This window comes from Filicampus tigris, chromosome 3 (genome assembly GCF_054856515.1).
Source record: "Filicampus tigris isolate MCC_2025a chromosome 3, RoL_Ftig_1.0, whole genome shotgun sequence".
NCBI lineage: Eukaryota > Metazoa > Chordata > Actinopteri > Syngnathiformes > Syngnathidae > Filicampus > Filicampus tigris.
In genome coordinates this window covers 25146732-25261224 of record NC_141219.1, presented here as the reverse complement: position 1 = coordinate 25261224, position 114493 = coordinate 25146732, and the positions used below count along the sequence as shown (strand labels likewise).

Genomic DNA, 114493 nt, shown 5'->3' with positions numbered 1-114493 from the left:
AAGTGACTACCGGTACGTGTGCATCCCATGTTTCGAGCAGTCTGTTGATTGAATCAATAGAAATCAAGTGCGCACAAAGATGAACAACATCAACACAGAGTCAACGTAAAAGGTCAGAGATAATGACAGTCAGTGACACTTCTGTATTATCTCTTTGTTATCTCTGTTTTTCTTGCTCTCTGTTTACTTCTTCAGCATCCACTGATTGTCATTTGTAACTTAATACATAATCCTTTTCAAAGAGTGATAATTTAAAGTGATTGACTGGTGACTGGTGACCAGGGTGTAGTGTTATGACTGGTTGTTACGTGATGTATCAGTTGCTATGCAGTTGCTATGGTCCTTTTATACTTTGTCTTTTATGTCATAATGGCCTAATATGTCTTAACAGTTTATAAGCTTGAGTTACTCAGTGACAAGTTGTCAGTACGTCTAACCTTCTTCGAGTGAGGATGCAAACTCTCCTCCAATCCAGCTCTCTGTTGTTACTTTGTATTTCCGTGGATAAAGACTTTTTACTCTACAACTTCCGTGTCATGTCTGCGTAGGGGTCCAAATCCCGATCCTCGGGTGACAGAACGTACTGAGCAGTTGTGTACCCGGCCGACCGTCGCAAGCTCTGTGGCTTCCCTCAGATTCTGCTACGGTGGCGCAAGGCCTGAGGCTGCCCTCACCCCCTGTGTGGCCCTCTGGACGGCTACTGGTTTGGCCCCGTCAAGAACCTGTCATCTGGCCTCCTGGATTCGGCAAGAACCTCTTGTTTGGCCTTCTCCGAGCTGTTGTCGATTTTGTTTTTAAATTTTATTTTGGAATTTATTTTCATGTTTTGCTCATGATTCTTTTATATGTGACTGTCTCGTCGGGTGATTGTGTCCACCTGTGCTCGTTTACCAGATCCCTTGAGTTACTCAAATCAAAGTTATTGTGTCCACCTGTGCTCGGTCACCGGATCCCTTGAGTTGCTCAATCAGCTCCCTCGAATCTAACACTCTGTGTCTTGTCCAGGTGTTCCTCATCTCGTCAGTTTGTACTTAGCTCCTTGCTTTCCCTCAGTCTTTGTTGGTTCATTGTTTTTGTCGCGTTTGTTTGCTGTCTTAGTCCAAGTCAAGTGGGTTTTGTCCACCTGTGCTCGTTTGCCTGATCCCTTGTGTTACTCAGTCAGCTCCCTCTATACGCTTTGTGTCTTGTCCAGTGTTGCTCGTTGTCTCGTGTGTTTGTATTTGGTTTATTGATTTCTTTCTGTCCTTGTAGGTTCAGCGTTTGTGTCGCGTCTAACTGCTGTCTTAATTCAAGTCAAGCTGGCTTCCTGGTGTTGGTTTAATTACTTTGTTCTTGTTGATCTCTACTTAGGTTTATTCATTGTTATTTAGTTTGAGTTATTTTATGTTTTCGATTTTTGCTCTTGTTTGTCTTTTGTTATTTTAGATTCTGGGCACTAGGTGGTGCCCCCTGAGGCGGTGGGGGGTACTGTTATGACTGGTTGTTACGTGATGTATCAGTTACTACGGTCCTTTTATGCTTTGTCCTTTATTATGTCATATAGGCCTAATGTCTTAACAGTTTATAAGCTTGAGTTACTCAGTGACACATTGTCAGTACGTCAAACCTTCTTCGAGTGAGGATGCAAACTCTCGTCCAGTTTCAGCTCACTCTAGTTACTTTGTATTTTCATTGATAAAGACTTTTTACTCTATAAGTTATGTGTCAGGTCTGCGTATGGGTCCAACCCCAGATCCTCACGTGACAGATGTAGTATGCCTTTATGTCCAAGTCAGTGGGATAGGCTCCAGTTTCTTGCCAGCCTGAACAGGATAAGCAGCATCGAAAAAAAGATGGGTGGTGTGAAGATGGTGTTTTCTGAGAGTCAAATAGAGCAGCCAACCTGAGTCTTTATTGCTGCAACGTAGCAGTGCCGACTGCTTTTCCTCTGCAGTTTACATTATATAGTTGCAGTCTTTATTTGTAGTTTTTCTGATTGACTAGTAATAATGTAGTTCTAATCGCACATGGTGAGATAAGTACCCAGTCCATCCAAGTCTTTTCCACAGCACTTGTCCTCATTATGCGGATGAGCTGGAGCCTATCCCAACTGACTTGCAATAATGCAGATCCGAGCAAGAAATCAGCATTGAATTGTGATGAGAGGCACACGTGGAATGTGCAATCATGAGAGCAATTTCAATGAAGGCAAAAAGAGAGAAAAGAATGCGGTAGCGAAGGAAACATATACTTACTGACATCCATGGGCTGTCAGCACTCTGATTAATGGTGGTTGGAATCCGCGCTTGGTGGAAAGGTGTTGTTGAGGTGTAGAGAGAGCCTGCACGTACTGAACCAGAACTAATAGCATTCAACTTGAACAAGCTGTCTCGCCGGCTGCCAGCGCAACACCAGGTTGGAAGAAAAGAGAAAATAAGAAAAGTTCAAAATGTAAAAAAAAAACACAGAGAGACAAGATTTCAACTTGGAAATCATTGGCCAGGATTCGCAAGTGTGTGACTACTTTGCTTCTTTTATCCCAAAGTTAGCATTGCCAGTCTTCTACCCGAGCGCCATCAACATGCTGAACCCTCACACATGACTGCCTCTACCGCCAACAACTGTGAACTCACTATGAGCACCTTACCTATATTATCTTTTACATACGTAGCTCATTCTCATTCTATCTACTGCACATTTGCTCAGTGTTATTTTAGTCTATTTTATTGTTGTTTATCTCGTGCACTGAATTGAAGCAACACAATCTCGTTGTACTCTGAACACAATGACAATAAAGGTATCCGTATTCGTAAATAACTATTTGGTCTGCCCGGACAAAAAAGGCGTCAAGACGGATGGCGGAAGGATTCCCAGGCCGCAGACGGACGTGATAAACGGACTGGGAAATTTATGTAAAATGCCCAGCCCTGCCAAAAGACCAAAATAGTCAGTCGAAAATGTAATCAACTTTTTGTCACCAAATTGCAAGATGCGCCGGGGGCAGAGGTAGAAATGCCCAGTGAGGCAAAAGGCATCTTCACAAACACGCTGAGCTAGACCATTGGCCTTCACCAAAATGATGATTGTGCCCCTTTTTACGCAGAGCGCATTTGTCACCAAATTAGAAGGTGTGTCGGGGGCGAGGCTGCTTAAATTTGTCCGCCGCCGGAACACCTAGACAGGTGCAACACACTAGACTAGACTTGTGCTGGTACGAAACTGAAGTTAGGCCCATTTTACGCCGAGCGCACGGGGGGCAGTCTTCCAAAATAGGTCCCCGAGCATCAAATATTTTCATATAGGCGCTAGCAGTACATTAAGTGCAACAAATATGACGTCTGACAATTTTCCACTCTTTTTTTATTTCTATTTTCTATCGGTAGTATTGATACAGTTCTTATATCGGGTGTGCCTTGACCATGAAATCGTAAAGTAAATGCATAATCACACAAATGTGGGAATTCATATACCAGTTTCTCACGCTGACATCTCAGAGTGGCCGTCAACTGAGCACACAACACGTTTAATAACCTGCTAAACTTTGCTAAACAGAAACAAAAATGTCTGTTTTCAAGGAGTCTACGTCGTATTAGCCAATAACATCACTCTGTCATCTGTTTTTGCTAAGGGCGACAGCGAGTCCAACAGCTGGGACATAATGAAGCTTTCAGGCACTTGTTCTCTCCTCGCGTCGTGCCAGCCTCTGCCGGCTTCTGCCACATGTTCCATCATTTCACACCAAAGTCCCTGCTGCCAAAAAAAAAAAAAAAAGAGGTTGCATGCCAGCAAACTGGGTACCTGCGAGTTCCACACTGGATTAATGCCTCCGGGGGGATAGTTGGGTTAATTGCTTGTTTCCTGTTTATTGGCAGGGTTCTGTTATCTCATGTTTGGTGGGGAAAATCAGGTTTGCTCAAACATTTGAATTGATTTGGAAGTTAAGAATATGCTTGAAAGAAAATATAAAACAGTTAAATATTCCTGGACCCCAAAGGGCTGGATAACTCATCTGTTTTGATCGAGGGAAAGTTACCAGAGTGAATAAAACAATTAGACTGGGAAAGGTGAGCAAATGATTCCCAGGGAATGAGTTGGAAGAACTCAAAGGTTTCAGGAAAATGAAGATTCCCGTGAGAGACCTGCACTCCAAAAGCTTCTTTTAACACAGATACCCTGCAATCCTACTGCAAAGTATTTCGAGTACCACCTATAAAGTATTCATGGGTGAACTTCCCAAAATTCCATCCAGATCATAAGAATCCAGAATACTGTACATTGTTGTAACTCTGTGTGGGCCGCTTTAAAATTTAAAAAAGTGGTTGTCTCTGAGGCCAAAGAATTTTTCGATCGGTGGAAATGGGATTGGAACGTGGGAAGAGCGTGTTAACTGCCAATCAGCCAGGAAGGCGATGATCTGGCTGAGGCAAGAGCTCAGTGTGATTGGCTTGACTTCACAAAAAGGGTCAAATTGCCAGAGAGAGAATCAACATTCCAAAGGACACGAAGACAGTCAAACACAGAGGATCCATGGAAAAAAGCTTTATCGACTCTTGCCTTTGTGTCGTGTAGGTTTCTGTTCTGCAATTGCCTTGGTGAAGTTGGGAAGGGCGGCACCGGAACCACCTCGGAGGAGTTCAAAAAGTTCAATTGTAACTGCACGGCCCCGGTAAAGTCTAATGGAAAAGTGACCAAGCAAGGCCGAATGGAGAAGCGGCTTTGGAGACGGCCTTACACCCCCCGATTGTGCATCTCCCTCCTAGTCACCAGTCGCGCCACAGTCAGGGGAATGCTTTACAAACTATATTAAAGATGACAATGCATTCACTAAATTGATTTCTACAATGATGTTTGATGGCAATCTGTTGTTATATTTAAGAATGAAATATGATGGCATCCAGCACAGATATTAGCAAAGCGCAGAATTTGTTTGCCTGTGCTTCAATCAAATTCACCCAAATCGCATTTTCACCCAAAAAAAAAAAAAATCGCAAAATTACACCACCTACTCCAGAACTTAGCCCTGCTTTTAGCTGTCTACTAAGTGGTCTACTTTCTGTCACCGAATTGTCATGTGCGCAAAAGAAATTGCTCTAGGTCCGCCCAGTGGCTTACTGTGATCTGCCAAATTCCCAAACACAGTAAACTAGACTTGAATGAAAATGTGCCCGTTTTTACGCCGCGCGCAGTGCACCTGTCGGCAAAAACAGCGCCCGATGTCTGCATGAAGATTCCTTCTAACTAGGCCATACTGCAAGTTAAACACCTTCCTTTAATTCTTAAAAAAGAAAAAGAAATTTAATTGTGTTTTGGAGGAATAGTTGATCATTTATTTAGGATTCACTGTTTGTTTCTGCCTGTTAATTAAATGCTTTCATTTATGCTTCACTCAGACCCCATTTCCTGGAACATTGTCAAAAAGTGCTTTATTTTGAAGTAAATGAGGACCTCTCTCAAGCCTACCTCCTCACTGAGCCGTGCGCATTTGGACATTAAACATCTGGAAATTGGCTTCTCTGGCAACATGGCTTTGCCATCCTCCTCCCATCATTAGATTTCTCTACTGCCCCGGGGTTCATAATGTCGTTATCTTTCGTAGAAGCGCACTATAGTCACGTTATGTGATGGCTCTCGACTACTTTATTGAAGCGGCCTGCCATGCGGCATGCTTGTCCTATTCCATGGACACCACAGGGAAAAAAAAGGCCTGATGAGAGCACAGGCTTGATGACAGGCGGTTTAACATTTCTTGCGTCAAACATCATTGAATTTGGGGATTAGGCAAATAAAAAGCATCACCGCAGAGGAGAAGCTCTGTAGCAGTGCTACGCGTTTGGAATGGGCTGTTTGGGAGCTAGTATTATGCCAGTTTGCCTGCATGAGCTTTAGTACTTGTTCGCGCTCTCGTTTAGATACAGACTCGGTTCATTGTATTTCCTGCTCACATTTCTCTGTACGGAATTTTTAAAATGCGCCATAACAGCACTAGTTTTAATCGAATGTGCAGTCAAAATGATTAGCCACCATGTCTTAAATAATGTAGTTGTAATTACAAACAGATGGGAGGCTTTATTTGCACTTAAGGCGGCTATGTGCATGGGAAATGCAGTGTGAAGAAGAATAATTAAGAAGTTACAGTCTTGTTTTTTTCCAAGTTGCCGTTAAATAATTAACACAGTGATGTAAATTTGTTTTAAATTAACTATACGGTTATATTAATACTTTGCTTGCAGCCTTTAGGCCTTCGGGGTGGCAAGAAATAGTTCATTATTGAGAGTTCAGTCGGAAGCTTTCTGGAGGGAAACGACTACGGCGCGATCGCATCACGCCTCGGTGCTTTGCTACCGAAGGGCTCTTTGGGGAGATGGTAAGTCGAGGAACAGCCGTTACAACCTGCACCCCCAACTGGAGTGTTTGGGGGAGATTACAAGCTCCTACTTTAAATGAATGAGGGTCCAAGTGGTGCTTTTACACTGCCTTGGAGCTCAGCACTCCAGACGTTTTTCCATTTAATGTATGCCGTGATATTCCTTAAAGAGGAGTTTGCTACACATGTTTGTCCCCAGAATATGTGGTGCCACGTGCACTATTTTTTATACACGCAAAAAATGAGTTTGTTCATTATCCTAGTCTTCAAATATGCGATGTAAGTTCTTTGTTGCAGCGCTCTTACTGTACAGCAGAGGTCGCTAGAGGCTACACTTGCAGGGTTCGATCTCATTCTGAGGCCCAAAACCAAACTCGGCTAACATCTTAATCGTTGAGTGACCTATAACAAAAAAAAAAAAAAAGAGAGAGGGTGGGGGGGGGGGGGCAAGTACAAATGAATAACTTAGACAATAAGTGGTTTGGGTAATGGATGGCTGGATGGATGTTTAAGTTTGGGCGTTACTTGGTATGTGGCTGTTTTCATAATTACCTAATCCCGTTCAAACTCATGTTAAATGGAAGTCAGCACACCCCTGCCACCATTTCAAGTGCCTCTAAATAAAGCCAAATAATTTCCAGCCATTCTAGTGGGCTTGACAGCACGAAGCCATGACTCCCAAAGAGCTTCCACAGCATCACAGCGATGTCATTACTCATTGTCATACAGGAGACGAGGACAAAATAATTTCCAAAGCGATAAATATACTATCGAACACAGTGAAACAAGTCAAATATGGCACAGCGGCGACATGACCGAGAATAGGATGTCGCTCCAAAATGGATGAAAAGACGAAAACTCTGAAGCTGACAGCAACGCTGAAGGAGCTGCAGGAATTTCTGGCAAGTAGCCTACCGTCTCATGTAAGCAATAATCTCCCATTTTTATCGCGCGGGCTTAATTTACAAAGAAAAGAAAAACAGACTTGAAATTTCCGAGTGGCATTTGGGAAAACGTGTTATGGTCCGATCAATGAAACAGAGGGTATACTTTTGAATTGCAAAGTAACATAAGATGGGTTGGAGCAACACAGTGCGCGGCATCCCTATATTGTGATGAGAATAGCACAGTAAAGCAAGCAGATGGTTTGTAATGCGCCGTAAAATAAGTGGATTTAGCTACAACAATACACACGGTTGCTTGTGAGTTACTCATTAGTTGAAGGATGCTCCACCAATCCAAGCTAAGCATGCTTTGATCATCATTCCATCTGAAACCGCACTTAGCTGATAACAATAGGAGTGTGCATTTACTACCTAATAGTGTCATTACAATAAATTACTATAAAAGCCATATCCTTGTGAAATTGGAACCCGATATTTCCGCTTCTCGCAATTATAGCCTCCTTCAGGAGGGGACGTATTTATGCACAGCAGTTAGCGATGCATTGATTTAATATGTTTCTAATCAGGACATACAGCTAGAGGGCCCAAAATGTTAATTTTACATGCTGCTTACAAAGTAGCCTTTGATTTTCTGTCAGCGCAGTAATTACAGTGTTTTACCACTAGATAGAGAGAGCGCTTTGTCTCCTCTAATTATGAGATAATCATTGCTGCACCGCCAACATGCCGTCCTCGCCTTTATTCTTAATAATGTTTGCATTTTCATTTTTGCTCTGCTATCGCTATTATCGTTGCTTTCCCTTCACAGTCTGACACAGCCTTGTGAGTGTGTTTCTTCGTGTTTGTTTGGAGCGCGGGAGCCGCGGTGGCTGCAATTGTTGGGGTATGGGTGTTGTTAATTACTGGAGTAAATGGTTGAATTGCAGCCAGGCCCCACTGTGATTGCGGAGCGGTGTGTAGAGGCAGGAAGAGGCAGAGGGCTGCAGAATTGTTTTTACCATCTGGGGATGGAGGGATGGAGAAGGGGAAGCAAAAAGGGAAAAGGGGGGACAGTGGCATACACAGGGGCTCAATAGGTGGCCACGGCCTTGGGGTGCGTGGGCCCATATGGAAGGCAACACTTTGCCACGCGCTTTATTGCACACCTTGCTGTTTTAATCATTGGCAAGCCTGTTCACAGAGCCTGGAGCAGCGGTGGCGCTTGTTTGTCTGACTTCCACTTTCCCTGCTCCATCACACTTCTTATCAAAGCACTGCGAGCCACGCTACTTTCGCAGCTCTCGGGAACAAGCGCTCGTGCCTTGGCAACATTTGCATACGTGTGAGTTAAATGGTCTTGGACGTGATATCATTCGGGCCTCTAATTGCCTCTCTCTAACTACGCTGCAAAGCAGAGAGAGCTTTTTCATTCACAGTTTTGAGCGTTCAAGGAAATGGAAGGAATTGAATTGGGTTTATCAACAAATGACGCGATGGGAACCAATTAATGTTACCTCTCAGATGCTCTTTATACGCACAAAGGCCGAGACATTTGCAATGAGATCCAATAGAAGAGCTGTATAAAAAAAAATCTGCTTGAATAAGATGTTTATTATTGTGGTTGCAGTTCTCAGTGGTGCATAATCACACTCATTACAGCATTTAGAAACATAATCTATTTTGTTTACACAATTTAACTACTGTACATAAAAGGGGCAAAATGTTATAAATAGCTCTTGTACCTCTGTAAACTTATTATTATTGAAGGCTGCATTTTTGCTATATTCGGAGGTCGCCAGTGGGTGCATAATATCTTTTCAATTGATAGTCGACACCTCACTGCAAGATAAGATTTAATTCATGTTATGACTATAAGTCAGTTCCCTCTAACATCCATTCATCATTTTTTTCAATGGATTGAATATGCTGGTTGGAGTCTGTCCCAGCTGTCAGAGGGTGGAAGGCGGACTACGCACTGGTCCACAATCAACAGCCTTGATCCATAAATCCTATACGGACACAACCAATCATATAAAAGACACACGCAGAATTTTCAGAGCAATAAGGCAAAGGACAAAGTCTCTCCTCCGCACTGACGGCAAGGCGTGTGCACATTTTGGCCTTTGCCATCATCGCGATGGCTAACTGTGATCACTTTCTCCGTGATTAAATTTAGCAGAGTGCTGCTGATGGCCAAATTGTTCAGCCACTCCCCATTACTGTCTTGGGAGGGTACCTCAGAATGCTTAACACAGCAATTAACAACTTCATTAAGTGCCACAGCCATTGTGGCACTTCTGGAGCCATGCAACAAGGACCATATTGATGGCAGGGAATTGCCAGTTGGCCCTCAATTGATTGCTCAATTGATTGGCTCGGATAGGCGTTCGTCAATGACCCAGGGAAAGACGCGAATGTTGTGTTTCTTGTCTCAGAGGAAGAAGTCGTCATGCAGCTGCTGTGTGACACAGTGATAATGACCTGCCAAACTGGTTGTGCGGCCTCTTCGAATCCCCCTGGGTATGACACACACGGATGCGCCTGGTATCAATCATTCAGTCTCACGTTGTTCCACATGTGCTGACACACACACGCACGCACGCGATGCTTGGTATCTTGATTATGTCGTTTATTTATTTAATCGGTTTATATAAACAGTTGGGTTAAAAAGAACACAATTTTTCTGGTAAAAAATGGACTGATCAACAAATTGGGTCAATTTGACCCACCTTCTTGCATTGTTTTGTACAAAACAGCCCAAATTATGGGGTTGTTTTGTACAAAACAGCCCATTTTTGGGGTTGTTTTGCAAAAAAACAACCCAGAATGTCGGGTCAAATTGACCCAAGTAGTGGATCGGTCCTTTTTTAACCCCAAATTGTGTTATTTTCAACCCACACTCTTAAAATTGCTGGGTGAAATAACTAACTCAGCGCTGGGTCCAAAAGGGATAAAAACCAATGCTAGGTTATTTTTTACCAAGCACGTTGGGTCAAGATTTTGATTCGATAAGGGGTAAAAACTCTCCAAACTGATGAGCTAAAGCCACCAAGAAATGTATTACCAGGTTATCAGTATAGCTGTAGTTAAAAAATGTTCTAATTTTATGACCAATATTTTCCAAGAAGAGGCCGCAACTTTCCCCAGTCAGGAGCCACCACAGCACTCGCGTGATGCGTTTGCCCCAATTTTAATCCAGGTTTGGGAACAAGTCACCCCTCTGGATGTTATCGTTAGCACTAATTGGGATTTAAAACCTGAACCCCATGTCCAAGTCAATAGTGCTCCCCACTGATACATTCAGCCACCACCAATGTTGTTTCAGAATGTGACATTATATTTACTTCAACTTCAGTGCACACCAAAAAGGTGACCAGCTTCAACTCCTTAGATCTGCTGGGTCAAAATAATTATCCCAACCTTGGGCAAATATAACTCAACCTGCTCAAAAATCCATTGCTACTGTACCCAGCAAGTGGGTTAGGAAAACAACCCCACGTTTTTGGTGTGTATGAGAAAGACAGGAACGCTAAAAGAGATAAAACAATAGAGTACACTCACTCACACTCACGCACACACGCGCACACAAACACTCATAGAGTGCTCCCAGGAGAGCAGTTAAGGATGCAGTGCCGGCCGGGATATACGAAGAGAGTGAAGTGGTGGTAGGACGTCAAATAAACTGTCATGTCTTATTGTGTCAGTGAAGTAATTCCCTTTTAAAGGCTTGACCCTCGACCCCTGAGGATCTGACACAATTGCACGGTGCATCAGGAAAGACAAGAGGCAATAACAAATGACTCAACCGAAGGGGGCCAGCTGCCACGCCACAATCATTTGGAACCAATTACACCACTTCACCAGGTAGAGGTTACCTCCTCTAAATAATACATCAAACTTGAAAAATATTGCTCATAGAACCCGAAATTAATTGACACTTGATTTGCATATCTAAAACTAACCATCTATCTGAATGTAGCTTTAAGATGAGCTCTCATAATATACATTGTATATATGATTTTTTTTTCCTTTTGTAGTTCTATATTCCACCACTAAGAGGTGGTGTCAGATGGACTTAAATGAAGTACTCTTCTGTAGTCAAGACCACCCGGTCAAATTTCAAATGTTGCAGACCAACATCAACCAAAGGTAAGCGTGTGTGTATGTGCGTCACCGTGTTTGACAGTTACTATTTTGTGTGTGACTTATGACCTGTAATTACATTGAAGCAACTTTACTCTCATGTCTCAGCAGAGCAGGCTGCTCTCATGCATTTCAATGACCTCACCTCAGTACCTCTGCGGCCCTTCTGAACAACATAATTATGACAGTCCGGGGAATGTACTAATTCTGATTTTACCCCCTGAGCGCTGCCCCATGAAACGCTGAACAATTAAAGTGTTTTCTTTGGGGATTTTACAATTGGGCAGATTTGACACTTTTCTGCTCACACTTCAAGGGTATCTTAAGAAAACAACGCAGCAAGGTCAACAATAATGTCTCTTTCAAAACGGTCTGCGTCCATTTGCATTCAAACATGAGATGGAGAAGACCAATAGATCTGTTCTAGCAAATGTGAAGGTTGGGTCCAGGTCGAAACGCTTGCCCTTGTCTGGTTCTGTCTCACATTGTGTAATGGAGACACAGCTGCACGATTGCAGATTTTAATGAAAAAGCAGGGGCTGCCACGTCCAGGTAGCCCCCTGGAGGTTGTCTTTGCCCTGCTTTGTTATATCCTACAATGAGCCAGACGCACACACACGCACGCGCGCGCTTTATCAGACGAATATTTCAATTATTATTTATCACACACTGTATAGCCCCATCATGAATGTAAGATGTGTATGTCACATCTACTCTCTAGTTCGGCATACCCTTTTGTTGCAAATGATTATAGTGGTAAAAGATCTGAAAACTTCCCTTGTGTAAAAGTAAAAGCGACATTTAAGTTAAATCACCCCTCTAAAAAAATGTAGGATTTTGGGGTGAAAATAATTTTAAAATGTATATTAAAAATATTTAAAAATAAAATGAAATAAGATGTGATTGTGCTAATAGGTGCACAATTGGCATTTTGTGCAAACAGCAACCATTCATTCATATTTAATACATTGTATCACCTGAAACTATTACAGATAACTAGAGACAGCAATTGTAATCCAGGCATAATACCGTAATACTCATGACAAATAAAAGTGTTATTATTATTATTATTATTATTATTATTATTATTATTATTATTATTATTATTATTATTATTATCATCATTATTATTATTGATACAACCCTCATGTTGATCGTGTTTGATTGTGCATGTTCAACATGTTTGTGGCCGTGGGAGTGTATTCTTTCGGATAAAATTTGAAGTAATAATAATTCAAGTTAAACGATGCCCACAGTTGCTGCCTGACGACATGTCGTCGGGATCCAAGCTTTAGAAGGTGAAATAACTTCATCTGACAGGCAAGACCAGCATTACGAGACAGAAAGAAAGAAAGGAAGAAAGAAAGAAAGAAAGAAAGAAAGAAAGAGAGAAAGAAAGAAAGAAAGAAAGAAAGAAAGAAAGAAAGAAAGAAAGAAAGAAAGAAAGAAAGAAAGAAAGAAAGAAACTGCATTTTCCCCTTGCATATTTATTTAAAAAGCATTAAATGCATTATTGATTCTGATCAGACAGCACTTCCAAACCACAGAGGTCAGCATAGCAATTTCAATAAATTTCCAAATACTGTATAGGACAATTAATACCTAAAAAATGTTTTTAAAGCTTTTTATTACTTTTATGTTCAGGCTAGTTAAGACCAACCCTTAAAAAATAGTCAAGTTAAATACTGGTATTTTATTACTCTTATGTTGACAAGCATTTCAGCATGCTAATAGAAAAGTGATCAATGAAGGGTCATGACCATGAAGTGTCACATTTCCTAAAAATTATATTTTAAAAGAGAGCTAATTTTAACAATGACTCGACTAAGAAGTTACTGAGAATGCACCACTCTTTCAGCTACTACTCCTTATCGAACTTCCACTTTATTCACAGGCAAAATTGGAAAAGGTACTGAGCAAAGGTCAAAAACATCACTTACTGCAGAAGCAGCAGCACCAGCAAACCACCTCCGCAGTATGACCCGTTCCTTATTCCCTATCAATTATTGACATGTAGTTGTCTGCTGTAAAGGCAGCCCGACTTTCCGTTGATGTGTTCAATGAATATTTCAGCTAACAAACAGGCCACCTGACACCGTGCACTCAAATAGAAGCTGCACCCATGATGTGCATTTACTGCACATTCACTGTAAACTCACACCACTGCAGCTCACTTAGCCGTATACGCAAGTAACTATTTGTTTTGTCATGTCTTTAACATTTCAATGCTTGTTTTCCATTTATACAGTTAGCAGCGGGAGAAGGTCTTTGTTATTAAGCGTTATTCATTTGTAACATTTTTTTGGGTAATTGAATTAGCTACTTATAGATGATCAAAAAAATCAAATCCACATGGTTTTAAAGCGGAAGTCAACCCAAACATAAATTTTTTAAGAATATGTTCTATGCACGCCCACTAGTTGAAACACGGCATTCTGATTAATTTTGCGTTAGTGGAATATGAGTTAAGGAGCAAAATCCACCCCTTTTTAAGCCACCTCAGGGGGCGGCCATTTTGTCTTCTGTCGACTGAAAATGACATCACAACTGCTCACAACGACCAATCACGGCTGACCTGTTTTCTGAATCAGAGCCGTGATTGGTCGTTGTGAGCAGTTGTGATGTCATTTTCAGTCGACAGAAGACAAAATGGCCGCCCCCAGAGATGGCTAAAAACGAGTAGATTAACACTTATTTCACAAACTCAATATTTATCAGCATGCCCTGTTTCAACTAGTGGGCTTGCATAGAACATATTCTTGAAAAAAAAATTTTTTTGCGTTGACTTCCTCTTCAAATGCAAAGAAATGAGGATAAAGATATCATTTGGGGGTTCTTTTAGGTGCTCTGTATATTTACAACTGCATAGCACTACACTAAATGTCATCATGTCGTGATTTTTTTTTTTTTCCGCACAACATAATTTGAAGAAAAATATGAATCAAGACTCTCTGTACAATCTGATACTTTTCATAGCTTCAACCAATTTTTTCCAGTCATCGTATCATGTGGACAAAACAACACATTCAGCATTCACTAAAGTCACTTTAGTGGGGAAAAAATAGAGCCAGTGGAGCTGTGGTGTTGTTATTTATGTTAGACACAGTTCGAAAGCAGCCTCTGTGGAGAGGACACAGCCCATAAATCTTGCTATGGCCCCTATGAGCAGGTCAGGAAGGCACCAATATTTCCTCTTTATTAGAAACAACAGAGAGAACACGCTGCCATAAAGGGGGCCTGAGAGGTGAATCTCAAACACGAGTAAGAGCAGCTAAAGCATACTTCTCCCAGCTGAGAGCTACTCACACAAACATCGTGTACATTTATTGGGGCTTTTCCCACACTCACACTGATACACGCTCTCGCCTACGCTGTTTCGGACCTGGGAAAGTTTGCGAGAATACGCTGTTATTCTGTTCCCTTTATTATCCTTCAATTGTTCTTCATTTAGACTTCTTATTTGGGTGAAGCTGCCTCAGAATGTATTCTGTGACTTTGATTACATGAAGTGAAAAGGAGAAGGACGTGAAAACCGCATCGCCTTCAAATCATTCAAAGCATTCATGTTCATCACATGTCAACTTTGAGGTGAACTTTACAGGAAGGTGTGACAAACGACGGCAGGCGATTCATGGCTGACGGCGTGCCATAACCCTCTCCGTACCCTGACCTCAATTTGGAGCGTTCGTGTTGAAGGCCCATCTGAGTGAGATGGTATCGATCTGACTTGCTGCTCAAACAACGTCAATAAACAACAGGCTTCAGGCTTCAAGGCTGAGGAGACACATCTCCATTTTAGGAGGCTTCACATCTGGACGGCAGAGTTTGGACATGAGAGGTAGTTTTGTTGAATTTGCGGCAGCTCATTTAAGACGGTGACAACTTCCTCGCCGTTGCTGCCATTGAGGTAAGTAACCGCAAGCGCGCATGTGCATGTCGACTTTGAATAATTCATATTTATGTTGAGGGACACAGCCGATTGATGTAGCTGTCAATAAATGGAAGAGCAATCAGTGCTTAAAAGCAGAAGATGAATAGTGTTTCAAGATCTCCTAGATCAGCATTACAGTGAAAGAAGACAGAAGACAGCGCTCACTTTGGCTCTCCAATCGATGAAGAAAACAATCCAACAAATGCACGGCGAATGAAATAATTATCACATCAACAACAACAACAAAAAAGGAAGCGCATGCAATTAAAAACACGCATTGCGCACAATATTTTCAATGTTTCCCTCTTGTCTTGTTTCCTCCACTGAATCCTAGTTAAGTAAAGTGTGCCTCATATATTTAGAGTCAAACCGGACTCCGTTTGTGCTAAGCAGCTTGTCAATAGGAAGAAAAGAGGTAACAGCCAAGAAAGGAGGTCTGATAAAATGACTTTTAATTACCAGACAGTGAATGCCGGCCTTCCTCCTCCACTTTCTCGTCCAAGCAAAGTCAGGAGTTTGATTTCTGATAACGTAGATTGCTGACTGAGCTTCATCCCGCTTGCCATTAAAAGCAGAAGGACCTAACGTCAAGCCCCGGGAGAACATGTTTGACAAATGGGCCAAATAGATCCTCTGCTGTTCATCAGAGGCCACTGCTTGTGGAGGCACTAATCAGCGCACTTGATAGCCTACCTTGTCTTACGCATGCCGCAATTAGACATGCACTAATGTTGGCATTAGATGGAGATCAATGGACATTTACCCTGAAAGTTGGCACAGGCGAGTGACAGTAACAACATTAATTCAGAGTGGGTCATTGCAATATTATGGCTCTCATTTAATTAACCATAGCAAAAAGTTCAAGTATGAAATATGTTCAATTTAGGAGTACACGAAACAACATAAGTCGCTCATCTATTCTTTTTCTATAACCACTTATTCTATTTAGGGTCGCTCGGAGTTGGACCCCATCCCAGCTGACTTGTGGCGGAAGGCAGTCAGACATTGTCCGCATAGACGACACGTGCACAACACTAATGCATTAATGGAGAACTGCAAACTACAAACAGTGATGCTCCCTGAGCAGGGTTACAGGCCTTGCTCAAGGGCACCTTGGCAGTGCTCGGGAAGCAAACTGACGCCTTCAGGGTGGCCACCCATATAACTATATACATATATATACAAATATTTGCATCTTGGAAGTACATAGCTCCGGTCAAAGTTTCCAACGTGGATAAAAACTTGCTTCTTGGCTTGGCATATGGAAAGCAGTGGGAAAATGATTTATGTTGTCTTTTTCTTAGCAGGAATTAAATTGCTCGTCATACATTCAGGGTTCCTACGGCTTAAGGCGAGTTACATTCAAGACTTTTAAATTCAGTTTTCCAGTGTTCCATGTTGTCTTAAGTTGCTCGAGTCCATAAATGACATGGATCTGCTCTTAAGAGTCCCACCTAGAACCACATCACTGTTTTGTTGGTTCCGCTATCGTGATTGCGTTATGTTACCAGTTATCACTGGAGTCTCTGGGTAAATTACTATTATTACTTTTTTCATAATGTTAATTTATTTTAAGATTTGAGAGTATTTACAAACATAAACTATTTATTATAATCTGCTAATGTTTTTTAATGCCAATAAAGGCCTTTGTTTTTAGATTCATGGTTTATATGCCTTTTAAGACCTTTTAAATACCCACAGAAACCCTTAGATTAAAAAGACACTTGGGTGAGTTTAACATTGGCACTTATATAATAGGTTTGCATGTAAAAATGACATCAATACTAAAGTGGTCCGCCCAAAAGACTCTGTTGTGATTTAAGGTCTTTTTTTGTGAATAGATTTACGACAAATTGACCTGCCCCCTTTTGGGGCGTGGCTTATGTTATGTTTTTGGTCCCAGCGATCTACGTCACGGGAGGGAGCCAAGCGTGGTAATATTGCTCGCGTTGTCAGTTCTGTTGTCTAAAACAGTGACCGATCGCCACCAAAATGCAAATGCACATTACTACTCTTGTCCACTTCAACCTGAGAAAGTATAAAAGTGTTCTGCACAATAGTTTGGATTTATTGACATAAAACGTGATCTCGTCATGATCACCTCCACAAAATCAAAAATACTGTGGCGATTGCTCCTCCACTTTCACAAGCTGAAGCGGACAAGAGCATGAATGCACACACGAACCCCTGGTTATATTTCGGACATTTAGCGACGCTAAACTCGTGTCGACTCTCGGGAGGCAGCGGGCGACTGGCAGTGGGTAAGCAATCAGGCAAGCATGGGTCTTTATTTCCCCACCCCCCCTTCTCTCCCCGGCTAACAGTAGAATAACGGTACAGCTAATAGCAACAACTAGCTTCAGGCCGTTAAAACAAAAGGCGTTAGCACAACAACATTAGCTCCTTAATGTCCGTGCAGCGTGTGGAGGTGATCATGAGCCTGCGTCTTCATGTCGCGGGGTTGCCACCCAAGCAGTCGCGTGCATTGTCCGACACCGCTTGCAGCCGGGAGAGTGAAGCGGCGTCAGAGTGAGGTAAGACCTCATCGAACACCAGGAGTGTCTTGAACGTGCGCATCCGACTCCACAACCGAGTGTGGCCACATTGGAACGCACCATTTCGGCTATTACGTGCCATATGGACGGCGTGTTGCCGGTCGAAAAACTGGGGGAATTCCTCATCCAAATAAATGTCCACGTCTACTCATTCCCGCTTCAGTCTCTGTAAATATCCTCACTGGAGTTAAATGCCTCGCCCGTCCTAACTGTGATCAGCAAAGAAGCAGTGTTTTTTTTGGGGGGGGGGGTTAGCAAAGAAGCAGTGTGCGCTCATCCCAGCATAAATCTATGTAGCTCTGCTCACTTTCACATATCCTCATTCTCATATAAAACGGCCACGGAAAGATTAATCCTTTAGATATGCTGAAGTGGTCATTAGTAAGGATGTCCACATAAATTTTGGTGCCAATTGATCATTGTTTTTGGACGTTATAAGCAATGAAAGTACAATGATTTCCAATGGAGAGTTTGTAATTGTTCGGCCAGTGACTCCGACCGAACAAGAATAGAACGGTAGGGGGCGCGGCCATTCTCCTTATTAACAAGAGGCATTATTCATGGAGTCACTTATATCCCAATTTCTCCGAAATGTATTGATAAAATAGAAAATGACAACTCTTCTCATTTTCCTGATCAAAAAATATATTTAAATGAACTTGTTAGTGAAAACATGGCCATGCCGGCCCCACCGTCCCTTTACGTTGTAAGTAATGTTTTTCAAGTCCACACAGGAATGCAGAAGCTGAGACCTGAACACAGAACCTGTGTGAAGTGTGAGACAGACATGTTATAACCACTTTTTCCCCACTGTGCTGCCTATCCTAATATTATCACAGCAAGTAGAATTAATTATTGTGTTTACTTGTTCTTACGAAAAGTGCATTGATTTCACCCTCCTCTCCTGCCACAACAATATTTTAAAATGTGATAAGGACCACAATGAGTCAGCTGATTGAGAATGAAGTACATTGATTTATTTGTCTGATCCAACGCAGAGAAATTGTTTCACATGACGAACCTGCTCCAGATTCAGACGAGAAGCACGTTTGATTCGGGTCTATGTATTTTAATTTGAAACGAACTGAACGGATATAGACTGTGTGCTACCACTGGGACACTTGTGATTTCCTTTCACACACATTCATCGCCAAACATCCACAATATAACACGCTAAAACTTTACCAGTACATGTTTGGGCGTTTGCTTGGCTTGTAATACAATTATGACGTGATTCCGACTGTCGCGAGGTTATTGTTATCTTCCTTTACGCGTGCGCATGACTTAATACAAGTATATGGACTGAACAGGATGCTAGCATGTGTTAGCATACCGCTACAGGAAATTAGCTCGTTAGCTTGGACAGGTGTTGTTATGAAGCTTCTCTTCTCGTCTTCCTATTAAGGATCTACTTCAGTAGCATCTTCATAATGGACGCCGAGGCAATTGTAATCCGAATAAAAACTCCTTTAGGGGACATGGATTCTTCTGTCGACTGTCCATCACTGCTGAACTTCAGTGACTTGCTGGTAAGTAATGCTACTGTTGCTCAAACTAGATCTCAATGCTACTGTTGCTCAAACTAGATCTCTCTCTCTCTCTCCCTCGCTCTCTCGCTCTCTCGCTCTCTCGCTCTCTCTCTCTCTCTCTCTCTCTCTCTCTCTCTCTCTCTCTCATCAATCAGTTATTGGATTTATTTCATTGACGGTTGTTTGTATCTTGTGTTATAGGGCGCAATCAGAGATGTTATGCCTGAAGCCACAGTCACTGCCTTTGAATGTAAGTATATTGAAACTTTACCATTGTTTGCAGAGTAAGTAATTTTAACATTCAGAGCACAGCTAGAGCTTTCTCTCATGTTTTGCACATGCCGATTTTGTTATACTGATATCACTTTGTGTTGAATTGGGTGCTTTATGTGGTTGTATGTCATGTCTACAACTGGTTGCATCGGTTTTTAATTTTTTTTCAAAATTTGAAACTACCTGCATATCTCATTTAGATGAAGATGAGGTTGGTGACAGAATCACTGTGAGAAGCGATGAAGAGCTCAAAGCCATGTTGTCATATGTAAGTACAGGAATGAATGCATTTCCATTTGTTTTTCATTGTGGCACAAAATAATGATGTATCAGCCATATCTTCAGATTTTTATTAAATTATGCAAAAACATAAGGACACCTACTACAGTGTAATGCGGATCCTTATAACTGGATATTAAAAATAGAAATCCATTCTCACAGATTGTTCACACAGATAACGAGATGTACAAGAATAATATAACAAGAAGTAAAAACACACGGTGGTGTCACATAATTATGTTACACTGTACTACAATGTACTAATGTCCCATGTCAAATGGAATCAAATTGTGCATTGTTGCCATCTAGAAAGCCACACTAAAGATGATTTATAGTAGTTCAGCAGAATCACCAGCATGTGAAAGTGACACGATGGTGTGACACTGGGAATTGTGTTGCAACTTGCTAGAAAAACATTGGAAAGTTTCTTACCTGGTTGTTAGATGCCTTTTGACATTGTACACTCTTTACTGCATGATGTCATTTGTTGACACACGCGATTGTGAGTGTGTGAGCAATTTGGGCGTTAATACTTGCTTCATTGTGTGAGTTTATCTGATTGATACACGTTTCTTGCTTGGGCCGATTTGTCTTTTTTTTGGGGAGTGGGGATTATTTCATGAAGCGGCTCCTGTAGTTCAAAGTGTGTCCTAGCTACGTGCAAATAGAGAGAAGATAATTGCACAACCAGTGATGCCAAGTTAGCAACTTTTACGACTTCTCTTAGGACTATGTTTCAAAACTGCGTCAAGCGAGTTTAATTCCTGCAATAAAACATACAACCTGAGCAAAATCATTTTCACATTGTTCTCTGTATGAAAGCAACACAACAGCAAGGCAATCACGGAGTCAGACGTGCAGAACATTTCCAAAGACATAGGCTATTTACATATCCAGTGCAAGTCTGGTCTAAGTCTTCGCATGGGCGGGCTGGACTAAGTTTTGACATTTTCACAGTCTCGTGCAAGCCGGTGCGGCGTGGCGAATTATAATTAAAAAAAGAGCAGCATTTTGCACCATTGTGGGCGTGAACACACCCGGTTTGATTCGCAGCAAATCGAAGCACCTCTTATCGTTCCTTTTGCCGCGTGCAAAAGGACTGCCGATAGTCTTGACATGGCGGAAGAAGACACCGATTTGCTTGAATACTTGCGAAAGGCCATGTTGGCCATAGGGAGACCTCAGATGTGTGAAGTGGGCTCTTAGACTCCATTTTTTTGTGTTTACTTGAATGTCAGTGTCCAACAATTCTTTGGTAATATACACGTGCCAGTATCTTAGCAAGTTCTGTATGCTCTGCTCCAACGACACAGGCACACACACGCACACACTATTTTGTGTTCATGACACGGACAGTAAGTGTAATGATGTGTGATGAGTCTCTCTGCGAGGAGGACATACTGACAGATAAATGGCTGTCGATTTTTGATTATTTATTATTCAGTACTTAAAGATTTGCCTCATTAAGAAGCAGGCCCCCCCGGGCTGCTCCAAATCTGCGTTCATCTGTAGATGTCTTTTACCCCCCATCAGCTTCGAATTCTGCGGGACCCACAGGCCAAATTTCTGGTTTTCTGGTCCATGTCTATCCGACAATGTCTTCAGGTCGCTTTTGTACCATACTCTGGTGTAGTTGCAGACTGATTATGTAAAATAAGTCAAATATATTACATATTTTGCATGCTAAAATCGTATTCCAATGTGCATCTAACAATGGTCATGTGTCATTGCTACGATTGATGATAATGAACCTGTCATAGTACATTTTCAAAACTTAAACCCCATTTTTGTTCCTTGGCTTTTCAACTAAGGATGAGACTCTGCCCTTGCTTTAGTGTTTTATTTATTTTTCTTGATTGACTTTGGGTGTTATCCTTTTGATAATTTTAATTGCTTTATGTTGTTTTATCAGTGAGGGTAAGCAGTACAGAAAATCGATGTATGCACTGTATGTTTATGTTCAACTTTTTAATTTATGTTCAGCACTTTGTTTCAGCTTTGGTTCTTTTTCAGATTCTTTGGACAGGAGGGACCAAGTTAACATTTTGATGATACGCATATTGAACAACTCAAAGAGTGTATTCATCAAATTCTCTGACATTTTTATTTTTGGTCATTGTTTTTTGTAGTGAAACTCTTCATGGGTTTTTCCACATAAATTCAGCAAATACAGGAACTAGCCATACTAACAGAATGTTGACATCAAGCACAGTGCATACCAATGTGCAGGACGCTTTACAAAAATGTATTTTCATGTAATTGTATAGTGCATTTTATACATTTTATTTCCTGGGGATGCAAATGTTACCAATTTATGGAATGGCCTATACGTATAGGCATTAACATAGAACGAGGCAATGATGTGCCATCAGGGCCTTCAAAACCTTCTCTGTAGGCCCACAACACAAGCAGAAGCACAGACCTCCCAGGGTTCGACTCTGCGACCAGTATGCCAGCAAATGTGGCTATCTTGACAGTATGTGCTGGAAAAAAATTCCGATGCTCCAGTTACCAGTGCTACCAATGCAAAAGTTAGTGTAGAGCACCAACTACATTACTTTCAACTTACCTGAAATGGTAACATTTTATTTCCAACAGTCTTTTGCCTTCATTTCATATCGTGTTTCTTGAGCACGCGTCTTCAGTTGTCTATGTTGTTTTTTTTGCCCAATCAGATTTCAGCTTTAGTGTGTTGCCATGCAAATATCATTTCGTCCAACACCTTCACAATCTCGAGTGCAGGCGTCGACCACACACATACTGATGAAATCGAGAGTTCTTTTTCTTTTTTAGCCCAGGGGTCTTCAATCCTGTTCCTCGTTAAATCCTAACCAGTGGGGAACAAGCTTGCTTGTCAACAAATAATTTACACTTGTTAAACTTCTGTTTGAAGATACGTCGTTTGGTCGTGTCACAATTGCTTACCTGCCTGTCTCTTTCTCGCCTCTGATGCCGTTCAGTGAGGCAGCTTTTTAGCAGGTAAGGCAGATTTAGGCTATTTTAGAAGTACCGTTTGGCTTAGCCTGTGTGTTTTCACATAGTTTGTGTTCCCTGTTGCTCCAAACACTGTTTTGCTGCAGCGCAAAGGGAGACCACTGAACATACAGACTGCTAACCCCCCAAATAAACAAAATGGAACATTGTGTAAAAATAAATTAAGATATTACCGGTACTGCTCCATTTGACAAGATATGTATAGTTTGGGATTATTTGATTACTTTGTGACCTATAAAATTTCAGGAAATGAAGAAAACTGAGCTTCCCCATCCCATTATCTGAAAACCTCCTGATCGGGCCTGCATTCTGATCACATGATCTGATTGGGCCATCCCTAGTTTTTATGCCCAGACCGCAAGTTCTATAATTCATCCGATTGTTTGTATGCGTAATGAAAATCTTTGATCTTGGCACTATTCATTTTTTTGCTTTACTTTTGCTCCCCCCCCCCCAAAAAAAAATCCATTCCCCTTCATTGCTGAAAATGAATGCTCAAATTCAGTGGTTAATTAACATCAGTCTGCAGAGGACATTTATTATGAAAGGTATCGCCATCAGTGAAAACACTGATTGCTACATGCTCCTGTGAGACCCACTAGTCTTGCAGGCATCCCTAATCATTATTGGACACCTTGAAAGACAGATGCCCCTGTTCAAAGTTAAAGACTGGCCTCTGTCAGGTGCTAAAAAACCATGTGACCTCATCTGTTCCTCAATCAGCTCCCCCTGGAGGTAATGGCTCTAATTCCACCATTCTTGCTCCCATCGCCCCTCAGCCCTGCTAATGATGATGAGACCCTCTCCCCGCTCTTGTCCCTTTAGGCTGAGCGATTGTATTTGGGATTGGACACAGTTTAGTTATTGGCCAACAATGGAGAATGTCTTTTAATAACACACCTTCCACAGATTTGGCGGTAATTGCCGCCTTAATCAATAAGCTAGCTGAGCGGAAAATTAAAGGTACGCGAAGACCGCCCTCCCAACACGCACAACATGTTTTTGGTATTAGGGCCATTGTTCAGAAGTGGACGAGTGAGAATGCTGGAGGGCAACAGCGGAGAGCTGGAAGCGAGGAGGGATGTGACAGTGATAAATAGGCCTTTTAATAACAGCTGTGCCACTTGGGTAGCCATTCTGATCCATTTCTATCCAAGCTGGGCCCATCGTCCTCCATCGCTCTGTCCCTCCCCCGCGATGAGCGAGAAAGCATTTACATATCTGTGTAACGACTTGAGGGTTCATGCCGGAGTGTAAATGAAAAGATACAATTAACACATGTACATAAAACCTACGCCAATTTGTACATGTTTGCAACTGTAACTGCAGCGAGGTCACAGTGTTAATTGTTGTTGATTTGAAGGCTCCTCCAGAAAGGAGACGCGCAGACTCACAAAAACATACACCCTCACTTTAACAGATGGTTTGGTTAACTGAAACATCAATTATTGCATTGGCTTGGCAAGTGTCTGAGAGGCTCCCGAGTGTGTCTACACGTGTTAGTCCTGTAGGATATGAGTGTTTGGTGAGCTGTTGACCTGGAGGAGAAAAGGCTAATACCACACTCCTTCACAACAAGCCCACGGGGCTTTAGTGCTCATCGGCAACAGATTTCGACGCAGCATGCGCACGTTTCGGAAGCTCATTGGATGGCGATTGAGCATTTTTGCATAGTTTGAATCCACTAAAGTGAAGATTAGCCATTTGATGTTGTTGTAATGGGGTTTTATGCCATTCTAGCACACTTCTTGAAAGTATTTGTGAAAGATAAAGCTTGTAACAGTGACTTTATTTTCAACTTTAGTACTGCAGTACAATGAATGAGCAACGCATGAATGGACAGCTTCCAGAACCTCTTCAGATATTTCCACGAGGTATGGAATGATTGTAATTAATCATGAATGCAAATTTGCAAAAGATTTGTGATTAATATGTTAGCTCAAGGACACCTTCTAAAACGGTACTTGCCTATTGGACTGTACTTAAAATGAGGTGAATCTCTTGAACAGTGATCAAAACTAAGGAAATGGTGGAAGTAGCTGTAAGTATCAATGCAACTTCTGGACAATAATGAAATTCAGGTGCCAATTTTATAAAAACCCAATCACAGCGATTCCTTTTCATCCCGGGAGTTACGTTTCATACTCACACAAAAGAGGTGAAAATCCGCAGTAGACAGAGACCATGTTAGGGATTTATTTTTCATCATTTAAGCCTTCTAATGCCCTTCCCACATGCTTTAAACACATTTAAAGTTATTAAAGCTCCCTTTTTAAACACATTGTAAATGTATTTGAAACACGCTGCTATGCACTATGCTATATATGTGAGCCTCTCTGGCCATGACATGCATTGTTGAGCACACGTTGCATGCAGGTAAAAGCGCAGGCTTGAGTCCTCCATCGAGCTGGGGAGCGTGTCATTCTCACGAAAAAAATGGTTGCTATAAATTGCAGATTTTCATCTCATAAGTATTTCTCTGATGTATAAAACGAGATACATTGAACAGATCATTCTGCAATATAGCGATTGGTGAACAGCGTTGTGGCGATTACTGTACAACACTTCAAGGTAAATTGAACTTAATACTTATGTTCAGAGTTCAGACAAAGCCTCCCCATATTTTATGTCATGTTTTCAGTATGAATGCCTTTCCAAATGATCCACATGTCATTTTCTCACATATCTAAGCAAGCCCCAAGGGCTTAGTGACAAAGAATTGTATTCTGTCTCTCAGCGCTCTGGTATACATATTTTTCTCACTCCTATCTTGTTCATTTCAATGCCTGAAACTGTTTTCCTTCCTACAAGCCACCAGCAGTCTCAAGAGGCCAGCAGCTCTATCACTTTCTTTTCTTTAGCTAATTTCAAAGTAACCCTCATTTCATTTCAGTTTTTTTTTTTCTCTTTATAAAACTGAACTGATGCATTTGTAAATGGCCCAGTGATGTGTTCTTCAATCTAGTCAATTACTGTTTCAGCCGGCAAGACTCCGGGGATCCGGAACATACATGGCCTGAAGGTACCTATCTCAATAATTGTTTCAGCTGCCTTACACAGAATGAGGAGGAGGTCTTGAAGTGAATGGATTGGTAACATTGTGTTCCACTTATTGAAATGTCAATTGCAGTCAAGGCTCTCCTTCATGTCTATTTTTTTTTTTTTTTGTTTTTGTTTGGAGGAGGCTTGATATGACTGTAGTATTTATGCAGAAGACATTCACTGCTTCATCAAAAATGTCACATGTTGCTATTGAATATTAACGCAACTAGTTGGTTGAAGGCATGTCCTCAATCAAAATTTTCGATATTATAGACTTTTTCATTTGAATATGACCCCCCCTCCCCCAATCTTCCAATGCATGAGCAACTACATACAGGCTTTATTTATTGAATTCTCTGTGGCGCTTTGACTCCCAACAACTGGACAACGAATGTCAAGGGTCTGTTATGACAAGATGATGTTTTCCCCAAAACCTTTGGTCAACTCTCACTTCTTTTCTCTCATGTTAATATAAAAGTAATTGACTGAGTAGAGTCGTGTGTGCTGTTTAAATTAGGTCTTCCTGGGCACTAATTAAAGAGAAAATTCCTTCTCTTTAGTGGACCCAACACACCTGCCTTTTGACCTCAATTAAAAGAGTCATTTTCAGTATTCCCCTAGTAGTCTCTTGTCTATTCTTTCCTGTCTTTGGAGTAAACATGGCTACGCCTGAAAAGATGTGAGGAACAATGTCCCTAGTGAAGCATGACATTTTTAATGTCCCAACTTTTGTCTTAGTTATTGATATCTTAAGAAGATTTTTACTATATGTACTTGAATGCAGAATTATTCAAATGCTGACTGAGCTATGGATGAAAACAAGTTCTCGAGTAATTCGGGTACCTCGAAATAAAGGGTCAATAAATAATAATAATAATAATAATGATAATAATAGTGCTTCAGGCATTTTTTTCCCTCGTCCTGAGTACCTGCTTATTTACGTGTACACTGAAGTAGTGGTCAAGCTAACCACAGCAACAATTGTTTATGCTATGCATGATAGTAACGCGGCTAATGCAGAAAGAAGGCCAACTCCAAAACAAACCTTACCTTACCAAATAATAAATGGACGTCAATGCCTTGGTACATTTATATTTTGAAGTTCTGCGTTGTTCTTGTGCCGCAGCCTAAAAACTGACTTGATTCTGTTTAAGGCCGTTTGCCATCACAAACTGTTGCCACCGACTTCAATAACACCCTGAAATAATGTTCAATTGACAATTAATGGTGAGGGGATATCAAAAATGTGGGACCTTTTGTCAAAATGCAAATAATAACAAAAGTAATGTTTAAATATAATGCCACTGCTGTTAACTGTTTTGCCATTGAATTGCAATCATTTCCAGCTAAAATATACCCATTCATCAAATATAAATTCCCTTTAAACTTTCAGTACTCGTGTTTTGAAGAAGTTTTATCTTGAGTGTATGTCGCTCCAATTCCTTCTGTTGCTTTGTAAATTGTTAGGTTAATACAAGACCTAACCCAGCCAATGACTGTCCACATGGTGTCACAGACGCTATGGCCAACAACAGGTAAGCTCAGGGAAAAAGGTTCAGCTGAAAGATGCAATACTTATTTCAATACAACTGTGTTTTATGTGATTCAGCTTAAAGAAATCATCTGCTGAGCTAAAGAGGATCTTGACAACTGGACAGGTAAGTGTGTTTTGATTTAAGTGAATTAATTCTCTTTCCCTTTTTGTGTCACATGCAGAGAGACCCAATTAGTTGCCTGTACGGCTCCTTATTCTGTACAGTTGAACCTCGGTTCACAAACGACCCAGTTCACCCAAAAATTGCTTCGCAAACAACATTTTCAAACTAATATTGCCTTAGTCGCAGGATCAACGCGGAAAGCTCAGCCATGCTTTCTCTCACACAACAGTGGGATAGTGGCTTAAAGGCAGGACAATGTCCATTTCCGGATGCGAGCGAAACAGTTGCGTGCCGCCAAGCCATAGTATCATCAGTACATACACATTGTGCTTTGCAACAATACATAACCATATTTAAAATGTCATATGTATCTGCGGATGAAATAGTGAAGCTTGTGGTAAAAATGTATGTGGGTGGTGCGCACCTTGCCAGTCCATTCTAGTGAATGGGAGCGAGCTTTCAATATATCCATACTTTGCTCTTAATTCTCACCCATGTCGTCTTCTGTGTGTTCCTTGACTGACACTCTACCTTTTTGTGCATCAAAAAAAAAAAAAAAAAAAAAAAAAGGTGATACACAGTGATACATCATGTTGTATGGGGAGCCTCAAAACACAATACAGGCTCGCATAATTGACATCGTAGCGAGTCCATATAATCGGCAAGTGTGCGGGGGTGGGTGTTTATTTTTTGCGATGGTCCGTTCCAAGTCGGGTTTGCCTCGTACAGTGTGCAGCGGTCCTTAGCGTTAAAGTTACATAATATGTCAGGCCATACAAGCATAGAAGAATTGGTACAGAACAACAGTTGCAGTTTACACACACGCACACGCCGGGCAGGAAGCACCCGCTCTGCGTCTCGACACAAGAAGCCCCTGTGCCGAAGAAAACAAAGTTGCAATAATGGGCTCATTTATTTTTTCATTTCTTTTAAACTAAACCCATAAAAACAAGGTCAACATAACTTGGCTCTGGGCCAGGAACAGATTATGTTTGTGAACCGTGATTCCAATGTGAAATAATGATGAAACGTTTAGAAGTAAACTGGTAAGACCATTGTCTCCATTTTGTTGACAATCATCTACGTTTAAAGTGTAATGTCAACATTTTATTAACAATAATGTAACAGCAAACAACACAGTTATTCATTCTGTTAAAAGCCTTTTGCCTTTTGCTTTGCACACTGGTATCTGTGCCTACAGCATTACCGTATATGTTGTTCTTTTTATTTTTCAGATAAATGCCCAAGATATCCAATACCAAGAGCAGCTCGGACAAGGAAATGGAGGCACAGTCTACAAGTAAGTGTTTCCTGGCTAACACAATAAGATACCGATACTATAAAGGCCAAAGCGCAATGTTGAGTATAGATGCTGAAAAGATACATGCTGATCCTCCGAGCTGTTGGGATTGGCGTTGGCAGGAGGTGCTTTCCACATCCTGTCTAGTTCTGGCTGTCCACACTGAAATGGCTGACTTCTTTGCCCATGTTTGCCCCCCAAGGCCCCATCCCCACTTTTTTTTATTTTTTTTTAGCTTCTATCATGCAAGGCCATGTTGTCTGTATTTATTCTGTTGTAGAGTTAACAAATATGCGATGTGGTCGACAGCGATTGACTTAATCGGCCCATATTTACCAAGCATTATCTGTCATGATACAGTAGAGCAGCTCTGTCCTCACTGTTTAGACGGATGCATTTTTTTAGCAGCTAAAGTTATGACAGGAATGTTGCTCCTGTCCTTCTTACCCCCTCCTTCCCTATTTTCCTCTTTCCATCAATCCACCTACATTGAGCTGTTTTATTGAGATTGAAGTATTGATTACTGCTCCAACTAACCTTGACTCAGCCAAGTGTTCTCTCACATCCACAGCAAACCCAGTAAATTTCCAATCGAGCAAGGCCACAATGCTGTCTATTTATTTTCTCTTGTCTCAGTCCAAACAAATTTGACTTTTATCGCTTTGAGATTGTTTCATTAAAGTCCAATCTCTCATAGTTGTCGGACAAACAGAATGTTGATGCTCAGTGGTACAAATGGTTACAGTACACTTGCGAAGGCCAATATTGCAAATCCAACAACTTCTCAGTCAATTTAGCTCAGCAGAAAATCCATATGATTTGGTGCTGAAAATTTTATGGTTGGGAGGAGAACTTGTTTTGCTGTTGCGCGTTGTTTTGTTAAAAAGTACTTAATAGTAGAAGCAAAGCTTTTTTTGTACTGTAAAAGCACATTTTATACATAAAAAAACACAAAGTAAGTCAAGATTTAAGTAATACAACCTGAAAATGGATAAATGATACAATGTGAATAATTAAAAAAAGGTTGAAATATTGTCACGATATATTTCATTTGAAACGCTTGACAAGTTAGACTTCTAATTAAATCTAGACTTTGAAAGACTATACCCTATGGCCTTCAGCCTTAATGCTCAGGTCCAGTTTTTGTTGTGCTTATCAAGTGTAAAGACATCACTAAAGGCTCCCCACCTTTTAACCCTTTAACCCATTTATGACCCAGAGCCATTTAGACTCAATTGGATGTTACCAACACCTCAACTCTCTAAAGCCACAAGACCTGACCTGGCCATCCATCAGTGTCTGGCTTTTTATTTATTTATTTATTTATTTTATTAGGCACTCTCTCAGGGTTCCATCCCATCCACCAATTTAACTGACTCTATGTCTTATAAATACAATTACAAGGACACACAGACGGTCTATTCAACTCTTGAATACAGAAGTGCAATTAAAAGCAGCACATTAGCGCGGCTGTGACAGTGGCAGTGACACTAAGACACTTTTCTTTAAGTCTCTACGTATTCTCTCGCGAATTAGTTTTGTCACCACATTGATTAGATTTTAATTTGAAGACTCCAACCTGTTTGGTTAATTTCTCCTCTACCTTGTATCTCATTGATTTGGTTTGCTTCTTACGTAATACTTTTGTTGATGCTGTACCTCAAAGGGCATCATTTTAAAATCCGCCTCCCTTTGTGTGTATGCGCAGATGAGCACACAATCAAGAGAGACAAGCAACTTCTAAAATGTCATCTGATCGCATTTTAAATAATGAATATATAGTCTCAAATAGCTATACAATAATTTTCCTAACTTGTTGTGTATTGTCAGGGCTATTCTTCGCAAAGTCTTCTGAAGGAACTTCAAAGTATCTCTCAATGCATATTGTACTCGCATCCATGTTTGTGTTTAGCATTTGGCCTCTCTTTGTCATAAGTGAAGCCATAATAGCTGTCAGGTGAAGAAAATGGAGGCCCGTCAAGCACGTGGCAGTGTAAAAGTAGTGCATTAGCCCTGATCCAGAAGGCCAGTCTTTCTAACATATAGCTCCAACTTGAGACACATTGCGAGAGGGCCTATGAATACTGCATGATGGAGCTTTTATTACGGAGGAGCTTGAGTGTAAATAAGATCCAGGCAATGAGGCACATTTACTAGGGTCAGATCAGGGGGAAGTGATGGGGGTTGCTATGTAACCTTGTCCCCATCTCTCCCGCTGTCACTGGCCTGTCACTGTAATTCATACAGGAATGTTAAGCCCTGAGGTGGTCAAGGACAGTTTTCTTTAACCAAGCTGTACTATATATTTGTCTTTATAACATCCCCTTATAACACTTAAAAAAAAAAATGCAATGCGTCTCCTCTGCCATTCTTAAGGTTATGGTTCTGTCTTTCAGAGTTCGTATACTCGTATTACTGTATCAGTTTTCACAGTCAGATTGTTACACACTAAGCAGTGTGTTTAATTTACTGTCAACTCAAATGTATATCGATATAAAGGACAGAGTATTAGAAATCTCTCCTCATAATATGATGCATTTCATTTTAACAGCCTTTAAAACGTACATCTAAATGAATAAAGAGATGACTTTGAGTCTTTATTCATTTCGATGTAAATTCTGACTTTCTGCCCAAGTGAGAAGTAAGTGCTCCCAGTTTACAAGTATAACCGCTCGGACATTTCAGTATAACAACCTTAAACAATGTACCTAAAAAAAAAAATTAAGACTCAGATCTGTATTCCATGGCTGTCAATTTGAAATCTATCTGGGCTTCATAAAATGCCACTGACCACCAGTGAAGGTTCTGACCACTTGCACATTATAATCAGCTGTCTCAATTATTCTGCCTTTAGGGTTAAGTTAATAAAGCTCAGGTTTGATAGACACTGTCAAAGAAATATTAATTAATCAATACCGACTGTTTAATATAACGCTGCTCAATAAATGTTTTCTATTTTTTTTATTTTTTTTAACCAGAGATGCAAGTAAACTTTTCTAGATGAATCTGTTTTTGCGGTGTGAATCTGCCCTTGTTCATGTCTCTAGCACACCATGATAACATAATAATAATAATTATTATTAATTAATTAATATGTACTATAGTACCGGTAATATATTTATTAATTAAGGTTTACGTTCAGCAAGTGTGTATTTTTTTTTTCTGAAATGTCCTATCTATAAATTACAATGCATTGTAAAATACGTATTGCAAAATACTTCAAAAACGCGATGTGCTAAGAATAGAGTTTCTGTTATCTGATTATATGTTCAATAAATAAATAAACAAAACATAAAGTAAAGACATGTTTTAAATCAGCATCAAAAATGTTTTTAGGCACACATAATAACACAACCTATCATCTTCTGTTAAAATTTGCTGTTGACCAGTACGAGAGCTGATGTGTTATATAATATTTCGGTTGCTTCAGTTAGTTACTTTTGTCATACATCAGATCTCGGTATGATGCATTGTAGTTTCGCAGTACCGCAATCTACAACCTCAGTAATAACCATTGTTAATTGTAAACCCTTCTGATGGAGTCAACTGTAAATCAAAACTTAACATTATCGTTGTAAATGCTGAATATTTCGCATAGCTCTTAGCATGAAGTTATTGCAGTACATCTCGCAAGTGGTCTAATGTGTTTGCTCTGTTCAGAGACCAATCAATAGTCCAAAGAATGACATTCAAGCAAAATTGTAATAAAATTAGAACACGGAGGTTCAGCCACAACCTTGGTAACTCAGGCTAGGATAATGGGAAGACTCCAGGTAGTTTGTTTGATAGCTTTTTAGGCTTGCGCAACCTGCTCATTCAGCATTAACTTTTCTACCCCTGCGATGTAGCCTCAATTAACATCCTCGTTTTAATTACGAGGCAGCAGTCATGCTTAGCTGATATTGATTGTTGTTTAGAACAACACTGAGACATCAACAGGAAAACAAGGACATCAGCCTTTTGTGAAAATTGCTCTTTCATGGAGAACGTGACACTACCGGTCAAAAACACTCTCGGGGCTAAAATAAACATCGCTGTGTATTCATGAAGTCAGTTTTGTGTCCATATATTTGGCTATTCCACTTTGATTTATGTGTATATGAGTCAAATTAGTATTATTATAAAGTATTTATGTCGCACAAGGCAACTTAATGTGCTCAATGCGTGAAAGGACATCCATGCAATATTTGAAGATGAGTCTGAAAGAAGAGCACAAAGCATAATGTGACATGCAGTTTTTCTGTGGTATTTTTTTGTCCTTCTAGAGCATATCATCTACTCGGCAAGCGTGTCTTAGCTGTTAAGGTAAGACTGACTCATTCATACCACCAACACTATTTCAAATGTTTTTTCGGGGCTGAAACTATTTTCCGTATTGATTAAAACTGAAGGAGTTGGCTTAGTTAATGAAAATGCAAAATAAACTTTATGTTTATTTCAATGATGACTACAGATAAGAGAAAAATCAGGGGTGAACATAACAGTTTTGGTATGGTTCTCAAAGGAGCACCAGAGTTTGTTGCTTGATGCTCATTTTCTTCCCGACCCACCGACTTCAGGGGCGGCCACGATTCAAAGATTTATTACTCTTACTGTGAATTAGCCGTGAGCAATATCGCCAAGTGTTCTTTAGATGTATTCACATTGCATGGATTAATGGGGTGCGCCTGTGCGCCACACGGTCCTGATTGAAGCGAGCTGCTGATTGGTTGAGAACAGGGGTGGGCAACTCCGTTCCTCGATATCCTGCATGCTTTTGATGGTTCCCTCCTCCAACACACCTGATTCCAATGATCCGCTCATCAGCAAGCTCTGCGGAAGCCTCATAACGATCCTGATCATTTGAATCAGTGTGTCGGAGGCGGAAAACATAAAACATGCAGGATAGGGGCCCCCGAGGACCGGAGTTGTCCACCTTGTTTAGAACATAAGATGCCTTTGGAAATTAACAGGAGGGAAGTGCGCTCTGCCTCTCCGAACACACACACACACACACGCCCTCAGAGTAGTGCACGGGCATCAGAGTGAATTTCCGAAAGCGCCCCTATTGTTCATATCCATGGTGCCAGCCCACCTCGGAGAAAGAATGTCTTACTATCGGGTAATATTTTCTCCCTCATGCACCCTTGGCTATATTTGATCCGTGCGGAACTTTGACAAAAACCTATAGGATACCAAGGAACTCTTTTAAAGTGTTAAAAAAAAAAGTATAAATTGTCTCCTGTATTTTGCATTGTTCTAACAGGTAATTCCTCTTGACATCACTGTGGAGCTACAGAAGCAGATAATGTCAGAGTTAGAAATTCTCTACAAGGTCAGTTTCATTTCATTGAACTACTTGATGGCAAAGCCAGATTAACGGTGTATCCAGGAAGTTTTATTTGTATATTTTATGCAAAAAAAAAAAAAAATTGTCTAGAAAAACTGAAAAACAAATGATTTAATTTGGTTTTATGTCAGTAATTCGGTGTACTGTTTATTTATTCTGCAATTATTCATTCTTTCATCCTTGTTGCAGTGTGACTCACCCTACATCATCACTTTCTTCAGTGCTTTTTTTGTGGAGAACAGGATATCCATATGTACAGAATTCATGGATGGTGAGTTTTTCTGCGACATCAGCGGCTGTTGTTCCTCTCACCTGTCCTCCGTGTCTCTCCCATGTATCCATTTACACATCTGCCGATCAAAAGAATGTCATGGTGTTGTGAGCTGCTTAGCATGCCAGTGTGCTAAAAGCTACAAGGGTGTAATAAATCCAGACTTGAGTGGAATTTGAGGGCCCTGTGTGCGTGCGTGCGCGCCCGTCTGTGTGTGTGTTTATGCGTGCGCATGTCAATCAGTGTGAGATGTCCGTGTTAATAGGTGTGTGTCTGCGCGTGTTAACTGTTAATGCATTGAATCCCCTGTTTCACACTTTTGCCAAACTGTCAACAAAGTATGTCTAACAGCTTCGCACTTGTTTTAAACCTTGACAGTTTTTATATTTTTCACTTTTCAAAAAGCACATATTTTTTTGTTTTTGGTTTCTATTTAAAAATAGACCTCGTAATTTTTCAGATCAAAAAAAAAAAAATACAGAATTTTTGAACAAATAGGTATTTGTATATTTGGAATACAAAATTGTGAGTACATATTTGTTTTTTATTCAAAATATTTTGGGGGGAATTTGTGACCCATACAGACATTTAATGATTTCCCACGGTTAACTGTTTTTGGGTTTTTTTTCTTATGTTTCTAGGCAGCATTTTTGTTGCATTGTCTATCATGCCACATTAGTTAAGCGAGGTGTTCATTTGTTGCCAACTCAAGGTGATCAAAAGCCAATTTATTTATACAATTGTTGAAAAATCTGCAAATATCATGTTTGCATGCAAGTGATTCTGTTGAAAGGGCATCTTGCATTTGTCGTTGTAAAAAGCTTAGCCTTAAAGGCGACAATGTATGCTTTTTTTTCCCCCAAAAAATTGTAGTTCTCATGTATGTTAACGTGACTGTGGCATTCTTTTGTCAAAATAGCCCAAGGATAAAAAACAAAATATATATTTATTTATCAGATTTTTGGCCACTGTGAAATCGGATGCCTTTAGGGGCTGATCAGTCTCCCATCTCACTCCACATTCTGTCGGGGCCAATGGTGAGCACGATTTTTGTTAGAAGGACAACCAGTAACCTGGAACTATCAGGTGCTTTTAGACCAGGGGTCACCAAGTCCGGTCCTCACAGGCACCTATCCTGCATGTTTTCCATCTCTCCCAGCTGCAACACACCTGATTGAAATAATCAGCTCATCACTAAGCTTTTCAGAAGCCTGATAACGATACAGATCGTTTGAAACAGGTGTGTTGCAGCAGGGAGAGATGGAAAACATGCAAGATAGGTGCCCTTGAGGACCGGACTTGGTGACCGCTGTTTTAGACTGTCATGGTCTGTCTTTGTTTTTGACTTTAGTTTAATGTTTTTCCTTGTGTTCCTTTGTCTGTCTCTCGTTAGGTTATTGAGTCCACCTGTGCTTGTTAGCCAATCAGCTCGCTCCTAACCTTTGTGTCGTGTCCAGGTGTTCCTTGTTGTCTCGTCAACTTGTCTGTATTCAGTTCCTTGTCGGTTCGTTGTGATTTGTCAATTGTCTGTTGTCAGGTCATTGTCAAGTCCGAGTCCTTTTTCCAAGCGCTTGTTTAGTTTCTTCGATCCTTGTTGTTTTTGGACTGTAGCATTTTTGTTATCCAAGTGCCTCGTTTGCCTTTTTGTTTTCCTTTAATTAAATACTTAATATCGCACTTCATCTTTCCTCCTGCCACCCTGCGTTTGGGTCTTCTTTCACGATAAATATGACACACACCTTAGCGATGTCATTTGTGAAGGCACCTTGTGATCACCAAGGCACTGAAACACACTTGTCAATTAAAGCGGCTGTGCAGCTGTAAAGAAACCAACAAAAAAAAAAAAAACGCAGCCGGACATAATTATAAAACATTATCAGAAGCTCATGCTGGTAGCACTGTTAACGTAACTGCAGCTCGGCCACCACGTCAGACTGGTTCTCTGCCGAGTTTTGGAAGAGATACAGTACTTAGTGTGGTGGTGGTTATTATGTTAATTAGCCCCACTGTTGTGCGTGGCGGAGGTGCAGAAGGGCTCCCGCACAGACACAATTGTCGCAAACTGGCAGATAACAGAATATGTCCTTGGTTGTTTAATTTCACACTTGATGGCTGGGCACTCTGAGTCCAGAGACCCAACTATTTGCATACAAACATTCAACAGTTCATTTTCCGTAATATGTCCCTTTTAAGATATCTGTTAAATGTTATGAACTGATTGTTTTTGGATAAATGAAAGAACTCTTTTTCCAATACAGGTGGTTCACTTGACGTGTATAAAAGGATTCCAGAGCATGTCCTTGGAAGGATTGCTGTGGCAGTAAGTTTGAATCTAAAATGCAAAATATTAAATGTATACAGCTGTAGTCGGAAGTTTACATAAACTCGTCATGGGCATGAGTGTCATTTTATTTTTGGGCATCTCATGATATATTTGAACCATTATTTTTCTGGGAAGGAATGATCATGCAACAATTGTTCAAAGATTTGTGAACACCCAGACCATTTCATGTTTTCCATTGAAATAGTACAGTGGGTAGGGAAAGTATTCAGACCACTTGAAATGTGTCACTTTCTGTGTCATTGCAGCCATTTGCAAAAATCAAAATGATTCATTTTATTTTCTCATTAATGTATATTCAGCACCCCATCCTGACAGAAAAAAAACAGAAATGTCGACATTTTTGCATCTTTATTAAAAAAGAAAACCTCCTGTGATTTTTGGCAAACTATGTGGGCTTTCATGTGTCTTGCACTGAGGAGAGGCTTCCGTCGGTCGAGCCACTCTGCCATAAAGCCTCAACTGGTGGAGGGCTGCAGTGATAGTTGACTTTGTGGAAATTTCTCCCATCTCCCTACTGCATCTCTGGAGTTCAGCCACAGTGATCTTTGGGTTCTTTTTTTACCTCTCTCAACCAAGGCTCTTCTCCCACGTTTGCTCAGATAGGCTGGAAGGCCAGGTCTAGGGAGAGTTGTGGTCGTCCCAAACCTCTTCCATCTGAGGATTATGGAGGCCACTGTGCTCTTAGGAGGCTTGAGTGCTGCAGAAATTCCTTTGTAACCTTGGACAGATCTGTGCCTTGCCACAATTCCGTCTCTGATTTCCTTGGGCAGTTCCTTCAACCTCATGATTCTCATTTGATCTGACATGCACTGTGACCTGTAAGGTCTTATACAGACAGGTGTGTGCCTTTCCTAATCAAGTCCAATCAGTTTAATTGAACAGAGCTGGACTCCAATAAAGGAGCAGAACCATCTCAAGGAGGATCAGAAGAAATGGACAGCATGTGAGGTAAATATGAAGGTCGCTGCAAAGGGTCTTGATACTTGACCATATGATATTTCAGTTTTTCTTTTCATACATTTGCAAACATTTCTACATTTCTGTTTTTGTATTTATCAAGATGGGGTGTTGAGTGTACATTAATGAGAAATAAAATGATTGAAAATGAAAATTGATTTTGGTGAATGGTTCCATTGACACAGAAAGTGAAAAATTTCAAGGGGTCTGAATACTTTCCATACCCACTGTCTATACTGCCGTTTAAAAAGTTTTCGGCTTGTCCTGTTAGGAATCACTACAACATGTCATCCTTTTCTAACGAAGCCTATCTTCTGTGCACACCAACTGCCCTCCTGTCTTTCCCTCACTATGTCTATCAACCTTCTCTTCCTCGATATTTCTTGCCTTGGCAGCCCCATCCTCATCATCCTTATGCCAATGTACTCAATATCTCTGGAAGTGCTCAAACCATCTGCAAGTCTGCTCTCTGTAACTTTGTCCCCAAAACATCTAACTGTGGCTGGCACTCCGATGAGCTCATTTCTAATCCTATCCAACCTGATCACTGCTAAAGAGAACTATAGCATCTTTATTTCCATCACCTCCAGCTATGGTCGGCCTCACCCATTGTCTTATGAATGTTCCCCGTCATCCTTGCAGAAACTCCTCCATCACATACACACATGGACAAAATTGTTTGTACCTGTCTGTTAATGAAAGGAAACCCCACTCTTTTCATGTTCACAGAAATAACTTGAATCTGGCTAGAGTAATAATACATAAAAATGAAAATCAGACATTGCTTCTAAATTGTGGTTTTAACAGAAATATTAAACAACAACAAAACCTATGAAACGAACCTGGACAAAAATGATGGCACCCCTAGAAAGGATTGAAAATAACTTGAACATAGGGACATCTTCAACCAAGGTGTGACCTTCAGTTAGCATCACAGTAGTCTTCAAACTTGTAATCAGTCAGTTGGCCTCTTTTAACCAATTAAGGACTAAAGTGCCTGTTTTCAACAGCTCCCCAAAACCTAAGGTCGCCTTTGGAATTGCCCTTGAAAACCTGAAGTTCTCACAGAAATTCAACACTTACAAAATGATTCATATCTCAGCCCCTTTAGCAGACAGAAACATAATTCCAAAAGAATTAAAGAGTTTAGAAATGTGGCTTTCACACAGGCAGAATTTGTTATCATTTACTGTTTCAATAAAAATATAAAAATCGAGCGGTAATTACATCCTCTATTCTGTTACAAAGACGTCAATATCGTCTTTGTCTACAAACCATATCTTATCACGTTCGACTGGTTCCACTGGTCGTGCGCGTCGTCTATATAGCACTGCCGTTACTTATCAGAGCTCCCGGCGATCGACGGCGTCCGCCATTAGCCTACCTATGGCTCTAAAAAATTCCACGACATCCTTCGCGGTCCCGCGACACCGTCACGTGTATATTCTGATGCATTAAATTGGCTAAGAGACAGAAAATTGGATTTAAAAAAGACTGACGTACCCGCTCTCCTGGCTTTAAAAGGTAGAATGACGCAACAGCGTTATTGTGGTAGAAACGCGGTTATGCGCTCCCAGCCTTAATGGGTTAAAGGGTGGCAAGTAGTCACTGTGCTGTTTGTTGACATGGTGTGTACTGTGTTCCAAACTAAAAATGGACCAGAGGAAGTGAAAGAGAGCATGGTCTCAGGAGATTAGAAAGAAAAATAATGACAAGCACACACAAAGAGGAAGCCAACCCAAACAATTTTTTTTCAAGAATATGTTCCCAGTAGGCCCATTTGTTGAAACATGGCATTTTGATTAATATTGCGTTTGTGGAATATGAGTTAAGCAGCAAAATCCACCTCCTTTTTAGCCTCAGGTTCAGAAAACAGGTCAGCCGTGATTGGTTGTTACCTGAGCCCTGAGCAGTTGTGATGTCATTTTCAGTTGACAGAAGTGACAAAATGGCCGCCACCCTGAGATGGCTAAAAAGGGGTGGATTTTGCTGCTTAACTCGTATTCCACAAACGCAATATTATTCAGAATGCCTTGTTACAACTAGTGGTCTTGCATAGAACATATACTTGAAAAAAAATACATTTGGGTTGACCTCCTCATTGAAGCTAAAGGCTATACGACCATCTCCAAGCAACTTGATGTTCCTGTTTCTTCAGAGGTGTAAGATCCATGGGACTGTAGCCAACCTCCATGGACAGATCATGACACTCAACCAGCATGCTTGATTGTAGGCATGGCACACTTATCTTTGTACTCCTCACCTGGTTGACACCATTTGAACCCAAACATTTTACTGTTCTCATCAGACCACAGGACATGGTAACAGTAATCCGTGTCCGTAGTCTGCTTGTCTTCATTGGACTGCTTACATCCTTTCTTGAGCATCATTTTTCGAAGAGGCTTCCTTCAGCAACGACAGCAACACAAACCAATTTGATGACGGTGACCCTAGTGTTCTAGTAGTTTCCAATCCGTGGCAGATTTGAGCACTTGCATTTCCTGGGTTGTTCTTGAACATCCCAACACATTTCTTATCTTCCCGTATGGGATTTCTTCCAGACCTCTGCAAAGTTGTGACACATCAGAATGACTTTCATACTTTTAAGTACAATTGTTTGAAAGGGTGATCTTTGAATCTGCAACTGTTTAGATATGGTTTTAAAAACGACTTTCCCGACTTGTGTAAATGAAAATGCTCCTTCACAGATTAGGTGGACCCTCCCATTGTTTTACCGCTACAAGTCATTTTCATGCAGGCAACGGGCAAAAAGCTGCAGTCAATAATTGATTGATTGTTTGATTGAACATATAAACACAAAGACATAAAACAAAAATCAAAAGTTATAAAAACTCAATACATAGCTTAGTTCAGCACCGTTTACATGTTCAAAGGGAGTAGAAAAAAATGTACACTTGTAGACCCATTATTCAATATATCATAATCACGAATGATCACTAATGAAGACTTGGCCTTGTCAAGTCCAAATTCTCTCTAGAACCGGGGTGTCGAACCCCCGTCCTCGAGGGCCGCTGTCCTGCCTGTTTTCCACCTCTCCCTGCTGCAACACACCTGTTTCAAATGACCAGCTCATCAGCAAGTTCTTCAGCAGCCTGATCCTGATCCCGATCGTTTGAATCAGGTGTGTTGGACGAAGAAACCTCTAAGACATGCAGGAGGGCGGCCCCCGAATACTGGAGTTTGACACCCCTGCGAACCTTCAGCACTAAAATAGTTAGGTGAACGTAATGTCTGTAGTTGAGTTTGAATGTATGATTTTGACTCTAGGTGGGAATCCATCCTCTTTTCAAACAATATACAGTGTGCTTTATTCTCCTTCCACACTGGAAGAAAAATGGTTCAAATAAATTATTTGATTTGATGACTCAGCTCACCTTTATTTTTATAGTGCTTTCACAAGAGCTGCAGCTGTAACAAAGCACTTTACAGAACACATGACAGTTGAGTGGGTAACTTTTGACCACAGCTATAGCCGATATATAATTCATTGATATTAAGAGTTACTGGAGAGAAAGGGGCTGATTGAGTCACAATTTTTAACCAACCACACAAGATGAATGGTAATATAATAAATAAAATGGGTTTAACAAAAGCTGTATTTTCTGATTAAAGTAGAAGAAAGGAAACACAAGTGTCAAAAGATTAATTAGCGTCTATTTAGTGCAGTCCTGACAACTATTTGCCTCAATGACCCCCTCCTTTCCTTTTTTTTTAATCCTCTGTTGTACAGTACCCAGTTCTTTTATAGTAATGGCCTTGATGTTATGTGAATGTCCCCTTTGAACAATCATTACCATTCTCCTGTCTCTATTCCTCCATTCGATCTCCCCTTTCAAACTTTGTCTGTAATCAATGACAGCTGTTGTTTGGGTGTTAATTCAGTAATTTACAACTTTGCCATCTTTTCACCATCACAACTTTTAATTATCACGCGAGAGGCACCCAAGAGGATCCGAGTAAAGATCTGCACATCATTCTCGCCACTTTATGCTGCTTGAGCTCAGACAATTTCCTTTGATTTTCGGAATGGTCAAACAGCTTCAGAAAAAGCTGGTTGTTGTATTACTTTTTTACAAGTGTTGTACTTTTGTACTTTTCCCACTCCGTGCTGGTGAAATGTTGTACTAACTGCACTTTTTAATGCCATTCAGGAAATACTCTCTTCAGCTCAATTAACTCTCAGTATCTGCACTTATTGACTAATTCAAGGTTTACAGAGCCAAAAGTTTGACTAATGAAAGAATGGTAATCGTTAGGTCTACACACAAATGGAAACTTTATTTTTTATGACACTTTGTCTTGAACCAACAACCGTTCCTAGTTCTTGTCGAGTGTAGTAACCAGTCCTCTCGTCATCATGGCCAGTTAACTCATGCACTGCCGTTGACGTATTTATTTGTCTTTTCACAGTCCGGCCATTCAATCCCAGGATCTTATTTATATTTTTTTCAATTTTTTTCAAACGTTAGGGTTAGTTAATGAGACACTGACCATCAATAAAAGGGACTCACTTTAGTTGAGGGTTAGGATCAAGACAGTTATGTATCTGTACTCTAAATAATTTCAATAGGCAAAAATTGAAATACATCACCATCACAATTTGTTATTCTATTGTTTGAAAGGGAGTGTAGTCGAATTTGAATGACATTAACTATAGATATTTTTGTTGATGTTTTGGCAGGTTGTGAAAGGCCTAACATACCTGTGGAGCTTAAAGATACTTCACAGAGGTGAGTAAACTTGGGTTGGGGCTTTGTGTTGCTAAAAGGAGCCGAGCTGATGAAGATCAGTGTCAGATTGCTGATGTTGCAGTTGTATCACGCAGTTTGTCTCTGCAGATGTCAAGCCCTCCAATATGCTGGTGAACACCCGAGGACAAGTCAAGCTATGCGACTTTGGTGTCAGCACTCAGGTACACTCATTCGTTTGTTGAAAGTTAGAGAGGTTGGTGGTTGGGAGAGAGGGAAGAGTCACTTTTCTACTATGTGCAGTCCTTTGTGCCTTTGGTCAAGCTGTCAATCACTGCATTCATTTTAGTCCCAGTGCTTTCCCAAGGGTCTAGCTCGTCCATTCACATTCCCCCCGTCCCATTGTTCTACACCCTTCAAAAAAATCTCGTTATAATTATGACCACATCCACAACTGCGAAGCCTCATTGATATGCATTCAAAAGAGGTGGAGAAAAGCGGGGGTGACAGACAATAACCTTGTCGTCATTGTTTGTGTCAGTGTGTTTTTTCTCAGTATGTCTGTCTGTGTGCCTATGGAGAATGTTGCCATTTGTGTGTTTGTAATGTCAGCATTTGGGACATTTTTATAAACAGCAAACCTGAATATCTGTCTACCTCTTTTGTAGAGCTGCAAAACTGTTGACACTGTTAATTCATTTTCAACCACACCTTTCTTGTAGGTACCAAGACGATATACTGTTGTAATTGACTAACAATATAACGCACTTTACTCCTCTGTGTTTAAAATGATAACAGCCGTAAGGGATTTCATTCATTATTGCTGTCCATATTTACAGTTGGTGAATTCAATTGCCAAAACATATGTGGGAACAAATGCATACATGGCGGTAAGTGAACTTTAACCATCCTGCCTTTTCTCTGACTGAGAGCTTATAACCATGACCATTTTTTTTTTTTTTGCATATTGTTTTTCCACAGCCAGAACGGATATCAGGGGAACAGTATGGTATCCATGCAGATGTCTGGAGTGTTGGAATCTCTTTCATGGAGGTATGATGATAAATTGTCTGATTGTATGAGGATCTTAAGTGTCTGCCTGTGTGTGTGCGCGTGCGCGTGCATGTGTGTGTTGAGGCTAGTGAGAGCTGTTGATGATGCAGTGATGCAGTGTTCATTGCTCCCCAGGGTCTTGCTCAAGTGCCTGATTGACAATGTGTTTTGGAATATGATTTAAATTTCAGTATCCCACTCTCTTGTCACTTGTCTGCCCACACCGACTATTGATTCTCAATCTGTTTCTGGCCACAGTAGAATACGTGATTTGCACTTCTGCCTCAGCTTTGTGTGTCAATAATGTTGAAGATTATTAAAAGTGTAACAATAAAGACGAGTTCACAGAAATAAGCCAAGTCAAAATTATTGACGATGAACTCCGTTTTACTTGTCCTCTCTTATTTATCTTGGCTGTGCCTTGATCTACATGAAATGAATTTAGATTGAGCTTTACCATCATCGTGTCTCAATCACTAGAAGCTCCACTGAACAAGTGACGAGGCTTTTCACAACACACAGGCACACACACAAGAAGCATACATCCTCACATTAGGGGCATATCCATCCATCTCCTCCCATTTGTTCTGTTCAGGGTCACGGGGGAGTAGAACTCTGAATTTGAGTGAGAGTCTAGCCACACCCATTTAACAGCGTTCACAGCGTATGACTTAGGCTCTGTGACAAACTTTTTTTTTAAAATGTGTTTTCTCAAGAATACTAAATAATATCGCCTTGAATTTTTGTGCTGCTTTTCATACAGCTGGCCCTCGGAATGTTTCCCTATCCACAGGTGAGTTCTTCAGTCCATTTGTATTTATTAGTCAAAGAGGTGAAAAAAAAAACATGTGAAAAGCCATTTGTATTTGTATTTCTGTAATTTCAGGCGCTTGTAATAACGTTTGCATTTTTAGTTTTGAGTGATTATTCAATATTTATGCCACATGGAGACAGTCATTATTACTTCAAAGCTTAACACACACACACCCACACACACACATACACACACACGCGTCGAATCCATGCAAATACTGTACATTCAGTTAATTGAAATCCTTCAATCGGGAAAAACTAAATCAAGAATCTTAAAATGATGTACTTGCTTGACTGTGCATACTGTGGTCTTGTCCTGTATATATGTTCTGAATTTAATAAACACAAAAACTATTAAATCTAATTAGAACTATTATTAACCCCAAAATGTTCAGTACAATAACATGTTCTATGCGGCCCCACTAGTCTAAACTTGATATTCTGATTAATATTGTGTTTGTGGAATATAAATTAAGCAGCAAAATCAATCTGTTTTCATCCATCAATGACATCACAGTTGCTCAGGGCTCAGGTAACAACCAATCATGGCTCAGCTTCAGAAAACAGGTTAGCCGTGATTGGTTGTGATTTCATTTTCAGTCGACAGCAAGTCACACAAAATTGCCACCCCCTGAGATGGATAAAAACAGGTGAATTTTGCTTCTTAACTCATATTCCACAAACGCAATATTAATCAGAATGCCGTGTTTAGACTAGTAGAGGCACATGGAACATATTCTTGTAAAGAAAATTGTTGGTTTTACTTCCCCTTAAAATAGAATTTAGTATACACAGCAGAAAACTGACTTTGTTAGTCACCGTTTAAGTGAATAATGAAGGATTCCAAAGTTTCATTAGATGTCCTCTCGAAAGCCAAGGATGAAGAGGTTTGTGTCAACTAGATTGTTCCTTTTTTTTTCTTTTTTCTTTTCTTTTTTTGAGTGGACGGTGGTAGGGTGATACACGCCATATTTGATTTGAGTGCAGCATTTTCTCTCATTACATTACCTTAAGTCCTGCTCAGATGTAATTGCCGACCACAGAAGTGACTTCCAAATCTCATCAAGTCTTAATTAGCCCTTCAAATGGGTTTATCTCACTAATCTCTAGTTGAGCAATCTGATTCTGGTTACCTCAGCTTCCATCTTGGGCCGCTCTCTGCACGAAATGAGAGCCTGTGGTTTCTACCTAAAGAGTTTGGTGTTTCAGCTATGCTTTGTATTTTTTTAACAATAATTTCAGGGCCTTTCAAGGGGTGGAAGGTCACTTAACAGTATTTGTAGGACCAGTTTTTGTATTGAGTGTTTCTGCTTTGCTTATTATTTGCTGCTGATCTCAAAAACAAATAATCCAGGTGCTCAATTTCTCCCAGTTGTAACTCATTTGTGTACCAATGTGTACCAAAAATCACTCATTTGTCTCCATCTGGTTCATAATGCAGCGGCTAAGCTTCTCACTGAGTCAAGCGGACCAAAATACATCGCCACAATTCTAGTGCAATTGTTAAATTGGCTTCCAGCCAGTTATAGAATTGATTATAAAGCGTAGTAATTACTTTAAAAGTAGGTATGGCTCTTGCTCCGAGCTACTTAACCAAACATTTTGCCACTTATGAGCCAGCCCTAGGTCCTCGGATGAGGAAAATCTGTGTTTTTTTTTTGTAGAAGTCGAGGCTTAAAACTGAAGGTGATAGAGCATTCTCAATCAGGCCGCCTCAACTTTGGAACAACCTGCTCGATGAGATGAAACATGCAAAATCGGTGACATCCTGTGACTAAAATCTTAAAACTCACTTTTACAGACTTTTACAAACCCTCTCCACTCTTTAAAAAAAAAAAAAAAAAAAAGACAACAGCCCTCTTGGTCTCAGTCCGTGTTGTTGGGTTCTCTTCAATCCTGTCCTCTGGGTCCGCTGTCGTTCCTGTTTTCCATCACTCCCTGCTGTAACACACCTGATTCAAATGATCAGGATCATTATCCAGCTTCAGAAGACTGCTGATTATCTGATCATGTGAATCAGGTGTGTTGCAGCAGGGTCAGATGGAAAACAGATAGGACAGCGGCCATCAAGGAACAGGATTGAATACCCCTGTGATAGATGGCATGACAGCTGGTGTCTGTTTGTTTGTCCATTTATACTACAAGTGCACACTTTTCTTCATCTTTCTAAACATGTTTAGAAGGTGCCATATCATGAATGGATATTTGTATTTGTACATTATACGTTATCATTATTATTAGCTATAAAGCCATGGTGCTATCCTTGTAATTTACACTTCATGTTTTTGAAGTGAAGCAATACGCACAAGCCCAAAAAGTCTTAGTGTCTTAGTGTCATGCCGCTTTGTAATCTCTTAATTTTTCTCAGCCTCCATATGGCACTGCTGACCGATCACCTGCAGGTTGTTGCCGAGTTGTCTGGCAAGAAGGCTTGGATCTAGCAAGTAAGGCGCAGCTAGCCAAAGTCCTCAGGCCTGCGCTGTCCTACGTACAGGCGTTGGCACAGCTGTCCGTACAAACCCCCCACTATACTTTCCCAGAGAGCATTTGAATACAGACTGTACTGTAGTCTACAGTAGTGAAAGATACAGTAGATGATGAGATGTGTGTGCGTGCTCACAAGTTCATACTTGTATGTGTCATGAGCAAAGATCCTTGTCAGGAGTTAATTGAGGTCTTGTGCTACCGGCCTCAAAGTATTTGAAGATGCTAGATCTGATGTGTGTACAGCCAGCAGCACATTTGGTCCTAACTGACTTGTCGTCTTTGTTTGCAAAATGATGTTTTTGCTTCTCAGGTTGTTATTTTTCTGGGGTACGTAGTGTTAGTGGATGTTTGTTTTGACTTGCTATAGCTATCCCGAGCAAGTTGTTAATTCTTCATAGTACAGTATAATGCTTTCGTATGAATGAATGGTCATCCAAATGAGAAGAGAAAGTAGTGTACAAACGGTCATTTGGGGACATGAGGAAATGTTGTCCGAAACATTTAAGCAGAAATGTGAAATGCCTTGCAGAGTCCTCTTTGGTCTAGATCAGAGGTCGCCAACCTTTCTCGAGCAGTAATGGCGGACGCCGTCGATTGCGGGAGCTCTGAAATGAATAACGGCAGTGATGTAGACGACGCGTTTGTGGACTTTGAACCAGTAGAACTAGTCGAACGTGATATATGGCTAAGATATATGTTTGTAAATAATGACAATATCAACGTATTTGTAACAGAAAAGAGGATGGTAATTACCACTCGATTTTTTTATTTTAAATTAAAACCAACAATTAACCAATCACAGCTCACTTGTTTTTGAAGCTGAGCCGTGATTGGTGAGTTATCTGAGCCCTGAGCATCTGTGATGTCATTTTCAGTTGACTGAAGTAACAAAATGGCCACCCCATGGGATGGCTAAAAACGGGTGTATTTTGCTGTTTAACTCATATTCCACAAACGTAATATTAATCGAAATGCCGTGTGTCAACTAGTGGGCCTGCATAGAACATATTCTTGAAAAAAATATGTTTGGATAGACCTGCGCTTTAAAAAGAAAAATATGCTGGCGATCACTTTTGATACGTGGTTAAGTTTCCTCATACAAAAATAAGTGTTTGGTTATGCTTGAATTGGTTTGTGTTCCACAATACAATTTCAACCTCTGAAGCAGTATGCAATTTGGTCCAAGTAATTATTTCAGGGCAAATTACTTTTACATTGTTGCCTTTAATGTGTCTGAATCAGGCAAAAGTGGATATGGAGGCAGTTTAAGAGTCTCTTGATATTTACAGTGTGTGGGAACCTGTATTTAATTGAGTGAATCAATAAGTGCTGTAATATAATGTCAAAAGAGTTGCATAATGAACATTTTTATAGGGAACGTTATTAGATTAGACAGAAATTAGCAGAGCTGCAATCTTGGAACAGCCATCATTCAATCAATCAGACAAAATATAAACTTTTGTTTCTAGAAAAGTTTATTTGATTAATGTGACCATGAAAATGGAATGTTGTAAAAGGTTTGATTTTATTATCGTACAGCCAAACTTGTTAGGGAAGACATTGTAGGCACATCATATCCACAGTTTAACATTTACAGATGCGAAAAACTCCCTTGTTAGACTCAACATCGACACAAGACTGACAGCCGAGCTCCATTCAACACTTGTAAAACTTAAACAGGATAATAGGCCTTCTTTTAGGAAACCTTCGATGCGACAATACACTCTCTGATAGAGCTACGTCTGTGAAGTATTTGCGTCCCAGTAGCACGTAGCTAGCGAGGCTCGAAGCGGGCGAGCAGACGGCGGAATCTGGTGTCTTCCACCACCAAGAATGGTTGGTCATCAAGTCCGATAAATGTAATTATTTTCCAGGTTATTTGCGTTGCCTTTTGCCTGTCGCGCTGATATGGGTTTGAGTTGGTCAGCATGGGCTGCATTAGCTGCCGTCTGATTGTTGCCGCTGCTTCAATGCAGTGAGCCTCTTAAACTCACCATAGTCTTCCAATTGCTTGTTCTTCAAATGTCGGATTAAGTTGGTTGTGTTGAAACTTGTGGCCATGCTCCCCCCGCGTGGTATCTTTTCATGGCGGATATTACAAGACGCAAACCACACAAATCACACCGGCATGAGCTGCGGGTGATCGGATTCTTTGATCGGCAATAAAAGGCTTTGATCGAATTGCCGATCACGTCATTTTTCACGAAAATCGGCCGATCATTATCGGTGCCCGATCGATCGGAGCTGCCCTACACGATATAAGTATTCAGGGACTGTCATTGTCATAAAACCTGGGTGACTTGTTTTGCACCCTGGGCAAGACATGCTTTTGAAATAGATATAGAGTATGTAAACATCATGTTGCGAATTGCACAAACCCTTCATCATACAAATAACTACAGCTACCATAACTACTACTACCAGTACTATTAACAATAATAGTAACTAAGTATAAATAAGAAATAGGAAAAAGTCATTATTTTTTACAATAATTAATATCTGAATTCTATTCTCAGACTGTCCCAAATGTTTTCAACTTGGGTCTATTGTTTTTGGCAGTGTTTAACAACATGAAAGTGCAGGTGTGAAGTGCAGACAGGGCAGCGGCTATGTAAAGTTGAATTGACCTCTGTTTATGTAAATTGTTAGTGTGGCATACTGCATTTGTTTCCCCCTGCGTGATGTCATATTAGTTTGTGCTTGCACGTTATTTGGACTAGTATGCTAGCTAATACATAGCCTCATGTCTAGTTGGTTTATTTGTGTTGACGAAATACAGTCATTTATGTGCCATGGGTTCATGATTATATGTTCATGCCAGCTGCATGTTAACGATGCTTCATATTCTCTCTGTGTTAAGTGCTTTGCCACCACATACCTGTCAACATACATCACATATATGTATATGTAACCAGTTCAGGGTGTACCCCGCTTACTGCCCAAAGACAACTGGGATAGGCTCCAGCATGCCTGCGACTCTTATGAGGAAAAGCGGATTCGATAATGGATGGATGGATATCTATATATAATCTTACAACACATTACACATAATTTTCGAATGGCTGTTGTCACGTGATTGTACACCAGCTTGAGGAGACAGAATCAAGGTCGCGTGAGAATATCGCGAGGCACGAGAATCAGAATCTCGCGAGAGCGAGCAGACGGCAATTTGCAAATGGCGGTAGCAACAAAGTACAACTCCATTTAAAAAATATATATATGGTGGCATTAAAAACACATGATAAAATTGACATTGGTCGTACAGATTCGCAATGTATGGCGTACATGTTTGAAAAGGTGTTACAAATTACGCTGAAAGCGTACAACTTGACAGGTATGCCACCATTTTGTGTCATCTTTATGTAATTACAAACCTCTTTTGTGCGGGTGTCAGTTATTTGTGGGTTTTCACTATTCATGGCAAGGCTTGGTCTCTTATCTCCTGTGAATGTGTGAATAGTGGTGTTTATCATATCGAAATCAAAATATAATCATTCAAGATATGACTATTTCAGTCACGTGACCTTGCCACGCTTGCGTCGCATGTAAATCTCAGTTCAACTAACCACATTCCTCCTTCCAAGTTGGGGATTAATTGACAGTTAAAACCAGCAGATAACAATCATCCATTATATGAACACGCTTATCTTCACGAGGGTCGCGAGCGTGCTGGAGCCTATCAAAGCTGGCTTCGGGCTGCAGTTTTATACTTAAAAATGTTTAAAACATTGTCTACATTAAAAACGTTTTTTTGGATACAACAAGGTTGTCCTTTGGAGCAGAGTATTTCTTTTTTTTTTTTCCATTGAAACCCCAAAAAACTGAAGACCAGCATTCTGAATTGACTTCAAGTTGCACTGTGTTATAGATTGGCACTTTGAACATGCTCACTTTGACATCTGGTCATGCCGATTGTAGCAATTATTGTACATCTCAGTACCTCGAGATAACCTGCAGGGCAAGAATAAAGTGCTACTCTGAGAATTCACATTAGTGGATCTTTTATGCCCATTCTCCCAAATGAGAGCAAGGCCATTAACAATTGTGTGTTTTCATTATGTAAATGGTGTTACGCATACCCACAAATTGCCACCAGGAAAGCAATAATTTTCTCCTAGTGATCATAATGTGTCCAAGTGGATCGTCTTGATTATGATATGCTAATTACATATTGCCATATCTCCCTTCTCTGGTTTGTGATACAGATCCAGAAAAACCAAGGATCTTTAATGGTAAGGGTTTTTTTTTTCTTTGCAGTCTCTTGCACACTCTTAGCATGGTCTCATGTTCTCACATTTCAGCTTTAACATTTTTGCTCATACTTTAACTGCTCGGATTGTAGATGGTGCTCATATGGAACAATATTAGTAATACGTAGTAGTAATAATAGTAATAGTGATAATAATAACAAACGGGAGCTAATGATGGCTTAGTCTGACTGCATTTCATTTATCTATGCAGATGAATTACAACACAGATTTTCCATATTGCCAAGAAAATCCCTATCAGCTAACGTGTTTTTCATCACCTCTTTCAGCCTCTTCAGTTACTGCAATGCATCGTTGATGAGGTGAGTCGTCGTCTTATGTGCTTTTGCATCTAAAGTCAGTCCTAATGGACCAGAAAGCTTATATTTTGTTTCCTAATGAAGCAAACCATTCCGGCAGCTTAGCTCCACGCTCACTCAGCCTTTCACCCAAAGCAACTGCCTTAGGCAATACACTACAGTATATACGTGCACATTTGTATGTCGGACCCTTCATTCATTAAGTGTTATGTACAGCATTGCTGTTCTGTATTCTACAAAGTCAGCAGCACCGAAACAGATTAAAAAATATTTTGACACAGTAACTTAAGCACGTGCCTCCTGCGATATTTTTTATATGTTGAATCCAAGTTTACCCAAAAACAAGTTACATAATTACCGTGCATGTTGCAAAAAGCTAAGACAGTGCATTGTCAATTAACGAAGTGACTAATGAATTTATTAATTTAATGACTCAATGACTAAATGTGTACTGGAAATCAACGTTTATAGTTGAGAATAACGCATAAACGTCAGATAGTTACAAAACATGCTATGATACTGTCTAAATTTAATTGGTGGTGAACTCCATTCCCTATTTTTGAAGTTACTACTAGCATAAATCATACCAGGATTCGGGCAACAGGCCATCGAATTAACTAATCCCTAGCGGCAACACACACAACAATATTTCAAATATTATTAATTTGCACCACATAAATTATAAGAAGGCATCTTATCTGATATATTCATGCCCAAAAAAATCAACCCATAAACAAAAAACAAAATGCACTCAGAGCCACAACAGCAAAGACACTGTCTACCAGGGAACATTCACGTTGCCCCTTGGTTAATAATGTGTGTTACAAATAATTTTCTATTCATTAACCGAACAACATTCAAAATGTGTCAGACCAATTACAATAACACCAGAATTGTAAATAGACCCTTGTGAAAAATATATGTAATTTTTTTGTGCGGGGGGCTGGGGCAGGACTGTTGTGAATAATGTGAATTTCTTTTTTTTATTTTTGTGTGTGGGGGTTTCGATTCTGTTTTGTGACAAGTGGCTTGTGAATCTATATATATATATATATATATATATATATATATATATATATATATATATATGTATATATATATATGTATATATATATGTATATATATATATGTATATATACATATGTATATATATATGTATGTATATATACATATGTATATATATATACATATGTATATATATATGTATGTATATATATATGTGTATATATATGTATATATACATATAATATATTGACATATGTGTATGTGTATATACTGTAGGTCACTGACTAATGCCTCCTTAATCCGTAGTAGATGCTACAGCGTACCAGATAGGACATTGTGTTACAACGCTACATCAAACGCACACCGTAACGTGTGTATGCTAACTACAGCTGGCTTCCAGACACAACGGTGCCTATGTCAGAAATGAAATCACATACAAGCCACAACTTGCTTCCTTATTTAAATGATCGGGCATAGCTGTCGTGCTGCCACGAAAGGCAGGTTTTACTTTTGTAATATGTTACCACCACCACTGGCCCTATAAGACATGAATACTCCTGCCTGTTCATGTAATGACTACGTTTTGTATGAAACAACTCACTGGCTACGTTTACATGGACACATTTATTCCGATTAAATGCCTGATTGGAATAAAACTGCTTCATGTACACAACCCATTCGGAATATTCTGTCCTGATCAGACCCATTCCTTTCAAGATTTTATTCCGAACAAGAGCGGTAGTCTATATCGATTGTTAATCCGATCGGTGCGCATGATAACGCTTATGACATTTCTAACAAACCGTCTTTACCGCGCATGTCTGTGACGTCAGTATAGGTTTTCTGTTATTCCTGCAAGCTAGTAGAAGCAGAGCGAGTGTTATATTGTTTGTCGTTTGAGTCAATAGAGTATGGGGAAGAAAAAAAACAGCAGAGCGGGCCAAAGACATGGCGGGCACAAGACTGAACTGGTACATTTGCAGCTCCATTAACAAGTGTTGACTCGACGTAACGCAAATGGGGGGGGGGAAATGTGAAAAAACGCTAACGTTTAAAGTAGAAATGGACGGAGTGATGTTTTGTTGACACGGAAGTCATTTTGGCTTCTTCTTCTTCTACCACTACTTCCAGTATATTTGGTCAATCTGCGCATGTCAAAATAATTTGTTCCACTCGTCAAGTCCTAATCGGATCAATATTTTTAGTGTCCATGAAAACAGTGCATCCGATCATAATTTTAATCCGAACTCTAATCGGATTAAGGAAATGTTGGCCATGTAAACGTAGCCACTCAGAAGAATTGTTCTTTCCTTCATGTCATAGTGATCTATTGATAATGTTTTCAGTTGATACCTTGAAGTAGGGCTTCTCTGTAGTTGGTCCTACCATCTGCCCACTGTCTGCTCTCATTAATGTCCCTCTTTTCTGTTTGGTTAAAGCAAGCAGCTCCACTGATAAAGAACTCCCTCTTTATTTTCAAGCCTGTAATTACTGATCTAATTTTGCCTAGTAATTGCTTCATGGCAATGACATGTATATTTACTCGTAGCCTCGTACCCTTGTTCTCATAGTGGAACCATGTTGACAACCAGAGGAATAATTCACTTAGATGAGCCACTTTCATCAGCCTGCTTGCCTTTTGTGCTTTTGCCTGTTGCCACATCAAAGCTACGACAGTAATTCCTCTCAGCTGGAAACATGAATACATGCATGAATGTGTGTGTTTGATTGGTATACTGCAAAAAGTAAATGTGCCAGTATGTGCTGTAGGTGGATTTAGATGATTAGTCAGATTTCAACAGCACCTTTTCATTTATTTGATATGTTGTCATTTATTTGGTACACTCACTTTAAAAGACGATACTCCCGGGAGGTTTGTACGATGCATTGTTCAAGGGTGCACTCGTACTTGCATTTGTGTAATATAAGTTTACATCTATGATATATCATTCATCCCTTGTGGCTCAAAAGGGGGTCAAATGTACAGAGGTTTGCTACATCAAAATCTTTTTTATTTATATATACATGCAGTTGACATGATTGAGCGGACAGAGTTGCTCCAGCATTTGAAGAACCCACTGTGTACGGCGACACACGGCGTCATGACTCAGGTGGACGTCACTCACCGCATGAATGAAGCAGATGGTTTCCTCCTCGCTCCAAAAGTCTGCTTTTGTGCTGTGTCTCTGAGCTTGCCTCTGTATGGGGGTTTTGCGCCAAACAATGCACTTCCGCATACAAGCACGTCCCGAACTACAAAGACCAGCATTTCTTGAGGTTGAGCAATGAGCATACGCAGAGTGTCTCGATCGTGCCTCTTTGCGCGCCGGCAGTATCTTTGCCTTTTTCGCCCTCCGATCCTCTTCCTCCATCCACTTCTCAGCAGTAATGCCAAGTACAGCATCTTATGCTTTTTATTTTAATGTATTTTTTTTTTTTTTTTTTACAAAGTATTTTGAGATAAATTTCGACTTAAATGGTGAAGTCCGACATACACGGAAATTCGTGTTACATCGCCAGTGTAGGAACGGAACTCGTTCATAAAATGAGGACTCCCTGTATAGTGCAAAGCGCAGTCCAGCTGTGCGCATGGGTTGAGTTTTCTTTCTTTTGATATTTTGCTTGACTTTGCTACGGTAAAATTTGATGTAACTGGGTGTTTGCACCTTTGTGTGCTCTTGTGGAATGGAACGTAGTGTTTTCCTGGCCAATCCTTGTGGCATACCTCATTTTCATAAAAATCACGGACGTACGGAGCGCACGCCCGAGTGCGCCGTGCTTGCGGAAACAGGAACATAAACAAGCAATATCGCCCCTTTAGGATGATTTAGTTGTCTGTTTGTCTGTCTGACGTGGGCAATTGGAGACTGCCTTGCACCTCCTGATCGTGCGTCCGAGTGTGAGAGCCCCCTTCCCCGCCTATCCCCCAATAATGATGGGGTGCTGTTAAAATATTTTTAAGAATTGATTTCTACTTTGTTCATGTGTGTGTGCGTGTGTGTGTGTGTGTATATATATATATATATATATATATATATATATATATACATACCGGTATATTTCTCATTAATGTACACGCAGCACCCCGTCTTAACAGAAAAAAAACAGAAATGCAGAAATGTTTGCAAATTTATGAAAAAAGAACAACTGAAATATCATATAATCAAAAGTATTCAGACCCTTTACAGCAGGGGTGTCCAGCTCCGGCCCTCAAGGGCCGCTTTCCTGCCCGTTTTCCAATGTTCCTTGCGGCAACACACCTGATTTAAATGATCAGCTCGTCAGCAAGCTCTGAAGAAGTTTGATAACAATCCATCCATCCATTATCTGTACGGCTTATCCTCACAAGGGTCGCGGGGCGTGCTGGAGCCTATCCCAGCTGTCTTTGGGCAGTAGGCGGGGGACACCCTGAACTGGTTGCCAGCCATTGATAACAATCATGATCGCTTAAAACAGGTGCATTGCAGCTCGGGTAGATGGAAAACAGGCAGGACACCGGCCCTTGAGGACCGAGTTTGGACACCCCTGCTTTACAGCGACCTTCATATTTAACTCACATGCTGGCCATTTCGTCTGCTCCTCCTTGAGATGGTTCTGCTCCTTTATTGGAGTCCAGCTGTGTCTAATTAAACTGATTGGACTTGATTAGGAAAGGCACACACCTGTTTATATAAGACCTTACAGCTCACAGTGCATGTCAGAGAAAATAAGAATCATGAGGTTGAAGGAACTGTCCAAGGTGATCAGAGAATTGTGGCAAGGCACAGATCTGGCCAATTGTTACAAAACAATTTCTGCAGCACTCAAGGTTCCAAAGAGCACAGTGGCCTCCATAATCCTCAAATGGACGAAGTTTGGGAAGACCACAACTCTTCCTCGACCTGGCCGTCCAGCCAAACTGAGCAATTCTTGTGAGAAGAGCCTTGGTGAGAGAGGTAAAGAAGAACCCAAAGATCACTATCACTGCAGCCCTCCACCAGTCGGGGCTTTATGGCAGAGTGGCCCAACGGAAGCCTCTCCTCAGTGCAAGACACATGAAAGCCTGCATCGAGTTTGCCAAAAAAACACATGAAGGACCTCCAGACTATAACAAATAAGATCCTCTGATCTGATGAGACCAAGATTGAAAACAATCCCCTGGTAGCATCAGGTTGTGGGGGTCTTTTTCAGCTGCAGGGACAGAACGATTGGTAGCAATTGAAGGAAAAATGAATGCGGCCAAGTACAGAGATATCTTGGAAGAAAACGTCTTCCAGATTGCTCAGGACCTCAGACTGGGCCGAAGGTTCACCTTTCAACAGGACAATGACCCGAAGCACAAATAACAAAGAAGTGGCTTCAGAACAACTCTGTAACCGTTCTTGACTAGCCCAGCTAGAGCCACGACCTAAACACGATTGAGCATCTTTGGAGGGACCTGAAAATGGCTTTCCACCACCGTTCACCATCTGACCTGACCAAACTGGAGAGGATCTGCAAGGAAGAAAGGCAGGGATCCCCAAATTCAGGTGTGAAAAACTTGTTGCATCATTCCCAAGAAGACTCTAGCCTGTACTAGCTCAAAAGGGTGCGTTTACTCAATAAAATGCGTCAGGGTGTGAATACTTTTGACCATATATTTTAATTTTTGTTTTGTATTAAATTTGCAAAAATTTCTACATTTCAGATTTTTTTTCTGTCAAGATTCGGTGACGAGTATACATTAATGAGAGATAGAAAGGAACTTTTGGGGTTTTGGCAAATCGCTGCGATGACACAAAAAGTGACAAATTTCAAAGGGGTTTGAATACTTTCCGTACCCACCGACTATCACAAAACAAGCAGCGTTACAATAACAGCAGGCAGGAAGCACAAAAACAGGCCAAGTAAAAAGTTATGTCATTGGTCATTGTGTGTAAATTTTGTTTTTCAAATAACCGTGCGTTTAACATTGTTAAAACACATAAGAATGTCTACGTTATGTATATAGCCAAAAATGATCTGCTCTTACTGAAAAGTTTTGCTGAAGGAACTTCGCCTCAGAGGTACTAACAAACTAATGGAGGAAGCAGATCTAGTCTGCCTCGTGCTTGGGTTAAAGAAGTTGGAGAGCGGAGGTGGGGCCATGCCATGTAACATTTTTAACACAAGAATAGCAACTTTGAAGTTGACAAGTTTCCCACTTTAGCAGCTTGTATTTACACAGTATGCTGCACGCACACAAATACGTTTGTAACACTAGAAATTAAATGTGAAATTGGGATGAAAATGCACCTTTTTCACAAGCTCCCATCCCCCCTCCATTTTTTATTATACAGTATTTTTTAGCAAAACAAAAATGTAATTTATTCTTGAGAAATTATGATAATTTTTTTTTCCTCCCTCTGGTCAAGGGACAACTGCTTTCTGGCCCCCCAAATATCACGTTGCATAATATAACAAACATCAAAAATAAAAATGAAGAAACACACCACACATAAACTTTACAAATCTGTATTTTTTTAAATTATCTTCTAAGGATCCTCCAGTTCTTCCAGCTGGACAGTTCAGCGAGACGTTTGTTCACTTCATCACTCAGTGGTAAGTCTGATGTTTGTACGAGATGTCATTGTTGTCATCTGAATGCATTCACCACGTCTTCACAATCTCATACTTATTTTCAGTGTCCATTCAATGTTGCCTTGAGGGAATTGTCATTGTTTTGTTTTTAAAAGTATTAATTAGTTCAAGCCCTGCAATTGACTGGTGGTGATCAGTCCAGCAGTCACCCATCTTTCACCCTCATGAGATACATGGTATAGAAAATGGGTGCATGAATGCATTGATTTATGGATTTGAACAATAATAGTACAGTCACATATCTTGTGTTGAGTAAATTGTGGCTGCTCTTTCAGTATGAGAAGAAAACCCAAAGAGAGACCTGCACCCAATAACTTAATGGTAAGTTAAAACAATTTACTCTATTAAGCAGTTGTAACCTTCAAAATAATCACAGTGAGAGTCTATGTATAAAGTGTTGTCATATTCCTGCACCCCGGTTAAAGTCAATTAAAAGAAGCTTTAACATTTCTGTAGCTTTTATCTACAATTGTGCTTTTTGTGAAGTCGCAGGGTTCTCAGTCAAGGACCTTTAAAATCCGTACTGCTGTGTGAAAATAACATGAATTAACTTCTAGCTTGTAATGAAAAGTGTCATGAAGGTCTGCGAAAAACCTTGAGACTGGTTTAAGGTGCACTTCAGCAGTAAGTTATTAAATTGGCACTTTGTTGATGATTCCGGCCAAAGTACTGTTCAAGAGTTAATTAAATCTATGTTGACCCTTTTTAGCAGACAAAAACAAATCTATCACAAGCGTATTTGCCTTGTGTGTATTTCAGGATTATGCATCGTGCAAAATAACATGAGTGTATGCAACAAAATGTTTTCACATGAAAATGATCATTAGCACTAATATTATTGGGGACCTGCATTTATTTGAAAATATATGTAGGTCAGGCAGGCATCACAAAATATAGGGCACTGCTAAAGAAGAAAATATATAGAGTAATTAACTGTGGTCATGTAAAAAAACAAAACTGCATTTACAGTGCTGCCTTGCTTGCTATTTGAGAAATTTGGATAAAGAATGAATTTCACCCATTGCGTGTAAACGGGGACCTCACAAAGAAATGTGACAAAAGTTGTAGAGAACAAACTGTCAGTCACCCTATTAATTATTATATGTAACCAAAATGTGTACAAAACACAAATACTGACTGTGCACTAAAAAGTGAGCAGCAGGCTCAGCATTTATCATTTTAACACATTTTTCACACAAGTGATAAATCCAGCTAGGGAGCCAGTCAGTGTGGCTCTACGGTCGGTGCATGGCACCACCTTTGCCCCAGTCGATGAATGAATTAAGTCTAAATTAATACATTCGACAGACATTTTCTTTCGGAATTGATGCAAGTGTCGATGTGATGACATTTGTTTATATACCCAAAAGGAATAACACAATACATTATCGTAGCCCTGTATTCATCTGAATTCCCTAAGGTGTTTTATAGCCTAACTCTGGAACCTCTAATGTGCACTGTACAACACCACTTTTATGCTGTGCATGTGTTCTCCGAGCCACAAGACCATCATTTGTACAAAGCACCTATAAAGCGCACAGACATTTTGCTGTCTGTTTTAAGGCCAAGGACAAGTGACAGTTAGGTCCTCAGAGAGCTATGAGGTGAAGTTTTACGTGGTGGGGACAGAGCATTGAAGGGTGTAAATGTGGAGCTGCTAACAGATAGCAAGTTTGCAGTCTGACACCATAGAGGGCTAAATGGAAACCATGGTCTGACACTCATTGGAAGTGAATGTTTCATGACAGAGTTTTTTTAGCAGTACTTTTCGGTCAAAAGTTAGTTTTTGGGATTTCATTTTTATGGCCGGTTCATCAACATTTAAACAAACAAAGCCTCTATCTTCATCACTCTGTCTCCCGACTGGCCTGGAAACGCATTCCCTGGCTACAGCTACCGTCCCCATGACCTTACCCCGAATAAGCGGAAGCACTGTAAATGGATTGGTAGATGGCATCTTTAAACACACCTTACATATTTAGCAATATACATAATGCTTTTGTTTTTAACTTTAGTCTTGCCAAGTGTCTCTCTATCATCTGCTTTTGCTCTTACCTGTATTTTTGTCTACCTGTAGGCATTTTATTTCATTCTCACTGCTATGAGCCCAGAGATGTAAGGTCATGGTTGCCTGCCTCTTGTAATGCCAGCCTGCTGATTGTGTCTCTCTTTCTCTCCTCTGCCTCATTCCCTCTTTCCTCCCTCCACACTTCTTACTCTGCCTCCCCATTCCGCCAGCCTCCTGAGTCCATTAAAACTCTTTTACCTATTCTATCTGTATGTTAATGTGCCAAACGGCATCGACCTGTTTTGCTTGTGCTACCATTTGCCTTTAGTTTTTATCGTAGCTACTCCTTACTACTTGAAGGCAACCTTATCAAATAATTGTACAGTAAATATCAAAAAACAAATCAACCTACTGTCTAGTAATTATGGCAACTGTATGAGGACCAGGGTTTTGTAGGTTTGGGCTTGGAGGTTTAGTTAAAACCTACCTACTATTGTCTTCACAAATTATTGATGCAAAGGAACTGGTTGTAACTTATGGACTGAAGGACAGTGAAAACTGACGCATATGTAATTTTGTCAGCCATAGGTTTTAACAACTATATAAAGTCAGCTCTATCAAATTGAATCACTCGTCATTTTTCTGATTTGAAAGGTAACTTTATTCTACCTATTTGTACAAATCTTAAGCTTTTGCAATGAACATATGGTGAGCCGTATGAAAGGAAGGTGAGTGTGTTTTTCTCTTCTGATGCGTATGCATTTTTTATTGGGGACACGCTATACTGTTTTCATAAGTTAATGACATTGCCCAGTTGAGGAAACTCTCCACTGGGCTGTCTCCAGGAGCTTGGCTAGTACGGTTTGATGATCACCGATCCTGTATGAGGTTTCTTGGTTTCGCTTATAAGCAGACTATCCTACAGTGGCCCCGAATTGCAAAACATAACAAAATATAATTAAACAAAACAAAAATAAATTCAACAACAAATTACTAAACAGAACAACAAAAATTAAATGCTACAGCAAATGAAAAGAATGAAAAAAATAAACAACAAAAACTGTAAACGGAAATAAAACACAAAAACAAATAAAACACAAACCTTAAAGGTGAAGTCAACCCGAAAATTTTCTTCACAGTAATATGTTCTATGCAGCCTCTCAAGTTTAAACATTACGTTCTGATTGATATTGTGTTTATGGATGATTGGTCGTTACTTGAGCAACTGTGATGTCATTTTCAGTTGACAACAAGTGACAAAATGGCCGCCCCCTGAGATGGCTAGATTTTGCTGCTCAATTCACATTCCACAAACACAATATTAATCAGAATGCCGTGTTTAGGCTATTTAGGCTAGTGGAGGTACGTATTATTGTAAAAAAAACAAAAAAACAAATTGGGTTGACTTCGCCTTTCATAAAACAACAAAAGAAAAACACAAAATAAATAACAAACAAAACAAAAAACTAAACAGATAATGAAAAACATAAGATAACCAAACAAAAACAAATAACTAAACAAAACTACAAAAAAACTAAATGTAACAACAAATAACAAAGAAACGACAACAGCAAATGAAATAAAACAGTGACATTAACCTACCGGAAGAGGTTGACGTTGCTAATGTATTTGTTTGTGTCTTCATTTTTGTTGCTTTTACTTGTTTGTTGTTTTGTTTAGTTTTTTGTTGTTGTGTGGGGTTTTTTGTCATTTGCTGTTGCGTTTAGTTATTTGTTATTGTATTTTGCACTTCATGGCCTCCATACTATTCCTCTCCTACTTTTGCTAAAAAAAAAGAAATACATACACAACCTTAGTGTAAAATTCCCTTATTTAAACATTTATCAGACTTCACTGGGCTACATTATTTTGACCATGCACTTATTTTTGTCTATGAAGGCCAGAAAAACAAGTGCAAGCATTCACAACAATTACATTATTTGATTGGGATTTGATTGACATGCCATTTCTCCCTCCCGCTCACCCTCATCATCCCTCATTCCCTAGTCAGTAGCCTTCACACAGCCTTTTAGCACCCTTGTCAATGCAGCCCCCCATTCTGCTTCTCTATTCAAAGGCGTGCACAGAAACACATTCAACCCCAGAGACACCAGATGAGCCCCTCTATGTTTCACAAAAGAATCCCTCCCATGTCTCCCTGTCTCCAGATTAACACACATATTCTGTTTTAAAATACAGTTCAGTATAATATATCTAATTTACTCAGCAGTTTTTTCAAATCAAATAAACTCTGATTTTGCCTTATGTCTGTCATAAACCATCTTATCAAACTATTTCTCATGTATGACAGTCTATTTCAGTTAACGATCGTATTTAGAAAAGTGTAATGCCACATACTTGTATTTTACTAATGTGCTATTCATGTATTTTTATACTTCTGTAGCCATTCTTACTTTCAATGTGACTTTTTTTTCATTCATTTTTCTGACAGTAAACGATGACTAGGAGTTAGACTATAAACTAATCAGACTATAAATCTAAATCAGATACTTCTTTGTGTGGGTGGTAACCTAAAACGTCAATCAGTAAATTTTCCGATTTTGGTCTCCACATTGGGAATGGGATCAATGCCTTGCTCCAGGGCATCTCAACAGTTGTTAGGAAGGAGACTAGCATCCTACCAGCATCAAGTTATCTTTTTGTTTTTGTACGCTGGACTTGAACTGTTACCCTACGGTTCCAAAGCCCAAGTTCTTACCATGAGCTACCGCTTCCCCTTTCACAGGGTTAGTGTCAAAGGATAGCTTCGTGTGGGGAATGAAGGTTTTATTGTTCACTTTTCATTTTATTCAAGAACTTTCCAGTTCAGTTTAACCCGGATGGTTCTACAGCAGTGTTTGCTGTGGAACCTGCATTGTTCACAACTCTGCTTTTGCTTTGGGCACACCTAAGATATGCCTCCAGATCTTTAAATGCTCCAGTTTTTTTGTGACCAGCAACAACTATCGATTTGATCGTTGTAAGATTACGTACCTGTGCTCTTGCAAATTTTGCTCCCTCACAAGGTCAGCATATCATTGGACCTTGTTTGGGTTCCTCGTGTGGTGTCAGATCTCTTCCATCCGGCCTGAACTTTCCTGTCAGCACCTTCACTCCAAAATGATTTCATGTATGACCCATGGGTTTTTGTTGACAAATATCCCATTCACACATACTGGTGTGCTGCAATATGTCACTGAGGCATAGTCAGTCACGCCATTGGAGCGTCATTCAAGCTCCATCTCCTGTCAACTTTTCTCCATAGTTGTCTCAGGCCAGCGATTTTCTTTTAGCTGTATATGACACCGATGTAATTTGATTTTGTATGTCAGGCAGAAGACACTGTGGTCAACCAGCAGTTGTAAAATTCTAGTGTAATTATTGTAAATGTTTGTATGAAAACATTTCCGTGTACATATACATGTACAGTATACGTACAAATGTACACTACCAGTCAAAGGTTTTGACACAGTTAATCATTCAGTAGTACAAGAATGTGTGTCCCATTTGCAAACCAACTTATCCAAAAACAGTCTTTACCGCTTTCTATTTTCACTCAGCCGATTATGAAGGAATTATAAACCTAACCTGAGATCTACCGAATCAACGCCGGCAAGTTTCTTGCAGGACAATTAGCATGGAAATCTGTAAATCCCTATGGTTATTCTCTTTTACATCAACATCCGCTTTGTTAGTGTACAGTATCTTTCAAATCTGTTGTAAAGGAGCAAATATCAGTCGTGCGCTAAACATGTCATGGGATGCATAAAACGCGTGTGATTGTCCCCAAAGCTGACACAGACAAGCAAAGCACGTTTACAAGTTTTATTAAACAAAAGGAGGGCGCGAGCGTGAAATAACTACTAATACAAAAAGCGACGTGACAAAAGGTTGACGTAGAAACAAATAAAGAGCTAACTAGGGAGGTGGGCGGCGAGCCGCAAGAGAAGGGTATGAAATACAAACACAAAATGAATCTAAACCTACACAAGGCAGAGATGCCAAAACAGAACCAAAATCACAGTAGTGCTTACTAGCGAACGGAAGATAAGCAATACTACTGACTAGGACGAAACTATCGACAATAATCACAAGTAGGAATGGGCCGAGAATTCGATATCGATATGTATCGCGATTGACACGTGATCGATACCAATAGAAAATGCCTTCGATTAAAACAATTTTTAAAAAAAAGAAAAACAAACCCAATTGCAGCATGGTGTGTGATGTAGGCAGCGCCCTTCCGCCTCCAAACATGAAGAAGAAGCGTTTAAACCAAAGAAGAAGCAGTTAACTCAACGGAGCATGCTCGCGGGCCCGGCGGCCATGCGCTATTCTCGCGTCCATTCGTTCACTTACATTGGATGAACATTGAATGAAGGCTAATATATGTGTCAACAACTCTAATGCAAATACACATTTACAATGCACTGATGGAGGACACACTGCACATTACACTACATAACAATGTACAAAAAACAGTTAACTGTTATTTAAAGAAAAGGTTTAAAACAAAATCAATAATTATCAATATTGACTGATATGAAATACTTAGATTGTGACCGTTTTTCAAACATTTCTCAACCTTCTAAGCACATTATCTTTAAAATGGAGTTGATTTAATCTTTATATCGACCAGTTTATTTCACTCTTTCATAGTTACATTCACCTCTTATTGAAGGTTAAGTATTATGTTAAAATGAAATAACCTAAATGTATTTTTCTTCCAGTCATTATTTTCAATAGTTTAAAAAAAGAAAAAAATTAAATATATATCGATGTCGACCAATATGAAACACTTATATCGTGACGTACTTTTCAGTCATATCGCCCAGCCCTAATCACAAGACTAACAAGCAGGCAATGTCTATGATGGCAAGCAATGACAATATCTCGGCACCCTTCTCCAGTTGTTCTGAAGTCTTTGTTATTTTAGCTGTGTGCTTCGGGTCATTGTCCTGTTGAAAAGTGAACCTTTGGCCCAATCTGAGGTCCTGAGCACTCCAGAAGAGGTTTCCCTCCAGGATATATCTGTACTTGGCCGCATTCATCTTTCCTTCAATTGCAACCAGTCGTCCTGTCCCTGCAGCTGAAAAACACGCCCCCAACATAGCCTCCCACCACCATGTTTCACTGTAGGGATTGTATTGGGCAGGTGATGAGCAGTGCCTGGTTTTTTCCACACATACCGCTTAGAATTAACACCAAAAAGTTCAACCTTGGTCTCATCAGATCAGAGAATCTTATTTGTCATAGTCTGGGAGTCCTTCATGTGGATTTTGGCAAACTCTATGCGGGCTTTCATGTGTCTTGCACTGAGGAGAGGCTTCTGCCTGGCCACTCTGCCATAAAACCCCGACTGGTGGAGAGCTGCAATGATAGTTGACTTTGTGGAACTTTCTCCGATCTCCCTACTGCTTCTCTCGAGCGCAGCCGCAATGATCTTTGGGATCTTCTTTACATCTCTCACCAAGGCTCTTCTCCCAAAATTGCTCAGGTTGGCTGGTCGGCCAGGTCGAGGAAGAGTTGTGGTTGTCCCAAACTTCTTCCATTTGAGGATTATGGAGGCCACTGTGCTATTAGGAACCTTCTTTTGCAACCATGGCCAGATCTGTGCCTTGCCACAATTCTGTCTCTGATCGTCGTGGCGTAACGACTAAGTTGGCTTCCGTTTTTCATGTTTCACCTTGCTTGGTAGCAGTTTTAACATTTGCCACCAACATCAACACAACGCCATCCCGAAATCATATTCAGTCGCTTATTTAGGATGCTAACAAACCACAAGTTACTGTAATTACGCTGTCATTGTACGATACGGCACAAGTCTCGGTGTTAATGGATAGCAGCTAGCTGTTAGCATTAGCAACAAGTGCCTGGCTGTTCCTTGGCTTACTTTTGTTTGTCATTTTTGTTTTTCTTTTTCAATATTGTGGACCTTGATTACTTTGTATTGCACTCTCCATGTTTAAGGAAGGGAATGTGCCTTAAATTGCATTTGAGGTCTGTTTCATTGTGACAAAAAACTAGCTAAATAAAACTTTGTGTCAATTTATTTCATAAAACACTTTTTCTCATTAAATAATTTTAAGAAAACATTCAGCTCAAAATGTCTAGCAGTAAACCTTATCTTATTCACTGTACATATAAAACATATAAAATAATGTATCCTGCCTTATAGTGAGTTAAGTTGCATTCTTAAAGAGTAAACATCCATGTTAGACATTAGGAGTTCATTATGTTATTTTTTTTTTATGGGGAAGTGTTTGATAAAATAAATAAAGGCAAAGTTCTATTTATTTTTTTTTCTGATCCATACAACGATCCGATCCGTGACTCAGAATTGGTGACCAATCCGAACCGTGACTTATGTGATCCGTTGCACCACTACTATCAACATTGGCCTAAATATCGGCGTAATTTGCAGTATCGATACAAATGATGTCATTTTTCCCAATATCGGGACGCTAATTATCGTGCATTCCTAATTAAAACATCATCAAGCATCACTAATCATCATTATTTAGTGACCTTTCACCCATAAGGAGAGGGTACATGACCCTCCGGTGACCCCTAATGTCATTAACCCATTAAGGACGGGAACGCATAACCGCGTTTCTACCACTAGAGCCGGGAGCACTGTTGCGTCTTTGTACCCTTAAAGCCGGGAGAGCGCATACGTCATTTTCTATTTATTATTTAATTCTCGGTCTCTTAACGAATGAAATGCATCAGAATATACAGATGATGGTGTCGTAAGCCCGCGGAGGATGTTTCGTAATTCATTCAGGCCATAATGGCTGACGTCGTGGGAGCTCTTAAATGAGTAACGGCAGTGATGTAGACGAAGCGATTGTGGACTTTGAACCAGTATAACCAGTCGAACGTGCTATATGGTTAAGATATGTTTGTAGACAATGACAATATCGACGTCTTTGTAACAGAATAGAGGATTTTGGTTCCCACTCGATTTTTAGAAAAACTAAAAATAGTGCTTCTCTTGCACTGACAGTTTATTTTTACGTCTTCGATTGAAACAGTTAAGATGAATAAACTTAGGTCTGTGTGAAAGCCACACGTCTAAGATCTCAAATTCTTTTGGAATTATGTTTCTGTCTGCTACAGGGGTCGAAATAGTAATTATTTTGTAGGTGTTGAATTTCTGGGAAAATGTCAGGTTTTCAAGGGTAATTCCAAACACGACCTTAGGTTTTGGGGAGCTGTTGAGCCAGGCGCCTTAGGCCTTAATGGGTTAATGAGGTCATTCACCAAATTTAGACTTAAGCTCAATTCTTACATTCTTTCTGAGAAAGTCTGAGGTGGGCTGTATTATGTAAATTAGCCACACTGTTTTAATTCCAATTCAAAATTCAGCATGCCTTGCTTACGGTTTTAAGTTATGCACACTACCTAGCTTGTGCCAAGTACTTCATCCATGTCAAGTTCCATCAGACACCGGTGACCTGGAACGGTTCATTTCTAGGCCAGAGGTGGAGAGATGTGAGAAAAAGATAAAAAAAATTAGGACTGCCTCCTTTATCTTCACCATTGCGAGTGGAGAGTGGAATGATAGATGATATGGGCATTCAGCACTTAGGGACACCGCCAAGTGTCCACTCCACCCTGTGTCAAACACACACACACTTACATACAAATGTGCACTGATGTGTTAGTAATTAACCTCAGACTGTGTTAATCCCAGTTGCCCATTAGAAGAACAAAGACGATTCATGAGGCTTCTCAGTCCCTTAAAAGTCACAGGTTTATGTGGTATTATGTAGGCTGATAGCACAGTATAACAATAGCATTTTTCAATCCACACACTTCTAACACGTTTGAACTTCTGCAAAAACACTTACACCTGTTCTTACTCTTTAAAGCGGAAGTCAACCCAAACATATTTTTTTAAGAATATGTTCCCAGCAGGCCAACTAGTTGAAATAAATGATAAAATAAATGAAATGAAATAAATAAATTAAGCAGCAAAATGCACAAATTTTTAGCCATCGAGGGCGGCCATTTTGTCTTCTGTCGACTGTAAATGACATCACAACTGCTGCAACAAAGGGTTGACTTCCGCTTTAAGCTTCAAGCTCTTTACTTGTCACCCCCAATTAATTTACTGTAAAATTGACACATAAAACAAAAGAGAATGATGTATTGTATATTTCAACACCCATTGTTCAACCAAGCCATACAATTTCGTATAACAAAGGTCATCCTGCTTAATCGTAACATAAAATGTGAAACGTCTTAGGCAGGGTAACAGCCTTTTGCATAATTATAAACGCTCAAACAACTGTGATTTAATACACACAGCGCAACAACACATAAAACAGCATACAGTACAAAAATACTCACTTGCACTGTTTCATATATTCTCTCTACTCTGTGGGAACCATGACCATTACGGTACTAGAGGCTCCTGTTGAGGACCTTCTCTGCCTGTTCTTCTTGCTCTTCCTCTAAAATGCAGAGTTGGTCAGCCTTAGCAAAGGAAGGCTGTCACTATTAAAGAAAACGTGTTCCCATTTAACCCATTAAGGCCCAGAGCGCATAATCGCATTTCTACCACTAAAACAGGGAGCACTGTTGCGTCTTTCTACCCTTAAGGTTTACATCATTTTCTTTTTCTAATCCAATTCTTGGTCTCTTAACGACTGAAATGCATCAAAATATACACGCGGCGGTGTACCTTGGAGGATGTTGCGGAATTTTTTTTCGAGCATAATGCCGGACGCGCAGACGACCGCGGGAGCTCTGAAATAAGTAACAGCAGTAACTGGACTTGTAGTCTTTGAACCAGCGGAACCCGTCGAACGTGATATATGGTTAAGATATATGTTTGTAGACGATAACGATACTGACGTCTTTGTAACAGAATAGAAGATGGTAATTACTACTCAATTTTTTTTTTTTTGATAAACATAGTACTGTTCTTGCAGTGACACTTAATTTTTACGTCGTTGATTGAAACAGGAAATAATGCCTGTGTGAAAGCCACGTCTAAGATCTAAAATTCTTTTGGAATGATGTTTCAATCTGCTACAGCGCTGAGATATGAATTATTTTGGAGGTGTTGAATTTCTGTGAAAACTTCAGGTTTTAAAGGGTGATTCTGTAGTCGCCAATAGGTTTTGGGGAGATGTTAAGCCAGGTGCTTTAGGCCTTAATGGGTTAAAGAAATCCATTCTCCATTTGTGGAAATTAACACTGTAGTGATGCACATCTTTAGACATGTTAACCTATGATATAGACACTTTCCAATTCTGTTCTGTTACTAAACTGTTTTTCAGCCTGTCAAGCAGATCAATAAAGCCAATAATTACAAATTGCCTGACAATACACTATGATAATAAAGTATAATCTGTTAGTCTTAAATATTTAAAGCATTTAGTCATCTTCCACTTTGATTTATGTGGGTTATTTTTATTATTATGTGCGCTTCCAAGCTGTTAATAGTCAAATTGATCATAAAAGATATTGCACATTGGGAGTGAAGCTACAACAGAAAGAAATGAATGTGTGTATTTTTATTGCTCCTCCTGTTCATCTAACCATCAATGAATTAATCTGATGTCAACACAAAGAAATATTGTAAGTATTCAAAGGGTTATTTATGGAAATATTAGCCGCCACTAAGGTCTGAGCAAAGGAATGTAGAAAATGTTGTCACTGGTATAATTGACTTTTAACTTAAGTGAAATTTGACTTCTGTGGGGTCAAGATTTTCAATGTCAAAATGGTTACTTCCTGTTTCTTTATTTTGTGGATTGTAATTTTTATCACCGCTAGCTGTTATTTTGTACATTAAGCAGCTTTGGAGTGGTGTCAACCCAAACATATTTTTTCAAGAATATTTTCTATGCAGGCCCACTAGTTGAATCAAGGCGTTCCGATGAATATTGCATTTGTGGAATATGTGTAAAGCAGCAAAATCCATCGCTTTTTGGCCGTTTCTGCAGGCGGCCATTTTGTCACTTCTGCTAACTGAAAATGACATCACAATTGCTCATTGCTCAAGTAACGACCAATCACAGCTCACTTGTTTTCTGAAGCTGAGCCATACACTAGTATGAGATTTAGGCACAGGGGGAGGGGGGACGGTCGTTGGCGATCAGTTGATGCTGGATTCTTGGTCCCCTATTATGAGTCAGATTTTTTTTTTAAATGTTTGCATTATTATTTTGTATTTATTTTTAAATTGATAGAGTGTGGATTGACTTGTACTTTTGGCTGCATTTTTGTGTAAACGTGATGGCTTTTTCGTTTATGTAATGAAATGTATTTACAAATAAAAACATTGTCCCTTCGGAAAGCTAAATTTTTTTTTAAATTATAACTTTGAGACCTACTGTGTAGATTTTAAAACTCAGTACTTTGTGATTCAAAATAGTGCAAATGACATTGATGATATCCTAAACATTTAATAGACTTTTGAAATTGAGCTCTTCGTCATGGCTGACGTCAGCCATTTGCGTGTTCTGGTGTTTGAGCATGTACAAAATTAATATACCCATCTTATTTTACGTGTAGATGCGTATTGATTGCAACGCGGTTCTATCCAGACTTCTTTGTAAAATCGACTGTAGACCTAGGAACTTATTTGGGGTCTTTTGACTCTGCATTTCACTTTAGCGCTTAGCGCCGCCTCGTTTGCCGCCTCGGTGCTGGTTTTTGTTTTTCACTGTAGCATGCCGCTGAATGGTGAGCGTGGGCATAAGAGTCCTTTAAAAAAAACACAAAAAAACAAACGCAACTTTGACAATCTTGAAATCGAGTTGTCTGATATTGTGATTCTGGTCCCAAAACAATAAATCGTTCAGCCCTAGCATACAACCCTCCTGAAGGTATTCATGAACCTTTTTGCTTTCTCTGTTTTTTAGGATCATTCCTTCATCATACAATACAATGATGGAAATGCAGAGGTTGTGTCCATGTGGGTTTGTCGCTGTTTGGAAGCAAGGCGAACGCAGCAGGCTCAAGGTCGTAACTTGCGCCTTGATGGACCATGATATTTTCAGCCAGTCCCTTGACCACCGCAAGGCTTCAAGGTCATGTACTGTATGTCCATCTGCACTCTGCAAATGACTCAACAGACAAGATTGCCAGTCACTACAGGTTTGAGCCTTTTTGCATCACTTTTGTGCAGTGACAGGAGCTCACATTCGTTAGACTCACTCTCAAGCTTTGCATTAATTATGAAGAACCCTCCAGTGCCGGTCGTCTTCTCCTGTCCAATCGGATGAACGAAGAAGAAAAGGTGATTAATGATTGTAACATCGTTTAAGATCGCAATATGAGCAGTGCTGAGTGATGGTGGTTTTGGCACGTGAATACTTGCCATGTTTGTGCTCCTCTTCTCAGTGGTGTCATTTATCACTTCAGTAACAAAGCTTGTCTCCACAATTGCAATCTTTTCTGGCAAAATATAACAAGTTATAATAGCTTTATGAGGATACGCCCACTGATTTCCCAACTCTTGTTAGTGACAGGAATCATTGTGGGCTAAACTATTTCAGCTTGAGACCCAAAATAGGAAAATTGGCTCCTCCTCGGGAGAGAGAAATTGTAAGTATAGCGCCAACAGGTTTAACATTAACATCATCGGACATGAATTTATGGCAGCAGCACAAATCAATATGCCCTTTGCCTAGAATATGTGCACTTGCTTGACAATCAATGAATAGCTTATTATTCTGACAATCGTTGACCCAAAAGCTAGAAACTTAAGAGAAACTTAAGTCCTCGACCACACTGGTCGTGATCTCAATCCTCATTTTCAGAGAGGCTGATCTCGAAGGATGTCGGAAAAGTATGCACCAAGCATGTTATAAGAATGACGTACTCAATTGTAAAGACACAGGGTTTCATTGAATTTGGCCAGCTTCTATTTTTGAAGTGTAAAAAGCCATTGAGAGAAATCTTGACAAGGCAAGACCCATATCTGCAGCTTTTGATTTACTTTTTTCTTTTGCTGAACACTTGCAGGCCCCAAGTAAAAAAACAAACATTCCCCTCTCTTAGAAACCAAACACTGTTACATTCAAGACACTGCTTTGTCCTGTGATGCATCATCCATTGTCTAAAAATAAAGTTGTATTGTGATCATACATATTGTTCGTGGAGGACATTAATTCAGTATACTGTATGTCCCGTCAAGGAACACAAATATGGATTTTCCATCAGCAAAAAAAATGTGGTATTTGACAATATCTCTAGGCTTTGACTGAATATGTTCAAGATGCCTTCACTGTCCTGAAGACAAGGTAAGAGATGTGGAGAGTTGCTGTTTTCCATTTACCACAGTTTGTTTTCAGTGTCAAATATTTTGCCATGAGTTTGAGTTGTGACTGGAGTCTACTGAAATTCAAGTTCAAGACAAATGCATTTATATCGCCATTAATCACAGAAAAGTCTCAAAGGGCTTCACATGCCCCCAGTTGACAAATATTAACGGCATCCCCTGGTCTTAACCGCCACTAAGGAAAAAAAAAACATAACCTAGAGAAGGGGCTGCAGATGGGGGAATCCCCCTTCCAGGATGACCAGGCTGCGATGGATGCCGAGTAGGCAACATTTAACACATATGATGATCCTACGATGTTAGTTGAAAGTCCAATCAGATGATGCGTTGCATGAAGACAACTTCGGTGTATTGGGTCCTCGCCAGGTTGGTCAATGTAGAAATTTCCATAGCAGCACCTCCGAGGAGATGGTCAACCTTCCATCTTGTCCCAGGCAGTCGTTGCAGAATCGAGATAGCGACTTCCAATTCGGTCATCGTCACTTAGCTCCCTACTCAAGCCACGGAAGCGGGGGCAAGAGAGAGAATAGAAGCGGCAGTCAAACAGGCCAACGTGTTGTTCAACTAAATGCAACAGTATATAAATAAGTCTTTTGTCGTGTTTTAAACATTTTTACTGAGGTCTAATATCTGTAGATAGGGCATCCCAGAGAACTGGAGCCCGAATAGAAAATGCTCAAGAACCCGCTGACTTCTTTTTGACTCTTGGGATCACTAAAAGACCAGCATGTTGCAAAAGTAGGTTTTCGGGACGGAACATACGATACCACTAAATCAACGAGATAGGCAGGTGCGAAGCTTATAGGTAAGTATTAAAAACTTGAAATCTCATCTAAAGTGGACCAGGAGCCAATGCAAGTTAGCTAATATCGGGGTAATATGATCCAACTTTCTCATCCTTGTAGGGGAGTCTGGCTGCAGCATTTTGTACTGACTGCAGACTTTTAATTCTAGACAAGGGAAGACCAGAGAGCAAAGCGTTACAATAATGGAGGCGAGACGTAACAAACGCATTAATTGTGATTTGTGCGTCACTAGCAGATAGAATAGGATGGATTTTAGTGATACTGCGGAGGTGAAAAAACACAGTTCTAGTAATATTCTAAATGTGCATTTGAAATGAAAAAGTTGAATAAAATATATCACAGAGATTTTTTGCTGAATTTGGGGAAATAGTACAATTATCAAGACTCAAACGAGTATCTTTAAATAGGTGCCAATGAAGAACCGGCCTAATGATCAACAGCTCGGTTTTATCAGGGTTAAGAAGCAAAAAATTAAAAGACACCCATTGTTTAATATCAGCAAGGCATGCCTCTAGATTACAGCAATTGCGTGAGTTTGTTATTTCCAGCAGCATATATAATTGGTAGGGACGGGACGAGATCTCATGCTACGAGATCTCGCGGGATTAGAACACCACGAGATTTCTCATCCCTGCTCAGCACGAGATCTATTTTCTTTTGACGGTTTTTTGGAGTCCGGGTGAATATAGCAGATGTCCTAAAAGGAGCTGTCACCGAATGGGAACTTCCGAGGTCAAATCACAAAGTCGCTGTTGTGACCGACAACGCTCGCAACATGGATGTGGCGATACGTGTGGCTGGCTTTGAGCCACACATTAAGTGCTTATCGTGCAGGCAATGAACGCAACGCTAGTGCAGCTGGTCCAAAGTTGACCGCGTATCATGTTTGTTTGGACGTGTCAAGCGTATAGTTTCTTTTTTTCACCGATGCTCAACAGCAGCAGCACCGTTGACGTCCAAATAAAGACAGCTCGAGCCACCCATGCACAAACAAATTATGGACGTAATCACGCGCTAGTTTAACTCTTTGGACATGATGGCTCGCGATCTAGAGCAGCAGGGTGCCGTATCTGCAGCTCTAAGGAATCCAGAACTACGACGAGTTGCAGAAATCTTGACACAGACGCAGTGACATTCCTCTTGTTGAAGATCGACTGAGAAACAAGTTGAACTCTCCAATACAATACAATTTTATTCATATAGCGCATTTCATAAAAGCTAGAGCTGTAACAAAGCACTTTAAAAACAATACAATAAATAAAAAAACAAGAGGCAGTGATACATTTATTAATAAATATATCAATAATTATTAACAAATATATGAAATGTAAATAAAACTATTATTAAATAAAGCCAATAAATTAACATAAAACACTATACAATTGAGTTACTGCCCCACGAGCACAGTTGGATTTTGTCAAAGTGTTCAGTAAGAGGAAAGATCTCAGCTTTAGCTGTTATTGCAGCAATATTTGAGAGCATGTAATGAAAGTGACTCCTGTTTGCATTTGCACTTTAGAGCTAGATGATTAATTTTCTTGCAGTCTGTTTGATAAAAAACATTTTGAAAACTGAAAAAATTACATTAGGTATTTTTTTATATTCGAAATTTAGCAAAAATCTCGCCTCGTCTCGTTCTCGCGGACTCAATCTCGTGAGACATCTCGTCTCGTGGGATTTTTGTCTCGTCCCATCCCTAATAATTGGTATCATCGGCGTAACAGTGAAAACGAATGTTATATTTACACATAATCACGCGGAAGCATCTAGATGCTAAACAAGGCTAAGTACCGATCCCTGTGGGACTCCACATGTAACATTACAAAACTCAGAAGTCGCTGTAACGAATATGCCTATATCGAACATATTCTGGAAAAAAATGAGTTTGTGTTGACTTCTACTTAAATGTTACGGGTGACGGGAGTCACCTTCTGGTTATGCGTGAGCCAGTAAACCGTGGGACGGGACTGCTATGCATCTTAACAGGCTCACCGCGGTTAGTGAAACGCTTCGGGCCAGTGCTAACTGGACTAGCAGGTTGGCTACAACCCACACTAACTGTTGTGCCTAAAGCATCTATGGTTAACAAATTATTCTGCTCTAGCTGACGGACACGTACCTCTAACAGGGAAAGCTTCTGAATGAGAAGACTGCAAGTAGTGCACGAAGCCATCCTTACGTTAATTCGCCTAGTGAATGAAGGCAGAAAATCAGCAAAGGAGCCAAAAGTCCTGTGTAACTCTTTGACTTTGTCGTATTCAGGTTTTCTGTAAACCCCAAAGATTACATTCTGTTCAGTATCAGATGCTATGTCAGATCAATGCTGTTATAGCAAAATTTTAAAAGTGGTCCTAATTATTTGTTTAGAATGTCCCACAGTTTAATGATTGTTTTACTCTGCACTTGATGACATGTTTTGTCATTGATTTGTATAGCATTCATAAAAACACACGTTTATCATTTGCCCAACAAAAATCGAACTCAACCTGGTTGTGAGAATTACAATTTGGCTGGAACTGTTATTTGCATTTCATTGTTGCGATGCAATGGTGCATAAATGCATCCGAGGTAAAACATTTGTAGTCAAACTAATAATTCAGTATAAACACATTCTGACCTGTAAAACGATAATGGGGCACAACAGAAATATCCGTATTGTGATCTTATTGACCATTTGTGGGTTTTAACATTATCGGTTGGCATTTACATATTTTAATACACAATTTTAATTACGTGTGTGAAAAAATAAAGTTTGTAGAATTAAATGATTTATACTTAACAAATGTAGGAAACATTTGTTGAATCTAGTTATGTGTTGATGTGAATAGGAAAGTGTGGGTGTGTGCCTCTTCCACAGAGTCACCAGCAGCAGCAGCCAGTGAGTCCATAAGAGCTGGTGAGCATTTTCATAATCACACTTCATATTTACCTAACAAACATAAACATTATGATATACAATACTTATCAAAGAAATGAAGTGTTTATGGATCGTAAATAGGTGTGTGAAGAGTTCCTCTGTGCTCCTAATTTAAAAAATGATGATAAAAGGTGTCTAACATGTTTAAGAGAAACGGCTTCATATCTTCATTCATAAGATGACATTTGGATGTCTTGGCATAGAGTCGCCCAAACCTGTAATCACCTTGCTGGCTGAAATTCACCTTTAATTTGCATTTTGTAATTAATCTAAGTCAACCTTTAGTTAAATGCAGCCTTGTTGGCTATCAATTTGTTCATTAACCTGGGAAGAGGTGGTTAACCTACAAATGATATAAAGTATTAGATGAGTTCCGATTTTGTTTGTTTTTTGTTGTTGTCGATCATGTCTTTGCTTTGTTCTATTATGCAAAGTGTGTTTATTTTAATGAAACCAACCCAGGTGAATATTTCGTCTAAAACAAAAACAAAAGCAACAAATTCACATGAGCATAATCTGTAAAATGTACAGCGTGTGAAGTTGAAACAGTACACTGCATTCTTTGCAGGAACCAAGGCTATGATGGCAGCAGGAAAAGGAACTCAAAAGTCTTCATAAACATTTTGTCTGCCAATTTAAAGAAAGATGAAGCATACTAGGGCCTTCATTTTGCATCACGCTAATGATGAAAAATACACGGGCAAAAAGAATGTCAATCTCCAGGCTTAAACATTTTAGGTGTCCCAAGCTTTTTTTTTACACAAGGACCAGTTTCCTGTAAAGTAATATTTTGATGGACCAGCATAAAAACAAAAAGTAATTATAAAAACGTCAACTTACCTTGGGTCACCGACAGTCTAGTGGCACACGCCCCGGACTTTAGTGCTGGCAGTGTGGGTTTAGTTCCCACTCAATAACAGCATGAATGTGTGAGAGGAAGGTTTTCTGTCTCTATATGTGGCCTGTGATTAATTGACGACTACTCCAGGGTGTTGTCTCCCAATCGCCCCAAGTCATTTTGGATAGGCTCCAGCTCCCTGTAGCCCAATAGAGGCTAAGCGGTACATGGAAAATGGATGGATGGACAACTCGCCTTTACTCTAAATGTAGTTGTTCTTAGTTGGAATTTGCTCTGCGCTTGTTTAACGAGCCAATCCCATTTTGGGCTAATGGGAGACAATGACACCCGACGTGTTTTGTTTGGGTTTGTTTTTGGTCTGCGTCCTTGCACAAAGTCCCACTTAAATATAACACAATAATTTGATGTTGGAAATGGAAGCAGGGTATACGGTGGTTTCTTTTTAGCAGCTTTGGAGGCTACATTGCCTCTTTGGCGAGCCAAAATTGACAAAATTGTTGGTACCCCTCTGTTAATGAAAGAAAAATATCCACAGCGGTCAAAGAAATAACTTGAATCTGAACAAAGTAATAAATGAAAATCAACCAATGAAATTTTGTCACTGCTTTTGAATTGCAGTTCAACAGAATTATTTTTAAAAACAAACTCATGGAACAGGCCTGGACAAATGATAGTACCCATAACTTAATTTTTTGTTGCACAGCCTTCTGAAGCAATTATTCAATCAATGATTTTTGCACCTTTCAGCTGGAATTTTGATCCACTTTTCATGCGCAAATTGCTCCAGTTGTCTCAGGTTTGAAAGGTTCTTTCTCCTGACTGAATTGTCCGGATAAACGGACAGGTGTATGTTGGATCCCAAAAATGCAGAATCAGACCAACGTTGAGGCAAAAAAATTATTTGTTCCAAAAAACGAAGGACCGAAGAAGTACAACAGAAATCGCTGGCAGAAACAAAGCCAGGAAAGATCTCATTCAAACAGAAAGCCCTTGCATACAAAATGCAAAGTCCACACGAAAAACAAAAGCGCTCAGTCAAAATGGCAAGGGATCAAATATACTATAACACAAATAATCTACCAGAGATACATGACTGTGAATGAGGCATCTAGAAAATAGCACTTGAGCAAAGTAGTAAACAAGGTCAATATTCCAACAACACTGGGTGGCAGACAGAGTCCTTTTAAACCCTGCTGATGGTCATGGACAACAGGTGCGCCGCTAAAGGGAACGTCCTCCACTCCAGCTGGGCTGCAACGGGGAAAAAAAGGAAAAAGAGCAAAACAGACCACAACACCCCAAAACAGGTTCTTCCACAAAATTTCGAAAGGATTTAAATCAGGGCTCATAGAAAAGCCACTTCAGAATAGTCCAATGTTTTGTTCTTAGCAATTCTTGGGTGTTTTTAGCTTTTGTGTTTTGGGTCATTATCCTGCTGCATGACCTTTGACTGAGACCAAGCTTTCTGACACTGGGCTGCACATTTTTCACTAGAATACCTTGATGGTTTTGATTGTTCATCATACACTGATCATTATACACTGCACAGATTTGAAACACCCTGTGCCAGATTGAGCTAAGCAGCCCCAGAAAAACAGAGCCTCCTCGATGTTTCGCAGTTGGGACAATGTTCTTGTTTTGATTTGCTTTTTTGCGTCTGTGAACATAGAGATCATTTATCTTGCCAAATAATTCCAGTTTTGTCTCCTCTGTCCATTAAACATTGTCCCAGAAGCTTTGTGGCTTATCAACTGTTTTCAACTGTAGTGTCCTCGTGTCACTCCTCCTCAATGGGTTGCCCAGGTCGTCACAAGGTCTGCCTGCTACTGTCCTCTGCCTGCTAACCACCCCCCCTCTTCATGTAAGCTCTGTCTTTTCCTCCACGTCTCTCACCTGTGCCACCTACTCGTCCTCGTTTTTCACATTTCCCTTCTATTTTATCGCCCCATGGTTTGTTTTTAGGCTCTGATTTTTCTGATTGTGAAGATGGCCCTGATATGGTACAACTATTTTCTGATTCTGATTGCAATTTTGAAACTGATTTTGGTTTCCCCGGTCCCTTCCTCAGTCCCTATTCAAGCCCTTCTCAGTTTTTGTCACGTTTTTCTATTGATTATGTCTCATTGTCCACTCTAGAACCCTTCCCTTCAGACGCTTACTTGGGTACCCAGCTGACCGTTTATCCGGGACCTCTGCGGTGTGGCCAACGTAGGCACCCAAGTAAAGTTTCTAGTTCCTCCCATAATCACGCCTTTAATGCGCGTCAGTCTGAACCTGTCCTTAAGCCACTTCACTCCCCGCTTTTTTCTAATTCTTCACCTCTTCCCGTTCGTCCTGTTTCGTCTACTTCACCTTCCCCAGGACCTGTACTCCCGGCCCCTCGTGTCTCTTGTGCTCCCCAGTCTCGATAAATGTACTATTACCCATAGTGATTCAACAAAAAATCTCAGTCTTATATTTGACTCAACTCTCTCTTTTCAAATGCGCATTAAAGAATATTACTAGAACTGCATTTTTCCATCTCCGCAATATTGCTAAAATTCGTTCAATTCTATCAAATAGTGACACAGAAATTATCATCCATGCGTTTGTTACGTCTCGCCTCGATTATTGTAACGTTTTGCTCTCTGGTTGAAATGAAGCTAGACTCCTGACAAGGAGAGAGTTGGATCATATTACTCTGATACTATCCAATTTGTATTGGATCCCAGTCCACTTGAGATTCGACTTCAAGGTTTTTCTACTTACCTAAAAAAATATTGCACGGTTTAGCACCTTCCTACCTCGTTTACATAGTGATACCATATGTTCCGTCCCAAAACTTTTGATCAGAAAATACCAGTCTTTTAGTGATCCTGAGAGCCAAAAAGAAGTCTGCAGGTTCAAGTGCATCTTCTATTTGGGCACCAGTGCTTTGGAATGCCCTACCCACGGATACTAGAGGCGCTACCTCAGTAGAAATCTTTAAAACACGACTAAAGACTTATTTATATACTTTTGCATTTAGTTGAACATTTTGTTGGCCTGTTTACTGCCGCTTCTATTCTTTTCTCTGCCCCTTTTTCCCAGGCTTGGGAGTTAGGTGATGATGACCGAATTGGAGGTTGCTGTTTGGATCCCACAACAACTGACTGCTACAAGATTGGAGGTTGACCACATCCTGAGGCGCTGCTATGGAGACTTCTACATTGACCAACTGGGCAGGGACCCACTTCACCGAAGTCGTCTTTCTGCAGCACTTCATTTGATTAACTTGTCAACTATGGACATGTGAAGCCCTTTGAACATTTCTTGTGATTAAGGACCATATACTTGACTTGACTTGACCCCAACCTATATGGCGGTAAGATGATGAGGCAGGGCCACGTGCCGGCTCCTCGGCGGCTGCGGGCCCACGTTCCGACTCCTTGGCAGCTGCAGGCCTCTGTCCCGGTGCCTCAGCAGCGCCAAGCCCCCTGCCCCACTTGCGGCTTCTCGGTAGCGCCAGGCCCCAACACTGCTCTGGTAGTGGAAGCCCTGCTCCGGCGGCACAAGCCCTGGCGCAAGATGTGTGGCCGCCCTTGCCTCCTGTGTGGCCCCCGGGACTGCTGCTGGACTGGTCTAGTCAAGAACGTCTTGTCTGGCCTCTGGGATGCCCACCTGACTGGCCTCCCCCGTTCCATCTTTGAATTTGGTTTTGGTTCCGAATTTAGTTTCATGTTTTCCTCGTGTTCTTTTTTTCTGTATAGTTAGGTTATTGTGTCCACCTGTGCTCGTTTACCCGATGTTTTGTGTTACCTCTAACACTTCGTGTCTTGTCCAGATGTTCCTTGTTGTCTTGTCAGATTTTTGTTGTATTTAGTTCCTTGCTTTCTTTCAATCTTTATTGTTTCATTGTCTTTGTCATGTCTGCTGTTTCAGTCCAAGTCAAGCTGATTTCCAAGTTTTTCTTTGGTTATTTTGATTCTTGTTGTTTTGGACTTCTGCTTATTTTGTATTTTTGATACACCCTAGACCTCGTTTGTGTTTTGTTCCTTTAAATTCTGATATGTATTTTCCACCGGGCATTCCCGCACAAGCCGGTTTAAACACTTTAAACACTTGGGAGTCTTTGTCTTTAAAAAGCAAAGACCAAGTCGAAACCTTGGTTTCCTGATAGATTCGGTTTCGACTTTCAGTAGTCGTATCAAATCAATCACAAAAGCAGCCATTAACCAGCTGAAAAACATATCCAGATTGAGTAGTTGCATGCTCCAAGCAGACCAGAAGAAGCATGTCCATGCTTTTATCTCCAGGTTCGGGTTCTGACCCTAACAAAGAGATGAGAACAAATTGCTCCAGTCCTAAAGGCTTTACACTGGCTCCCAGACAGCTGTAGAATAGACTTTAAAGTCCTGCTACCAGTGTATAAACATCATTGAACGATTTAGGTCCACAATACATATAAAGAAATACGAATTGATAAGACATGAGTACCACTACTTTTGCTCACCCAATGATTTTTTTTTTTTTTTAACGTCTTCCTCTGTAAGATGTGTATCACATCCATATTTGAATACCTTGAAATACAAGCTGAATGTTGATCTTGTCTCATATTCATCTGAGTATTCAGCAAAAGTAAAGAAACTGGCCTTACAATGCAAGTGCTTTTGGAGGGTAGGGTAAATGGCTTTTGTAAGCTGTAAATGAAAGGCTTGAATTAAGCAGTTATTCAGATGTGGCTTTAACACCATGACCTTTTTCAAGCTTAATTATAAGAGACAAATGGTTCATGTCTATGCTGACAGTTTTTCTTAGAAATTCCTTCAAAAAATTCTGTTTTGTCTCTTTTTCAAGCATGGCAGGTTCACTAATTAATTCTGTCACTGCTATAACATTCAATTAACAAATGTCATTGTTGTCTTATTTTGGCTTTCATATGTATGGACTTTTAAACTTCACCTTTGTTTTATTTACTGCTAGCAAAATGTTGCCTTGTCACCACTGACCTTGTACAGTGTTATGTATTCAAGTCGAAATCTGAATACATGTATGAATCTTTGTTCAGACACACAGACAAGTTATTACACAGCTGTGTGTACCTTGGCCGGTTTCTAAGACCCTGACACGCACACCACCCGCATGGAGTCACTCATTGCTCATTGACTTTTATTACATGTATTTTGGCTTTTGGGCTTTTAATCAAGTTCCTCAGTGGAGAAGGACAAATTCCTTGTTTTGAATGCGTCTATCCTTCATATAGTATCTCCAAATTTTCTTATTAAAAATTTATCACAAAACGTAATGACATTTGTGTATATAGTAGGTGTTTCTTTGTATTAATAATGCCTCTTGGTAATAAATGTTGTACCGTTGGAAATACTGTTTATTTCTCTTTTAAATAGAGCCACATTTATGAGACACATTTATTTATGGGATGAGCAGCAGAGCAGATTACGTCTCTCCCAGTGGCAAATAGCTTATTTTGCTGTTGTCATTGACTCTTATTTTTTGGGGGGAGGACTGATCTAGATCGGGCAACTTCATGCTGGTGAGCTAGACCTGCGGAAGACCGCTTATTTTATCAAATGGACTTTCATATTGTTTAATGAAACATAGTATAGCATTTTGAATGTTGCCCACTCGACATCCGATCCAACCTGGTCATCCTAGAAGGGGGATCCCTCCATCTATGATCCCTTCCCTTTCTGGGATTTTTTTCCTTGCCCGAATTGGGGGATTTAGACCACAGTATGTCGTCAATCTCTTTACACTGGAGTTGTTAAAACATTGGAGATTATTTGGGGATGTAGAGTTATACTGTCTAAATTAACTTGACTTTTCCATCAAAACCAAGTTGCAGCTTTGTTTGAAGTGAGCCCCAGAACCATTTCCAGATTGAAGGCCTACAGGTAATTCCACACATATATATGTGTATATATGTATATATATATATATATATATATATATATATATATATATATGTGTGTATGTGTATATATATATATATGTGTGTCTATATATATATTAGGGCTGTCAATTTAACGCGTTATTTGACGCCGTCAATTTTTTGGATCGCATGATTAAGGTTTCCATAGCAACCAGCGGCTGCATTGATAAAGGCTGCTGTTCAACATGATGTATGTATATTAAAAAAAAAAAAAAAAAAGCTTTAGCGTAAAGGAGGCGTTACATCTGCTTCAAAATATTGACGATGAGGATGAATTGCTCATCTGACACATGCCCCGCGGTGATAGTCGCGACGTACGCATTGGTAATGTAACGCTTCAAAATTGTTCTTCCTTATCTTCGGAGGCCGTGGTATGGTGGGTTACAATATAGGTTTGACTTTATGTATTTCCTCTGGCGTCTTCCTTGCTAGAGAGAAGAGACACGGCAGGACAGTGTTCTGTTCCGTCTTCGTATTCAGACGTGAACAGCCCCGCTTTAATTCACCGCTCTCTCTCGTTTCTTCTTCGGCGACGTACCAAACCAAATCAAAAAGGAATAAATACTCAAGCCCAATATAAATATATACTCACAAAACAATATTGGGGCATTTTAGAAAAAATAATAAATACAAAATAATATGCTGTTTGCTACGAAGCAGATGTATTTCATAAGAGCAAGAACCATGCAAGCGCGACCGAGAGCCGCACGGGACAATATCAGCGGTACACCACCTGTTTCTTGTTCATTTATCTGACACAAATTACTTTAAAATATACCCACAACAGAATTTTAATAAACAAAATACCTTTATAAGACACTCGAGCAGCAAGTAATAATCTTTTTAGTCGCTGAACTCATTGCCAGAGTGCAATAAAAAGTGACGTGCGTAAAAATGACTGCTCTCATAGTTCTAAATCCAAGCGGCACTTGAGCAACAACTCGCCCTCAAGATGAAATAAACATATCTGTTGGAACAACACTAATGTAAATGATTGTGTGTGTGGTTGTGTGCATGCGCGGACGTGTGTGAGTGCGTGTGCGCATGTAGGTGTGTGTGTGTGTGTGTTTGAAAGGGCCTTTGAAATATGTTCTATGCAGGCACCCTAGTTGAAACAAGGCATTCTGATTAATATTGTGTTTGTGGAATATGAGTCAAGCAGCAAAATCTAGCCATCTTAGGGGTCAGCCATTTTATCACTTCTGTCAACTGTAAATGACATCACAGATGCCCTGAGGGCTCAAATAACGACCAATCATGGCTCTGTTTAAGAAGCAGGTGAGCTGTGATTGGTTGTTACCTGAGCAACACTGATGTTATTTTCAGTCAACAGACATGACAAAATGGCCACCCCCGGTGATGACTAAAAACAGGTGGATTAACTCTTATTCCACAAACGCAATAATTATCAGAATGCCTTGTTTCAACTAGTGGGCCTGCATAAAACATATTCTTGAAAAAATGTGTTTGGGTTGACTTCCCTTTAATAAAGTGTTTGCATAAGAAAATCAATCCATTATTCATGTTAAGGATATTAAAATTCAAGAAAATAATCGGACAGAAAAATCAAGGGATTTTTTTTAGAATAAATAAAATATGCAATTAACTACAAGTTAACTATGAAAAAATGTGATTAAATACGATTAAATATTTTAATCACTTGACAGCACTAATATATATATTATATATTTATATATATATACATATAAGTATATATATATATATACATATATGTATATATATATATATATATATAATATACATATATATATGTATATATACTGTATATATATATATATATTATATTATATATATTATATATATTATATTACCACTACTGCACTTGCACGTTGCAGGCATACAGCCAACATGAGACGAGGCATTTTTGAGAGAAAAACAGCGCCAAGTAATTACTGTAAATATACAAATAAACAATGCGTAGACTATTAAAATTGTCTACGATTTTGATCGTCGACATCATCGTGATTAGTCGACTAATCTTGGCAGCCCTACTCTTCTGACTGCAGGCTGCAGATTCGGTTGATTTAAATGACAACAGATCAAGAAAGGAAGAAGAATAAGGATTTGCCTCTCTAATCATCTACCAATCCATGGCACGGCTGACTCTCAGGGCGGGCACGGAACCCCATTGCCCGCCCATAACATCGTGTGTGTGGTGCACAGTGCGCTAACCTCTTACAAGTGGTCTTGGGGCGGAAGTGTCAATCAGGTGGTACGATTTGAATCGACTGCAAACGTGTGCGTGCGTGCGTGTATGTGACAACTCCATCTGCCACGCGTAATTTCCTTCAACAGATGATCTATGGATCTGCTTCAAATGACCTATGGTGCTAAACAGGTCGCACTGAGAATGTGGATGCGCCACATGATCTCATCTGGTGATATTGAGCGCGCATTGTCTGAAGATGCGTCTTCATTTGGCTCATATTCCCAAATTCCCAGCGATCTCCTTTGAATGGGACGGTGACCTTTTCCACCCCTCCCTCCTTACCGCGCGTCAGTCCGACTTGATTAGCACGTCAGGCAGACAATGAGTGGGTGTCCCGCGTCCTGCCATTAGCCACATCCCTTTATCAATGCCCTGTAATTAAAATGTCACCGTTTAATTTTCGAGCCATCGCCTTGCTCTCGGCGGAATGTTTGCTCCAATAAAAAAGTGCAATCGAAACGCTCTTTTCACTGGAAACAAAAAAAAGGGGGGGCTGAGCAGAGAGGGATCAATAGGCCCTTTAGTCCAAGAGTAGGATTGATTGCTCTCTAAAATGGGATTTATAGGCTCACGGTTTTATAGGGTGCTGATACAACTGTTAATTATAAAACATTTGGCCTCAGTTGCTACTCTTATTAAAGCTGCCCCATCTGATTTATCTTTTTACTCTAGCATGCTTACTTATAAGTAAACAATAGGAATGTTAAGTGCACGTCATCAGTTAAAGCTAAAATAAAAAAAAAAGTCGGCCACTGCACGTCCCATTGACTTTGATAAATGCTTGCGAAGCGATGTCGGCTCTCAAAATAACGGAGTTCTACAAGTTGTATCCGGAGAAGTCGAGGCTCGTTGATCGCAAAGTAATGCAATACTGGTACTGTTTTTGACTTGTTTAGATTTGAATGAAAGACGTGACCCAATTAAATGAAAGAAGTAATCAAACGTCCGTGTTAAATGCAAATCTACGTAGTAGTTTAAACTGCGTGTAACTACTTAATTATGAATAAAATAATAATACTCGGATTGCCCCTCACGTCATCTAAAAGAAAGTGTTATATAGTACATTCCAACAAATCCAACAGGTGAGTAAAATGAGTTCGCTTCATCCGCCGTGCGTAAAATAATCCGGTTCGGCCCGCCTTCCGTCGTTAAACCACGTATGCATGCATGAATGTTTCACGCTACAGGTTTGTTTGAACAATCGGACGCCTGTCTGCGGGCCCCGGCTCATTTGTATCTTCCAGAAATAATACGGAGCTCGCCGATACCGACTGCTTAAATGTCTCATTAAAAACTCCTGGCTGCACGCGATGAAGCGGCCGCGTCAGCTCACGTTTCCCGCGGAATAAGCAGGCAGCCACAACGGCTGCACTGAGCCGGCCCGTGTAAATAATTAAGAGGAGAAGAATAATTACAGTGTAAAATTGTAATTATTGCTGGGGGCGGCAGGGAAGCCTCTTGGTGGTGAAAGACGAGATCAAGGATCATGTTTTAGCATCATTATTGGAGAGAGGATGATGACGCAGCTTTACTATAGTTTGCGTCAAGATTGTAAAATAGCTACCGCAGTCTTCCTCATGTGCACCTAAACATGTCAGCAGATATCTTACAAAATGTGCTGCCACTCGCTATTAAAACACCAGTGGAGTCACTGGTGTTTCGATAGAAAAGCCAAGCCTCATTCCCACTTTAAAACTGTCCTCTGCATGGTTTTTGCACCTATCTAGAGAGAGATATACTCACTGGCCACAATATTACACTTGCACGTTCTAATGAGACCCACCATCAAAAATTCAGCCTTTGCCAGGATAATAATGCCCACTCTTGATTGACACTGCCAGAGAGGAAGTCAACCCAAACATATTTTTTTTAAGAATATGTTTGATGCAAGCCCACTAGTTGAAACAAGGCATTCTGATAGATTTTGCGTTTGTGGAATAAAAGTTAATCCACTCGTTTTTATCCATCTCCGGGGGCGGCCATTTTGTCACTTTTGTCATGGAAAATGACATCACAACTGCGCAGGTAACAACCAATCACGGCCCAGCTTCAGAAAACAGGTGAGCTGTGATTGGTCGTTACCCGAGCCGTTTTGATGTCATTTTCAGTCAACAGAAGTGACAAAATGGCCACCAGAGATGGCTAAACACGAGTGGATTTTGCTGCTTAACTCATATTCCACAAACGCAATATTAATCAGAATGCCGTGTTTCAACGAGTGGGCCTGCTGGGAACATATTCTGGTAAAAAAATTAGTTGGGGTTGATTTCCACTTTAAGTCTTTTCTAAGTGCTTTTATAAATGTCATTGAATTGTACATGTGTACTGTTGTATGTTGTGGCTGCTGTGATTTCTGATATATGTCCATTCATTAATAAGTTAAAAGTTTAATAACAAGTTTGTTCATTTAAAATTTTATTTGTAACACATAAATGCAGCATAGTGACTCAACCTTTGTTTCTTTTTTTTTTAAATCAGCACATATTTATGAGAAGCCAATTGTCACCTTTTTTATGCCAAATGGGATGTTTTGTTAACTATATGCCCTGGGCACCCATAATGTCAATTCCTGCCTTACGTCCCTCCTCCTCCCACCCCCACCTTATAAACCACACCCCCCCAAGGCTACATGGCCTGCAGGCAAGCCTCTTGTTTTGTGTGTGGAGGCCTGCAGCTGGCGCGTTTTGCAAAACTCACGTTTTAAACAACCCCCCTCCAAACAAAGGCATACATACAACTTGCATCTCTCAACTGACCTGTTAAATTCAGGGCTGCTTTTAAGCATCATGACTGCAGAAAATTTTGATTTGCTGATTTCAACACAATTCAATTTGGGTGTTACTATGATTTCTTCTTCTTCTTCTTCTTCTTCTTCTTCTTCTTCTTCTTCTTCTTCTTCTTCTTATTATTATTATTATTATTATTATTATTATTATTATTGGGCCGGCATGGTGGTCGACTGGTTAGCACGTCCGCCTCACAGTGCAGAGGTCGAGGGTCTGAATCCGGCCCCGGCCTTCCTATGTGGAGCTTGCATGCTCTCCCCGTGCCTGCGTGGGTTTTCTCCGGGTACTCCGGTTTCCTTCCACATTCCAAAAACATGCATGGTAGGTTAATTGGACACTCTAAATTGCCACAAGGTGTGATTGTGAGTGCGGATATTCGTTTGTCTCTGTTTGCCCTGTGATTGGCTGGCAATCAGTTCAGGGTGTCCCCCCACCTACTGCCCGAAGACAGCTGGGATAGGCTCCAGCACGCCCTCGCACGCCCCTTGTGAGGATAAGCGGATTGGATAACGGATGGATGGATAGTAGTTGTAGTAGTAGTAGTAGTAGTAGTAGTAGTAGTACTAGTAGTAGTAGTAGTAGTAGGAACTACCGAACAAGGATGCCAGAGTTGAATGGTTTCAAATTCACTCGTGACCCTATATGAGCATGAACAGTAGCGGGATTATTGTTACAAGTACATTTTGCAGATTAAATGCAACCCTGTTTGCTTCAGCCTTTCATTGCCATCATTATGTAAATATGATCTCTTGACTGTGTGCACCTGCTGCAGGTATATCCACAATGTTTACACTGATATTCTCCCCCACCCCCCACCCAGCTCATAATCATACATATTAAAACGTTTTTAAACGTCATCTCTTAGCCCCTCCCTGACTTTGCCACATTTGCCTTCACTGCTGAGGCCTCATATTGAATTGCATGGCCGTGGAAGCCAAACAGATGGTGGTGTAACTTGATAAATGAGCTGGGCCAATTGTCTTTCCGGGTGCAACCCTCAGTGTGCAGCAAGCTCAGTTTTTTTTTCTTTTTTACTGTGAAACCACATGGCAGTATACCAATCTAAAGTGACACTGCGGCTCTGCGTTCGTCAATGTGGTGTCTGAGGGCCATCTAGAAGGGACAGATTTTTGGTTAAAGTACTGATACTGTCCCAGAATGCCCTTCAATAGCTGGTATGCTGCAAACGGTAATTCAATGACACAAATCCGCCAAAATCAATGTTTTACTACTGTATATTGTGCCCATAAAATAACAGGCATTTCGCTAAGCATTATTAGTTTGTATGGTGCGTATATTACTCATAATATAAAACAGAGTATGGTGGCCTTTCAGCAACAAAATGTGTGTGGCAATGCATTTATTTAATTATTTATTTATATATTATTAGTGAATTCTGCAGCTATTCTAAATTATGACAATATGATTCGTTGCACGTTGATTTTAAAAGATCCACATTTTATTTTACCAACAGTCATCAGATTGGAAAGGATAACTATTTGAGTGAGGATAAGCACAATGAAATGGATGGATTTCATTTTCAGCGTTGCTGTTCAATCCTTTTGCTTACAGACGGTGCAGTATAGCCTTAATATTGTGATTGGTGGCTCACCACCCCTAAATTTCACAACACACCTGCCTCTGTACACATATTTCTTGTAAAGTGGCCCAGTGTAAGTGTTAGGGCAGCTGTGGCCTAAAATGTGTGTGACACCCTTGATCGTGAGTAGTGCGTCATTGCCGGACAATTATCCAAACCGGCGTTTTGATGCTCATCGCGGCTGGAAGCGAGGCGGGGAGCCTTATTTTGAGAGAGGGGAGGGAGACAAGTGAGCAAACGAGAGAGGGAGACAGAGAGTGGAGCCTTGTATCGGTGGTCTACCCGCCATTCACCTCCCTGCTGGCCAACACGATGGAGGCACCTTATCTGCTGCAGCATGTGTACACATAAAGTCAAATAACGCATCCAGTATCTTTTATGCCACCTTGTACCTATCTGCTCTTTTGCGTTACACTTTTATTTATTGTTATATTTTTACGGCCATTTTGGGGGGTGTCGCCTTTTGGAACAGAAGGTAAGCAATTGTATTATTTATTCATGTAAATTAGTCTATGTATATTTATAAATCTTTGCGTGCTTTATGCCAATTTTGGAATATGTTTTCTTATTTTTATGACACGTTGAGTGCCGTGCCATTTTTCCAAGAGGCCCGCGTAAAAGCGCGCAAGAGTAAATATGCGTGGGTGAAGGCGAGATGGACCTGCTTCCTGCCAGTTTAAGGCTAATCCTTGCTGACGCTTTAATTATATATAGGGTTGGTCTTTTATTAACAATGCGAAGACGCACGGTTGGATCTGTGTAATTACCAGCAAAGGAGCTTACACTTGTTCTTTTCCTCCACGCTAAGCGCATTGGTGCAGCTCAGGCGGCATTTTCCTGCTGTCCTTATCTGCCTCTAAAGGTCTTATGTGGCTCTTTAAGTAGTTGGCTCATAAGTGCTTAGCCGATTTGAAGATAAGAGGAGCAGCACGTCCACTTCACAGCACAGAAGGGAGGTTTCATGGGGAAATTAAGACAAATGTATAAGTTCACTTTTTAACGTAGAGTAATTCAAGTAAAGGCTTGCGTTGGTACTATAAAATTTGTGCATTTACTTCATTGACGCCCTGGCGTGATTTTTATGTATTTATTTAAAATTATGTTTCCTGTTTTGTGTACAGCGTCACTCCAATTTTCCATGTGAATGACAGGCTTCCAGGGATGGAGTCAATAGCCGGACAGCTCCGAGAGCCTGGAAGGGAAGCCAGCTCCACCCCGAGTCCCAAACGGGACGCCCCGGGCCTCATCGGCCCGCTTAAACCGAACCAAGTGAGCGAGACCTCCTTGTACGGTGTGCCCATCGTCTCCCTCGTCATCGACGGGAGGGAAAGACTGTGCCTGGCCCAGATCTCCAACACCCTGCTGAAGAACTACAGCTACAACGAGATCCACAACCGCAGGGTGGCATTGGGCATCACCTGTGTGCAGTGCACCCCCGTGCAGCTGGAGCTCCTGCGACGCGCCGGTGCCATGCCCATCTCGTCCAGACGCTGCGGCATGATCACCAAGCGGGAGGCCGAGCGACTCTGCAAGTCCTTCCTGGGGGCGCACAGTCCCCCAAAGCTGCCCGAGAATTTCGCATTCGACGTGTCCCACGAGTGTGCGTGGGGCTGTCGTGGCAGCTTCATCCCGGCCCGATACAACAGCTCCCGGGCCAAGTGCATCAAGTGCACCTTTTGTAACATGTATTTCTCCCCGAATAAATTCATTTTCCACTCGCATCGCACTCCTGAGTCCAAGTACCTGCAGCCGGACGCGGCTAACTTCAACTCGTGGAGGCGCCACTTGAAGCTGACGGAGAAGAAGCCCTCGGACGATATCAATCACGCGTGGGAGGATGTCAAAGCCATGTTCAACGGGGGCAGCAGAAAGAGGACGCTTCCGATGGGGAGCTCCAGGGAACAGTCGCCTATGAAAGCGCAAGCTTCCTCCGCACTCGGCCGCACCGCTTCCCCGGAAGTCCCGCGCAAAACTTTACGGTGCGACGAGGATCAGGGGAGTAATAACATCACTTTGGCGAGCAGTGCGAGGAGTTACCCACTCATCCCGGTCCCCAGTAAAAACTTTGGCATGCTCCAAAAAATCCCCCCTCCCTTATTCCCACACCACCCGTATGGTTTCGCTAGCTACGGCTTGTGTCCGAAAAAAAGTGACGGCGTGCCAGATGTGACTAAAAGCAACGTCCCCGGTGTGTTTTGGCCTGCTACCAAGGACGCCATTTACCCCGCTTTCCCCGTGTTTTGGCCCACGGCGAGCAGCCTCCCCATGCCGCCCTACCCCGCCAAACCTCCAGAGCTGCCCGGGGTCCGCCAGGCCGACCTCGACTTATCAGACCAAAGCGAAAGGAGTCCGAAACCCCCCAAAGACGGCCATCAGCAGCAGCAGGAGGCGGGAGAGCGATGTCCCAGTTCATCCAGCAACTGCAGGAACGACGACGACAGGTCCGGTGACGAGACGACTTCACACCGGAAAATCAGCTACATCTCCGCCTTCCGGCCTGTCGTCAAAGACGCGGATACCATCGCTAAGTTGTACGGGACCCGGGAGGGCTTCAATGTGCGGCCCGGCTACCTCTCCCCGGACTTTGTCAGCGAGACGTCCAGCTATAGGTCCATGTCCCCGGACAGAGACACCGTGGAAGACGACGACGACGACCCCGACGTGGATGTGGAGTCTAACAGGGGAGGAGAGGATGAAGAGCCGTTCCGGATCTCGCCGAGTGGCAACCACCGCCAGTCTCCCGCGCCCGAGGCGCTTGAAGAGAGCCAGGAGAAGGTTGCACCTTGCAGCTCCGCTGTAGCATCACCCGAGAACTCGACGCACACTGGCTCGTCCGATGAGGGCAGGCTCACCCGGGATGGATCACCTCTTCATCACGTAAGATGGCATTCAACTCTTACATCATACATGAGGCGAATTCGTATTTGCGCGGATATTCAAACCCTCGAATCGGTGGTTCAAAATCAAATAAAATAGCACTGCCTGCATGCGTGTACATTAAAAGCACTGATATGTAACGACATATTAAATAAGTGCATATAAACAATTTTAAAAAGAGGGGTGAATTGGCTTAGAAAACTACTGTTTCATATTTCTTTTGCAAATAAACAACCAGTATACATTTCATCCTATCGTTTAATTCTACTTTATTTGATCACATCAACGCACAATTTGAATGAATCTATGGGTCCTTCTTTTATTCGCAGGGTGGCTATCATTTGCAAAATCAAGGCCTCCATTATGTTCAGTTGAAATGACAGTAAATGTGCGTGTGCGTGTCTGCACCATTTTGCAGGTGTTTGCGCATGAAAAGGACTGCCAAGTGCAAGTGGACGAGACGTTCGAGTCGCCGAGCAGCCCCTGTAGATCAAACGGTGATTATTTGGGTCATTTACCACGTGTCGTCTTTTTCAAAACCCAGTGTTTTAATTTTTTTTTTTTCTTTTCAGGCTCGCACCACGATCGACAAAACATAACATCCAATCAGGAACAAAAGGAAAGACAAGGTATTATTACATTTGTAAGAATGTTCATATATAGAATGTGCTCTAAAATGTGCACAACATAGATTTTATTTTAAGAGCTTTAATTATGTGCACAAGCTGTTTTATGATTTCTATATCGTGTGATTCATGTTTTTTGCCCCCCCTTTTTTTAACAGCTGAAGGAGCTCTACGCATTGACATAAGCGTGCATGAACGAAATCTGGAGAACATGGCAAAAGGTAAAATATTTAGAAAATACTTATTTTTATAATGAATTATGGTTGCAGCAAAAACAACAGCAGAGGGCCCGCTTACTGCAGTGTAATATTTATGTGCGGTAGGGATTAATGCAATTCATATCAGAATTAAAATTTAAAATTAAATGCGTTAATTGTTTCAACTCCCATACAAAAACGACAATTCATTTGCCGACTCCTGTTTGACGATTCCCTCCCCACACTTAACATGCACGCATCTGCCCTGCTAAATATCATGTGGCACATTACACATGCGAATTTGCATCTTATGAGCCTAAACCGTTCCCATAGGTGTTGCGCACTAAATCACAAGACATGGTCGTTTGGACTTATTATTATAGGAGGAAATCGTTTAGAGGCTATTAATATTTTAACGAACAGAGCCATAACCCCGAGGCGTGGCAGCTAATTATTTTTGAACGCTTGGAAAAACCCCGAGACCCAAATATCATGGCCTCGTATAGCCTGCGGGCGCTGTGCGACAATTATTGTGGCGCACACACACACACACACACGCACCCACACACACTCACGTACACGCATGAGCACGGTAGGCGACGCTTGTTGTTAATGCACCTCATGTCGCGGTTTACTGTGCTCTTGTATTCATATATTCAATACATATTATTCTAAGGGGGGTGATGGGAAAATTGAAGAGATGACCTCATTATGCACGTATTAGAGAGATACACCTGGACAGTCTGTCTTAATTTCGATCGGCCCTGTGAGAAATGTATACGTCGATATGTGCGCTTGTTGTAGTAGGAGGAACTGCGCTTCCTTACACTTTAGGTGGGTATACGATGTTTCCAAAGAAGTGTCAAGTGCAGAGTGTATTTTTAGCTGAGATTAGTGTGTTGTTTGGCTTCACAGAGGAGTTGCAGAAGCAGCTTGTGGAACAGATGGAGCTGAGGAAAAAGCTGGAGAGAGAATTTCAACATTTAAAAGGTATAGATGCCGAAAGCAGGAGGAACGCCTTTAGATCGAAACTCACTCAATTAGACATGCAACCATTGTCTTGTTTCTTTGAGACCGCACATTATCATTAAAAAAAAAAAAAAAAAAAACATGCAGGAATGAGTCTTAAAGATCCACGCTATCTGGTATTCCTCAGATAATTTTCAGGATCAAATGAAGCGTGAGCTGTCCTACAGGGAGGAAATGGTCCAGCAGCTGCAGATTGTTCGAGGTTGGTGTCGCGCCGCTTTATGCGTCAATAGGACACAACTTTGGAGCAGAAGTAGATGACTGCGCTTTAATTGAATGGATACATGTCAGAGACATATTTTTACAAGATATAATACAAATAAAAAGGTAAAAGTGCACTTGCATAATACGTCTTAAATTATTGATTATTTAGTGAGGTCAAGGAGTATTTGGACATAGTGGCAAAGTTTTAAAGACTTTTAAACAGGTCCGCAATGGATTTTAATTGAGACAATCCTAATGTGATTGAAGTGTCAACTGTAATTTAAACAGAAACAAAAACATTGCATTCATCTAAAAAATGCGTGACTAAATATAATGAATTTCACCCAAGTATTAAAAGTTGTAGTTGTTTACATATTTTACCAATCGTCCAAATACATCTGAGCAACCGAAAATGCAGCATGTAGAAAGGCAAAAATCATGACTACTCTGCCACTGTCCCAATATTTTTGGACCTAGAGAGTAAGTGCGTGTGTCCCTCATTTGTCTTTCCAAGCATATCTTTCTGCTGCATGAGTTGATTAGATGAATAGATATCCAAAACAAAAAGTGAAACTGAAACCACATTGTTTTGTTTGTCGCGGTTATTTTCTCCTAAATCATACCCTGGAAAATTGAATAGACGGCCCATTATGTGGTGCTGTATCGGTTACATGCACTAGACAGCAACTAAAGCCACCCGTTAAAGGATTGGCTTCGTATTACACTTGTTTAAGTACACAGAGGAGGGTCACTGTAAATATCATGAGGGCAAACAGCATGTTTGTACTCAACCTCTTATTTATTTTTGGATTCTTTTTATTCTTAAAATACACTTTGAGAGAAAGTCTCTTGCAATACAACGCAAGCTAAAATGGCATTTAATTTAGTGTTTGTTTAGTTTAGTGTGCCACATTATTATTTTTTTTTAAATCACTAGAGCATAACAGCTTTAAATAGGGGATGGATGCCAACATTTCGAGTGAGAAGTGAGTAATTTGAATGTGCACAGCGGACATGTTCTTACTGATGGACCCGTTGCTCCCTAAAAGCTCACGACGCCCTTCATCATTTCTCCTGCAAGATGTTGACCCCACGCCAGTGTTCTGGAGCCTGCACCTTTAAACCCCCTCTGCTGCCTCCTTAAGTTCCAACGGAACTCTTTTACCCTCATGCGCACACACTCGCGCACAAACACACGCACAGACACACAGAAAAATCACTACTATAGATACACTGATGATATAGCACTTGAGTGAACACACACACACGGACACTCAGAGAAAGCAGGATATATTTCAACACTGTTTTATGTCGAGACTTCTGTGGTCTGATATGAATGCTCATATCAAGAATCCACCTGCTATTATTTAACTATTCTGAAAATGGTTCACAATATACAGTATATACCATGTGACAATGTGCAATGGCATGTATAATTGAAAAAAAAAGAAAGAAGTGAAAACCTATGTCATAATTTCGCTTTTTATTGCTTGTCTCAATAACGTCTGTTCTATATTCATCTTCATTTCTTTTCCAGATTATTTGTACCACCATATGTGTTGTAAAGCACTTTAAATGGGCAACATCTCTGCTTTTGTCGTCCTTTGTATACCAAATGGTCATATCAGAAAAAAAAAAATGTTATGTTGAAAAGAAAGCACTTACTTCAACAATGGCCGAGATCATAATGTATGTTTGAGATCATGCAATAAAAGATTTTCTCTCACAGCGTGTGATGATGCTTCCATCGACTTTGGACGTCCTGCAACCTTTTCGCCAGTAGTCTAGTCTGACACCTACTGGAGCCATAGAGAATAAGATCCTATTGCCTCTCAGTATATTTGACTTCAACATGATCTCTTTCATTAGGCGCCGACATCAGCAAGTCAACTTATAATGTTTGACACGGTGTCAGGGGAGCAGGCTGATCTAATAGTGAAATCTAATTCTTCTGAAGGGAGTCCTAATAGATATTGATTGTGCCGCTGCGAGTCCCTGGATGCTTCACGCTGAGACATAATGTCACTGAACTGACACACAGTGAATGACAATTTTCTGGGATTGTGAATGCCTGCCTTAGCAAAGCCTTTTTTTTTGTGTGTGTGCATACTAAAACGTCATGAACTGATGAATTGGTGTCTTTATTCCATTTTTTTTCATCACATCAATTCCATAAGGTCATTTGTTGGTAGTTTAAAGAAAGCCTCGGAAAAACGATTATTATATGATATTTTATATAACGATATTTACTGATCATTTCATCATAATAAACTTGAAGAGACATCAGCTCAGTGAGCACTGAATGTGTTTTGCTTTATATCAGTGTTTTTTTTTTTGTAGTACCAATTAAGACTGACAGTGATTACAAAGAGGAAAAGTGTGATGACCATAGAACATGCTACGTCAATTTAGGGTGACTTATTGCACACATTTTCCAGTTTAAAAGTGCATGCTGGAGCCTATCCCAGCTGACTTTAGGCACCTCATATTACATATCTTTTCTGTATACATACACGCCCTGATTTCCTGACTTTATATATAAACCAATTTCTATACAATATACAGTAGTCCGTGGATCCCCATCAATGATATTTTATTTTACAATATTTTATTTTCAGTCTTTCTGTCCTTAATAACTTCATGGCCTGTTTTTCGTTGAGGGCTAAACTGTTACTGGTGAAAGATGACGGAAGATGCTAATCAATAGGATGTTTCCATGACACCAGCTAATGATGGCGGTGACTGCCTTATCTCGCAAGATGGTGCACTGCCACACTGGCATCTCGCTGTCAGGAGATTTTCAAATGAGCTCCTGCCAAAAAGATGGCAGATGGATGGGCCATGCTGGATCAGGTGTTCTGCAAGTGGCCTGAAATAACACCTGATATAACTGGTTATGACTTATTTCTATAGAATACATTCCCACTTTCTGTAACATTGTCAAACTGTGTGAAATCATGCATCATCTGTAGGTCAAAATTAATCATCTGTGTTTTTTTATGAGCAGCATAGTGAATTAGTGGTGAGTATATCTGCCTCATAGTCCAGGGGTCCTGGCTCCAAATCTTGGCTCATGGAGTTTGCATGTCCTCCCAATGATTGTGTGGGTTTTCTCTCGTGACTGTGGCTGTCTCCCAAAAACATGCATGGTAGGTTAATTGAAGACTACAGTAAATTGTCATGGTGAACCTGACCTTGACCAAAGTCACCTTGGATAAAACTCCACCTCCGCCGTGACCGTAATAAGGAATGAGTAGATGGATTTTTTTTAATCTTCTATGACCATAAAAAATGTTACAGTGTGATTTTTGAACTTGTCATGCATGGCTTCAGCAATGCTCCCCTTGGTACAAAAGTTACGTGTGGTTACAGTGCATGTTTGACATACTTGATACTTGTTTGACAGTTACGAATACTGAAATGTTAGTTAACAGTTTGCTATATGTTTGTTTGATAGTGTTTATGATGAGGACAGTTTGAACCTGGGTCCTGAATGGATTGTGTGCTCAACCTCATCGGTTCGACTTTTTAGCTATAGAACATTTTAATATACTGTATATACTGTATTAAATCATAATGCTGCTACTGATAAAAAAAAATCATCTTTGTAAATAAACAATCAGGTTTGCATGCTGATTCAAATCTGGGTTTATTACGTGACACATGTATTATGACATTATACCACTACTGTCTCTTCAGATTATTTGGTTTATTTAGGGCCATGTTTTCTATTCTTTGTGCCATTACTGTCAGCATGTGTTTATTTCTGTCCATTCAATGTGCCTTTCATTTTTCAGAACACTTAATGCATTTGAAGCCAATATTAAAACCACATTAGTCTCAGCATTCATGTGTTAACCACCGGTGACATTGTTTGACCGTATGCGCTGGGATTATTTATAAACCTGTATCAACATGTGTGGTCACATACACATGTCCCATCTATGACTATTAACAATACGACAGATGGCAGACATACTGTTAGAATAAAACCTCTTCCATTACTGTATGACTTGTTTCATTAGAGAATCTTTTGCGGATTAGTTTTTCTGTTAGAACAGATTAAAACCCAAAAGCAAATTTTTTTTGAATGTATGTGCTCTGCACTTGAATTACATTACATTAAAAGACATGACAAATTGACATGACATTGACAAATACAAAAAGAGCAAAGATGCTGACCTGAGCGCTAATTTTCTCGGGCTCTTCATTTGACGTACTTCGGCGCCATCTACTGGTTTGCAAAGGAAACGCATTTATTGGAAAGGTGCAAGTACAGTAATTATATACAGTGTAGCCATTTCTTCAGATTTATGCATTGTTCTGTATTTGCGTGTATCAACTAGAATGAATAATTAATGAGAATAAAACTATAAGACAATTACATTCAACAACGACATTTATGATTGTTTCTAATATATTTCCACGTAGTTTTCTGAATGAATTAATTTATTGAATGATCGGCGAAAGTATAATGGAATAACATAGAGATTTATTCTGGTGCTTAATTATACAACCGAAAAAAGCATGCCTTGTGAATGGTGGGATCGAGCTTATTGCAAATGAATGAATTAAAAAAAAACTGAAATAGAGTCGTGGCGCCTAAATCAGGATGAAATGAATTTATAATGACTGAAATATGTACAAAACAACAACAACAACAAAAACAACAACAACAACAGCAGCAACAACAACAACAACGACAACAACAACAACAACAACAACAACAACAACAACACAGTACACCAGCTTTTTTTTTGTCGAATTAACATGTCCTGTTTGTGAGCATGACCCGGTGGCTTGGTGCGCGTTCGCGAAGCGCCGTGCGCGTCCCCGTGGCTGGGCTTCCTCACCACGCCTGCGCAGAGAAATACAAGATGGCGGAGAGTGCGGAACTCAAGGTAAGGCGCAGCCTGAAATCGGCATCGTTTTCCGCGCTTGGCGAGTGTTCAATTGTCAAGTCACTCGTCGCTCTGCCGGTTTAAGCCTCCGTGTGCTGAGATTTGGGCCGATATGAGGTTGACGGCCCAAACAGTCACAGGCAACTTTTGAGTGCACGCGCGAGCGTGTTTATGTTGATATGGATACTCGCGGGTTTGGCTGAACTGGACGGACCCTTTCCCTCCCACTCCCCAATTCAGCGGCTGCTGAATGGGCTCGCATCAATTTTTCGGGTTTAAACGGCACGTTAGAAGCTTACACAACTGGGGTTCAAACGTGCCTTTTGGAAGCAGGCTTGCAGATGTCGGCGAGCGAGCGATCGGTCTCGCCGAACTGTCAGACGGGGCTCGAACATGACAGCGGTTCGCGTGTGAGTGCGCGCGCGCTGTTTACGTTGAAAAATAAGACCACGCATAGTTTATTGCACATTTGCTTGCACAGCTCAACCGACGAATCCAAGCTCTTGAAACCGTAGTTTATTACCTGTCCCGTCCATATGTTACGCTCACTTTACCTGTTGATGACAAGTGCAGTTCTTTGGCGCCTCCTGAACCGTTAGGCACGTCAAATAACTCTTCATCACACTTTGCATGCACCTTGTGCGCATATTTAACACTCGATACTTCATTACTGACCTTAATTCAATTTTTCATGAATGTGTTTTAACTTGTGCATTTACTTTTACTTCCTATATTTTAAAACGAATTCCTTTGTCATAATATCCTTGTTACTTTTTCAACCAAGTCAAACAAAGTTGAGTGAGTGAGATTGTGCGGTTTTATAAGGCAGGGAAAAAAAATACAGGGACAGCTGCAACACAGATGAATGTGAACCTGCAGGGAGCATGAACAGATTCAGAGAAACAAGATATTCCCCATCCATGGCCTAATTTAGGGGAGTTGTCAGATATTGTCAAGTCGCTATGTCCAAATTCATAATCTGCGTACTCTAAACTACCCTTCGCAGGCTGAGTCCTTCGAAAACTCCTCCTCATGTAACCTCCGTGGACTGCATTAACCGTGCCAAATTTTGACAGGCTTAGCGACACTCACTTGTCTTCTGTACCAGCGCAAGATGGGGGCAATGTGCTTGGCTGGTAGAACAGACAAAGTGTAGAAGAAGAGCGTAGTGATGTACGCTACGAAGGTGTGCTCAGAAGCAGCCTTTGCTCAGGGCCTGTCTCTATGGAAACGAGGACGGGATTCAAAGGCTGTGTAAATTTGGACTCTGGCGTGAGAGGTCAAGGCGCACCGGAAGGTATATCATGTGTCCTTCAAATTCTGCCTTTTGGAGGACGCAGCCTACGAATTTGGACACTGCAACTGTGTCTTGTTCCGGCCTAAAACCATCAGCGTTGGGTTTTAAAACTCTAAGCCTAATCTGTCAGAACAAATATCACTAAAGTTTATTTGGTCATTTTTGGTGTTTCTGCTTACTCTTGTTATAAAAGCTGGTGGAATACTTTGTTTTAATAGCATAAAAGTTGAGTCAACAGCTGTTAACAACAAAATGCGACATGTAACATGATTTTTTCCACCCTTCCCAGTACATGCATTGTCAGGTAATAAAAAAGAAGGAAACTATTTGGGGCATGGAAAGTCCCCATGCTCCATTTAGTAAAGTTATCAAAATGTGGTGTTTTGTATAATTGACAAAAAAAAAAAAGTTTACTTTTGTACTTTAGTATTACACATATGGCAGAGATAGAACCTTCCTAGCAGATATTGATCTGAATTTTTAGAGACTTTACCCTGCTATCTTTCCACAATGGTCTATCTACAGTACAGGACAGGACAGAATCAGGGAACCTTTCAGTTGCGTTGACTGCCATACTGAAAAAAATGTAAATGAATATTCAACAAACAAATGGGGCAGCATGTGAATCAGCGGTTAGCGCGTCTGCCTCACAGTTCTGAGATTCTGGGGTTGAATCTCAGCTGACTTCCTGTGTGGAGTTTGCATGATCTCCCTGTGCCTGTGCAGGTTTTCTCCAGGTACTCTGGCTTTGCCCCACATTCCAAAGACATGCATGTTGGATTAACTGAACACTCAAATCAGCCCATAGTTGGGACTGTAAGTGTTCTTTTTTTTTCTCTATATGCCCTGTGAATGGCAGGCTGCTGGTTCAGGGTGTGCCCAGCCTCTCACCCAAAATCAGCTGGGATAGGCTGCAGCTCACTTGTTACTCTGGGGACAAACTCAACACAAAATGGATGGCTTGTTATTTTACATTATTAATGATTTCACAGTTCCTCTCAGGTTTTATTTTTGCTCGGTCACAAAGTCCTAGGTTCTCCACCAATGCATTGGTTGTTGCTTAATGCCAGCTGACGTTCTCATTGTCTCAGCATAGCCGCCTAACCCCCATCATGCTGCGATTAAAGAGGAAGGCAGAGATATGGATATGGACATTTGTTACTAGCACAAGTATGGACTTGGCTGCATACGTAGAAATGAATCTGAAAAATAAATCTCATAAAATGAGAAGTTGGGACAGCAGTGAAAATCCACTCAAAGATAAATGACAAACTGGAACTGAAATGTTTACAAAAATATTACTAAAAGCTTGGTGTTATGATTGATGCCCTGATAAATTAGTCAGTGGTTTCCTCTCTGCTCAAGGCCATGCTTGTTTTAGTTATTATATTTGGAGGCTTTGAGCATGTATGATGTGCATTTCAGTGTTTCATAGTTTGCTAGAGTGAAAAGAAAGCTGAGATGAAACCGAAATGATCTACAAAGGTAGCTATATATATTTATATATATTTTGTAGTCCGTATAAACTATAATGGAAAATCAACAGGGTTCTTGCATTGAGAGATAATCCATAAAGTCGAAATAAGATTGCTTTGTAGCATGCTGATAAGAAACTTATCTTTGGCTGAGAGGTGAGAGTCCTGCAGTATGTGTTTGTTTCTTTGGGATTCAAATAACAGATGGAGCACAGACATAACCCAATTGATATACAATACAGTAGAATACAACTTTATTTACATAGCGTAGGGGTGGGCGATATAACGATATCAGATCGTTAAGCGGGTTAACGTGTTCACGATCTCATAAAGCCGAAAGATCGTTTGATCATCTACATGGCACATTCTAAACAGTTTAGCTATATGTCGGCGCAAAGCTGCTGACGCGTATACCCGACCAACCAATCACAGCATGCACAGTGCACCGTACGTGACACTCCCCGCCTTACTGTTTGTTTGTATAGCGGGAGGCTATAGCGGCCGGAAAGTCACCACGAAGCAGAGTTGGTCCCGAAAAGAAACTCCACATCCACAGTGTCGATTTGGTTTGGCTTTTCCTCGGAGGAGAAAGCGCAAACCAGTTATTTGCATAGTTTGCGGAGACTCGGTTTGGACGTCAGATGGCAACACGACAAACCTGTTTACCGGCAACCACTTGCGGAGACAGAGACAGCACCCAAACAACTTCGGCGACAGCCAAAGCAAACGGAGATCAGACACATGGTAGCCAGAGGTAGCCAGAGGCAGCCGCTAGCTCCAAGCTAACGCAACCCACGGTAACACAGTCATTGAACAAGAGCACTCCATATGAAAAAACAAGCAAGCAGTGTAACTGAGGCAGTGACTTATTACCTTGCTGAAGACATGATTCCCATTAAAACAGTGGAAATCGAGGGCTTTAAAAGACTCTTCAAAGTACTAGACCTGCGTTACGAGCTGTGTTTTTATGTTTACATTATGTTACCTTTTATGTTTACATTCACTGCGCATTTTGATAAAAATTGTCACTATTCAAATTAAAACCTGTTCAGAAAGCTTTGCTCACTTAAAATGTCATTTTTTTCCTTTGAGTTTTATACACATTTTAACTATGTTTTATATGTTTAACATGAGGAAAATGGTCAGAAATGTGCAAATTAGTCTTAAAAAAACAATGTAAAAAAAGTCATAGTAAAATCGTGATCGTGATTTTATTTTTTTTAAAAATCGTGATATGATATTTTTGCCAGATCGCCCACCCCTAATATAGCGCATTTCATAACAGCTACAGCTGCTAACAAAGCACTTTACATTACAATAACAAAATAGCAATAATACAACAAGTGAAAGCAATAAACCTTAAAATAAAAAAGGTGATTTAAAAAAATGACCCTTTGCTTATATAAAAACAAATAGATGACAGTTAAAACATGTTTGGTCCCCCCTTCTGTGATTTGCTTTATTTCTCAAAAAAACATTCTCTTTGTTTTATGTTTAGTTTGACAGCAAACCTCAACTGGAAGTGGCACTAGACAGCTTGTAGACTCTTTTTTTGGAAGAATTGTTCACGATCTAGCTGCTCAACTGCTGCTTGTTGTGAAGTGAGTAGAGGTCACTTCCACTCTACAGTGCTCTTATCAATTTTAAAGTAAAAGCAAAGAAAACGGCCAAACGACAGGCACTTTTTTGTGGAGGATGGCTTGCTAAACGTTCAGACAAGCTACACATACATTTACGGGCTTTAGGCGACACACCTACACATTCACACATGCATTGATCATTCTCCATTTGGTGGTTGCAAGGTCACGCTGCGTCACCATCTTGGTGGATTTAAAAAAAAAAAACAACCAACAGTGTATATACTGTATACAATGTTGCATAATGTTGTAATGGTTTACAACAGTAAATACAGGTGTATTTTAGGAATAAAATCTCTGCCATCTTTTTTTAATTTTTTATTATATCAACACTTTAGCCCACTAAGTTATAGGGGTGGGCGATATGAGCCCCCCCCAAAAAAAAATCTTGATATTTTTTCAAAAAAACTTGATAATGATAATTTGACGATATTCTACCAAAAAGAAATATTGTAAATCTGCACTTGCTTCGCAGAACAATTATGGATATGCAGCATTAGTAAACAACAGCTCTTGTTTATATTTCAAATTGCGGCATACATCTGCAACACATTGTACACCAATCTTCTGTGGCTAAATTGAACAATGACAAACTTCAAATTATGTGCCGCCTGTACTGTATATGGGTTTTTAAAATTGATTTTTGTGAATATTTATTTGATTTGAATGTCTCTTATTATTTCCTCATGACAGATATCATGACATTTTTAGTTGCAGTAAGTACTGGCCTACCACTGCCAACCCAGATTGAGAAAATGTGTTTGCTACAGCAGTCAGAATGAAAACAAGTTTTATTTGATATATGGTGATTTATGCCACATGCGTCACCCTAGAATACAGGTATGTAATTCGTGGAGGGTCCTTAACACAGACAGCAAGGGAGATATTATTGCATATACGTTTGTAGTGGCAACAAATTCAGCCGCAATCTTTTGACAGACAGTTACCAAAATTTTCCTACACATACTACACGCGATCTAGTCGCAAAATTATTTATGATGCGGACTACGAGCGCTCAAGCTGGCTGAAGAGAATAATAATGTTATGCTGATGGCGTCGTTAGTTATGTTTCACCAACGTTTACTTGCTTTGACAAAGGTACGGTGTATTTGTTTGCTCAGCTCGGCGAAGGTTTTCTGAGTGTGTATGTTTACTTAGCTTTTCTTTAGCGCGCTTGTGTAGTCGCAGTTTTCAGATTTGTAGGTGAATTGCTCTTCAGGGCGACAGACAGTTTTGGCACATTTAACAATGTTATTCTGACCGAAGTCAGTCCTCTCAACCTCGAATCATTTCCAGGCTAGGGATGTGGACTTGCTATTAAATTACGTCACTGAGACGGGACACTCCTCCATATTTGAAACAATGTTGTGTTCCCTCGACTGCACGCTCATGGCACGCTGATGGCAGTTGCTTTAACAAAAATTTGAGAACAACTGCCTTAGTTACATTATAATTACTAAATATATGTTACAGACATCATTTGTGATAGTACAATATAAAGTCTATATACAGGTAGTTATAAACCCTTGTATTTGCCCCATTAATTTTTTTTTAGCTGGCATCTGGCAGAATCTTCTTAATTCCAAAATCAGCACTTTTCAAGAGACCCAAAAGACTCTTGAAAAGTGTTTGTTCAACATTACCATTGCATTGCCAAAGAGATCAAGCCATTTTCAATAATTTTCAACAGTTTGTAAACATAATGCACACGTGTGGATCAGCCAATAGTATAGATTTGTGAAAAAATATGAAATTTACAAAATTGTCATGCAGGACGTTTTGGCCTGATGCTCGCGATATACAGTAAATGCCCTCCATTGCGGGGGAAACTTTCCAGAGCACCAAGGCAAAAACATATCCTTTATTTACTCTACTCAGACCCACAAAAAAAAGGAAGAGTACAAAATACCCTTAAAAAAAAAAACAAAAAAAAAAAACAGCATCCAGATAACTTTTATATCGTTAAGTTTGACAATGAGGAAAAAAGTGCATCTGCTTTGATCAGCCGATCCGTGTGTCCAGATATAACTCCTTTTTTCCTGCTGTCCCCTATTTTCTTCACTATTCTGTACTAGCGCTGTCTCTCCTCTTTGAGCCCTTACTGCAGACTTGGCCGGTGCAGTCAATGACTATTGACAATCATGTGCGGGCTCTTTTAAAGGAACCTGGAAACGGCTCCCAATACACATTGCTACTTTTGAGGTTGGCGTTTGAGTCTCAGCTTTGCTCTTCAATATGTACACAGAGACTTGGGTGTTTTGTGTTTTTTAAACTTAATTTGACAAGCAATGTTGTGTTTATGCTGTAACCAATCAAATGCATCATTGGCCGAGTGGAGAATTGTGGGAATATTCACATTATTTGCATACGGACATTTGTGGGAAATTTTGACGGAAACGTTTACCCTTTGCCGGAGTGGATATTATGGGAAAAATGTACACTTAATTGTCCTGACCTAATCGAAATATTATTATAGTTTCTAATGTTGCATTATGATTTGAAGATTTTTTGTGGAAAAATAATACTGCTCGACAATCTTTTACTCCATTTTTAAAAAATCAGAGATGTAAGTAAACAAGATATCTATTTTTTGGCTGATTCCGGATCCTCCCTTGTTTTTTTTCTTTAGCACATCAGGTTTTAATAATAATAATATATGAATTTGAAATATTTATGAATTAAAGGTTAGGTTCAGTAATAGGTGGATTAACGTCATCTCTATAAATTACAACACATGGGGAAATCCGTATTGTTCAAGCTTAGCTTTCACAGGTCAAACTTCAAAACAAAAATTGAAAATATCTCAAAAACCTGATGTGCCATCTCTGGTTAAAAATTGTTGTTGACCAGTGTAATCATATGACTGAAATGTGAAATTCAGTTTTTACTATAGTTTTGCCATCGTCACCACAGTTGTATGCGTGATGTGGTTACCAAGGCAACGAGTCTGGAGTCATGATCGCTTCACAGATTTTTGAAGCCAGTTGGTGCTGGTTCAAATCAGAGTTGATGCTCCTACAACCTTCTCCTGTTATAAGATGAACATTCTGTTCAAAGAGTTTACGTTATTCAAGCTGCTGAAAGAGGTGCGTGTGTGTGTTCTCTGTTTACATTCACTTGACATATTGATTGGACATTACAATACAGCACTTAGCACTTTCCATGTTGGCTTTGAAGTCAGCTAAAGTACCTCCCACTGGGCAGGGTCACTGTCAAGCATTTGTCTGGGGCCCTGTCTACACGTAGCTGGGGTTTTTGAAAATGCTGGATATAAGCCTGCGGTTAGTCCTATCATCCACACGTCCCCGGAGCTTTTTCAGTAAAAACGCAAAACTCCGGCCGCAGTGGAGATTTGCGGATATCTTCGGATATACCCGGATTAGCGTTTTGCTGTGGATGGTTACACACGGATATTTACGTCGTCACCGCGCGACAACAATGCTTTGACGTCATTGCGCGACTTTTGTTTTCATGCGAGATTCTCGCGGCGCTGCGTTGGTTGTAGCCATTCTCGATGCGCTCTTTGCTTACTTATTTGTCCGCAACCAACCACTGCTTCTCGTTGAAAGGTTTAAAAGCAATTCTGACCTCTTGTCGGTTCTCCCGAAGGAGTTCGGCGCCGTGTTTTTGGTTTCGTAGAAGTGACGTCAAAGGATGGAAGTTCCTTCTGAATAGACAGTATTTGGCTAACTACTGCCACCCAGAGGTTTGGCATGCGTTTGAAAACGCACTTCCGCTTTTTTGTGTGGATGAATTCTTTTTATGTGTATTCCAACGCAGGCAGGGGTGGGGGTGGGGGTGGGGGAGGGGGGTATGCGGTTGTTAAAAAACCCCAGCTATGTGTGGACAAGGCCTGGATGTGGGAAATTACAATATCCTAACAACACCAGTCTTGGTAATAATTTTTCTTTTCTTCTCTTATGACAAACAAAGAGTGCACTGTATGTAAAGTGTAAATAATAGTGATTTTTTTTCCTACTTAAAATCTTTAATGTTTTGACCTTACCCTTGAGAGAAGCCATAGATGCAGTGAAAATTGAACCAGTTTCCACATGACACATAAACAGAAGAGCCGTTGTCAACCAGAGAATAGCTTGATTTAGTCTTTGGAGGCGAAAGTGAGGACACGGCGCTCTCATTCATGTTGCAAGTTCACAGAATTGACTTCAGAAAAATACTTTCTTAATCTGCACCTTTTTATGCAGTAATTGAAACATGCTCATTGTGTGTTACTATTGCCTAACGGTATTTTGATTGGTGGTTTTGTTTGACTACCCAAATTTCTGTGTATAGACCTATCAATATAATGTACAGGATGCATGAAGGAAAATGGTGTCATAACAAGGAATATTAATAGTGAGAAAAGTCGAAAGTGTTGAAATTGAAACCAGGTCATTTTAGAAAGCTTTGCTATAACATTATATAAAAGAATTCTCTCTTAAGTTAGGGAAATAGTTCCCTAACATTTGTACTTATTGCTGGGTGGTGCGGTTATAAATAAAATCTCAGATATCCAGTTTTTGATTTTAATAATTTGTTCTCCTTTTCCTTTTTGTCTTTTTTGCCTTCTGGGATTTTTTTTCTCCTGATATCATCCAAGTTTTGAAAGTCATCAAAATATTAACAGCTTGGAATTATGTACCAAGGCTCAAAAGATTCCTGCGCAAAAGATAACTGCTGCGTATGTATAGACGGACACCAATTTTTTGGCAATGTTTAAGTGTGAATGATTTGTGATTCGGTGATTGCCTTTAGCAGAGATCCCTTCTTGATATAAGGCAAACAACGGCAAAACAATGTCAAAGTGATTTCACCTACAGGATGTTGTAGTATTGTCACAATATCCAAATTACCTGCATAAAATACTTCGATACGGTTACTGAAACGGTATCATGGCAAAAACTTGTAACATCAGTAAAAAGCAGCTGCAACACACCTGATTGAAATGATCAGATAATCATCAATGTCTGCAGAAGCTGGATAACAATCCTGATCATTTGAATCAGGTGTGTTGTAGCCGGGAGAGATGTAAGACATGCAGGATGGCATCCCTTAAGGAACAGGATTGAAGATCCCTGCTATAAGGTAGGGTTAGGCATCGTTTGAATTTGGAGAATTCCGGTTCCGATTACGGTTCTTTGATTAGATCCTAGAACTAGAACTCTGTTCTTCAATTTCATTAACTTTTTACTATTTGTGAACTTAACCATGAATTACTCAAAGGGCTGTTTTTAAACCAGTATATTGATTTTTAATACATTTTTTTTGCATTATTATTTAGTATTATTTTTCACAAGAGCTTTATTTTTGAGAAGTTCAAAACAATACAGTAATGCAGCTGTTACTGAAAGTATGCCACTGAATACCAATTGATTGGCTAACCTTGTCTTGCTTTAGAAAGAAAATGTATTATTTATTATTAGTCAACAGCATATGATATGTGATATATGAGTGGAGCTACGAACCGGACCTACTTCCTGCTTTGTGTGCGCCGGATATTTTCGAGTATCTTGGTTGTAGTGTGAGTGCCTACACTTAAATCATTAGCCTCTCATGTGCAATTTACAAACGAGTAGGTGCAGGACTTGCAGATGATGAAGGCGGCGAACCATAACAACACCGTCATTCGGATTCCCTCGGCCTTCCACCAAGCAGGAAACCTTTTAAAACTCAGTCCGTTGTGAAATTTTCTTCCTTTGCGATCGTGGGTGGCATTGTTGCACCCCCTAAAACAGCAACGGTCCACCATATTTACAGTATATATTTCGGCCGTCTAAATCAAGCGAGAAACACAGCGAGTTGGTTTTGCGTGTAAGAACAGTATTCGCGTCGCCTCAGCGCGCTCCCAATAAACTATTACCCCGGTGGCGACGTCAGCGATGACGCACCGTGCACCGTGCACCGGTCCCTATAGAAATGCGTCTTCAAACGGGTTCGAAAAATGGACAGAGAGGTGGCTTGCCTAACCTTTAATGAAAGGTCAGTCCAAAGGGAAGGACCAGCAACAGAAAAGGCCCGATCCCCTCTGAGGCACCGCTTAGTCCTCGGCACCTCAAGCAGCGCCTGGTCTGCAGGCGTGAGGCTCGGGGAAGGTGCGTAGGAGTGGAGGAGCTCAGAGAGGTACGGCAGGGCGAGACTTAAAGACTTGTAAACAAATAGAAGCATCTTAAAATCACCTCGTTCGGATTGGCAAAAGGAATATACCACACCTGTGAATCTGAGTGAAATTCCATTCGGATTCGGCCTTTTTATTCCGATTGGGGTGTTTGTATGGCGCATTTTCATTCCGATTGGTCATTCGGATCCTTTCTAATCAGAATACATGGCTCCATGTTATTCGATATATGACTATCGACAGTGAAGCTGGCAACATTGACTTTGCTTCTATAAACTAGCTCTTCTGTGTTGGCACACATGTTGTTAGTGGAATCATTGAACATCAGTGGGGACACACTTCAAACTACTGAAACCAATTAAAAAAAAAAAAAGTTTAAAAACAAACACTGACAAATCAAATGAATTTGATTTTTATGGTTTAATCACCCACCCCTGGTTGTACTTTTAATATATATATATATATTTTTTTCCCCAATTATTTGTAAAAGTACACCAGTCCCTTTCCAAAATAATCTACCCACAGCCTGGATCTTAAAACTGATATTTTTAATTCGGGAAGCTGCTATGAGTTTGGCCAATTATACTGTATTTCAGATTATCAAAGTGCTTACTGGACAAGCAGTGTCATAAGAGGTGAAACAAATCAGTTGCCATCGTTGGACCTTTTTAAATTGCTCTGTGAATACATAATAATACAAAGTACATTGGTGTAATATTACCGGGCTCTCAAATGTGTCCTGTTGCGTTTAATTGAGTTTCAAAGGAGTGCCGGCCTGCTTCAGCGTCTTTGAACTGTCTTCTCTCTTCTCTCCAGCAGCAACATGGCAATACAAATAAGCATCTGTGCTCTGGCAGCTTATAAGAGGAGACAGTCTATTTGTAGAGCCTGTGGCTAGGTTAATCCCTAATGATACAGGCCCTCTGCTCTGCTCTCCTACCTGGTCTCATGTCTCCTCTGCCTTTGTGTACATGCTAAGCATTCACAATAGGGGTGGGAATCTCTAGAAACCTCACTATTCATTTTAATTGCGATTCGATTACAGATTATGGAAGGATGTTCAATCGATTTACAGTATATGTATATATATATATATATATATACACATATATATAAATATATATATATATTTCCTGTAGTGTATAGATGTATTTTTCCCATATTTGACCCGTATTTCCATGATTAGAATAAATTAGACACATTGGAGTTCATTAACTTTTATTCAAGCGAAAGGAAGGCATAGTCAGGGTTTTTCCTGCTTTCAAAAGTGCGAGGCGGCTTCCTCCGGCTAATTTTGTGGCCGCCTCCAGCCAGAGCGATTGATATTGCTCAACACAGCGCGATTGATTTTCCTCTGCGGCAGAAATGTATTTTAACTGCAGTTGCAGCGCTACTATATCAGGCCTGGCCAACCCGCGATTCGTGAGCCGCATTTTTCTCAGGCGGCTCATAAAGCCCTTTTCTACTTTACGGCGGCGCTGTCGTGACGTCAGAAAGCGTTTCCATTCGGAGATGATTTACTGCTATTTTGGTGGACTTATTTACAAGTCATTGCCTGTGGACAATGGATGACGCCTTTATAAATAAAGTGCATTTATTGTATTAACACACAAAGCTGCATCTTGTCTAATCTTGATTTTCCTTTTTAAAATGAGCAAAGACTGGGTTTTCTTTTATAACAATGAAAGATACATTTTGTAAACCAGTGGGAAAAAGCCTCAGTTTTTAGTTCTTGGTCAGCACTTCCAAATATGGGCATGCTATTGCACGTATGATAAAGGGCTTGTCCGAACACGGCGATTGAACAGATTACATTCAGCAAGCAAGGTACCGGCTATGTGCATCTCGCGCATGCATTTAGACGCAAATGAGATAGAGGGGAAAAATATTGAGTAGTGTTGCCGACCAAGTTCACTCTCAAAATGGGAGGGGAAAAATATCTGACCATAACAAAAATATGAAATTCAACACAGGATACAGTTTTTGTTGAACTTAATGGCAACACCACAAAAAAAAAAAAAAAAAATAGTGAACAAAACAGCAACACCAGCACAAATACACAGCAAAACTAGCATATCTGGTGAGTTCATACGCTGGTTTATGCTGGGAGGTTTTCAGCAGGGTCATTCATTGTGCCTCATATGTTTGGCATCATTTGAGCAAGGCTTCGCATCTTCAGCAGTACTTCAGTTCCTTCCATGCAAACATCAACCAGGAATTTTACCAAGGGGACTGAACTTCGCCAAGCACAAGTTGCTCTCTTTGAAAAGGTCATGCAGAACAATAGAGTTGTTCCCCAAAATTTATGAAACATTTGTTTCAACGTAATTATGCAAAAAGAGCTAAGGGAGTGAGGGGACGGGATGAGGCAGTTAATTGTGTGCCCGTAGGTATAATGTGGCTCTTTGCAGTAACACTTTAAAAAATTGTGGCTCTAGTTTTAATAAACGAATGCTTTAGCGCGCTAATAGACATTCTTATTAGAACTCTTAACTTAAAGTATGTTGCCTGTAAAAGAATGTGAGTCCGTTGAATTAACAGAATACATGCACGTCATGGTCAGGATGGTACCACCTCTGTCTAAATTTGAGCCAGGAAAAACCCTGCATATTCATTCGAATCTCAATATAACATTTGCCAACACGTTCCTCATCATTTAAAAAAATCACAACAGTGATGTTTCAGTTGAGTGCTTTCAAATTATTGGCAAAAATCCTCACACTGGTGTTACTAATTAAGTTTATAGTGATGTAGTGTTTGTTGATATTTTGCGTTAGGTCTCAGTGATGTTTATTTGTTAATATTTGTGTCCGGCTGATAACAGCATTATTACCCACAAACCAATTCACACGTCCCCTACTTTAAGTGCACGCTCAGTCTCATGCATCCGCATTCGCATCACCTAAAGCTGAGACTGTTGCTCTGTGATGTCACTGACGTGATGTTGTCTCTTTCCTGGGTGCGACAGCGAAAAATCCAACTCGAGATAAATGTGGTCATATTTGAAAATTTTGCTAGGTTGGCTTTTTTTCCCCTTACATGATGTGCTTTGGGGATTTCCTGTAAATACATTACAGTATTTATATATATATATATATTCCATTGTTCTAGCTATAGAAGCTACGATGAGGAACTGCGCGGAGCTTTGGCTGTGCGAGTGATTTATGTAGTATACAGTATGCTTGACTGCGGCCGTATTTAAGGGAATGCCGGACTTGCGACTGCTGCCCAGTTGTGTTGGACGTATATCTGTTAGTGGGAAGCTGCTCTGTAATCACTTTCAAAAGCATAGCAATGAATAACAAATAATAAAAAAAACAATAAATAAAAGCCGGCTCTATTGTTATTCCTTTGTTGCACCAATTTAGTGTAAACACTGTGCAAAAGTCAATATGCAATGCATTTTGCTTGTTTTTTTCCATCAGGTACTCTATAAATATACTTTACTAATACTTTGCATAACAATAGTATGTTCCATACAGCATAGCTCAGGCACTGTCTAATATTGTGCCTCAAATTTGTCAGCAGCCATTGACGTCTGGAACGATTTAGCAAGGGGGGAGCTCTTGTTGACTTCTGTGGTGATTTTGTTAAGCCCTTCTGTTGCCTTGGAAACCTGTCACATTTGAGATGGACATGGCTAGATAACAATTTGTAGTGTAATTGTGTGCTTCCAACTGGAAGAGAAAGACGTTTCAGTGACCCTCTCCTGTTGGGTTGGCTGACAGCTGAAAACTTGCTTTTCTAATTTAGGTAGGGACTGATCATTACAGCCATTTTCATGAAAAGCAGCTCTTGGAATCATTTTTTTTTTCATTGCGAAGCAGCGTTGCGAATCAATGGCTTCATTTGAGGAGCAACTTTCTAATTTTGAAGAGCGCATATTATGCTGGTTAATCCCAGTGACTTGAAGCAAGGGTTTTATCAAACCATTTAGGCCTAGAGCGCATTACCGCGTTGCTACCACGAGAGCTGGGAGTGCTTTTGCGTATTTATACCTTTACAACCTGGAAAGTGGATACGTTAGGGCTGCTCGATTATGAAAAGAAATATTAATCACGATTATTTTGGTAATAATTGAAATCACGATTATTCAAACGATTATTTTTTGCTACAAAACAAGATAGGTTTAAAAATTTTCAAAATTTGTTTAAACTAAAACGGTCTGTAAAACATATTGCATCGGTGATTTATCTGTGCTGTTTGGACTTCTTATCATAAGGGGTTATGCTGGCAAAGGCGTCTGTAATTGTTTTTTTAGTAGATGAAGTTTCACCTCGGGTCCCACTTCTTAGTTTGAACTGCTCATACAGGGGCTTGCGACGGCGATTGCAGCAACAACGGTGAGGCACTGTTGGCAAAGGATGTTTTGTTGTTCTGAATCTTCCTTTTCCCATACCATCGGCGGCGGTAGTCACCATTTCTCATGGTTAGAAAACTCCAACCGGAAAGATGTTGGCGGGGGGCTGATTATAACAACGTAAACAATGCATTCGGCTCTATTCTTCACTCACGATGAACTCCCACGCGAAGTAAACCATCACGTTCTTGTCACGGCATTGCGAAATACTTACATTGTCAACCCTCGCTCTTGTATTTGTAAGAAGTTTTTCCGCCTTTGTCACTTCACGTTGGTGCTCCGCGAAGGTAAGT

General features: G+C 40.3%; 3 protein-coding genes across 9 annotated transcripts in view; all 3 read left to right on the top strand.

The window, feature by feature from the left end:
• The first annotated feature begins 18970 nt into the window (after positions 1-18970).
• Positions 18971-72182, top strand: map2k5 (mitogen-activated protein kinase kinase 5). Of its 2 annotated transcripts, XM_086026629.1 has the most exons (22): positions 18971-19385; positions 19587-19635; positions 19859-19926; positions 24736-24805; positions 25913-25953; positions 27441-27508; positions 27583-27631; positions 28867-28931; positions 33197-33236; positions 34177-34245; positions 34450-34531; positions 36790-36851; positions 42535-42583; positions 42692-42765; positions 43381-43431; positions 43523-43594; positions 44358-44387; positions 51100-51126; positions 51432-51464; positions 57964-58025; positions 58340-58385; positions 70956-72182. In XM_086026629.1, exons 1-22 carry the CDS (start codon positions 19287-19289, stop codon positions 71082-71084), a joined length of 1335 nt encoding a protein of 444 aa, XP_085882755.1. In that variant the 5' UTR covers positions 18971-19286; the 3' UTR covers positions 71085-72182. The 2 variants fall into 2 exon arrangements, with proteins under 2 accessions (XP_085882755.1, XP_085882756.1); XM_086026630.1 differs by lacking the exon at positions 34177-34245.
• A 17617-nt stretch (positions 72183-89799) lies between these two features.
• LOC147150391 (SKI family transcriptional corepressor 1 homolog-B-like) lies at positions 89800-96143 on the top strand. Of its 6 annotated transcripts, none has more exons than XM_086026844.1 (8): positions 89800-89957; positions 90634-92359; positions 92778-92856; positions 92932-92988; positions 93144-93206; positions 94098-94172; positions 94339-94413; positions 95465-96143. In XM_086026844.1, the coding sequence occupies exons 2-8, from the start codon at positions 90644-90646 to the stop codon at positions 95557-95559; spliced, it is 2160 nt and encodes a 719-aa protein (XP_085882970.1). In that variant the 5' UTR covers positions 89800-89957; positions 90634-90643; the 3' UTR covers positions 95560-96143. The 6 variants fall into 6 exon arrangements, with proteins under 6 accessions (XP_085882970.1, XP_085882969.1, XP_085882967.1 ...); XM_086026843.1 differs by having other exon boundaries at positions 90604-92359; XM_086026841.1 differs by lacking the exon at positions 89800-89957 and adding an exon at positions 90081-90463 and having other exon boundaries at positions 90604-92359; positions 95497-96143.
• A 3081-nt stretch (positions 96144-99224) lies between these two features.
• Positions 99225-114493, top strand: part of LOC147150390 (E3 SUMO-protein ligase PIAS1-like) — a 58673-nt gene continuing 43404 nt past the window's right edge. Inside the window, exon 1 of the mRNA XM_086024992.1 lies at positions 99225-99316. Coding sequence (XP_085881118.1) covers positions 99293-99316 — 24 coding nt within the window. The 5' untranslated portion in view covers positions 99225-99292. The remainder of the gene's footprint in view (positions 99317-114493) is intronic.

Bases quoted from the DNA above. Each gene is read 5' to 3' on its own strand.
- map2k5 (XM_086026629.1), top strand. From the start codon at position 19,287: ATGGACGCCGAGGCAATTGTAATCCGAATAAAAACTCCTTTAGGGGAC. The intron at 43,595-44,357 runs GTATGATGATAA...CTTTTCATACAG, and splicing joins TTGGAATCTCTTTCATGGAG to CTGGCCCTCGGAATGTTTCC. The intron at 58,386-70,955 runs GTAAGTTAAAAC...TCTGTTTTTTAG, and splicing joins CTGCACCCAATAACTTAATG to GATCATTCCTTCATCATACA.
- LOC147150391 (XM_086026839.1), top strand. From the start codon at position 90,444: ATGGGGAAATTAAGACAAAT. The intron at 90,464-90,603 runs GTATAAGTTCAC...TTTTGTGTACAG, and splicing joins ATGGGGAAATTAAGACAAAT to CGTCACTCCAATTTTCCATG. The intron at 92,360-92,777 runs GTAAGATGGCAT...ACCATTTTGCAG, and splicing joins ATGGATCACCTCTTCATCAC to GTGTTTGCGCATGAAAAGGA.